At 37.9% G+C, this 128161-nt stretch overlaps 2 protein-coding genes across 5 annotated transcripts; one reads left to right on the top strand and one right to left on the bottom strand.

Annotated features, from left to right (window-relative positions):
- The first annotated feature begins 5517 nt into the window (after window positions 1-5517).
- LOC129031382 (small cysteine and glycine repeat-containing protein 9-like) lies at window positions 5518-5811 on the top strand. Its single transcript, XM_054477618.1, has one exon. The coding sequence runs from the start codon at window positions 5518-5520 to the stop codon at window positions 5809-5811; it is 294 nt and encodes a 97-aa protein (XP_054333593.1).
- Window positions 5812-31841: 26030 nt separating this feature from the next.
- AGFG1 (ArfGAP with FG repeats 1) lies at window positions 31842-120925 on the bottom strand. Of its 4 annotated transcripts, none has more exons than XM_054477401.2 (14): window positions 120474-120925; window positions 101463-101556; window positions 73016-73131; window positions 69144-69306; window positions 68150-68303; window positions 61873-61992; window positions 59311-59520; window positions 58048-58228; window positions 56360-56439; window positions 56071-56163; window positions 43001-43048; window positions 40940-41098; window positions 39265-39356; window positions 31842-38627 (listed from the first exon to the last, which is right to left on the bottom strand). In XM_054477401.2, the coding sequence occupies exons 1-14, from the start codon at window positions 120638-120640 to the stop codon at window positions 38568-38570; spliced, it is 1737 nt and encodes a 578-aa protein (XP_054333376.1). In that variant the 5' UTR covers window positions 120641-120925; the 3' UTR covers window positions 31842-38567. The 4 variants fall into 4 exon arrangements, with proteins under 4 accessions (XP_054333376.1, XP_054333377.1, XP_054333379.1 ...); XM_054477402.2 differs by having other exon boundaries at window positions 39265-39350; XM_054477404.2 differs by lacking the exon at window positions 43001-43048.
- Window positions 120926-128161: the final 7236 nt, after the last annotated feature.

Below are 128161 nucleotides of genomic sequence, written 5' to 3'. Positions count from 1 at the left end.
CTGTAATACACACACACACACATATACACACGTGTAATGTATAGAACTGTGCACTCTTTTTATTAAGTTCTCCATCTTTTCTTTAATGAGTCACTGATGAAGTTTTTTGAGTGCTGTTCTCAAAGCTCAGTGTTAGCCATGAGTCCTGTGATTTTATTGCACAATTTTGTACAGTCTCATGATTTTTAGGAGCACATTTGTTGTGTTATAGAAGAACTGACTGTAGGTGCAGAAAAAAAATCTTAGCAATGAGTGCAGTTAGTACCCAGATCTTGGATTCTAAGTATCATTATCCAATAAAAGGAACCAGAATCCTTGGAGAACAGGCTGATTCCAGATCTGGGACAGGAAAAGGATGAAATGGGACCTAGAACATCTTGTGCCAGAATATAAGTTAGTACTTCAAAAATTATGGAGATATTTTTTAAAACCACAGACCAGCTTAAAGGTGCTACCAATGGCAAAATTTGGGACAACTTGAGTATCAAATAATGACAGTAACAGATTTATAACTCAATGAATAGAATAGGGTTCAATCAACCGATATTGATATAAATGATTAAACAGAAGAATGCATATCTTTGACCTAGCCAGACATTGCTTAATTGCTCTCAGAATTGGTTATAGCAATTTACACTCCCACCCAACAAAGTATGAGAATTCCAATGGTTTGACATTCTCACCAATATTTGGTATTGTCAGACTTGAACATTTTGATAATCAGGTGGGTATAAAATTAAAACCACGGTGTGGTTTTAATTTGCACTTTTCTGATTACCAGTGAGGTTGAGCATCTTTTTGTGTTGAATTTTGTCTTCTATAACTCCTCAATTCATATTCTTCATTCATTTTTCTATTAAGTTGTTTTCTTTTTTAAATTAATTTGTTCTTTAGGCTAAAGTTTATTTTAATCTTTATTTTCAGCATTTCTTTGGTTTGTTTTTGGTTTTTGGTTTTTTTGAGATGGAGTTTTGCTTTTGTTGGCCAGGTTGGAGTGCAATGGCACAATCTTGGCTCCCTGCAACCTTCGCCTCCAGGGTTCAAGTGATTCTTCTGCCTCAGATGCCCAAGTAGCTGGGATTACAGGTATTCGCCGCCACCACTCCTGACTAATTTTTTGTATTTTTTGTAGAAACGGGGTTTCAACATGTTAGTCAGGCTGGTGTCGAACTCCTGACCTCAGGTGATCTGCCCACCTCAGCCTCCCAAAGTGCTGGGATTACAGGCGTGAGCCACTGTGCCCGGCCAATATTCAGCATGTTTTTATGTGAAGATGTTTTCTTCTCTTTCATTTGAAGTATTTTCTATTTAATTCATATTTTTCTTTATTGTTTGGATTTCTCTATTCTAAGAAATAATTTATCCTTGATGAACATAGATGCAGAAATGCTCAACAAAATACTGCAAACCAAATCCCACAGCATATCAAAAAGCTTATCCACCATGATCAAGTAGGCTTTATCCCTGGGATAAAAGTTTGGTTCAACACATGCAAATCAATAAATGGGATTCATCACATAAACAAAACTAAAGACAAAAACCACATGATTATCCCAATAGATGCAGAAAAGGCTATTAATAAAATTCAACATTCTTTCACATTAAAAACTCTCAATAAACTAGGTATTGAAGAAACATATCTCAAAATAATAAGAGCCATCTAAGACAAACCCACAGCCAATATTATACTGAATGGGCAAAAGCTGGAAGTATTCCCCTTCAAAACTGGCAAAAGGCAAGGATGCCCTCTCTCACCATTCCTATTCAACATAGTATTGCAAGTTCTGGACAGAGCAATCAGGCAAGAGAAATAAATAAAGGCAACCCAGCACTTTGGGAGGCCTAGGTGGGCAGAGCACCTGAGGTCAGGAGTTCGAGACCAGCCTGACCAACATGGATAAACCCCATCTCTACCAAAAATACAAAATTAGCTTGGCATGGTGGTGCATGCCTGTAATCCCAGCTACTCGGTAGGCTGAGGCAGGAGAATCGCTTGAACCTGGGAGGCGGAGGTTGCAGTGAGCCGAGATCGCGCCATTGCACTCCAGCCTGGGCAACAAGAGTGAAAATACATCTCAAAAAAATCATAATAAAAAAATAAATAAAGGGCATCAAAATAGAAAGAGAGGAAGTCAAACTATCCCTGTTTGCAGATGACATAATCCTACATCCAGAAAACTCCACAGTCTCTGCCCCAAAGCTCCTTAAGCTGATAAACAATTTCAGCAAAGCTTTAGGATACAAAAATCAATGAACAAAAATCAGCAGCATTCCTATACACCAACAACAGTCAAGCTGAGAGCCAAGTCAGGAATGCAATCCCATTCACAATTTCAACAAAAAGAATAAAATACTTAGGAATACAGTTAACCAGGGAGGTGAAAGAGCTCTACAATGAGAATTACAAAGCACTCCTCAGAGAAATCAGAGATGACACAAACAAATGGAAAAACATCCTATGCTCATAGACAGGAAGAATCAAAATCATTAAAATGGCCATACTGCGCAAAGCAATTTACAGATTCAATTCTTTCCTATCAAACTACCAATGACATTCTTTACAGAACTAGAAAAAATTATTTTAAAATTCACACAGAACCAAAAAAGAGTCTGAACAGCCAAAGTAATCCTAAGCAAAAAGAAAGAAGCTGGAGGCAACATGTTACCCAACTTCAAACTATACTACAAGGCTATAGTAACCAAAACAGAATGGTACTGGCACTAAAACAGACACATAGACCGATGAAACCGAATAGAGAGCCCAGAAGTAATGCTGCTCATCTACAACCATCTGATCTTTGACAAAGCTGACAAAAACAAGCAATAGAGAAAGGACTCCCTATTCAATAAATGGTGCTGGGATAACTGGCTAGCCATATGCAGAAGATTTAAACTGGACCCCTACCTTACACCATACACAAAAATCAACAAAATCAACTCAAGATGGATTAAAGACTTAAATGTGAAACCCAAAACTATAAAAACCCTAGAAGAAAATCTAGGCAGTACCTTTCAGGACATTGGCATGGGCAAAGATTTCATGCCGAAGATGCCAAAAGCAATTGTGACAAAAGCAAAAATTGACAAATGGGATCTTATTAAACTAAAGAGCTTCCATGCAAAAAAAGAAACTATCAACAGAGTAAACAGAAAACCCACAGAATGAGAGAAATTATTTGCAAACTATGCATCTAACAGAGGTCAAATATCCAGCATCTATAAGGAACTTGAACAAATGTACAAGCCAAAAAAACCTCATTAAAAATTGGGCAAAGGAAATGGATGGACACATTTCAAAAGAAGTCATATATGCAGCCAACAAGCATATGAAGAAAAGCTCAGTATCACTAATCATTAGAGAAATGCAAATCAAAATTACAATGAGATACTGTCTCACAAGTCAGAATGGCTATCATCAAAAAGTCAAAATGTAACAGATGCTGGTGAGGATGTAGAGGAAAGGAAATGCTTATATACTGTTGGTTGGAGTGTAAATTAGTTCAACCATTGTGGAAAGTAGTCTGGTGATTCCTCAAAGAGCTAAAAACAAAACTACCGTTTGACCCAGCAATCCCATTACTGGGTATATACCCAAAGGAATATAAATCATTCTACCATAAAGATACATACACACATGTTCATTGCAGCACTATTCACTATGGCAAAGACATGGAATCAACCTAAATGCCCATCAGTGGTAGACTGGATAATGAAATTTATCCATTTAGAAATTTCTTTATCCAGTCTACTATTATGGAATATTATGCAGCCATAAAAAAGAACAAGATCATGCAGGGGCATGGATGGAGCTGGAGGTGATTATCCTTAGCAAACTAATGCAGGAACAGAAAACCAAATACCATGTTTTCTCACTTATAAGGGGGAGCTAAATTATAAGAACATATAGATACGAATAGAAGAACAGCAGACACTGGAGTCTACTTGAGGGTGGAAGCTGGGAGGAGGAAGGGGATCAGAAAAAATAACTATTGAGTACTAAGTTTAGCACCCAGGTAATGAAATAATCTGTAAACCAAACCCTCATGACATGAGTTTACCTATAACAAACCTGCACATGTACTCCCGAACCTAAAAGTTAAAAAAAAAGAAAAATAATTTATTGTGTCTTAAAATATCAAGCTTTGCTTTTCATTCTTAGATCTCAAAATCATCTGGAACTTTCTTTTATGTATGGTGTGAAGAAGGATGCTAGTGTTATTTTTATCCATACGGATAACCTGTTATTTCAGTACTAATATTGAATAGTCAATATTTTCTTCTAATTTGTAACTGTTCTGCCATATACCAAATTCCAAAATCTATGTGATTCCATTTCTGGGTTCTCTATTCCTCTCCATTGGTCTGTCTATCTCTGTCAGCAACAAAATTTCTCACTGTTTTAATGACCACAGCCTTAGAAGGAGTCCCAACATCTGATAGGGCAAACTTTCCTTCTCATTCCTCTTAAAACATGTATTTATTTGATATTATTGACCTTTTGTTTTTTCAAATGTATTTTAGGGGCAGCTGTCAAGTTAAATCAAAACAAGAAAAGTTTGTACATCTCTTAGTGTTTTTAATAGAATTGCAATGAATTTATTAATTTATTTGGAAAGGATTGACATCTTTTAAATGTCAGTTGAGATGTTCCATCCACAAACCTCTATTTCTTTCTTCTTTTATGTCCCTCAGTAGAATTTAAAAATTTTTTCCATCAAGATCCTGCATGTCATTGGAGTCATATATCATTATACTTTAATTTTATTTTTGTTGCTATTTCAAATGGATTCTCTAAATCCTTGTTTTGAGTAAACTCATTCAAAAAGTATTTTTTTTTTACATTTTCTATTTGATATGAAATCTCTTCATGTTGAATATTGATTTTTAAGACCCCCTTTTCCTCCAGGACTTCCTATTACCTTTAATATATTAATGTGAATTTCCCAAATGGAAACAATATGCAACATTTCCTGGGCTTCTTTGATGATAAAACTCATTTTAATAAAGACTCTATATACCTAATGTGTTGGGGTTTTTTTAAAGGGTGATTAAGGATAATACACTAAAATGTATATACTTAGAGTAAAAGACAGATACATTTCGAATGAGGACTCTTTCCTCTGGGCAGCTATTACTGATTTGCAAAAGAGGAGTAATGGCTGGATCTCTTTGGCTTAGACCATCGACTACTATCAAAATAATTTTACCCTCAGGTAGACAGATTGAAACAATGCAGTGTTTTCTGAAAAAAATGTCAGTTCTGATTCCATTTTTGAAACAGAAGTGAATTTATCTAAAATTGAAATAAAAAATCAAGTTGTGTACACCCCTGAGGAAGTAACAAACAAGAAACAAAAGTTTGCCATGGAAAGTGGCCAAAACAACAAGGAAGTGACTATAGTCATGTGCCAAGCCCCAGCAGGAGTATTTAAGGGTCCCTTGCAGAGGCAAACATCAGACCTCGTCACCTCTCACATCCTCCCTCCTCACTTCACCTGATTCCTCTCTACTGACACCATGGGCTGCTGTGGTTGTGGAAGTTGTGGTGGCTGCGGTGGCCGCTGTGGTGGCTGTGGTGGTGGCTGTGGTGGCTGTGGCAGCTGCACCACCTGCAGGTGCTACCGGGTGGGCTGCTGCTCCAGCTGCTGCCCCTGCTGCCGCGGCTGCTGTGGAGGCTGCTGCAGCACACCCGTGATCTGCTGCTGCCGCCGCACCTGCAGCTCGTGTGGCTGCGGCTGTGGGAAGGGCTGTTGCCAACAGAAATCCTGCTGCCAACAGAAATCCTGCTGCCAAAAGCAATGCTGCTGCTAGGCAGGGCACTTGCCTCTGGAAGAGTTTGCTGGATCTTGCTTGCCCATTGTAAGCCTTCCCCCCACCTCGCCCTGGTTCTGTTTCCATCACTGGGAGTCATGCATGTGCACTCAAGGGCTGTAGATTTGATACCCTCCTCTCTGTCACAGCACAAATCTATAATTTCAAAATATTGAGTGATATTGACGTGAACAATGAAAACTATGAAAGCAAGGGACAGCCCAGCTCCTGCGAACAATTCACGGTTGAAGAAATGGAAAATGAAATCATAGTTACTAACTTTTATGTTTTTCTGAAGTTCCTTAACACAAACTTCAGTGCCTGCCTTCTTTCCACTGTGCTGTAAATTACATGCTATTTCTACTCTATTCTCATATCCAGCAGTTCTGTACTGCTAAAAACTAAATGCATAGAATAATGTACCATATATTGATGGCTAAACATCTCTTTTACTTTTACTTATTGTCTTGCTATAAAAGGACCTTTTGTGCTGTATAAATTCATTCAAGTTAAATAAAGAAACCCTGTTGGGAAGAATTTCCTCTACTGTGAGATTAATTTTTTTTATGATCAAACTTGTGCTAAAATGCATTACGGGCTCAATATCCAGGGCAGAAACACTTCGCATGTGGAGCAGGTCTCAGGGAAGCCTTATGTACCCAACTTCAATTTCCCTGTCTCACTGTTTGTGACAGTCATTTCTTTGGAGTCAACGTTAATGTAATTTACTCCCAAATTGCCTACATCTCACTTCCACTCATTGGGTCAGGTCAAAGGAGCATGAACGCAATTTGGGTTGCTGACACGCCAAAAGAATAGCAGGTGCTTTACCCCAAATCAGCCTAACCCATCCCTGAAAATGATAACCTTAAAACAAATGTAATACATTTTCAAATCTGCCTTAAATCTTTCCTTTTCTAATCCCAATTAGAAGGATATGACCTTAGGGCTGGGCACAGTGGCTCACACCTATAATCCCAACACTTCGGGAGGCCGAGGTGGGTGAATCACCTGAAGTCAGGAGTTTGAGACCAGCCTGGCCAACACGGTGAAATCACGTCTCTACTAAAAATAGAAAAATTAGGTGGGCATGGTGGCAGGTGCCTGTAATCCCAGCTATTCAGGAGGATTGCTTGAACCTAGGAGCTGGAGGTTGCAGTAAGCCAAGATCATACCACTGCACTCCAGCCTGTGTGACAGAGCAAAACTCCGACTCAAAAAAAAAAAAAAAAAAAAAAAAAAAGGAAGTATATGACCTTGGATACAAAATACTTATCACAGAGAAGGATTTTCAGAAGAGGTCACAACCAGGTCAGGCCAGCAGATATCTGCCTCATGCAGAATTGGCTCTGTGCTGGGATGGGTTGAGATGTATTGGGAGCAGATGTGCATGCAGGTACTGACAAAGTCTAATGAGTCCAGGTTAGGCCCACCCTGAAGATGTAGAGGTTTCAATCTCTTTGTTTTTACTCTAGCATTAATCTTAGAAATTGTGATAATGGCTTAATTTTATATTTGCCAGTTTCTAAGAGCAATTCTTCACCTCATTCCCATGAGGAGAACAAAGCAAAAGTACAAAATGGATCTAAGATGTTGATCAAGGATCCACCATAATATTTACATGCATTCACGTGCAAGGGCATGAAGATTTTTTAAAGTCTCTCTGCAACATGCAAATAAAAACTGAAATTACACTTAGCCAATCCAAACTAAGAATATAACATATGTACCTGATTGTTCATGACCCAGGAATTTGCTCCTCATGTGTAACTAACAGAATATAAGTTAAACAGAGGCCTGGCATGGTGGCTTACACCTATAATCCCCGCACTTTGGGAGCAGAGGCGGACGGATCACTTGAACTCAAAAGTTCAAGACTAGCCTGGGCAACATGGTGAAACCCCATCTCTACTAAAAGTATAAAAATTAGCCAGGCATGGTGGCGCACACCTGTAATCCTAGCTACTTGGATGTCTAAGGCAAGAGAGTCACTTGAACCTGGGGAGGTGAGGTTGCAGCGAGTTGAGAACATGCCACTGCACTCCAGCCTAGGTGACACAGTGAGACCCTGTCTCAAAAAAAGAAAAATAAATAAATAGTAAGTTAGAAAAATTAAACAGAAAGAAAACATCTACATAACTGAAGAATTCAATGGCAACATCTAGTAGACTTAGAAATTGGAAAGAATTAACCTACACTGATTTTGTGATATATCCTACATTTTAATAACTTAATCATTTACCTTTAGACAGGAGAATTTCTAAAAAATTCAGGATAAAGGGTGCCTTGTTCTCTGTAGAAGGAGTCCAGGTATAGAAAATCCATGCCCTCTATTGCTAGTCCATTTCAATGTACTATTATCCTCCACTTAAAAGTCTTCCATACACATGACTGAAATCTTCCCTGCTTTTGTGTTTCCTCTGTAGACCAAAGAGCAACATCTAAAGATCTGCTCAACAAAACCCTTTATAGACCTGGAACAGTCTGGTTTTTTTTAACAACTAGATCTCGTGTGAACTCATTACTGTAGGGAAGGCACCAAGCCATTCATGAGGAATCCGCCTCCATGATCCAAACATGTCCCACTAGGCCCCCTTCCAACACTGGAGGTCACACTTCAACATGAGATTTGGAGGGAACAAATACGCAAACCATATCACTCTGCCCTTTACCTCTTAAATCTCATGTCCTTCTCACAATGCAAAATACAATCATCCCTTCCCAAGAATCCCCAAAAGTGTTAACTCATTCTAGCATCAGTTCAGAATTCCAAAGTCTCATCTGAGACTTAAGGCAAGTTCCTTCCTCCTATGAGCCTGTAAGACCAAAAGCAAATTATTTACTTCCAAGACATAATAGTGGTACAGGCATTGGGTAAACATCCCCATTCCAAAAGAGAGAAACTGGCAAAAAGAAAGCTGCAACAGGCCAGACACAAATTCAAAACACAGCAAGGCAGGCATTAAACTTTAAAACTCCAAAATAATGTTTGACTCCAGGTCTCCTGGTATCCTGGGCACACTGGTGCAAGGGGTGGGCTCCCAAGGCTTGGGCAGCTCCACCCCTGTGGCTTTGCAGAGTGCAGCCCCCATGGCTATTCTCATGGGTCATAATTGACTCTGTGGCTTTTCTAGGCTCAGGGTGTAAGCTGCTGGTAGCACTACCATTTTGGGGTCTGGAGGGTGGTGGCCCCCTTCCCACAGCTCCATTAGGCAGTGCCCTGCCAGGGACTCTGTGTGGGGGCTTGATGTGGTTTAGATAGTTGTTCCACCCAAATCTCATGTTGAAATGTAATCTGAAATGTTGGAGGTGGGGAATTGTGGGAGGTGATTGGATCATGAGGGCAGATCCTTCATGGCTTGGTGCTGTTCTTGTGACAGTGAGTGAGTTCTTGTGAGATCTAGTCGTTTTAAAGTGTGTGGCACCTCCCCCTCCAACTCTGTCTCTTGCTCCTGCTTTTGCAGTGTGACATGCCTGCTTCCACTTTGCCTATTGCCATGAGTAAAAACTTTCTGAGGACTCCCCAGAAGCCATACAGATGCCAGTGCCATGCTTGTACAGCCTGCAGAACTGTGAGCCAATTAAACTACTTTCCTTTATAAATTACCCAGTCTCAGGTTTTCTTTACAGCGATGCAATAGCCTAATACAGGGCTCCAACTCTAATTTTCCCATCAGCACTGCCCTAGTAGAGCCTCTCTGTGAGGGCTCTGCCCCTGCAGCAGGCTTCTGCCTGGGAACTTAGGCTTTTTCATACATCCTCTGAAATCTAGGTGGAAGCTGCCAAACCTCTGCATTCTGCATGCCTGCAGGCTTAACACTACACAAAAAACATTAAGGCTTACAGTTTGTGCCATCTGGAGTGGTGGCCAGAGCTGTACCATTTACCCTTTGAGCTGAGGCTGGAGCCAGAGCTGCCAGGATTCTGGAAGCAGTGTCCCAAGGCTGAACAGGGCAGTGGAGCCCCATGACTGACCCCTGAAACTATTCTTTCCTCCTAGTCTCTGGGCCTATGATGGGAGGAGCTGCCTCAAAGACTTCTGAAATGTCTTCAAGGCGTTTTTCTCATTGTCTTGGCTGTTAGCACCTGGCTACCTTTTAGTCATGAAAATCTCTCCAGCAAATGGTTGCTCCATGGTCCACCTGAATTCCTCTCCTGAAAATCTGAAAATAATTTTTCCTTTTTTACCACACAGCTAGGCTGCAAATTTTCCAAAATTTTACACTCTGCTTCTCTTTTAATTATAAGTTCCAACTTTAAGTCATTCATTTGTTTCCACATCTGATCATAGGTTGTTAGAAGCAGCCAGGCCACATCTTGAGTGCTCTGCTGCTTAGAAATTAATTCCATCAGATACCCTACGTTATCACACCTAAGTTCAACCTCTCACGAATCACTAGGGCATGGATACAATGCAGCCAAGTGCTTTGCTAAGACATAACAAGGGTGATCTTTTACTCCAGTCCCCAATAAATTCCTCATTTCCACCTGAGAGCTCATCAGCCTGGCCTTCACTATCCATATTTCTATCAGCATTTTGGTCACAACCACTTAACCAGTCTCTAAGACATTTCAAACTTTTCCTCATCTTCCTGCCTTTTTCTGAGCCCACTAATTCTTCTAACCTCTGCCCATTACCCAGTTCCAAAGCTTCTGGCACACCTTTAGGTATCTTTATTGCAACATCCCACTCCTGGTACCAATTTTCTGTGTTAGTCCATTTTGCATTGCTATAATGGAATACCTGAGACTGGGTAATTTACAAACAAAAGCATTTGGCTCACAGTTCTGTAGGCTATGCAAGCGTGGCACCATCATCTGCTTTTCTTTTGGTGAGGTCTCAGAAAGCTTTTACCCATGGTGGAAGGCATGGGGGGAGCAGTCATGTCACATGGTGAGAGAGACAGCCAGAGACAGAGGGAGGGCCCAGTCTCTTTCTTTCTCTCTCTCTTTTTAACAATTAGATCTCATCTGAACTCATTACCATGGGGAGGGCACAAAGCCATTTATGAGGGATCAGCCCCCACATTCCAAACACCTCCCACTAGGCCTCACCTCCAACATTGGAGGTCACACTTCAACATGAGATTTGAAGAGGACAAATACCAAAACCATATCAATCTGACAACCCCAATTTTTTTTAGCTTTCAGTGGAATTAGGAAAGGACTATGGGCTCATATCTGAACACATAACATATATGCAATTTTAATATGAACAAAGAAAAACTCAGATCTCATTTTCTCAACTATAATGCCCAATTCGGGATTTGGAAGTATGTTTACTCCAACGCCAGGCATTGAACACTCTTCCAATGACGTCAGTCAATTATACAATAAGAAATGCAAGAACAATTCTTGGCTTCACAGCTGCTGGTGAATTGCACACTGGTCCTATCCTCAATGATCAGTGTTGATAACCCCAAAATTACTTTCCTTGTCATCAGTTCTTAAATTAATAAGTAAAAAAAAAAAAAAGCATGTTCTTACAGTAAGTACATTCAGTCCTTTTTTAATAGAGAATGTAAAAAAGCTTAGAAAGATATATAGCTTGCATTAAAGCTCTTTTAAGCCAGCTGTCTCATTCCAGACACATCAGAAGAGCCAAAAATTCCTAACTCAGAGAGTAGTGTGGATGCCTGAAAAACAACAAAATCTCTTTCTCTAAGAGGCCATGGTCCCTCTTCCCCAGCACACACAAACTCACAATGAACCACAACCAAATATCACGGGCTCCCATGGATGCAGAGGTATTCTAATCCTTACCCAGATGAAGATTCCAGAAATTTAGGATTTGAATCATGTTTGAAAAATCACAATTTTGGGACTAGCAATTCTCTTAGTGTTTTACATTCATAAAAAAGGTACAATCTTCCACCTAAGGAAAGGTTAAAAAAAAAAGGAGAACTAAAAATGAACTGCATACTAACAACAAACACACACAAACAAATTTAAACCAATAATACTTACAACTGCTCCAAAAAAATGAAATACTTAGGTGTAAATGTAACAAAACAAGAACATAATCTGTATCCTAAAAATCACAAAACACAGATGAAATAAATCAAAGAAGACCTCAATAAATGCAGAGCTGTATCACATTCATGGGTCGGGGAAGACTCAACATAGTGAAGATATCAGTCCTCCCCAGATTGATCTACAGGTTTAAAGCAACTCCCAATTTCTAGCAAGAGTTTTTGTAGACATAGACAAGTTTATTCTAAAACTTGTATGGGAAGGCACAGGACCTTCCTTTCAAAAACAGCTAAAACAATTTTTGAAAAAGAAATAATAAAGTGAGAAGAATCACTCTACCTTAGTCCAGGATTATCATTCACATATAGTGATCAAGACAGTATGGATAAGAAGAGGGACAGGCACAGAGATCAATGGAACAGAATAAAGACTCTAGAAACAGACCAACACAAATGTGCCCAGATAATATTTTTCCTTTTTTTTGTTTTTTTACCAAAGGAACAAAAACAATTCAATAGAAGAAGGGTTGTCTTTTCAACAGACAATATTAGAGCAACTGGACATCCATAGGCAAAAAAAAATGTATCTCAACATAAACCTCACACTTATACAAAAATTAACTGAAAATTGATCATGGATTTAAATATAAAACTAGAAAATCTTTAGACAAAAACACAAAGAAGAAAATATTTGGGATCCAGGGCTAGATGAGTGGTTCTTAGACTTAACACCAAAAGCAAGAACCATAACAGGAAAAATTGATAGAATGGATCTTACCAAAATTAAAAATGTTTATTTTGTGAAAGACCCTGTTGAGGGGATGAGAAGACAAACTACAGACTGTGAGAAAATGATTAAAAAGAGGGCATATTGCTGGCAAATAAGCACATGAAAAGTTGTCCAACATCATTAGATGTTAGGGCAATGCAAATTAAAACCACAATGAGATACCACCACACAGCTATCAGAAAGGCTAAAATTTAAAACATAGTGACAACACCAAATTCTAGTGAGGGTGCAGACAAACTGGGTTGATCACTCATACATTGTTAGTAGGAATGTAAAATGGTATAGCTAATCTTCCTGACACATTGGCACTGTAACATACATGCCTATTTACAAGACCTTGAAGTTCTTGAGGGCAGAAACCACGTGGTTTTTTTTTTTGAATTCCCAGGTCCTTTCACAGTATATGGCATCAATAAATATTTGATGAGTGAATGACTTCACCCTCTTTCCAGAGGATGACACCAGATGGTCACATCATCAAGAATCCATTTAAAGCCATTTACAAGGCCAGCGATGATGGGTATCGAACAGTGTATTATGTAAGGTATATGGGCCAGAGACAGAAGACCTAACACTTCCCTTCTCATTAAAGCACAAAATACAGCTGTGTCACTAAGTTTATGGCCTAAGAGATTCCACACAGAAAACTCCCAAAACAAAGCAGCAAAGCTGCAAAGCTACAAACCAAAAGCACAATTGAATCTTACAGGAATGTTTTGAGTTAAAACTTTCTTTAAAAAAGGCACAATGTCTAAAACATCAGAGAAAAGCAGGGCTCATAATAACAATACAATGAATTTCATTCAAAATAAAATCAATAGCTTTCAAAAACGATGTCTAAGTGACCTCTGGGAGTCTACCAAGGTTCTAGTAGGTCAACAGAACAGGTGATGGAAACTCAAATAATAAAGTCATCTTGAAAGCAGATACTCCTTCTTATAATTCCTGCTATCATAAGATCATGCTGATGCTTAAAAAAAAAAGAAAATCATTAAGTTGATTCCCCAATTCATTGAGTATTTGTTGTTACTGTAATTTTTATTGCTTGTTACCCAAAAAAACTATAATTAGATACAAGCAAAATTGAATTACAAAACCAAACAAAAACTGGGCCAAATATGTGGGCAATGAAAAGAAAACCTTCACAATGAAGTGCCTAAAATGTCTAATCTACATGGATACTTCATAACGCCCTCCATTTAACTGCCTCAATAGGTTTTCAATAGTCTGGAAACAGCCTCCAGAGAGACTTGCCCGCCAGTTGCCTCCCACCAAGCCAGCACTGGCAAATGATGCCCATCCTGTGACCAGCCTGGAGCTCCTTTGTTCAGTTCAACCACCAGCCTCTTGTTCCTGGGGTAAAATGTTTTGCCAGCAAGACCAAAGCAAGAACAAAGAGACACACTCTTTCCTGAGACCCAAGGTCTTCAAAATGGCTTTTGACTATTTTCCAAGGAGGACGTTAATGGATATTCTTTTCCCTTTGAGTTATTCTGACACAAAATTGAATAAAGAATTAGAAACTAAGAGCCATTTAAGGGAACATAAAATGCAGGTGTCTGGGCAACATTACCACCCCACTAGGAGCCAGCAGGTGGTACCAAAATCTTCATCAAACATTTCTCAATGAAAGCCATGGGACATGGGGCTGAGCACTTTTGCCCAGAAATAACCAGCTCTGTAATTGTTCATAAGACTGTGGGAACACTGTGTGGGAGGCTATAATCACCACCGGCAGCTGTAAGAAGGCTTTTGAACTTGAGGTCAGAAAAGAGCCTGGGTGTTGTAAGGCCAATGAACCAAGATGGGTCAGAAAGATATGAGATAGGTGATGTGTACTTGAGTGTGCAGGCAGGGCATTGAAGGGTCACATAATATAGAGCCTTAAGGGCAAGTGACCTGTCTCCCTATTTATCTTTTTCTTAATACAGGAGCTGGTGCCTTGGAATGAACATGGAATGGGAGTGGGAGGCAGTATGCTCGGGTTTTGTCCATATCACCGTGCAGCTATCTTCTTGTCAATAAGTCACCAAATCTCCATTTCTAATAAGTCTAAGTCTCCATTTCTTCCCTTGTAAACACTGGAGGTCAGACTCTCCCAAGGGTTCTTTCTAGCTCTTAAATTCTTGAGTTCAATAATAGTACAGAATGATCCATGTTAACTAAAAAGTATTCCCTGGATATATGCTTATTAAGGAGATTTGTCTAAAGAGGGTAGAAAGGGCTATTTTTATTTGATCTGGATTGAAATTTTTATTTTTATGCCCTTGATACATACAGCTAATGTACAAAGTGATTTTAGTCAAATTTCTTTTCATGGCGAGAGGTTAAGCAGATAATGCTAGAATTACAATACAAATTAATATAAGCATATAGGTCCTAATCTTACTCTTAAAAGTCAGTCTAGATCTAAAAGAAATTTAGACTCTGAACTTGAAAATAAAGCCTATGTTGACAGGTAGGAATAGTTAAATGGTTAATAATTGAATAATTGTTAACATTTATTGAGGACCTACATACATCAATCTATTTTAACTCTGATGACAACCATGAAATCATTATCATGATCCAAATTTTACAAATAGAAAAACTGAAATTCACGGAAACTAAATAAGCTGCCAAAAGTGCAAGTCTTCAGAAGTATGGAGCTGGAATTTGAATCAAGATTTGAGAGATTTTACAGCTCACACTCTTTGTTCCTGTACTGTAAACACCAGCAGAGTTACAGAAACAGTGGGTTCCTGGATAAACAAGGGCAAATGACAGGGTGGGGACGACTAGGCACCTGTGTATATTTTAGCAGTAACTACTAGCATTGTTCATTCTTTTTGGATAAGGAGAATCAACTTGTCAGGAAATATTTGAAAGACAATTAACTCTTGATTTGAGCTGTGTCAGCTTACTATTACATAAAAAGTAGCAGAGAAACAGATACCAAGTTCTAAACTAGGGGAGGATGATTTTCCATTTGTACCTTGGCTAGTCCTCGCCCCCTTTCTTTTCTCACTGCCATTTGTATCTTCTCTTCCTCCCCCGACCTTTGATGTAAGAAGTTGGATTCTTTCATGACAAAAACATTCCATCTGGTTTCTTGATCCATGTTATCCTGCTGTTCTATATGAAAACCTAGAATAATCACCAACAAAGTGCTGGAACATTATCCATGATGACGAGGCTGCTCACATCACTTGAACAAGTGGATCATACTGGGTAAGTGGCTGATGGCAAAAGCCATTTCAGGAAGGAAAGTGGTAGAACCACCAGCAGGGAGAACAGACAACAGCGCTGGGACATGAGTCATAGGGACCCAATTTTAACATCCCTGGGAAGACAGTCAAAGGAATTTTATTTAGGATATCTGCATTTAGTTCACTCATTCATTCACTTGTTAAATTGCTAAAAATAAATAAATAAAAGGAAAAAGAAAAAAAGGAGAGAGAGACAGAGTGCCTACAACCTGCTGGCTTTGTGCCAGTTTAGATAAATCCCCATTGTTCAGTAAAGGAGAATAAGTATTTGAATATTTTTATCCACACATATGGTTCTTTAGTGTACAATTCAATGGTTTTTCATAAATTTGCAAAATTCACTATTTCAGAATATTTCTATCATCTCATAAAGAAACCTTGTATCCATTAGTAGTCATCTCCTATTCCTCCCTCCCCACAGGCCCTGGAAACCACTGCTCTACATTTTGTCTCTTTGGATTTGCCTATTCTGAACACTTCATATAAATGCACACATAAATATGTGGCCATTTGCATTTGGCTTCATTCACTTGTTTTCAAGGTTCATCCATGATGCAGCATCAGTTATAGGCTGAATGATATTCCATTGTATGGCTACACCATTTATCAGTGGATGGACATTTGGGTTGTTCCCACTTTTTGGCTCCTGTAAATGCAGCTTTGAACACTTGTACATACAAGTTTCTGTATCAACATATATTTTTATTCCTCTTGGGAATATACCTAACAGTGGAATTGCTGGGTCATATGGCAACTCTGTATTTAACTTTTTGAGGAGCTGCCAGGCCATTCTCTAAAGCTGCTGCATCATTTTGCATCCTCATCAGTAATGTATGAGGAGTCCAATTTCTCCACATCCTTGTTAACACTTGTTGTTGTCCATCTTTTTGATGAGAGCCATCCCAGTTGGTGTGAAGTGGTATCTCGTTTTTGATTTGCACTTCACTAATGACTCATGATGTTGAACATTTCCTCAAGGGCTTCTTGGCCATTTGTATATCTTCTTCAGGGAAATGTCTATTCATATCCTTTGTTCATATTTTTTTTTTTTAGTTTGGTTGTCTTTTTATTGTTAAGTGGTAGAAGTTGCCCCATACAAAGGTATAAAAAGGAATATATTACACATTATATTAACCCAAGTTTCAAATACAGGCTTAAAACTAATATATAAGCATAACATCCTTGTCTTACAATTTGGATAGTTTATAAATTGGTATTTAGGAAATTGGGCTCCATTCACAGTTATTATAAAAAAGAGAGACATAAGAAGTGCTAAAATCTCAGGCCGGGCACAGCGGCTCATGCCTGTAATCCCAGCATTTTGGGAGGCTGAGACGGGTGGATCACTTGAAGTCAGGAGTTCAAGACCAGCCTGGCCAACATAGTGAAACCCTGTCTCTACTAAAACTACAAAAATTAGCTGGGTGTGGTGGCGCATGCCTGTAATCCCAGCTACTCAGGAGGCTGTGGCAGGAGAATCGCTTGAACCCGGGAGATGGAGGTTGCAGTGAGCTGAGATTGTGCCACCGCACTCCAGCCTAGGTGACACAGCAAGACTCCGTCTCAAAAAAAAAGATGTGCTAAAATCTCTACAAATAAAAAATGAGATAGATAGTAAAAAAAAAAAGTGACAAATATATTTAGATTTCAATACAGAAGAATAAGCAATTTCTCAACAGCCATGATCTGAGTTATCTATTAAGCTCTTTGTAGACTGTCCACATAACTTTTCCAGTGATAAGCAATTAGATGTTTAGCAGCCATCAATACTTGATTAATGAGTCTTCTTATAATTTGATCACAAATCTTTGTCTAGTCAATTTCAATAACACTCTTTTCTCAAGATGCCAAGACAAATGTTATGCATATTTACTATAATAGCTCATCAGGAATGTAAACTATTTCATTTTTAAGATGGAACATCTTCTTCCAGTATAGTTTTCAATCTTTGAGATATTGAGCTATCTTGGAGTCTTAGCAGAAATGATTTCAAAGTTTTAAAATGGTACTTTTTTCTCAATCACCTCAAATGTATTTTTATATTTAACCCTGTAGATAATTCTTAATTACTCCAAATGATTGGGTGTTTCTGCATATATACTCTCCAAGTCCTGGCTCCCAAGTGAGGCCAGACCAGGTAAGACAGGGACTGCTCACTAGGATGAACAGAGACATTCATTTCAGGGCCTTGTCAGAGTGAGACGAGAGTCACCCCAAGAGTTCTTGAGAATGCACTAACCCAAGGACAACATGGCTAGATGGAGGCCAAGATCAAAGCCAAAAGGAACTAACTCGTGTGCTAAACTAAAGGGCACGGTGAAGATAATAGCAGATGGAAAACCTCTCCCTCACTAGCACTAAGTTCCATAAAGGTAGGGGTCTTGCTTTTTGTCTTCACTGTTGTTTATCCTAGCCTGTGGTACAATATAGGTACACGGTATATCTTCAGCAAATATTTGTTGAGTGAATAAATAAATGTAAAGCTGGAAGCCTGAAAGGGGGTGGGGGACAAGCTGAAAGAACAGAGCATTCTTACCTATGTGTACTGAGGGTCTTGGGGAGAAGCGGCCAAGAGCCCAGTCCATGTGTGCTGGAACCCATGCAAGTAGAGTCCTTGGTAACATGTGGGAGCAGAATTCACCACTGAGCACAAAAATCTACATTTGAAAGAGCAACTACCAATTATCCTGCCCCTGACGTATAAACATGACTTCTCACTATATGGTAGTGCAGCCATAATTGACACAGCCTAAAAGTTGTTTATATAAATACATTCTTACGTTAGTTTATGTGTTCTTTTTATTTCTTGTGAAAAACAAGAGGAAAAAGTAGGGTTGTTAGATTTAGCAAATAAAAATACAGGATGCCCAGTTAAATTCGAATTTCAAATAAACAATAAAGAAATTCTTGGTATAAGCATGTCCAAAATACTGTATGGAACATACTTCTGTTTATTGTTTTTCTGAAATTCAAAGCAAACTGGGTATTCCATATTTTATCATAAATGTGCCCAAAAGGAAAAGAAGGCTCTGGCCACGTATCAGCCCCTACCTCCTGGCAAGCAGCAGCTACTAGGCTATGCTTTGGATCTAGATGAGCTACAAACACCTGAAGTGGGCTTGGGGCTGTTAGGGCTGAGATCCCTGGGTTCCTGGTTGCCTGGGGCATGGTCTACAGGAAAGACAAGCCAGGGAGGGGGTCATTTCATGGATTCCTTCCCCAATATGGGCACATGAATGGAAGACGAGGGTCAGAATTAAGCCCCTTAAAACTCAGGACCCATGGCAAGAGTCCCTCTCGCCAAAATCTATGGGTGCTCTGCATGCAAACTAGGCCTCCTTTGGAAATGCAATCAATTTGGTCTTAGAGGAAAGGTCCCATCCTCTCCTGCCCCTCCCTGCTGGGATTCATTCTTTGGGAAATCTGGCCAGTTTCAACCATACCTCACATCACTGGATGAAAACTTCTCAAGTTATTCCACCTGTAATATTCTGATCTCCTTACTGTTCGAAGTGCTCCCTCCCAGACCTAACCTTGCACCACTTCTCTTTTGTTAAACCTTTATTGCTTACCTCTAGAATCTGCTTTCCAGGCTCAAGTCCATTACATGCTCAGGACTTCAGGGATGCTCCCAGCCTATACTCCATGGAGTATATACTCCATGGAGCCTATACTCCATCTTCACACTGCCCTCCATCCCCAACCCTCCGCAGGGTTCAAGTGAAATCTGACCCTACTGTCTTCTCCAGTGGAAACTGATCATGTCCTCAAACTGCATTTATCCAGGATGGGTGTTCCTTTCCCCATTGCCCCTGCCAGATTTTATTCCTCATATAAAATTTCTACCTTCTCTCTCTTCTGTCATCTATTAACCTCTGGTAATTCTCCAATTCAATGGTGATTATCACCTCCCAACTCCACCACCATCACTGAGGCTGATAAGCAGTAGATCCCCTATATCTTTGTGTAAAATCCATCAGGCACCCTAACCGTACTTCCTTAATATCCTTAACAGATCACACCCCCACTGAATTTTAGCTACTTAATTATCAAGGTCAGATCTTAAACTTGTCATCACTTAGAATTACATTAAAATTTCAAGTCCAAACATACTTCCCCAACTTTTATCCTTTTAAGTACTTCCATTCAGATATTCATCTGTTCTTCGATACCATTAGAAGAGCTCCTATCCATTTGAACCCTCTATTTTTGGCTCAATGCATCCCGTTAGTTCTTTATTCTTTCCTCATTCATCTTTCATTCCTAGGACAATCATTTCCTTTCCAATATCTTCAACTATCCTTTTCTTGCACATGCTCAGCAAAACTCCAACCCTAGATTAATCCAAGTTCTTGTCTTTTCTGCATGTACTATTGGACAAAAATTACACTCTCAAGGACTTAGTAGTGCTATACTTTATGGCCTTAAGTCTTAATTGCATAGGAATCTGTCCATCATTTTTTTGCATGATACTCTATAACACTTTTCCACTGTACAATTTCTTGTATCAAAAGACTAGAAAATAACCTGTGCCCTCGATTCATCCTTTTCCCCCAGGTAACTCCTGGCAACCACTGATACTTTTACTGTCTCCACAGTTTTGCCAAATAGATTTTTCTTCTTCTTTTTGGGATTCCGAACCTTTTTGGACTCATATCTATAGCTTTCAGGAGGGCAAATTTTTAGCCATTATTTCATCAAATATTTTTTCTTCTCTCATCCCACTCTTTTTTCTTCCTAGAACTTAATTACATATAAATGAGATCTTTTGGTATTATTTCATGGCTAACTCAGGCTTTTTGTTTTCTTTTAAATCTTTTTACTTTCATGGGTAATTTCTATTGATCTATCTTCAAGGCCCCAGACTCTTTGTCATCTCAAATCTACTGTTAAATCCATCAAGTAGTGTTTTTTTTGTTTTTCGTTTTTGTTTTTTGTAATTTCAGAGACTATTTTTTAGCTTAATCATTCCCATTTACCCCTCTGGTAGTTTCTCTAAAACGTCCCCCCACCAACCTTTTCTTTTCTTTTTTTTTTTTGAGACAGAGTCTTGCACTGTCGCCCAGGCTGGAGTGCAAGCTCCACCTCCCAGGTTCACGCCATTCTCCTGCCTCAGCCTCCCAAGTAGCTGAGACTACAGGCACCCGCCACCATGCCTGGCTAATTTTTTGTATTTTTAGTAGAGACGGGGTTTCACCATGTTAGCCAGGATGGTCTCTGTCTCCTGACATTGTGATCCGCCCGCCTTGGCCTCCCCCTATCTTTTTATTCATTGTTTATATTTCCTTTACATGCTTAAGCATAGTTGTGTTTGCTGCTTTAAAATCCTTGTCTGGGTTATTTCTGTGTTGGTCTCTATTCATCACCTTTTCTCTTGAGTATGGCTCAAATTTTCCTATTTCTTCCAATACTTGAGGGGTTGGCAAACTGACCTGCTGGCCAAATCCAGTATGTGGTTCATTTTAATAAAGTTTTATTGGGATACAGTCATGCCCATTCATTTACATATTATACATGGCTGCATTTATTCTACAATGGCAGAGTTGAGCAATTGCACCAGAGGCCTAAAATACTTGCAACACCTAAAATACTTATCTGAACATTTTTTTGAGTGCATCAGCCTCTGGTACACCTAGTTTCTTATTCAATCTTCAACATTGTGTTAATTTGTTGCCAAGACTCTGGATTCTATTATATTCTTCTGAAAATTATTGTTTTGTTTTACCAAGCAGTTAACTTTGCTGGACTCAAAAGTCCAAACTATCATTTCTAAGATTAACATCAGGAGAAATCTGTGTTTATTTCTTTCAGCCTTGGCTGGGCTGCTTGGAGTCTGCCTTGTGTATACCAAATTCAGTCAAATATACAAGTAGAGTTCAATTACAGTTATTTATTTTTTGTCAAGCTTTAGTTGTTTCACATGAAGTTAACTGGGGCCTGTGCTCAGGCAACAAGCTATAAAGACAGAACACTCAGTGCTATTCCTTTTTTCCAGTGTCAACTCCCCCTCCAGTTTCTGCCTGTTATTGGTTGCTCTCCAGCGCTTTTATTTTCAGTATTTTTCCAGAATTGAGAATGAGTTACAGGAGGCCTGGTCAGAAAGGAATTACTCCTCCCTTACCTGAAGCTGGAAGTTCTTCTATAAACCAAGTGTCTCCTTGCCTCCAGTCTTATTCCTGTAGCAAATCCATTCTCCACTCTGCAGCAAATCCAAAGTCATATTTCTAAATTGCAAATCTGATCATATTGAACTGCTTAAACCCTTCAATGCTTATCACTCTTGTCCTTCACTCTGCTCTAAAACAAGCCAGAACTCCTAAAAAGAAACAGCAGTCTCTCAAGATCTGGCTTCTATCTGTGCAGCCTGATGTCTCATCATTTTGCCCCCAGCTTCCTTACATTCTTCCCTACTTTGAAATTCTTCTTAAGCCTCATTTCCTGCAAGCCCTAGATTTTTGCACTAGGTGATTTCAATGCCTGCGTTTCTCTTGACACTGAACTAGATAATTCGTCCTCATTTTTCAAGCCTTAACTCGGTATTTCCTTTTATAGGAAACCTCTCTCAATGCTGCAGTTTAGGTTGGATGCCTCTCCTATGTGTATTCACAGTGCCTGAGCTTCTATCATAGTTATTTTATTGAGCACTTGTGTTTGTATCTCTCACTATACCATAACTTACAATTTCAAGTTTTCCACTAGAACTCGGGTCAGCCACTGTGTATTATTTACTGTTAAATCCCAGGACCGAACCTGGCTCTTGGTTCATAGCATACACTTGATGTGCTGAAGATAACATTCTCAAAAGGTATAAAGTGATAACTCTTTTCAGAACTGTTATATTACCAGTGCCAACTCTTATCTTGCCATGGGTTCATCCAAAAGCCATTCATTCATTCAACCTACATCTATTGAGTGTTTAGCACATGCCTAGTCCAGTGGTGGTCACAGTAATCCAGAGGTAACTGACGCAGAGCTACTGCCATGGAAGAGTTCACAGCCTAGTTTGGAAGCAAATGAATAAATGAATTATAAATACCATGCTAAAGCAGAAGCATGAATAAGTAACTCGAAATAACAGCTGATGGTAATAAAATTACATTTGGAATTAACACTGGGGAATGTAAGAGTTTCCAAGCAGAAAAAATGTTGCATTTACACAAGCAATTAAATGTGCGCTCAGGGCATAAATAGGCAAATCCAAAAAGTGGATCTAGAACAAGCAAATTAACATTTGGAAAAATAGCTTCTTTAGCAATTTAATGACAATGAGACATTGTTTTTGCTTAAAGTAATGCCTAAGGCTACTTAAAAATTCCACAACAGAGGGCCGGGCGCGGTGGCTCACGTCTGTAATCCCAGCACTTTGGGAAGCTGAGGTGGGTGGATCACAAGGTGAGGAGTTCGAGACCAGCCTGGCCAACATGGTGAAACCCCCGTGTCTACTAAAAATACAAAAAAATTAAGCCGGGCTTGGTGGCACATGCCCGTAATCCCACCTAATCGGGAGCCTGAGGCAGGAGAATTGCTTGAACTCGGGAAGCGGAGGTTGCAGTAAGCCAAGATTGTGCCACTACACTCCAGCCTGGGTGACAGAGCCTCTGTCTCCAAAATAAACAAATAAATAAATAAATTCCACAACAGTAAAAGTTGAGGAAAATGAACTTTCATATTCTCTAATGGTGGGAGTATAAACTTGGTAAAATGTCTTTGGAGGGCAATTTGGCATAAGGTAAAAAAATCTTGAAAATATTAATTCTAGTTAAGTCTACACCTGAAAACCTTTCACAAAAAGCAACACTATATATATATATATACACACACACACACAAATTTATGTAGAATGGTATTTATTAAAATATCATGTGTACTAGTGCAGACTGGAAATGGTAATGTTTAAATAAATTACTGTATATCCGTTACACCATTCAGGCATTAAAAATCTTGTTTTCCCAATATTTAATGACACAATATGTGGTTAAAAATGCATATACAACCATATAAACCATTTTACATTTTGGTGCATAAGATGTTCACACATAAACTAACAAAAAGTGAAATTACAGACAATTTAAAATTTTTGTACTTTCTGCATTTACCTAATTATCTAAAGCAGAGGTCAGCAAAGATTTCTGTAAAGGCATACTTTAGATTTCGTGGGCCATAGGTCTCTATGACAACTACACCTCTTGTTGTAAGGCAATAGCAACATAGACAATATGTAAAGAAATGAGCGTGACTATGTTCCAATAAAACTGTTAGGTGGCTAGCCAGATTTAGCCAGCAAACAGTACGTTAGTTTACTGACCTCTGATCCAGCATGAAAGTGTATTAGTTTTACAATAAAACATGTCATTATTCCTTTTAATGATTCTAGAATACTAGGAAAATGGGAAAAAATGGAACTTATTTTTAATTATCCCTCCATGTGTATATGTGCTGTTCTTTTTTTTTAAAGACAGTCTTGCTCTGTCACCAGGCTGGAGTGCAACAGCGCGATCTCGGCTCACTGAAACCTCCAACTTCCTGGTTCAAGTGATTCTCCTGCCTCAGCCTCCTAGCTGGGATTACAGGCATGCACCACCGTGCCCAGCTAATTTTTGAATTTTTAGTAGACGGGGTTTTATCATGTTGGCCAGGATGATCTCGAACTCCTGATCTCAAGTGATCCGCCCGCCTCGGCCTCCCGAAGTGCTGAGACTAGCGGCATGAGCCACTGTGCCTGGCATGTTATTCTTTTAAAATAAGTCATAATCTCCTTTTGGGCAAGCCTTTTATGCTTCTCGTTATCCCTTATTTGCTTTATGAGTTGTCTATTCTCAGGAAGTATTTGCTGCCTTTAAAAATTAAATGATTACTTTCTTAAGAACCTATGGTGAATCCAGGATCAAACCCTTGTAGCTAAGACACGGCACCATGCATGGTATCGCAACACATTTTCTTGAGGATTTTTCTAAAGCTATCAAATGGGCAACTCTTTCTGGCTCTTCCTTATAAAAACTTCCCACTAAATCGTCAAGCTCATCCAGTGAATTAGCATTTTAATCCCTGCAGTTACCTCACATAAATGACTAAATTTCAGATTAGCAATAACAGTCAAAGTGCTTCTCCAGGAGAGGCTGTTTGGACAGTATAAGCATTCTAGAATACTGGCATTTTTGGTGTCTTGTCTGCCCACAAATAGGCTACTCTTGGCCTATCCCTTCCCCCGCCCCGCCCACCCCCCACTCAGTCTATCTTCCACCCATCCTACTACCCCTCTATCACCACCTCTTCATTATAAGAGCTCCCCTGTCCCTTTAAAAATACATATATCCATCTAACTTCCTCCTAGTTGTCCTTTGTCTTTTGTGAATTTTTGAAATTTTGAAGCTGAAATCATTCTATGCTGCAAGAGATCATACCACTGTTGTTTACCACCCCCACCTTTTTTTTGAAGACAGAGTCTCACTCTGTCACCCAGGCTGGAGTGCAGTGGCGTGATTTCGGCCCACCACCACCTCAGCCTCCTGGGCTCAAGCGACCCTCCCACCTCAGCCTCCCAAGTAGCTGGGACTACAGGCATATGCCACCATGCCCAGCCTGTTTAGGCTTTTGATAAACGCTTATATCAAAAGCCTGTTTAGGCTTTTGATATAAGCTTCATATCCTTGACTTCTAAATTTCCATGAGAAATGTGTATTATCCAATAAACACTGGACTTTCTCTCTAGTATTACTCCTAATAACTTTCCCCCAAAGTTAAAAAATTGTATCAACCTCCAATACTGATACAAAACTAAACCACAGAAATACTATGAGAACACACAGGTTTCTATTTTCGTAACAGTGGTTTAGTAAAAGGTTTCTTAAGCATGAATTCAAAGTTGCAAATTACAGAAAAGATTGACTTTGGTACCAAATAAATGGAAAAAAAAAAATTTAAAGACGGACAGCTGTGACTTTACACAAATATAAAACTTATGTAAAAATCAAAACAGTAAATTGAAACATGAAAAATACATAACATGGTTTTCCTACAAGAAGGTCTAAAAACAATTTTTAAAACCTGAGTATACTAAGGAAGAGTAAATCTCATGAAAAGGTAATTCACAAAGCATGAAAAGATAACCAACTTCACTAGTAATTCAAGAAACATGAAATACTCATTATCACCTTCGACCTATCAAATTGATAATTAAAAATAACCAGTGTTATCAATATTCCAGAGGAATAAACATCCTCAAAAACTTACAAGAACCCAAAGCTGGAAAAACTTTCTGGAGGACTATATGAATTAAAATAAACATCCACTGTAGGGATTAATTTATGTGGAAACTAGTGTTGGGCAAAGATGCTAAAAGGCGGCTCATGACCAGAAACAATGTCAACAACCTAAAGGCTCCATTAGACAGAGGAGGACAAACTATGACCTGCAGGCCTGGTTTTGCAAGAAAAATTTCACTGGGACAAAGCTGAGCTCACTTTTTTTTTTTTTTTGCTTACAGCTGCGGCTGTTTTTGTTCTAAAAAGAGTCCAGCAGTCAGGACAGAGACCATAGCACCAGCGAAGTCTAAAAATATATACTAGCTAGCCACTTAAAAGTTTGCAGACCCCTGTACAGGAGACTAGTGAAGAAATGTATGCTCTGACCAGAGACAGTCTTATAGTGCAGTTACTACACATGCTTTTGCACACTATTTAATGATAGAAAAAGGTACTATTAAACCTTTAAAGCAGATAACAGTTACACAAATTGTACACAAGAAAACAATTATATAGAATGTAGATAGACACACAAATTAGCTAGGGAAAAAATATACACCAAATATTTTGATAGCAGTGATCTCAGGACGATGAGGTCAAGCATATTTTGGTGGCAGAGGGCTCTCTTTAAAAAAAGTTTTGTAAAAAGGCAAAACATGTAAAGTGAATGCTTTTAAAATTTCAAAGGTAAATAGGGTGTAAGAAAAACAGCTTTAAACACTGTTTCTTTAATATCAGGAACCACTGCGGCTCTACAGCCAGTTTCCAACATCCGGGCCATACCTTGGCCAGCAGGGTGCTTAACACATGTATTCTCCTCCTCAATGCTGCCACTCCTCTGAGCTACTGCTCAAATGTGGACCAGCACCAAGAAATACTTCGGGTGTCCTCAGGCGCTTTTGTCATCTGCAGAGCTTCCTTCCTCTTCCAGTGACTGACTTCATGGTGATAGTGAGACCTGTGCTCTTCCAATTTTCCTCTTCCACAATATCTTCCAAAGGAAGTCTACTGCCTTTGCATTTATCTTCATTGCACGGCATTGCCTAATGACTTTACGTGTGTGAGGCTGACACCAGCATATTTCTCTACTTTTTAAATAAATAAATCACTCTCTGCACGAACTCTTGAGTCCTAGCAACACATGTATAAAACTAAACACACAAAAAGGAACTTAATTCAAATGTACTTTCACAGAATTTTTTTCTCAATCTCCTTTTTAAGATTCTCCAGAGTGATTTTAGTATAACAAATTAAAAGCTATATATAAAAATGATTTACCTAACATAGACAGAGCCTAAATCAGTGCCTCTTGTTCTTGAATTTGCATACAAATCACCTAGGGATTTTGTTAAAATGCAGATTCTGATTTATTACCCTGGGATGGGGCCTGAGATTCTGCATGATTAACAAGCTTCGAGGTGACTACATTCAGGCTGTAGGTCCTCAGACCACATTTTGAGTAGTAAATGACTGTAATCATCTTTAATGCCTTAGGTGAAATAATATATGCTATACAGAATTCCAATCTAATACTACTTCACACTAATTTTAAACACAACTATTAACTGTTATACCTTGTTCCATGTTCTTCATGCCAGAGAGATCTGGAAAGGAAGTATTTTGCATTAAGTACTTACACCAACAGTCAGACACACACACACACACACACACACACCCACCCCGACCCCCACACCTACCATCCTTTAATCGAATGCCCTGAAGAGAAAACCTGTCCAATGTATTTTCAGATACCTGCTTGTCCACCAATACAGCATAACCCCAATACACAGGCCTCTTTTCTTCCTGCTTCCTTCTCTCTTCCCCCTTAGTCTTACATCTACTGCTCCTTCATAAATCTGTATTAGGTCAGATCGAGATGTCTTTACTCTCCCACAGCCCCACTTCCCTGCCCTTGGTGTGGACTTACATATACACCATACTCCCTTCTAGAAGACCAGTTCCTTCAAGGCACTGTGGTGGAGTGGTTCTGCATACCTACTCTGGAGCTGGATTCAAAGCTCAGTTCTGCTACTTACTTTACTTGAGCAAGTAAACCATCATTTCTACCCGTTTTGTCTGGTAAAATAGAAATCATACCTACATATAAGACTATGAAAATTATAGGAAATACTATTTAAAAAATCACTTAGCAAAGTGGCACCAAATATAACACCTACTAAATGGAAGCTACTATGACAATGACATACAGCATTTAGTGTGATTCCTTTTACATGAGCAGTTCTCAAGCATCACTGAAGTCAAAATTGTTCTGCATTTTAAAGTATTATTTCTTAATAAGAAAAAAACATTCAATGTCTCTGGCCTGCTGGAATTTGCAAGTTTCTCTAACATTTCCATAGTTTAGAATACTGGAAATCTTATCTGGAAGGCCTGGTAATTCCTCTCTTCTCTCCTTATTTGGGAGACCTACCCAAATACAGTTAGCAACTAAAATAGAAAGGCTGAAAGAAACAGTATTGTTCTAAAATCATATTATGACTTATGTATTCTAAATTTATATTCTTCTTTGATAACTTTATAGAAACTTAGTCTGAATTGATACTGATAACCATAAACATTTTAAATGCTTAAAACCCTTCAAGGATTCCAAAGAATTTTACTTAGTTCCTTCTTTAAAACATTTATAAACCTTAAAAGTTAATGCAGAAAATAGGGCAATTAATATTTGAATACAGGATGGCTGAGAAACTTGCAGAGCTGGTAGCAACACACACACACACACACACACACACACCCCCTCCCTCCCACACACCCACCCAATACAGATTCAAGCATATCAAATCCCATGCAAAACACAAAAATAAAACATCCACATTCAGACACATCACAGTGAAACTAACACACCAAAAAAACAAAAAACAAAAAAATACAACGGCCATTTCTATGTGTTCTAGATATAGGGTAGGGTGAAGAAATAAGCTTTTAAGTCTGAATAACAACCAGTTCAACCAGAGGATCTGAATAAGTTATCCTTCTCTGATTTTTAAAAAATTATGAAACTAGAAGGAAGTTTAGCAGTTATCTAGATTTTTCAATCTCTAGATTACAGATTAAGTTATTCAGCCTAAAAGTTAAATGACATCATTAGCAATACAAAAGTCCCAGTTTGTGCCTCTGAAATCCCAAAAGGAGATAATGAATAAAAATGTAAATTTAGTTGATCCAATTAATGCCTTAACCTTTTAAGACAATTCATAAATGAGAAAATGCAAGGAGAAAATCATGAAAAAAAATCAAACTCACCAGTAATCAAAAAAAGAAAAAAATAAAGAATCCCCTGAAATCAGCAATCATTAAAAAGAACTGGAGTAAAAATGGCCCACGTGCCTTTTTTGGTATTCCATAAATTAAAACAATCTCTTTAAATAGTAATTAAGTTGAGAGGATGTTAATCCTTATAAGCCAATAGTGTAATTTACAAATATTTAATTCCAAGACACAATCCAAATGAAAAGTTAGAGATATTCAATTAACATTACGAAAAATGACAAATGACCACAAAATCTACATTGCAGTACAGAAGAGGAGACGTATGAACGTTCTTAAGATGTACACTGTTCACTCGGCAATTCAATTTCTAAGAAAACATGACTCCATGTGTACAGGTAAAATAAAAATAAAAACACAGGTAAAATTCCTGATGTTGAAAACTGGAAACAATATTAACATTTGTCATAGAGATTAATTACGAGAACTCCATATAATGAAACTTCATTGGAAGAGAATTTGGGTCTATATTTGACACTGAAAGAAAACCATGATATATTGAGGAAAAGGTTACAAAATAGTAAGCATAATATGATGCCATTCTGTAAGAAGTCTTTATACTTATCCATAAAACACAATCCAGACATACTTATACCTGCACAAGATTATACACTTTTCTCTATTTTCAAATTCCTTACAATAATTATGTATTTTCACCATCAGAAAAATTAACAAATGTAAATGTATTTTGTTTGGAAGAAACCTCGTATGTAGGAAAAATTCAATATTACTCCATTTATGCTGGAAGTTGCAAATTTTGTGAAAAATTAGACCTTGGCAATGACCTTGAGCAGTAGGATATAAATAACTCCCACAAGCTTAGCGTTCCAATAATGGAACACAAGGCATAAATGGGTTAAAAATTAACTGGTTATGATCACAACAAAGTATTTCACATTGGCAAGAAGCAAATGTGGACGGAAAAAACTCCAAATTTGGGGTAGGAAGGCTGTGAGTAGTCCTTACAGTTTCCAACAGTGCTTGTGAAACAGGTGTTTTTTTTTTTAATATCCATACTCATTAAAACTGCTAGAATGAAGAGCTTCAAAGTAGGAATACAATATTGACAAGAAGATTAATTTTAAAGTCAGACAGAATTCTACTTCTGCCACTTACTAATTAGCTGTGCAATCCTGGTCAAGCGAACACTTGTGTTTTCTTCTGACAAATACTGCCTTAAAGGGTTTTTGTGTCCATTAAATGGAATCAATTATATGAGATAAATGGCACAAGTTGGTGATTTAAAAATTGTCAAAGTTGCTGACACTTGGCAATTTTTATCTACAAAAACGTGTTTTATATGTTCAATCTAACAGCTATTATTTATTATTATTTTTTGAGACAGAATCTCACTCTTGTTCCCCAAGTTACAGTACAGTGGTGCAATCTCAGCTTACTGCAACCTCCACCTCCCTGGTTCAAGCAATTCTCCTGCCTCAGCCTCCCAAGTAGCTGGGACAACGGGCACCTGCTAACCATGCTTAATTTTTGTATTTTTAATAGAGATGGGGTTTTAACATGTTGGCCAGGCTGGTCTCGAACTCCGGACCTCAGGTGATCCACCTGCCTCGGCCTCCCAAAGTATTGGGGTTACAGGCGTGAGCCATTGAGCCCGGCCTAACAGCTATTATTCTGAAATGTTTAATTCCAATTTCCAAAGCATTACTGTCTAATTTAAACACATATTCCAAATGGTTGTGGGCAATTTTGTTTTGAAAGAGATCTCATTTTAAAGTTGGAAAAGTGGAATTATCTGAATTTCCCAACCTAAAGCCAGTTAATGGCAGAAAAGAACACAGGCAATTTAACTCTGGTATAGTACTTTTCACAGAGCCCCAAATCTTGAGGTCAGCAAAAATCATTAGCATACTATTTGAGAAAAAAATATGAAGAAAAATAATTTGAATAGTTTCTCATTAAAGAGGCTAAAACAAACATTAGTTCTCTCCTTCTTGTCCCCCAACCTTGGGTGGTGGAAACACTCATTGATTCTAAGGAAACAAAATTTTCTTCTGTGTTCTGGTGATGGTTAGTGAAAATAATTTAAACAAGATGTACAGAATAATCAAGATGGACTCAACAAATAATAGTCAGTGACCACTACAGGGAAATAAGATTAGGGATGTGACAAACACAGTTCAGTATTTACCTTCTAAATTTCAACAGTAGTAAGGTAAGTAAAATCCCATTACAATGCTTCCTTAAAACCAACTTCCATCAATGTGTACTCAAGAAAAAAAAATCCATCTTTGAAAAAAAAATATTGCAAATTAAGTAACAAACAGATCCTGCTTTTTAAAAATGAAGACTTTTTGATTTAAAAATACAGAAAAAAATGGCAAAAGTTATTAATTAATGGAAAACCAGTTAAGCTGGAAGGAAATGCATGAGCTGCTTTACAGGAATGCATAATGTGAGTGACGAAAGGAACAAATATTCTTCCAATTTTCCAGATTTGACACTCATTTAAATGAAAGAGGCTATTCCCAAATGGTACACAAATTCAGAAGTCTTTATTTTGAAAAAAATTCTTCCAACAGTATTTCACAATGAACAAGAACTTAACCAAATTTATCTATCATACTAAAGTATTTCAGAAATGAATATTGAAAACAGCCTGTAAGTTTTCACCCAATATTTAAAACCACCTCCTGAACTAAAATTGGTCTTCAAAAATCATGGCGTATTAACATTTTCCAAACATGCCCTGCTGACTAGAAGGTCCTGTTATTCTTTCTTCTGAACTTCCCAGTAAGTTTCCTTGTTCCCTATTCCTAGGACTTAAAGTGCAAAGATACTTTTTCTCAGCTATTAGGACAAGCATTCTTCACTGAAAATAAACTTTTGCAGAAAACAAATCCTGTGCTTGACCAACAGCAAAGACATGTTAAGAAATTTCTGAGCTCCAAACCATGAGGAATCAGAATCAGAACTTTCAGAGTAATAACTCACATTTTTTCTAAAGCATAGGAAGCTAATTTTGAATAATGAACAAATGTGGTTGTGCCAAAATAGATTTTGACATAGTTAATTTCCACTTTCTCTTCTTAAAAATAAGGTATAGTCTAAGCTAATGTAGATAAGGAAAGGCACGATACCAACAAATTGCAAAACAAAGTATAGCCCCAAGCCATGCACTTTTAGAGTCATGAGTAGGGACAATGAAAAAATTAAGGTGCAAAATAGATGTGAACTTCCACAATCTTTCAATGGACTGTCTTAATAGTTTAATTTAAAAGCATAGGATTTTTCATATATCTGCAGATAGTCAATTAGAGAGATTTTTTTTCTTCTTTAAATGGAAGAATTTCTTAAATGGAAGCACAAGATCATACCTACACAGCTGGTAAGTCTCAAAACAGAATGATGTCTACTTTATTAATAAAGTTTCCAGTCAGGCAGAATCAAGAGTAATCTTCATATATGCATAAGGATATTATCATTGTAACAATATTTTTAGTAGAAAAGTCTATGAACAAATGTTCTCCCAAAGGGACATCCATATAATGGAATCCTGGAGACATTAAAATAATGAGTTAGAGCTGGATGTGGCAATATGGAAAGACAACCAAGTTAAACAAGAACCAAGTCACAAAATTGAACATTTAAAATAAGAACAGGGAGAGGCATATATAGAGAGAGCCATATATAAAATAAATGATAACATTTCTTAAAGACTATACAAGAATACAAGAAATTATATACCTCTGGGGTGTGAGAATAAAGTCACAGAGGGAGACATACTTTTTGACTTTATGCCCTTTGTGTATACTGCATAATTTTTAGAAATCATAAGCATATAACATACAAAAAACCTTTAAAGTCTTTAAAAAACCTGATTGTAATCAAAGCATTCTATGAAACATTGACTATATAAGATTAGTTTACAATCCCTTGCTGCCTTTAGTTAATGATCATATAGTCAAAATTAGAAGGCTCCTTGGCGTTGCTTCCTGTCTCTCCACTCAACATTGAGGGAAGATGCTGAGAATTTAGAATTCACATTTTACCCTCATTGCTTAAACTGTAACCTGGATAACATCTCAAGATTTCAGAGAACCAATTAAAAAATTAATCTATAGGCATTTTAATCACCATCTAAAATATTTTATCTAGGATCATTGTATCTTTTTTTTATAAAAGCTCAAATCACAACATTCTCTTTTCATCAGTCCCTACAGCCCTGTGTTGGACAAGCACAGATGTCAAAAATACACTTAAATATACGTTGAATTTTTATCCACTAGAATAAAATAAGCAGAATGATATGCATTCTTGGCAATAGTCTTCACTGGAAAATACCACTGTCAGCCCAAACTTACACAACGGACTTCAAAATCAGACTAAGATGTGGCATAAGAAGAGCCATTTCCTACCTTCACTATATATTCACGATTTGCCAACTCAAAGGCCTTGAAAAGCATGTGAATGTTTGAGACTAAGAAAAATTGGGAGTGGTAAGCTAGTGGCCACCTTAAGAGTACATGCCCCATTTCAAAAAGATGAATTCAGAATGCAATGTTTTAAAACACTGTGCTGGTCACACAAAACAGAACTGCAGACAGAATTCAGTGTAAGCCTTGAATGTGCAACCCCTGTAAGAGCACAATAATTGGACTTTTTAAAACCAAGGTTCACAATACTTGGATCTTTGCAGATTAAATACCTCTGTGCCCAGTATATCTCTAAAAATAAACAAGTGTTCAAATGCTTGCTAAATGAATTAACAATATAAAAGCTCTTCAAATACTGGATATAATCATCAAATGACCAATACATTTAATTAATGAGTTGTGGAATTGTATATCCTTTGCTGTGCTGAAGCTGGTTTGCAAACGCTTGGGAGAGCCACTGGTTGGCCATCTCTTTCATCAAACTGCATTTAATGACATCAGATTGGCAGGTAAAATCACCATGAAGACAGTATTTATACTGTAAATATTAGTAAACACTACACAACAGGGCCTTTTTTCTTTCATGAAAGATGGTTGTTAAACATTCAGCAGCACAACACTGGATTACATCGTGGTTATATATTCATTTGTTCATAAACAACCACGTGAAAAGTTTAATGTCACTAAGTTTTAAAATATAAAAAGAAAAAACTAATGAAGATGAATACAACAGATTAAATACAAATTTTAATACCACCTTTCAAAAAGTAAATTTTGAAAGTGTATAGGCCACACAAACTATCAATAAAGGTGGAATGCTTTACAAAATAGGAGTCTGTGATACTTCAGATGAGTCTTCAATTTAAAGCATGCTCCACTAGTTACCATATTAATTTACTTCTAAAGTTAAAAAAAAAAACCCAAGAATAAACTGTACTGATTTCATGAAATTATGAAAGGAATTCAAGTGATTGAAGTTTTTTTAGATATATAATATATAGAACGTAACTTGTTCAGAATTTCAAAATATTAAGAATGCATTCATATATAAATGTGATAGCATTTAATCCAAATCTGTTCCCCAGAGCAAAAGCTGCCACTAGCTTAACCTCTCTATGCTTTGCTTCTTTCATCCTAAAAGTATAGGTCCACTGCAGGGATTGTTACGAGATGAAATATGAAAATTGTTTTACAAATGACTATCTCATACACAGCCCATAATACCACTGCTATTGTTACCTTGAAGTAGTGTTAAAAAGTCTGCAATTTCAGTTCTTCTCACTAACAAACAAAAAAAACCCAGGGAGTAGTTATGTTTGCCCTGCAAGTAAATACTGTTCTAGAAATACACAAATTTAAAGTATAGTGGTTCTCAGAGTCTGGAGACCCTTAAGGGCCCCTACAACCCTTTCTTTGAAAGGCTGTGAAAAGTCAAACTATTTTCATTGTACTACTGAGACATTATATAGTTTTCATTCTCATGATCTCACAAGTGCACAGTGGAGTTTTCCAGTGTGTGTATGCTGTATAATTTTTAAGTTGGAATGCAAAAGTAGTATGAAAATCTCACTGCTTTTATTAAGCCAGATTTAAATGCATAAAATGTAAAACAATGTTCCTGTTCTCATTAGTTTGTTTTGGAAAAGTTATTTTTATCAAAAATGGTATTTATGTTAGCAAGTTATTAGGTTATTACTGTTATACTTAAATAAATAAACATGTTTTAAAAATATCTCAGTATTAATTTTAATACAGCAAATTCTCAGAGATACAAGCTACATCAACAAAGCTGTTTGGGGATCTTCTTAAGTGTTAAGGTTCTGAAACTAAAATGCTCCAGAGATGTTGGTACAGTGGTAAAGCAGCAGCCAGGTCACCCTCTCCATGCTGCCAACTGACAGGAACTGTACTAAAGTGGGTGTGTGTGCAGGGGGCGGGGAATTTCACAGGTAAAGCACTAATGTGCTTTTACAAATTAACAGAAGGACTTATTTTAAGGAAGAAAGTGATAACCAAAACTCTATTTTCACAAAAATAATAAAATATTCTCTATTTCAAAAAATGAGGAAAAAATGGCTTTAAACTATGTCAAAAGTTTGCCATCCTGAAAAAAGATCTTTCCTGAACAGGGATATCTGCAGATACCTGAACAGGAAAAATGATGTGACTAAACCAGTAAGCCAGGAAATTTGAAGGTCTTCAGCCTTGTTACCTTCCAGGATTTTTTCTCCTTTTTAGTACTCAACATAATTTTGATGCTCTATATAAAACTAGAATAAATCTAAATGCAAAAGTCTAACGAAAGCTGATTTTCTTTAATAATAAACAGTGAATATCACGAGAAAAACCACTTTAAAGCTACCTCTCTTCTTTTTTTCATTTTTTAGAGAGAGGATCTCACTCTATCCCCTAGCCGGTGTGCAGTGGTGTGATCGTAGCACACTGCAGCCTCCAACTCCTGGGCTCAAGTAATGTTCCCACCTCACCTCCAGGCAGCTAGGACTCACAGGCTCTCACACCACCATACCCAGCTTGGGTCTCTTCTTGAACTAAACGTTTTTATTTCATAAGCGCTAATTTAAAGTCAGTAAGAGCTCCCATTTAATTACGAACTTCAACAGTTACCCAGAAAAAGAAATAGTCTTTAAAATTATTTTGATAACAACTGTTTAATTTACTACTCAGATGGAAAGCCTGGTAGGATATTTGGGTAATGGCCTGTAATTAGGTAGCATAACTTTGTACACATGAATCAACTGGGACCCGATACAATCTAAAACAGAAATACAAATATATTTTCCCTCAATGAAAAGGGCTGAGGAAGTCCTCTAAAATGTGGAGACATTTCAAGTCTACATCAACACACATCTGGACCTGTGCAGCATTCATTTAATTCTAAAAGAAGAGGCATACTGCTCAGAAAAGGGGCAGAGATTTCCCAGTCATCTTGCTTATTAAAATGGTTTAGATAAACCACACTTTTAGCTAGATGTACACTAGACAGCAATGTTTTAACAAGTCTAAAACACTATACAGGTTTTAAAATACTATGATAACAACTCAGTCATCATTGCAAAAAGGCATTCAACATGAATAAAATGTTTGAGGAAACTGATGTTTACCTCTTTTAATACCAAAGCTTTTTAAAAAGTTTTAATCAATTTAAGATAAAACTTTTAAAATATGTACTACATATCTGTGTATGCAATTTCACCTTTACTTAATTACCTAGAGGCATAATAAAGAACGATCATCAGATGATGTCATATAGTGATGTCCTCTAGGCCGGCTAGCGGTCCTTACACTAATGGCCTTGGACAGTGTATGCTCCTCAGAGTTTTTTTCAGTCTCCTTCCTTTCAAGCCATCCCTTCTAAACAGCTAATATGCTATAGTCTGAACAAGCAAATAATTAAATTTATTAAAATCTCTCATAAAAACAAATGCATAAGCTCTAACACACAGACTTTGTGACTTATATGGGTTGCTCAGAGGCATTTTAAAAAAAAACGATTCCAAGTTTCTGAGTTGTGTTCCGTTTTCACAAGACTGCCAGATTACCTCTAGATGAATGAGGCATTACTGTACATAGATACTTAAACAAGTTCATTTGAATATAAACAAAAAGATATAACTAAACTTATTATCTTTTCCTTTAAAACAAAGTATTCCATAACTTTAAGGTAACACTGAGTTCCAGTTTCTTTCCCCCCAAAAACAAACATAAACAAATATCCTATAGATAATATCAGTTTGCCCAAAAAAAGAAAGAAAAAAACTGAGGTGCAATAATGTCACAGTTAATGCATGTCTACTTCCAATACATTCAAAGACAATTTTTTTTAAAAAAATCAATAGTTAAAATAGGCCTTTTGCAGTCTGAGAATTCAAGATACTTAGAAAAATTTGTAAATACACATACATGCAAATTCTTCATATATACAAATTTCACAAAATTAATAAGCTGCAAAGAAATTAGTAGGATTATGGTAAATCTGACAAGCTACATTTAAATGCTTTACCACTGGCATATTCCTGAATGTAGCAGTCATAGTAGTTTTAAGAAATTTTCTACATGGCCTTTTTATAAAAAGTCACTAAGAAGTCTTTTAAGAATTCAAGATGTTCTCAATTCACTACTCATATTTAAGGCCACTTTGGTAAAGGCATTGCAGCAAGAACACAAAAACAATAGCATATTTTATAATATTTATTTTTTTTCACCTGCAAACTGTAGCAAAACATGATCAGCTTTATTATGCAGACAGGTATCCCTCTACATTTTAAAAGAATTTAGGCATGTATAAATAGAAGAGCTCTTTAGAAAGGAAAAATTCAAGAATGAATAAAACCTTCCAATTTTGACTCTCTTACTTTCCAGTAGCAATGGTTAAAATGATTTTAGGTCATTCATTCCAAGATATATGACAGCACCTTAAAAGTGGCTGATCTATTTCCCCAGTAACATTTCTCACATAACAATGTGTTAAAGTTACAAATACTGATATGCACAAATAGCTAATTTCTAAGAAAAATATGTACAGTACTGCAGCATAATGAATGTGGTATCTGCAATAACTTAATATTAGCCAATTTTAATATACATGATACCGCTACCCTTTTCTGCCAATTCACAGGTTAAAAGGTGTTACTGGAGCCCTCGGTTTTGCACATATTACCTGGTGTTTAATACACAATGCAGGCTTTTTAAAGACTTCTCTTGTGTTTAAAGCTAAGATCAGTGAAACAAGACAACAGTGCAAGAGGTGGAGAGATGTAATGTGACCACATAAAAGTTCGTTCCAGTAAATTGTCTATATAAGGCTATAAGAAAGGATTGGTTGATGAGCTTCCTGTTGGAAATTGTCCTGTTGGTGCACCAGTCTAAAGGAAAACATAAGACAAATAAATAGACAAAAGTAGTGCATGTACAAAATATAAAAACATTAAACTGAATTTAATTTTTTTTAACTAGACTTTTTGGTTAAGAATTATTTTTTAAATTATTGGCAATAATATTTGTTATTGGCAATATGCTATATCAAACTACTATGTGTCATGAACTGTGCTATGTCTTTCATATCCAGTATTTCATACAGTCCTTGTAATAGATTCTAAGAAGAATCTTAGAATGGTCTTAGAAAAGCACTTGTGATTCAAACAAAACTTCTGACTCTTAAGACCTCTTTTTTATGTTCACTAATTCCTAGGGCCTCTCATAAAGTGTTATTTTGACAAGAAAGCAGATAAGTTTCATATTATAAAATAGCTGATCTACTGTCAATGCTTTGATTTGCAACTAATTTTTTAAAAACTATCAATGCTTTGATTTGCAACTAATTTTTTAAAAGGTCAGAAGAGGATCACACATAATGGCTCTGTGTCAATTTGTACAATCTTATGATGTCACTCATATCAATATAACACCAAATACCATCTAGGAATATTAACAACCTGCTATTCCTAATTTGAAAATAAGATTTAACAACTTATAAAGTACTTAATTTTAAATTTTGCTTACCATAAAAGGATTACTAGATACTCCAGCAGCTGCAACTTGACCAAAAGGGGTTACCACTGGCTTTGTTTGTCCAAATGCTGCAAAACCTGCACCTTGTTAAAATAGAACCACCAATTATAACCTATACCTTCAAGAGACAATCTGATGCTTATAAAGCCTCATAGTAACTTTCAGAGACATTCCTACCAGAGCAGCAAAAAATGAAATGTTAAAGTTAAGTTGTTAGGCCTCAAGCTCTTTCAGATACCAAAGACAAACTTACTGTAGCATGTCTTAAAATAACTTTTTTTTTTTTTTTGAGACAGGATCTCACTCTATCACCCAGGCCAGCGTCCAGTGGCATGATCATAGCTCACTGCAGCCTCAACCTCCAGGGCTCAGGTGATCCTTCCACCTCAGTCTCCCGAGTAGCTGGAACTACAGGCACACGCCAGCACGCCCAGCTAATTTTTGTATTTTTTGTAGAGACAGGGTTTCACTACATTGCCCAGGCTGGTGTCAATCTCCTGGACTCAAGGGAGCCACCTGTCTTGGCCTCCCAAAGGGCTGGGATTATAGGCGTGAGCCACCACACCTGGCCAAGAGAACTTTCATTCAGCTCTTTCATTCCAACTTGTCTCAATAACTAAAATTTATAGGATTTCATTACTAGACGAGCTTGTGACTATTTGGAACAGGCTGTGCAGACAACACAATGATTTCTATGTAAACATCACGGTATTTTGTAGGAAATATTTTTATTACTTATGGCTCTTCCAGGGTCCATATTTCAGATTTTTTTTTTTTTTTTTTTTTGAGACAGAATTTCACTCTTGTCACCCAGGCTGGAGTGCAATGGTGATCTCGGCTCACCGCAACCTCCGCCTCCTGGGTTCAAGCAATTCTGCCTGGGCCTTCCTGAATAGCTGGGATTACAGGCATGTGCCACCATGCCTGGCTAATTTTTTATTTTTAGTAGAGACGGGGTTTCTCTATGTTGGTCAGGCTGGTCCTGAACTCCCGAGCTCAGATGATCCACCCACTTCGGCCTCCCAAAGTGCTGGGATTACAGGCGTAAGCCACCACGCCCGGCCCATATTTCAGATTTTTAAATAACCACTTACTTAAAAAAAAAAAAAGAAAAGAAAACACGTAGCTGTGATTCAAGAATCTTCAAATCTATGCACTTCAAACTGCAGCAAATGACAGAAATAGGTAAAAATGTCGAGTTAATATTCTTGTCTCTTCCTAAAATCAAATAACAAACTCTAACTACAGTATAGTTATCAAATTAGAAAAGTATGTCTATTTCACACACAAAAAGGTACACATTTCTGTCCTGAAAGGAAAAAAAATCCCAACATTCTAGGTCTATAAATTCTCCTTTTAAAATCAAGAGGCATATTAGAACATGTAAGACAAAATAATCAGAAAAAGGCAACAGAAATTCTGAGAATGACGGGATGCTCTTTACATAGTCACTGATTTCCCGTAAATTGTAACCTGCTCACAAAAACTTGTAAAATCACTTAGCTTTCTGAGGTCCAAATCACCAAAGGCTTTTATTTTTGTGTAAACACTCAGTAGATAATACTATAGTGTTCTTTAGAAAAGTCTTTCTGCCCAAGCACACAACATTATGATATAAAAAGGATATATAAAATGAACTTACAGCTCACCAAATGTTAGATCTTACCATTGGGCTGTTGAGAAAAAGCTGTCTGTTGAGGGAAAGCTGCTTGGGCTGGAAAGGCAGGTTGCTGGAAGCTGCCACTAAAGCTGGTGGGAAGACTGTAGGGAGCAGGAGTGCCGAATCCAGTGGGCATGCTCATGGATGCAGTGCCAAAGGTTGCCGCTGACAGAAGAGAAGGGCTGATCAGTTACATACAACAGGATATGTTGGATATGTTTAGTTTCTCACAACATTGTAAAAAAGACATCATTTACCTTGAAAAATACTAAGATGTACATTAAAGGCAGGGTTAATTCCAAAATTCCAACAAAGTTAACAATGAGTTTTAGCGCTACACAGTTTAACATAACCTGTAGAAATTTTATTCTTCTAAAACACAATGACCAGAATGAAACTAACTACTAAAGGTGTTGTTCGAAATCCCAAGACAATTTCTCAAATTATAAATTCAAGTCTAAACAGTAGTCCTGTGTTTTAAAGATCATGCAATTAATACGTATACTAGTATACATTTTTGTTTTTAGTTTTGTTTTGCTATATGCAGTAAAATAACAGACAAAATTTTATCTACTGAAGTATCTATCATAACATAATATGTGTTCCTGGAAAAAAACATTTTAAACAGCTGAAAAATAGTTCGCTAAAAAGAACAGGACTTATAGGAGAAACAGTTAGTTAGAGGCAGACCACTCAGAACCTATGCAGCTTTGTAACTACAGCCAGAGAAAGAGAGAGAGATTCTCTTAACAACACTAACACAATTAAAAGGACATTTTCCTATTAAATCAACTCCATATACTACACACACACACACACACACACACACACACACACACACACACACACACACGGACTCCCACCCTCTTATGGAAGGTAAATGAAGACAGCTTTGCAAGACTGAAGGAAGGTTAGGGCAACTGAGCTATCGAAATTAGTGTGAAATTCACAAAGATTAGAAATGAAATAAGCATTAGGAAGAATGCAGAATAAATGGCCAAAATGTTCAATACTACTGTATTCTTCCTTGGCTTGCCATGCCTAGCTGGTATTACTTTGTGGACAGAGTATTACCACATCGGGAGAATGTGTGTGAACAACTGCTACATATGTGGAATGCTGCCATCATTTCCCTATTTACTATTCACTTACAGTATGTTATTTATTACTAGTGAATATTAAAAACAAAACCTCCAACTATGTGTTCTAAGAAGGGTCTCAGTAAAATAAGAGCCAATAATGTTGCTTTAAATATAGACTACTAGTAATTACATAATGAAATATTCTTAGCATGATGCAATCAAAATACCATGAAAATTCACTAAATTTCCTGATTTTAACAAATTTACCAATTTGTTCATTGATTTAAGGCACAGAAATTAAATACTAAAAAATATTACACAGAATGTCTTTTATTTTTAAAAAGCTGAAAAACAAGTTATAGATGTTGCCCAAAGTAATCCCTGCAGTCATAATGTTTGTAACAATGCAATTCTGCTCAATGAACCTAATTAGAATATTAAAAAATTACTTTTTTATTATTGATGTGAAAAAAAGGAAAAACAGGCCATTGGGAAGCAGGTGAATTAAAGAATAATAAGCACACTGCAAGGGTAACAGGAGGGCTTCATAACAGACAACAATGCACTGACATAACTTTGACAAATCACTTTAAGAGAGCACTTAAAAGCAAAACTTGGATACAGTTAAGCAAAACCAAACTCCATGGAATAATGCAGTAAAATGGTTTGGTATATCAAAAAGGCGTCACTCAAAGTACCATGAATTCAAACTCAAGAAAAAGAATCGAAACAGCTATTAACATTCTAATATGACCATGTAGGTAAGCAGTAATGCTTTTCAGCATTTACACATAAATCACTAAAAACATTTCCATGTAATTTTAAATACAATGTAATCCCAATGCCACACATCCATGCCCACTCCATTTTAAAACATGGAAAAAAACTTAATTCCACATGCAGGGATCCAGAACACTAGCAGAAGCTTCCACAAGCAGGTAGACAAATTGCCACACAAATCTAGATATTAATTGTGGCCACCTACCAAAATGAGCGTGAGGAAACACTTGAGAATGCATTGCTCCAGAAAGGCCTTATGGAAAGCCATAAAGAGACCAACGTCAATTAATTTATAGATAACTATTGTTAAAATAAAAGTATACTTGTTTCATTAAAAAGTTATAAAATTCGAGCGTACTGTTGCTAAGGCGGTAGCATAATACATAACAAAAACACATTCACAAAATAAGCCTTTTAATTTCAACTATATTCATGACACTGTAATATTTATACTGTTTAAGGGGAGATTAGAATAATAAATAACAAATTAAGAAACAGTGATGAAATCAATTTTTTAAACAAACAGGCATCAACTTTTTTATAGTCATTAAAAAACACTTTGTAGGCATCATAAGCTACATCTAAATACGCTATTCATAGGATCACATGTGATTATCCAGCATCTACATTTAGGATCAAAACCAAGTCTTGGGAGAGAGTGCATGAACAATGTTAGATTGTTTTATTTACAAATTAGCACATTAACTAGAAATACACAAATAACTCAAATGAACTAATTAAGTATTACAAGGGAAAGATTATTAAATATTCTAGTTCAAGAGAAAGGTAAGTGGTATTTACAGGTTAAAATACAATGGCTGAAGAGAGAAAAAAGAAAAAGGCATCTTGTACAGATCTTACTCACCTGGCATGTTTGAGGACAGACAGGTTACATATAAAATTAATAGAAAGTAAACTTAAATTGTTAAATACTAGTACCTTTTGTTTGTTCGTTTTAACAATCTGAAGTAAGATTGTGTCTAAAATATATTTCCATGGATTTAAAATTAGAATACTTTTAAAATTGGAATAAGAATGCTTAAAAAATTGAATGGTTGAGTTGTGGTTCTGTCATTTTCTGGCTGCATGATGTTACTTTATTTTATAAGCTTCAGTTTCCTCATATGCAAATGAGGTGGAAGGATAGAGATAATAGTATCTATACTTCACAAAGCTGCTGTGAAGAATAAATGTAACAACGAATTAGAGTGCCTTGCAATAAATACTCAATGAATGTAACTTTCTTGCTAACTTAAAAAAGTGTCACTGTGTTCAAATACAAAAAAAAAGGTTACCTGAGGGAGAAGGGCCTGTGAAAAATTAATGTGGCCCTTATATTTATCTACTTTCTTTTTTTTCTTTTTGAGACGGAGTCTCGCTCTGTCGCCCAGGCCAGAATGCAGTGGCATGATCTCGGCTCACTGCAAGCTCCACCTCCTGGGTTCACGCCATTCTCCTGCCTCAGCCTCCCAAGTAGCTGGGACTACAGGTGCCCGCCACCATGCCCAGCTAATCTTTTGTATTTTTAGTAGAGATGGTGTTTCACCGTGTTAGCCAGGATGGTCTCCATCTCCTGACCTCGTGATCCACCTGCCTCCGCCTCCCAAAGTGCGGGGATTACAGGCATGAGCCACTGCGCCCGGCCTTATGTGCTTTCTTAAAGCACTTTACAGGCTCACAGCAGTCCTGCATTAATGACATTGGTTAAACTGTGTTTATTCCAGCGTTTCTCGTATGTATTTAGACATAGAACACTTTTCCACAGAATTTTGCTAACAACATTACAGGAGACATGTTTCACAAAATGCACTGGCTTTTAGCCAACAGTGACGGTTAACCAATATTAATCACTATAACCTCAGTCTGCAACAAAGATGCCCCCCAAGCTCTGGTCCTGAACTGCTCTAAACTTTTTTTAGACTTCTTACAGCTTTTTGAAATATAATTCACATACTACACACAATTCATTCACTTAAAGTATAGAATTCAATGATTCTTTAAATATATTCACAGGGATGTACAACCACCATCAGAATCTAATTTTAGAATATTTTCATCCCCCTCAAAAGAAATATGATACCTATCAGCTGTCACTTCCCATGCTGCCCCACCACTACTAACACCCTACCCCCTGGCAATCATTGATCTACTTTTTCTTTCCAATTCTGGACATTTCATACAAATGGCCACCACAAATATGTGGCCTTTTGTGACGAGTTTCTTCTGCTCAGCAGAACGTTTTCAAGGTTCATCCATGTTGTAGCATGTATCAACGCTTCATCACTTTTTATTATCAAGTAATTTGTCACTGTATGACTATTCAACATTTGGTTTCATCAGTTGACGGGCACTTGGGTTGTTTCTACTTCTTAGCGATGATAAATACTGATGCTATGAACATTTGTGTACAAATTTTTGTGCAGATCTATGTTTTCATTCCTCTTTGGTATATTCCTAATAGCGGCACTCTGTTAGGTTATATGGTAACTCCATGATGACCATTTTGAGGAACTGCCAAAATGTTTTCCAAGGGGTTGTACCATTTTATATTCCCACAAGCAATATATGAGGTTTCTATTTTCTCTACCTCCTTACATTGTTCATCACTGTCTTTTCTTTTATTGACCATCTGTATACCTTCTTAGAGAAATGTCTATTCAAATATTTTACTCACTTTTTAATTGGGTTGTCTTTTTATTATTTAGTTGTTACGAGTTCTTTACACATTCTGAATACAAGTCCCTTATCAGATGTAGGATTTGCAAATATTTTCTCCAGACTGCTATTAAGTTTAATTTTTCTGTTGTGTTAATTTTTACAACTTTCCTGTCTTTCTTGTTTTAATTACCAAATTGGCAATTTTCATTTCTGGCTCCTTTTTAAAATACCAATTGTAGATTATTAAATATTAGAGATGTCCAAATATTAAGAGTAAACTGAGAGGGAAAGAGCACAAGGAGAGCAAATCAGCAGCAATTCTATACAAAATATATCCTTCACAGCCCAAGGTAACTTTCTACTTAGGGTTTTTTCTTTGCTTTTGCTCAGCTACCTCCAACCCTTTTTTGTATTAATCCTCACTTCCAGAGTATGCTAGGCAAGTGAAGTGAGCCTACTAAGTATTTAGATACAAGGAATAGTACATAATGTTAATTTGTGTATGTTTCATCAATGTGCAACTGAAGTATAAATATGGAGGCAACTGTACTGGAACAAAAACAGTGTTGGTTCAGAAGCATTCTGGGTATTAATATCAGATAAGCCATTACTGAATTTTGAACCTTTAAGGCAAATTCATTAATCTTAGCAAATCAGTTTCCGCCTAGGTAATAAAACAAAGATATGAGGGCCAGATGCCATCCAATAAGCTCTGCATTTTGGTAAGTACCCTTCCTTGGGGAAAAAAATCTTTGAAACCATTCATTAATTAAAATAAATGGTAGGAAATAATGACTATTCATTCAGTGACAAAGGAGAGACCTAAGAATTATAAAAATTTCCCACTATTTAAAAATTATTTTATCTCTATTAATTAGATTTAAAGGCTGGGGGGGGGGGAACACTAACTATCATAGAATCTGAAAATTAGGCCACAATAGGCTAATCTCCTAATGAGAGTTACTATGTAATATTACAGTTTTTAAAAAAGCTAAAGCCCCAGAAGGGAGTTCCAAGATGGCGGAATAGGAACAGCTCCAGTCTACAGCTCCCAGCATGAGCGACACAGAAGACAGGTGATTTCTGCATTTACAACTGAGGTACTGGGTTCATCTCATCGGGACCGGTTGGACAGTGGGTGTAGCCCACAGAGTGTGAGCCGAAGCAAGGCGGGCCATCACCTCACCTGGGAAGCACAAGGGGTCAGGGAATTCCCTTTCCTAGCCAACGGAAGCTGTGACAGACGGTACCTGGAAAATCGGGACACTCCCGCCCTACTACTGCACTTTGCCAAAGGTCTTAGCAAATGGCACACCAGAAGATTATATCCTGCGCCTGGCTCTGCAGGTCCCACACCCATGGAGCCTTGCTCACTGCTAGCACAGCAGTCTTGATTGAACTGCGAAGCGGCAGCGAGGCTGGGGCAGGGGCGCTCGCCATTACTGAGGCTTGACTTGGTAAACAAAGCGGCCAGGAAGCTTGAACTGGGTGGAGCCCACCGCAGCTCAACAAGGCCTGCCTGCCTCTATAGACTCCACCACTGGGGGCAGGGCATAGCCGAACAAAAGGCAGCAGAAACTTCTGGAGACTTAAACATCTCTGTCTGACAGCTTTGTAGAGAGCAATGGCTCTCCCAGAATGGAGTCTGAGATCTGAGAACGGCCAGACTGCCTCCTGAAGTGGGTCCCTGACCCCCGCAGTAGCCTAACTGGGAGACACCTCCCAGTAAGGGGCCGACTGACACCTCACACAGCCAGGTGCCCCTCTGAGACGAAGCTTCCAGAGGAAGGATCAGGCAGCAACATTTGCTGTTTTGCAATATTTGCTGTTCTGCAACCTCTGCTGGTGATACCCAGGCAAACAGGGTTTGGAGTGGACCACCAGCAAACTCCAACAGACCTGCAGCTGAGGGTCCTGACTGTTTGAAGGAAAAGTAACAAAAAGAAAGGAATAGCATCAACATCAAAAAAAAGGACACCCACACCAAAACCCCATCTGCAGGTCACCATCATCAAAAACCAAAGGTAGATAAAACCACAAAGATGGGGAGAAACCAGAGCAGAAAGGTTGAAAATTCTAAAAACCAGAGTGCCTCTTCTCATCCAAAGGACTGCAGCTCCTCGCCAGCAATGGAACAAAGCTGGACAGAGAATGACTTTAGACGAACTGACAGAAGTAGGCTTGAGAAGATCGGTAATAACAAACTTCTCCAAGCTAAAGGAGGATGTTCGAACCCATCGCAAGGAAGCTAAAAACCTTGAAAAAAGATTAGACGAATGGCAAACCAGAATAAACAGTGTAGGGAAGATCTTAAATGACCTGATGGAGCTGAAAACCATGGCACAAGAACTACGTGACGCATGCACAAGCTTCAGTAGCTGATGCAATCAAGTGGAAGAAAGGGTATCAGTGACTGAAGATCAAATGAATGAAATAAAGTGAGAAGAGAAGTTTAGAGAAAAAAGAGTGAAAAGAAACAAACAAAGCCTCCAAGAAATACGGGACTATGTGAAAAGACCAAATCTACGTCTAATTGGTACACCTGAGAGTGACGGGGAGAATGGAACCAAGCTGGAAAACACTCTGCAGGATATTATCCAGGAGAACTTCCCCAATCTAGCAAGGCAGGCCAACATTCAAATTCAGGAAATACAGAGAACGCCACAAAGATACTCCCTGAGAACAGCAACGCCAAGATACGTAAATTGTCAGACTCACCAAGCTTGAAATGAAGGAAAAAATGTTAAGGGCAGCCAGAGAGAAAGGTCGGCCTACCCACAAAAGGAAGCCCATTAGACTAACAGTGGATCTCTCAGCAGAAACTCTACAAGCCAGAAGAGAGTGGGGGCCAATATTCAACATTCTTAAAGAAAAGAATTTTCAACCCAGAATTTCATATCCAGCCAAACTAAGCTTCATAAGTGGAGAAATAAAATCCTTTACACACATGCAAATGCTGAGAGATTCTGTCACCAACAGGCCTGCCTTACAAAAGCTCCTGAAGGAAGTACTAAACATAGAAAGGAACAACCGGTACCAGTCACTACAAAAACATGCCAAATTGTAAAGACCGTCGATGCTAAGAAGAAACTGCATCAACTAATGAGCAAAATAACCAGCTAACATCATAATGACAGGATCAAATTCACACATAACAACATTAACCTTAAATGTAAATGGGCTAAATGTCCCAATTAAAAGACACAGACTGACTTTGGGAGGCCAAGGCAGGCAGATGACGAGGTCAGGAGATCGACACCATCCTGGCTAACACAGTGAAACCCCGTCTCTACTAAAAATACAAAAAATTAGCCAGGTGTGGTGGTGGGCACCTGTAGTCCAAGCTACTAGGGAGGCTGAGGCAGGAGAATGGCGTGAACGCAGGAGGCAGAGCCTGCAGTGAGCCAAGATCGCACCACTGCACTCCAGCCTGGGTGACAGAGCGAGACTCCGTCTCAAAAAAAAAAAAAAAAAAAAAAAAAAAAGACACAGAATGGCAAATTGGATAAACAGTCAAGACCTATCAGTGTGCTGTATTCAGGAGACCCATCTCACGTGCAGAGACACACACAGGCTCAAAATAAAGGGATGGAGGAAGATCTACCGAGCAAATAGAAAACAAAAAAAAAGCAGAGGTTGCAATCCTAGTCTCTGATAAAACAGACTTTAAACCAACAAAGATCAAAAGAGACAAAGAAGGCCATTACATAATGGTAAAGGGATCAATTCAACAAGAAGAGCTAACTATCCTAAATATATATGCACCCAATACAGGAGCACCTAGATTTAAAAAGCAAGTCCTTAGAGACCTACAAAGAGATTTAGACTCCCACACAATAATAATGGGAGACTTTAACACCCCACTGTCAACATTAGACAGATCAACGAGACAGAAAGTTAACAAGGATATCCAGGACTTGAACTCTGCTCTGCACCAAGCGGACCTAATAGACATCTACAGAACTCTCCACCCCAAATCAACAAAATATACATTCCTCTTAGCACCACATCGCACTTATTCCAAAATTGACCACATAATTGGAAGTAAAGCACTCTTTAGCAAATGTAAAATAACAGAAATCATAACAAACTGTCTCTCAGACCACAGTGCAATCAAACTCAGGATTAAGAAACTCACTCAAAACCGCAAAACTACACGGAAACTCAACAACCTGCTCCTGAATGACTACTGGGTGAATAATGAAGGCAGAAATAAAGATGTTATTTGAGACCAATGAGAACAAAGACACAACATACCAGAATCTCTGGCACAGATTTAAAGCAGTGTGTAGAGGGAAATTTATAGCACTAAATGCCCATAAGAGAGAGCAGGAAAGATATAAAATTAATACCCTAACATCACAATTAAAAGAACGAGAGAAGCAAGAGCAAACACATTCAAAAGGCAGCAGAAGATAAGAAATAACTAAGATCAGAGCAGAATTGAAGGAGATAGAGACACAAAAAAACCTTCACAAAAATCAATGAATCCACCAGGAGCTGGTTTTTTGAAAAGATCAACAAAATTGATAGACCACTAGCAAGACTAATAAAGAAGAAAAGAGAGAAGTATCAAATAGATGCAATAAAAAATGATAAAGGGGGTATCACCACCGATCCCACAGAAATATAAACTACCATCGGAGAATACTATAAACACCTCTATGCAAATAAACTAGAAAATCTAGAAGAAATGGATAAATTCCTGGACACATACACCCTCTCAAGACTAAACCAGGAAGAAGTTGAATCCCTGAATAGACCAATAACAGGCTCTGAAATTGAGACAATAATTAATAGTCTACCAACCAAAAAAAGTCCAGGACCAGACAGATTGACAGCCAAATTCTATCAGAGGTACAAAGAGGAGCTGGTACCATTCCTTCTGCAACTATTCCAATCAATAGAAAAAGAGGGAATCCTCCCTAACTCATTTTACGAGGCCAGCATCATCCTGATACCAAAGCCTGGCAAAGACACAGCAAAAAAAGAGAATTTTAGACCAATATCCCTGATGAACATCGATGTAAAAATCCTCAATAAAATACTGGCAAACTGAATCCAGCAGCACATCAAAAAGCTTATCCAACATGATCAAGTTGGCTTCACCCCTAGGATGCAAGGCTGGTTCAACATACGCAAATCAATAAACGTAATCCATCATATAAAAAGACAAAAACCACATGAGTATCTCAATAGATGCAGAAAAGGCCTTTGACAAAATTCAACAGCCCTTCATGCTAAAAACTCTCAATAAACTAGGTATTGATGGAACGTATCTCAAAATAATAAGAGCTATTTATGATGAACCCACAGCAAATATCATACTGAATGGGCAAAAACTGGAAGCATTCCCTTGGAAAACTGGCACATGACAGGGATGCCCTCTCTCACCACTCCTATTCAACATAGTGTTGGAACTTCTGCACGGCAATCAGGCAGGAGAAAGAAATAAAGGCTATTCAATTAGGAAAAGAGGAAGTCAAATTGTCCCTGTTTGCAGATGACATGATTGTATATTTAGAAAACCCCATCATCTCAGCCCAAAGTCTCAGGATACAAAATCAATGTGCAAAAATCACAAGTATTCCTATACACTAATTAACAGACAAACAGAGAGCCAAATCATGAGTGAACTCCCATTCACAATTGCTACAAAGAGAATAAAATACCTAGGAATCTAACTTACAAGAGATGTGAAGGACCTCTTCAAGGAGAACTACAAACCACTGCTCAATGAAATAAAAGAGGACACAAACAAATGGAAGAACACTCCATGCTCATGGACAGGAAGAATCAATATCGTGAAAATGGCCATACTGCCCAAGGTAATTTATAGATTCAATGCCATCCCCATCAAGCTACCAATGACTTTCTTCACCGAATTGGAAAAAACTACTTTAAAGTTCATACAGAACCAAAAAAGAGCCTGCACTGCCAAGACAATCCTAAGCAAAAAGAACAAAGTTGGAGACATCATGCTACCTGACTTTAAACTATACTACAAGGCTACAGTAACCAAAACAGCATGGCACTGGTACCAAAACAGATATATAGACCAATGGAACGGAACAGAGTCCTCAGAAATAATACCACACATCTACAACCATCTGATTTTTGACAAACCTGACAAAAACAAGAAATGGGAAAAGGATTCACTATTTAATAAACGGTGCTGGGAAAACTGGCTAGCCACATGTAGAAAGCTGAAATGGGATCCCTTCCTTACACCTTGTACAAAAATTAATTCAAGATAGATTAAAGACTTAAATGTTAGACCTAAAACCATAAAAACTCTAGAAGAAAACCTAGGCAATACCATTCAGGACATAGGAATGGGCAAGGACTTCATGACTAAAACACCAAAAGCAATGGCAACAAAAGCCAAAATTGACAAATGAGATCTAATTAAACCAAAGAGCTTCTGCACAGCAAAAGAAACCACCATCAGAGTGAACAGGCAACCTACAGAATGGGAGAAAATTTCTGCAATCTACTCATCTGACAAAGGGCTAATATCCAGAATCTACAAAGAACTTAAATTTACAAGAAAAAAAATCAAACAACCCCATCAAAAAGTGGGCGAAGGACATGAACAGACAATTCTTAAAAGACAACATTTACGCAGCCAGCAGACACATGAAGAAATGCTCATCATCACTGGCCATCAGAGAAATGCAAATCAAAACTACAATGAGATACCATCTTACACCAGTTAGAATGGCAATCATTAAAAAGTCAGGAAACACCAGATGCTGGAGAGGATATGGAGAAATAGGAACACTTCCACACTGCTGGTGGCAGTGTAAACTAGTTCAACCATTGCGGAAGACAGTGTGGCAATTCCTCAGGGATCTAGAACTAGAAATACCATTTGACCCAGCCATCCCATTACTGGGTATATATCCAAAGGATTATAAATCATGCTGCTATAAAGACACATGCACATGTATGTTTACTGCAGCACTATTCACGATAGCAAAGACTTGGAACCAACCAACCCAAATGTCCATCAATGACAGACTGGATTAAGAAAATGTGGTACATATACACCATAGAATACTATGCAGCCATAAAAAAGGATGAGTTCATGTCCTTTGTAGGCACATGGATGAAGCTGGAAACCACCACTCTGAGCAAACTATCGCAAGGACAGAAAACCAAACACCACATGTTCTGACTCATAGGTGGGAACTGAACAATGAGAACACTTGGACACAAGGTGGGGAACATCACACACCGGGGCCTGTCTTGGGGTCGGGTAGAGTTGGGGAGGGACACCATTAGGAGACATACCTAATGTAAATAACGAGTTAATGGGTGCAGCACACCAACATGGCACATGTATACATATGTAGCAAACCTGCATGTTATGCACATGTACCCTAGAACTTAAAAGTAAAAAACAAAAAAAAAACACTAAAGCCCCAAAGTTTTATAAATCCAGAAAAAATGATTATTTAAACGTCATTTTAAGAATGATCCAGGTGCAGTTGCTCACGCCTGTAATCCCAGCACTTTGGGAGGCCGAGGCAGGCAGATCATTTGAGGCCAGGAGTTCAAGACCAGTCTGGTCAACATGGCAAAACCCTAACTCTACTAAAAATACAAAAATTAGCCGGGTATGGTGGCATGCACCTGTAATCCCAGCTCCTCAGGAGGCTGAGGCATGAGAATTGCTTGAACCTGGGAGGTAGAGGCTGCAGTGAGCAAAGATTAAGCCATTGCACTCCAGTCTGGGTGACAGAGTGAGAATCTGTCTAAAACAAACCAACAAACAAAAAGAGAAATATATTCATAAAACTTTCCAAATTTCACATAGAATTATTATGCAATAAGGGTACCTCCTTTTTTTTTTTGTTTTTTTTTTTTGTTTTTTTTTTTTTTTTTTTGAGCTAAAGTCTCACTCTGTCAGCTAGGCTGAAGTGTGGTGGCGCAATCACAGTTCACTGTAGTTTCAACCTCCTAGGCTCAGGTAATCCTTCCACCTCAGCCCCCTGAGTAGCTAGGACTCCAGGTGTCTGCCATAATTTATTTTTTGTAGAAACGGGGTTCACCATGTTGCCCAGGCTGCTCTCAAAACTCCTGGGCTTCAAGCAACCCACCTACCTCGGCATCCCAAAGTGCCAGGATCAAAGGGTACCTCAAAATATAATTTCACAGTGTTAACATGTTTTTTTTTTTTTTTGAGACACAGTCTCGCTCTGTCGCCCAGGCTGGAGTCCAGTGGCATGATCTCAGCTCACTGCAAACTTCATTTCCCTGGTTCAAGCTATTCTCCTGCCTCAGCCTCCCGAGTAGCTGGGACAAGAGGCACGTACCACCACACCTGGCTAATTTTTGCATTTTTAGTAGAGACAGGGTCTTACCATGTTGGCCAGGCTGGTCTCAAACTCTTGGCCTCAGGTGATCACCCACCTTGGCCTCCCAAAGTGCTGGGATTACAGGCATGAGCCGCTGTGCCCGGCCAGTGTTAATATATTTGAAGGCAACAAAAAATTCTTAAATAATATTAACTTTGATGGTATAAAACACTGGAAATTCTTACGTGTAGTGCATCTGTCAAAGTATTGTTTATATTTCAGCTTCAATAGAAACATATGCAGTTAATGCTTGTGATTTGGTCAATTCAATAATAATCTAATAAAGGTGACCAATGTGATAAATTCAAAATGACTTATAATGGAAAAAATGTATTACCTTGAAATAAACATTTGTGGACACTGTCGTTTTACCTTTCTAATAAATTTTTGTTAGTTAATACTAGAATTATCTTATCTGCACATACGTTGTACATTTTATGTTATTTTATATCCTACATAGAACTTCAACTTTTACAAAACTTGCATACTCTAAATAAAATAAGCAAAAAAAGGCCCTTAACTCTAATGATAGAACCAACTCAGAGGTATAATCATGAAAGGAAAATAATAGGTCTGATTTACTGAGCATATGCTGTAACGCAAAGACCATACAGGGTAAATGTGCATCATCTAATTTTACAACAAACCTGCCAGCAAGAGAATATTGTTCACATTGTATAGATAGGGACAACATGAAGGCTCAGAGAAGTTAGGTCAACACGATTAGGCTCAGTCAAAGCATAATTTGAGTTTCCATTCATCAGTTCTTAAGTGAAGTTATAATATCTATAAATAATAGCATCTTGTGAACAACTTTATCACAATAAATGTTTGAACATCCCCCTATCACTCTTCAAAAGGCTTTCTTATGGTCAACCTGCAAGTAACTATAAATCAGAATTCGAACACAAGTTTGGCTGGCTGTACTCAAAATATGTTCAATTAACTTTTCTCGGCCTGTTCCCTCAGCTGTCACACAATTAAAATGTTTATTTGATGACAGCTGAGTGGATTAAATGAGGCAATGTACAAAAACCCATTGTATCATGAGACATTTTACAAACTCAGTCCACAAAATCAAAACAGTGTGCTAAGAAACAGAAACACTGCACATATCACACACCTGATAAAGAAATTGTACAAATGGAAATTTAAAACAATCATTCATTAGGTACGCTTGAATTAAAACAAACTATTTTTTTAAAGTTAAATTTTGTGTGAAATTCAAATACTTATCAAACATCTATTATGCTACTTACCAACAGAGTATAAGTAAAGACATTTATGTGAAAATAGTTACAGCTCAAACTCCTAATACTGTGATTCTTAATCTTGTCAATGACAAAGAGATTTACTAAAAACTAGTAATTCTTAACGGTTTGATTAAAATGTTACAAGTACCTAATCTCTCAAGATTTCATATCAACATTTGCTATAACTGGAGTTTAGGCTTTAGTTCTAAATTATTGTGACATATACACAAAAACAAAGCATACAAACTCTAGATTTAATGGATACCCAGCCATACCAAATGCACCTGCTGACATTCCAAGATATTGGCAAACATCTCTGGTGTTTAAGGTAATATGACAAAAATCAGAGGTATAACATGAGAAAGATGTGACTGGCTTACAGTATGAATCAAAAAGATAAAATGGAGAAAATAAAGAGAATTAAGGGAAAAAATTATCAAAAGAGAAAATATTCAGTATTTTATACCCACAACTGAATCAAGTTTCCATAACTTAAAAAATGTTAACAACTGAAAGAGATATTCACTAGAAAAAGACCTAATAATTAAGAATTCATGTAGTAAAGTCATCTGATGCAATCTCATAGGGAAAATAAAAACTTCTCGTAAAATGGTTCCATTAAGACTGCATGAGTTACAACCAGTAATTCTGAAACCAGACCACCAAATAATACATCTAAATTGCTCTGTTCAAGTCCTATCTCTGTCATAAACGTTCTGTGGAGTCTCATCTCCAGGTCTGGGCTTCCCTACCTGAAAAATGAAAGCTTTAACTGGAAAGGGCAGACACTAGATAATTTCTAAGGTCCCTCTCAACTATTAAATTCCAGGATTTTATGAACTTTCAGCTAGAATTTGTCTTTATGGACAAACTCTTCTATCCATTTGCCATTCACTTCACTAAGAAAGAGGCCCCATTTTCTGGTGTTCTTCACATGGTGTCTTTGTCGATAAATGCCTTCCCCAAAACTTACTGTTCCACTGACTGTCTCTTTTTCTTACCTGTTGCTCCTCTGGCATTGGTCTGAAACGGATTTGTAGAAGATGCCACAGAAGGACCAGCAGCAGCAACAAATGGATTTGTGGAAGGCGTAGCTTTAAAAAATTATAAAATACACTATAAAATCCTAATACATTTTGTATTTAAGATTTAAATTATTTCACTATATTTATCAAGACAGAAAACTCAAGGATTCTGATAACAAATCATTGCTTTGACTCCTAAGAAAATGCTACACAATATATATTTGGGTTCTTTATAAAAACCAGTGTATATACCAGAAGCACATACCTCCAAATGGAGCAGGCACACTTGATGAAGCAGGCTGTGTCTGTGCAGAAGCACCCACTGGCACTGTTCCAAAAACATTGCTGAGAACAAATATTGAAAGAGTTCATTTTTTTTTCTTAAAAAAAAAAAAAAAGAAAGAAAGTAACGATCTACAGGGTAGCCATAAAATAATGAACATATCGTGTATCACAGCATCAGTATCAACACAAAGAAAATTAAGACATTTAAGTGTAAAGATGTAAAAAAAAATTGTTACTGCTTCATTAAGAATCATCATAAAAAAATAAAAAATACAAGTAAAACTGAATGAGTAGTGGGGAGGAATATGACTATTGTAACGACTAGTACAGTTTGGTGCCACTATCTTCTTAATATTCATGTTAAAACACCAGCAAAAACCATTATTCTAAGCAAACTATCACAAGGACAGAAAACCAAACACTGCATGTTTTCACTCATAGGTGTGAGCTGAACAACAAGAACACATGGACACAGGGTGGGAAACATCACACATGGGGGCCTGTCGGGGGTTGGGGGCTGGGGGAGGGATAGCATTAGGAGAAATACCTAACGTAAATGAGTTGATGGGTGCAGCAAACCAACATGGCGCATGTATACCTATGTAACAAACCTGCACGTTGTGCACATGTACCCTAGAACTTGAAGTATTTAAAAAAAAAAAAAAAGACACCAGCAAGTTTTACTTGCCATTGTTTTTGCACCATCAATGCAAATATCAATTAATGAAAAGGTAAACAATCTCTCAGAATTATTATAAAGAAAGTTTCAACCTCACAGACCCCATGAAAGGGTCTCAGGTACCCCAAACATTCCATGGACCACAGTTTGTGAACCCCTGATGTACGGTAATGTAATATCAATAAATCATGTATTATATATAACGTATGTTTCCAGACTTTATGTTTCCAGAAGTGTTACAATCCTAACATTTCTTTCTAGAAAAGATGTTAAAGGAAAATAAGCTACCAGGATAACTAAAGAAATTAGTAAATACAATCTGCAAGAATGGAAAACAGAGATGAATAAAACATTGTTATAGGTAAATCTCTTATATTTCTGAGACTATTTCCGCAACTCTAAAATAAAGTTAAGACTAGAAAAGTTTTTTACAAGTGTAATGTCGTAAAATGTGTTAGACTTCCTACTGACAAGAATTCTAACAGATATATATGAACATAACAGCAGATGTGCTTATTTATAAATATGAGGATGATACTGAAGAGATATAGAATTGATTTTGGGCTTTGGTGCAAACACTTCTAAAAATCTGTATTTGCAACTAAGCCTATAATAGAGTACTTTCACTGTTTTATCTTCCTGACTAAAAATTGCATTTTTAAAGTATATTATTTGACTACTAAATGGATTCTCTGCTGAGTACAATCTGTAAATAACTGTCCATTTTGAGATGTGTACATGCTCGCAAATATGGTTTAGTGTTCAAGGACAGAACATAACAAAACGTCTGATTCAATGAAAAGATAAAATTATGGCAATTATTCAAGGATTATATTTTAATTAGCATTTAAATTCAAATTCCTCAAATTTACAAAAATATCCAAGAATTTTAAAATTATACCTTGAAACAGTCATTTTTTAAATTGATTATTCAAAGTTGGAAAAAAAAGATAAAACACAAAGCAGGAGGGCTAGCTAAGACAAGGTACCTGCTAGCATTACTTGTGGAAGTATATGCATTACTGGAGGTGGCTGCGGAACTGAAAACGCTGTCTAGTTCTGCCAGAGCTGCATACTTGTCTGAAGATGCACTTGACTGACTGGGAACTGAAACCACAGAACCAACAGGAGCTTTACCTGTGGTCCCAAAGCCACTTCCCTGATCACCACCTGGGAACGAACAAAATCAAGTTACACCAAAAATTTAAAGTTACACTTTCAACTTATCAACCACATTTGCCATGAAACACGGGTAAACTTAAAATGGATTTAGAGTTAAGCAGGATTCCAAATCATTAATCTAATAAATAACCTGGACCATACTGGACAGGATTAGTTGTTATACATACCACTGTGATAAAGACAGACTATGTCTCTTAACAAAAATTAACACTCTGTACCAAAAAAATTGGTCTAGATTATGCATAAGAAAGAAACTCTCAAGTGCTCCTACGTTAACATCTCCAAGACGGGTGGATCTTGTTCACATGAACATATAAATTCATATAATGCTAGACCTAATGTGAACAGTCTATCAATAGCATCATTTCCCCAGCATTCTCCATGAAAAAATTAAGAGACGGTAATAATGGGAAATATTTATTGAGGACTTACTATGTGCTAGGCACTGTTCTATATGCCTTACATGCAATAATACTTAGAACACAACTCCACGAGTTTAATGCTTAGAATTATCCTCATTTTGGAGAGGAGGAAAACAGGCCCAGAGATCAAAATGGAGAATTCCATTTAGCAACACACATCTGCTATTCACCAGTGCCACAAGCATTTTTAGAGGCTACTAGCCTTAAGATAAAACTGGATACAAGACTATACTGTAAAATTCATGAATTTTTTTTAATATAAAAAACCCACCAAGATGTTAATGGAAAATCGTTCGAAGTAAATATATTACAGAAACCATCAAATAATCCTCCATTCAGCTCTGCCAATGGGGTTTCTTGGCTCTTTATAGCCAAAGAAAAGTAAAGCATGCCTTCTAGGACAAAATAAAATTTTTCTCAACTAGTAAGACTGAAAGTTTACAAATCAGTTCCTATGTCTTCAGTTTTGTAGTTGATATTTCAGGTATAAAATGTGTCAAGTGAACATTATACTCAAAATGACAGTGCAGACAAAATTTCTATACAACAACTGAGAAAAGTGTAGCATGTTCAGATTTTAATAAATACAACCAAATTAAGAGCACTGTTTAACACAAATTTGTATTTGTTTTGCTTAAAGCTTGATACCTTGCCCGGCACTGAAGATATTGTCTAAATTAGCAAGTGCTGCATATTTGTCTGCAGTCTGTAAACCAGCTTTGTTCGTTGAAACTTTACTAACAGCTGATGCTGTTTGATGACTCTGGGAAGTATTGAAGGTTCCAAAATCAGCACTGGAGGATTTGGGGAAGTTATCAAAATGAGCAAAATTAGCATTTACTGATGCAGCACTTCCACCTGTAACAGAATAAACAGAGCACTTGAAATTTCTAAGCTTTTCCTAATACTCTCTCATAGACTGTATGATCATTTCTTCCTAAATTAAATGTCCTATAAGCAATCTTACAACATTAAAATCAATGACTGGCAATGGCTTTTGACTACAAGTGACGTTTTCTAATTTGTAAAAGTAGATTTTTCAAAGGCCTTGGCAACAGGTAAAGTAACATGTTTCTGTTTATTACCTACACTGGAATGAAGAATGTAATTCATCGAGGGGGTAACTCCACACTACCTGGTTTGAGATTCGGTTACTTTCTAGTCCAAATATACTATGGCCTTTTACTAGTTCTCCCTGAACAGATTGCAAACAACATGCAAAGTATCTTACTCGGAGGATATCAAACTTTTGTGGCTCCATGGTGAAACAGTTTAAACAAATCCCAGGGGTAGCAATTAACAATGTGTAACATGTGTTACAATGATCCAAAATTTCTTAAAGGATGGTGATCCAAAATTCCTTAAAAGATGGTCGCTGACATTTACACTTACTTCACTTGAAGAGCTACTATTTAATTCCACATAATAGTTTAGTGTGTATACAATATCAAGATGTCCACTGTAAAATCATGCCGTACCATATAGTTCAAGGCATTAAAATTACAGTACATAATACATCATGGCAATTTTTGACTTTATAAACCACAATTCACCTAATGGCCACTATTGTATATATCCTGTTACATCTTTAAAATCTGTTCTCTATTATAGAGACCTCCTTAAAGTACTATCAAAAGACTAAAACCAGTATATTTCATTCTATGCTTTTGATCCTACATTTTTGGGATATTAGTTCTTTATTTCTAAACGTTTAGTTTCAGAAATCAAAAGAGTATATATACACAGTTATATATTAAAGTGATAGAAAAGACAACTACAGATAATTTTAAAACAGAATGCATGAACCTCTATTAAAAAAACACGAACACTTTCTATCAAGCAGGTTTTTATACATTCTAAAAGAAATATATACTGATCAAATTTCTTTCAAGAGTTAAACCATGGTGGTTTCAATTAAAGGTAAGTAATACATGTTTGTATGTAAAATATTGTGACCTGTTACAAGGAGCTGGCAAACAAAGTGCATACCAAACTTTCAAAATTTATATAAAGAATATCATTTCAAATTATTATTAAACCGAGTAACTCTTTGATTGTCTACTATTGTGTTCTCTGAGTTTAATAAATAGAGTTGGAAGAGATTTTTATGAAGGATTATCACTAAAGAATTATTAACAATCTATAATTGGAAAAACCCTTGAAGTATAGCAAAAATATACAAATTAGTATAAAATGCCTACTTGACAACAGAACTTACTGTGGGTAGCCTGAAGAGGAAAAGCTGAAGTAAATTCACCAAAACTGCAGCTAGATGAAAGCATTCTAAATGCTGGACAGCCAGAAATTATGTAAATGATGAAAGTTAAAGAAAAAACAAAAAAGAAAATTGAAAGAAAAGGCTTTAAGACAATACACAGAGTTAAAAGTTGAAAGAAAAGTAATCAGCCAAAAATCTAAATAAGGGTTCAATGAGTTTCCGAAAGCAGCACAATTTATGGAAAGAGTATTCAATGTTTAAACACCAATTCCTGCACAGAAAACTATTTCCAAGTTTGACTGAAGTCATCATTAATCTACTCTTGTCTAATAAACATATAAAAATTTTTCTCAGGCTTGTTGCCCTGAAAATTACTTACATTTTTAGCTCTACAGAAGCAATCAGCTTCCTTTATTAAGAGGTATAATGTCAGCCTAAATCAATGGATTCTGTGAACCTTAAAAAACTTATAGTACTGGCTGGGCACAGTGGCTCACACCTGTAATCCCAGCACTGTGGGAGGTCAAGGCAAGAGGATAACTTGAGGCCAGGAGTTCAAGACCAGCCTAGGCAACATAGTGAGACCCAGTTGCTACCAAAAAATATATATATATAGCTGGGAGTGGTGGCATGTGCCTGTATTCCATCCTGAGGCAGGAGGATTGCCAAAAAAAAGAGAGAGAGAGAGAGAGAAATACTTATAGTAGTGTCATGCCTCTGTCCTCTGTGCATGGTAGATATAAGGAAGATTCATGTGCAGGAAAAGGAGAAGAATGGATGTTGTCAAACAGACAATATACCAAATAATGCAGAAAAACAAATGAACATAGAAAAAAATAAAGAGTTCAGGTTTCCCCAGAGCTTTTGAAGATAGAACCATTTTAAAGTCAGATAATTACAGAATTTAAGTTTAGACTAATTTTTCAAAACTACATTTAGAGAGTTTTGTTTTATAAAGTAAACATTTAAGCACAATGCTGGAGAAGCTCTACCTGTAGTTTGGGGCTGAAAAGGAGAGTGACTTGCTGTGGGGAAACCTCCAAAATTACTCGAACCACTAGACTGTCCAAATGCATCAAAGTTTGCAAAATCTGCATTTGCAGAATTCTGAGCTGTAAATGGTAAGGAACAACATATGTTAATGAATATGAAAACTATAAATGAAAATACATGACACATGAGTTTAAGAATTATATGAAAAGTTTCTATGTATCAAAACTCACTTTATAGAGAATTCACTTAGAAATCAGATTTTAAACCCTACCAGCATTTAACCCAATTACAGGTAATTTACTAAGGAGTAACCAGGAACTTCCAAAAACACTTTGTGCAATGATAAATTTGGATACAATATTCTGTATATGACCTCAAGCATAGTACTACAAAAGTGACTCTATTAACAAGGAAACTATTTCAGAGTACTGAGTTACAGTACTGAGTTATAGGAAAGCAGACAAAGATGTAGAAAACATCCTGGAAAAATTCACTGATTAAAAATGGTAATCAACTATGTGAATCTGAACAATAATTGAAATACTTAAAATAATAGTACAGAGATGGTTTAATTAATAAAGTTTTTAAGTTTACAAATGTCTCACCATGGTCATATATAAAAATTTTTTAAAAAGGACAAGATCACCAAATAAATTGAAGATATTCATATTCTATTAGAAGCCTGCAATTTTAAACTCATTAAAATTTAAGAAACAATGAATGCTAGCATAGAAATTATAGCATATAATTCAGAGCCCCAAACATTAATAGAATACCTATTAAATATGGCAAGACAGGACTCTGTAGTACTTGTATCCATTTTTACTTCTAGGTACTGATCTATTCACTATCTTCAACAATCTATTCTAAATGCTGCAGAATGAAACTTTGGAAAACACAGCTTTGCAAATTCAACACTAATAAATTCAGTAATACAAAAATTACTATCTGGACACTCAGGCAATCTCTGTACAAAGACATCCAAGCTAAGCAGAATGTAACACAATGGTAAAGCTGTTTCTTAAATAATCGTATTTCAAAAAATACAAAGGAGTCAACTTAGTGTGGAACTTAAGACCCCAAATTAATGAGCCTGAGTCTTCCTAATAGTTGTCATTCCTCTTCAAAGAAAAACACATATTCACGAGACAGGAAGACAGATCATAGGATGCAAACTAGCAGCCCTCAGCAAATTCATCTGACAGATATGCTTTGTTTCATCTTTACAGTATTTAACATTATTTCCCATCAATTCCCAACATTTAAAAAGAGGGTACTTCACAATAAACAAAAAGACTTCTAGCTTCTCTTATTTAAAAAAAAAAAAAAAATCAATATATCTAGTATCCTAAACCCCTATTTCCATGTGGTAACAGATTAGAACATCCCCTTTAAAAAGGGCATCATAGTTCTTTAAACACAACATTATACTACTCATTTGTGTTACCTGAGTTGCAAGGCAGTTGGGTTTAGATCCTACAGTATAGAATGTGACAAAAATCAATTACAGTTTACAGTGCACAGGTTTCGTGATATGATGTTTATCATCAGACAAAATAACCAAATTCAATAGGTGAATTTTATTTCTAGCTTCATGCATATTTCTGTAGAAGATGACTTTTTCTGAACCCAATAATGACCCCACCCAGCAACACAAATCCACAAATACTATACCTCAGCCTGAATGCTCACATGAAGAGTAAAGGCTTCTGGCTTTTAAGTCACTAAATTATCTACAAAAGAAAAAGTTTCCCTACAAAACAATGCTAATGAACCAGACTGGCATATGTGAATAATTATCATTTGCCATTAATGGTTCCATCAGTCGTATCAAACTGTTCAGGATAAAATTTTCACCTAGTATTTTTTTTAAATTAACAAGAATATCAGGATGAGAAGAAATTGGCAATCAATGACTTTCTGAACTATATATGGAAAAATAAGGATTCTGAATGCTTGGAAAGGCTCTGGAAAAAGACATTTCAGTTAAACCATGACCTAGTTTTAACTGAAAACTACTCCAAGGCAAAATGTCAAAAGATGGTATCAACCATACTAGAAGGAAAAATAAATGAGTAATTCAGTAGTTTCTTCTTGTAACAGGCATATACATTTTATTCTCCTGTAATGAAACCAAAAGTCAAATAAAGTAAAGAAAAAAAGGTCATCTGAGCAGGCATTTGTAATTAAGAACTTCAGACTAAAAAACAACTCCTCTCAGGCAGCCTGACTCACAGCCTACATGTAGCTATTTCATTCTTTCTTCAGACAAGAAACAAAAGTTAAGATTAACCACTTTCTATCAATCTGATCAAAATATAAGATTCTTTTCCTTTACTGCATATCCTACAATTAAATGATGGCTATTGTTTTCAAAGTGCATTTTAAGGGAGCTGTTGAAAGTATTAGTGCAACCACGGTACAAATTAGTCTGTAGAGTTGTAGTGACTTGTCTAATCGTTTTTGGCTAATAGGGCTACAAAGAAAAGTCCAACATTACCTGTGAAGACTCACAAACTGCATTTAAAGAGAGAAAAACAAAGGGAACAAGAAATAAGTTGCAAATTTACAAAAGAATTTGGTGGTTATCAGTAATTCCGCATTATATTTCAATAATCCTAAAATGGAGATAAAACCAGAATATATTCATAAATTACACAAGTTTTACTCTATTTATTGGCTCTCACACCAACTCTTTTTACCAGCATTCAAATGCAAGAGGTGAAAAAAGAGAGTTGGGGTTCTTATCTGGTCAGGGGGGAAATGGCTTCTTATCTGGAGAGTTACGGAGAAAGAGGTTCTCCATGTTTTCTGGGATTTTGCAGCTCAGGTAACACAGGAGAAGGGAAATCTACCACAACTCCAACAACTTAAGCAAAAGAAAACCAAAATTTCTTATCTTTCTCAGTATAACCTTTCCTGAAAAAAGAGATCCATGTCATCCTAGGACTCCTTTTTAAAGCAAATACACACATGAGACATATAAAAATTACACCACAATTTCCTTCTAAAGCATGTCCTTAGAAAATGCTTTTATTAATATTTAAAACAAAAGGTTCCCTTATTGCTTGCTAGAAAGAAATGTGGCTGGAGAGAAGTTTTTCTACAATTTTTCAAACTATCCCAAACAGCACATTTTGGAGTGTGATTATGTATAATATACTTCATATCATCATTATCCAAAAAGAAGCCAGGTCATCAAATTGAAAGAAAACGAAAAGCCATCACAATCTCACAGGTAAATAAAATAAGGCAAAGTAAGTTCTAAAATACAAATAGGAAGTCAATTCTATCAGCACTGGATTCTGTTATGCTCATAAAATTGTGAAATACATCTTTTACAAAGATACAGTCTTGAATTTTTCTTGTCCATAATTGAACTTATATAATCTATGACAAATAAAAGAGTAAGCTTTAGCCAATACCTCATACACACGTGCCAAAATAATATAAAGCAAAGTTTCAAAGTATCAAAATAAAGCTCTAAAATGACTAAATTCCTAAATTAATGTTCTACATTTGGTTTGATACTTATTTAATCACTCAAAATGCAGACTGGTAAACTTTCCATGATATAAACATCACAGCTTACTGGCATCCAAAATAGATTCCATACGCATTTCCAACACAAACACTATGTATGCTTTTACACTGTTTAAGCATAAAGAAGCAACTGTAAAGACTCAAGAAATCACCAAGCTGTTAGGAAATGAATCTAAACCATTTGTGGAATCTTAATTAAGATTGAAAGATTAAAACAGCATAAAAACTTGCCATAAAGTATGATCCTTTTTCTTAAATGCATGTAAACATACAAATATACATACATAAGTGTATATGTGTATACATATGTACATATATATGAAGTGTGTATAAAAGAGAGAAGACAAACAATGTTTAATGTACCTTTTAGATGGTAAACCACTTAAATGCATCATCTCACTTGAACCTTGCCACTTATCAAAGACAATTTATAGAATAGAAAATTTAGAAATGTTAGGTAATTTGCCCAAAGTTACACAGATAATAAGCAAGAAAGCCAGCATCTGAACCCAGGTTGTCCCAACTCCAAAGCCCAGGTTCTTTTCACTACATTATGCCACTTCCCTATCAGACTATTGCTATTACAATTAAGGAGAGATACAAGTGACCAAATCTATACTTCAATAATCAATTTTTAAATATTACCTAAGTACCTCTGCAAGGTTTGCATACTTGTTAACAAAATAAAACTCCATAAATCCCAATTTCTGGTGACATGCATTAAACATGTTTGTAACAAATACGTTAAATCTGAGAATAAGGAGGGGAGAAAAGGCCATTCAAAGACCACAAGAGTTCTATCAAAAAAGTATCTTTAGGGCGGGGCAGAGTGGCTCACACCTGTAATCCCAGTACTTTGGGAGGCCAAGGCAGGCAGAACACCTGAGGTCAGGAGTTCGAGACCAGCCTGGTCAACATGGTGAAACCCCATCTTTACTAAAAAACACAAAAATCAGCCAGGAGTGGTGGCGGGTGCCTGTGATCCCAGTTACTCAGGAGGCCAAAGCAGGAGAATCGGCTGAACCCGGGAGGCAGAGGTTGCGGTGAGCCGAGATTGTGCCACTGCACTCCAGTGTGAACAAGAGAGTGAGACTCCATCTCAAAAAAAAAAAAAAAAGAGGCCGGGCACAGTGGCTCATGCCTGTAATCCCAGCACTTTGGGAGGCCGAGGTGAGTGGATCACTTAAAGGTCAGGAGTTCGAGACCAGCCTGGCCAACATGGTGAAACCCCATCTCTACTAAAAATAAAAAATTAGTATTTTGTATTACTAAAATACAAAATTTTACATTTGTATACAATTTCCGGTGCTGTGGCGCACACTTGTAATCCCAGCTACCTGGGAGGCTGAGGTGAGAGAACTGCTTAAACCCAGGTGGCGGAGGTTACAGTGAGATTGTACCACTGCACTCCAGCCTCGGCGAGAGAGCGAGACTCCACCTCAAATAAATGAATGAATGAATGAGTTGTATCTGTAGGAACCAACCTCAAAATGTTCCTACTCCTAAGGTGGGCTAATTTGAGTACTACTAAGGATAATAATGACAGCAAACTGAGACGTAGCAAATGTTTTAATCTATGAAGTCATAATGATACTAAAGAAAAAAGTCACCATTATAAAATGCTAGGAAATCAACTCATTATTCTGATATCTGATGGAAAAGAATCATGTATTCTGACTTTCCTAAACAAATCATGCCACCAGATAAAGATTTTTAAATAGTATTTCAGCTAATAAGTGAAGGAATAAATTCAGAACATCATTATTTTTATGCAATGGACTTGGGTATTGAGCATCAACAGCTAACATTACAAAAACACAATCCAAAATTACATGACTCTTAAATCCCAAGTAGTAAGAATATCCCCAGCCACCCATCCTCCTAATAGGAAGAACCTGTAACTGATTAAGTCTCTGGCTCCAACAACCTAACAACAAGAAATAGAACATAGGAACTTGTTACAGGGCACCATAGTGGTGCAATCAATTAATTCAGACTACTGAAAACTGTATAGGACAAATAAGCAAATTTCTTCACTAATTACAAAGGAGGAAAAAGAAGGAATAGAGGAAAAATCTTATGAACTAAGAGACCTAAGAGACATATCTCACAATTGCAGTCTGTGGACCTTGTTGGAAATCTGATTCAAACAAACTGTATGTATGTATATACGTACATACGTATGTATGTGTATGGAAAAATCTGAACTATAATGAATATTTGAATACTAATGAATTATTATTACTACTATTATTTAGGTAATGATGCTACTAATGTGGTTATATTTAACAAAAAAAGTATGTTTCATAGATTGATATATACAATATTTAAGGATAAACTAATACTATGTCTAAAATCTGCTTCAAAATAATATGACAGTGAGTGGAATGACAAATTAAACAAGATTAGCCATGAGTGATTAGCATGTAAAAGTTAGAGTATCCAATTACTTTTGAATATTTGCAATTTCACAAAGAATAAAAAATAGACATTATATCCTTTCCCCATTTTTCCACGGAAAGAGGTCATGCCAACCAACTAACATTAAATATAATCTCTTCTGTGATTAAAAAGCAACACAATTATATGGTTACATATTACAGCTCAACAGTTACAAGTCACAAAACATTTTCAACAAAAAATGTTTACTGATCCTCAAAGTGTGATAAAGAATTGATGTTTCTTGGTGTTTTATATGCATCCCCAGCAAAGCTGTTGGGAAAAAACACTTACCTGCATGACTGTTGAAATGTGCAAAGTTAGCAAAATTGGCTGTAGCTGTTGACTGAGGAGCTGGAGCAGCAAAGATGTCTGAGCCGAGATCACTTAAAAGGTCAAATTGCTTCTTCTCCTGCTGCTGCCCTTGAGAACGACCTACAACTGGGGACTATAAACCACATATTAACTATAAAGATATTCCAGTCGGATCTACAAAATCTTTACACAAAACCATCTGCAAACTTAAAACACACTTACACATAGGAAGAGTTACAGTATGCTGAGTTAACCTTTCTCATTTTTCACTCAATCTTTTGTGAAAACAGAGAAATTTATCTAAATGTCTTAGTATGTGTCATCAAAAAGGGCAGGATTTAATCCACAGTACTACGCTTCTGAACCATTATTGTATAGGATAGAGGCTGCAATGCCACACAGTAACAGATCTGTCACAGCCCCATCAACTATAATAAAGTGTAGAAGACAAACTTTAGGTAGCAACGTATGAAAATATTCCATTTTGTTCATTTTTAAGAATAAGGTATAATGCAAAGTCCCTTGTGTTTCAATGATCAACATGCTTCACAATCACACGTGGGAAAACTCTACTACTGAAGAAATCCCTTCCTAGAAAAGTGTATCAAAGAGACTATACATTCTAACTCTGATGGTCACCATAGATTCATGTTTTACTAATTGTATAACACATGATATATACATATATACATGTATAAACACACACATATATATAGCTATAGCAACATTCCTGTATAACTCACCTTTACAAAGTTGCAGAGAAGTCAAAGAAACTCATACTAGCAATAGCAAAAAGAACAAATACATATACATTTCAACCACTTAACCAACAATTTCTTAATGTATAATAAACCATTGGAACATAATGCTACTGGCATACAAGATTATGCTGCTGTCTTAAAGAATTCTCAAATTCTTGATACTCAAGCCCTCTTTAAGTCGAAGTCCTTACAAAGATTCAAAGACTACTCACCTGACTAGGTGTGCCCTTATTTAAGTGCAGTGTTGGTGCAGAATCCCCTAAAAGAGATTTCAGTGGTTTGACCTCAGGTGTGCTGCTTGTGCTACTGGCAGAGGACCCTGAAATAGATGCATGAACTGATGCCACGACTTTGGCTTGTTCTGGCGGGACATACCTAAAACATGTAAAAACCAGTTAACTAAAAAAAATGTAGGTAATTCTATATCAAAAAATGATAAGCTTAATTCTAACTTTGTACAAGACTGTTTCACCATTTATCTTATCTGAAAACCCTCTCACACAGAATAACTTTGCATATTTTTTAAAAAAGGAATGATAGCTTAAGACTACACCCATTAAATATTTGAAATACTCAGAGAAAGAGAAGACTAACCACAAAACTTGTTTCAATTACTTATTTATGGTTTTTCTAAGATATTAAGTGCAATATAAGAAATAACTGCTTTTTTTAAACAGAGGACCTACAATTAATCATCACGATGAATAGTTCATACTATAATTTTAAAAATTATCTTAAGATCTAAATAACATTTGAAGAAAGATGAGGTAGGAAAACATTTGTAATATTACAGTTAACAGCCTAAAATATAAAGGCTTATTACATCCGTAAGAATAAGATCATCCCATTTTAAATGAACAAAAGAAGCAATTCACAGAAGACAGGAGACACAGAAATGAAAACACTTTTAACCTAACAAAAATGCAAATTAAAGTTTTATTCACCTATGAGCTAAGTGTGAACTTTACAATTTTTTATTGCTACCTACTAAAACACATAAATAGGTGTGCTTTGTGCACCAGAAGTACTACTTCCAGAAACATCCTTAAGAATCGGTAACGGTATACAGATGCATGTACACATGGATGTTAACCACAGTCCCCTCTTTATTTCACAAAAACTGGGAAACAAACCCAACATCTATCAAGAAAAAAAAATATTTATGATAATACAATACTCATAGCTACTCTGCTTTGACATGGAAAGAGGAAACGTCACAGGTCTTTCAGATTTGATTCCAGTCATATAAACACACGATTTATGTGAGGAGGCGAGTCAAGAAAGGAGAGGTAGCTAGGATATAATAATGTCCAAACATCGGCAATCCTGACCTCTAGGTGTGGGATTATGTGAGAGCTTTTGTTCTTTGTAATTCTGGGTTTTGTCCTACCCTCCTTCTTATTCCCCATATGAAGTAGGTGAGGAAAGAAGGAAAATCATGCTTAAGAGCACCTGTTCCAGAGACGAAGCGTTCAAATCCCAGCTCTACCACTAAATGGCTGTGAAACCTTGGGCAAACTATTAATACTTCAACTCTTTGTGCTTCCATTTTTTTCATTTATAAAATGGAGAGACAGAGTTGCCTAGGTTTAAACAAGTTAACATTTGTAAAGCACTGAGAACAATTCCTGGTATACGTGTTAACTACATAAGTGTTCACAGTCACTAAACTACATAATAATCACAAACAGTACAATTGCTTTTTTTAAGTAAATGGGAGAGATAAAAGATATATGAGAATGAATACAAGAAGCTATATTTTCCCATAATTTAGCATACTACTAATACAAATTCTTGAGTATAGCCAAGTCTTATCAAAGGATAAAATCAAATGATAGTTATTGGTTCAAAAGACTCACTTGGCAAAGTAATATGCTACCATATTTTTACTATCAACCCACCTTCTAGGATTTTCTTCTTTCCTGAACTTAAATTTTACTGGTGTATTTTAATCTATTTTCATACCTGATGTCTTCCAGTATAACACAGAAAGTGATTTTGAGAACTGGTCAAAAGAACAATTTCAAAATCCCTTTGGATAATACCATCATCACTGTTTTAAGTATAGTTACAGTGAGTATTTTTAGGGAGGCTGCATGTGGATAGTGTTTATTCCATGTTAGAAACCAATTTCACTGCTTGCTAGCTATATGTTACAGGTGTGCAGCAGTCTGCATTAAAAACGTACACGTCCTGGCCCTCTTAATGATGGTCACCTGTCCCACCACTTGAAGTCTCTATTTGTATAACTCTTATTATCCTGTTTCTCAGGAAAGAAAAAAAAAACATAAACTGTAATTATTTGAGGTTTCTAGGTATTTGCGTTATAGTTTGAATGAATAATACATTACTGTTATAAATGTGGGGGTAAGGATCTATGATTTTAATTCTACCAACTGTTACTCACACTCACTTTTCTCTTGATAGCTAGAGCTGACCATAAACTAATCCCTAACCAAACTCACTTTCTGAACTGGTGAAAGTAACACAGCTGAGAAAACAAAACTAGGTTAGGGCTATGTAACGAGAACAGTCTTTCCTACAGGGTAGAATGTCTAGGAAATTCAGAACCAAAATGATAAAAGGATAATTATACCTTTCATAGTAAAAGAATCATTTATGCTACCATATTTTTACCATCAACCCACCTTCTAGTATTTTCTTCTTTCCTGAACTTAAATTTTACTGGTGTATTTTAATCTATTTTCAGACCTGATGTCTTCTAGTATAGCTGAATATAGCCCTGACTAATCTTGCCTTACAAAAAGTAGTCTATTTTAGGCTGGGCACAGTGGCTCACAACTGTAATCCCAGCACTTTGGGAGGCTGAGGCAGGTGGATCACCTGAGGTCAGGAGTTCAAGACCAGCCTGGCCAACATGGCGAAACCCTGTCTCTACTAAAAATGCAAAAAATTAGCCAGGAGTGGTGGTGGGTGCCTGTAATCCCAGCTACTTAGGAGGCTGAGGCATGAGAATTGCTTGAACCCAGGAGGCGGAGGTTGCAGTGAGCCGAGATCGCGCCATTGCACTCCAGCCTAGGCGACAAAAGCAAAACTCAGTCTCCAAAAAAAAAGAAAAAAAGTAGTCTACTTTGGAAAGTAGTAAGAATACAAATTTTGATAGAGCATGCAAGTCAGAGCTAATGTGCTCCTGAATGAAGGTAAAGACCTCTGCTGTAAACCACAGCAAATGTTCCCTTAGGACCAAAACAGGCTCTGAACATATTCTCTTGGGTTGAAATACAGTTCCTCAAGCAAACAAGAAGCTCGTTACTTCCCCATTATTTATTCCCTCTATTTTGACTCTCTGCCCCATCTTCTTAACCTCCCAAGATGAAAGTATCCACTATTCAATACTATTAAAGAAACAACCAAAAGTTCATAGTTAATGAGTCTTAGTAACTTTACTTACATTGTGCTCATATAGCTAAAAATGAAGAACCCTCAGTAGCTGAACACTAGCTTTATGGATACAGTCCCTATTCCATAGGAAGGGGCTTACTAGCTATATGTACAACCTGTTGGAATTAATTTTTAAGAATTAACATCTGATAGATTTAGGGAAAAGTAAATGCTCCCTTCTTAACCAGAAAGTAAACTGATTTCTTAGGTGAAAAGAAAAAATATTTTGAGCAAAGGCTACAACAGACAATTAGGTGGATGGATTACTACACCAGAGCTTTAGCATAGTGCCTAGTATATAGAAGATGATATTCAATAAATTTTAAAAAGATATGACTCAGTAAATACTTGGTAAATTAACAATTTTTAAGAATGGAGGCTTTGTTGGGCAAAACATATTTAAAGAAGCTAACAGAGATAGGGAATGATTAGAAGGAAGAATCCCTAACTTTCCTGGTAATTATTACAACAAAAAGCCTGCTGCCAGGAACAGATGAGTTAAGATAAAGCAGAAGTAAAGGTTTTCAGAAACCAAACCAACAAAAAGCCAAGGGATAATGAATTATATACCTATCTAGTTCTCACTGTCTGTCTTTTATCCTTCATTGTGTCAGACTAACCTTACCCATAGTTAATATGTGATTTGGGGAGGCTTTATTCTACATACAAACTCTTCACTCACCATCTTTTCTTTTCATACTTTTCTTGTAGAAACTCTTTCACTTTTTGTGGATCCCTGAAGTCTGGAATTGCTGAAGATCTATCATCAAATAATCCTAGCCAAATCTGTTTACAGACCTTTGGAAAGAATTAAAAAAATATGTTAAATTCAACATCTTCACTTAATGAAATTTTAAGGAGATACTATGATTCTTTCAGGAAGCTAATCTACATAATAATTTTAATAATATGCTTTCAATGAGGATACTAATAAACAGAAATAAAGGAACTAAATTTATTTTTAATATGTTGCAGTATGCAGTAAAATTTTAGCAACAAAATCATTAAAAAGGGGAAATGAAGAGTGAAATGGGATTTCAGAGGACCTGGGGTCTTTTCAGTCTTGGCATAATCATAAACACTTCACCATTAGCAAAGTCATGTAACCTGTTCAGTTCCCTTACTCACAAAACAAAGGAACTGAACCAATAGCAATTTCACAGGCCCTTTAGCAAGTCTAAAAAACCAAAAAGAACAAACAAAAATACTAGAATCATAAACAATTTAAAACTGTAACAATAAACACAAATATAAGGCAAACACACTATTAGCTTTATAGCTGTCTCCTATGCATTTTTTGTCCAATAGCTAAAAAATGAGAATCTGAGATATTTAACTTTCAGAAAAACCAAAAGAGAAATGAAATAAAATAGCACAAAAAGAACTATAAAGAGAAAAACTGATAAGGCAGACTTCATCAAAATAAAAAACTATTCTTCAAAAAATTTTAAAAATACAAAAATCAAGACACCAACTGATAAAAAGTATTTGCAAAATGTGTAAGAACTTGAAACTGGAATATATAAAGAATTCCTACAACTCAATTATAAAAGATAACCCAACACTTGTTTTGGTATTTGTTTGAGAAAAGGTCTGTCTCTATCACCCAGGATGGAGTGCAGCGGCACAATCTCAGCTTACTGCAACCTCTGCCTCCCAGGCTCAAGCCATCCTCCCACTTCAGCCTCCTGAGTAAGCTGGGACTACAGAAGTGCAGCACCACAGGTGGCTAATTTTTTGTGTTTTTTGTAGAGATGGTGTTTCACCATGTTGCCCAGGCTGGTCTCGAACTCATGAGCTCAAGCGATCCGCCCGCCTCAGCCTCCCAAAGTGCTGGGATTACAGGTGCGAGCCACCACGCCCAGCCAACACTTGTTTAAAGTGGGGGCAAAAGGTCTGAACAAACACTTCACCAAAGATATCAGCAGCCCACTATCATTAGTCATGCATAAAATGCAAATTAAAATGACACTGAGGCCAGGTACAGGCGGATCACCTGAGGTCAGGAGTTCGGGACTAGACTGGCCAAAATGGTGAAACCCCATCTCTACTAAAAATACAAAAAAATTAGCCAGGCGTAGTGTGCATGCCTGTAATCCCAGCTACTCGGGAGGCTGAGTCAGGAGAATGGCTTGAACCCAGGAAGGGGAGGTTGCGGTGAGCCAAGATCATGTCATTGCACTCCAGCCTGGGCGACAAGAGCAAAACTCCGTCTTTAGAAAAAAAAAAAGACACTGAGACTCCTCAAGATAGACATGCATATACTACTAGAAAAGCTGAAAACAAAGTGTGACCGCATCATGTGTTGGTAACAATGTGGAACAACCGGAACTCTTTAGAATGTAAAATGGTATAAGCACTTTGGAAAACATTTGGCAGTTTCTCAAGAGTTAAACCTAGACCTAGCATATGATGTAGCCATTCTACTTCTAGGTATTTATTCAAGAAAAATAAAAGCACTTTTCCACACTCAGACTGTACATAAATATTTATAGCAGCTTTACTGATAATAACCCCAAACTGGAAATCACCCAATTGTTCATAAACAAGTGAATAAATAAACAAATGGGAGAATATCCAAAGAACATAATTCAGCAATTAAAAGGAGAAAACCATTAATACAAGAAACATGAATAAACCTCAAGATTATGCTGAAAGAAACCTGTGCACCCCCCCACCAAAATGTATATACTGCATATTTCCATTCATTTAAATTTTTAATGTAAACCAGTCTACAGCGATGAAAAGCAGATCAGTGGATTCATTACAAAGGGTTGCACAATGAAAATGTATGCTATCCCGTTATTATGGTAGTGGTTTCATGATACATACAAATGTCAAAACTCATCAAATTGTACACTTTAAGTATGTACACGTTATCAGTTTAAATATCCAAGTTATCAATTATTCCTCAGCAAAATTATCAAAAACAAGTCCACAAGTTTCCAAAATATATTATTTTAAAGAATAAGCAATTACGACACTATGAAAAGAACATAGTATCTGTTTTCAAAAACCCTGACAAGTATTTAAGAAATCAGGGAAGGAAAAGCATACTTCTCAATCTTACCTGCTCACTGAACTGGGTACGGGAGAAATGAGAGAAAGGTTAGGAAAAAGGACTTGTCCTTCTCCTTTCCTATCATGTCCCCAAACGTGTTTCAAAATATTTCTTGTGGGTCGGGTGTGGTGGCTCACGCCTGTAATCCCAGCACTATGGGAGGCCAAGGCGGGCGGATCACGAGGTCAGGAGATCGAGACCATCCTGGCCAACATGGTGAAACCCCACCTCTACTAAAAATACAAAAAAAAAAAAATTAGCTGGGCAAGGTGGCGCATGCCTGTAACCCCAGCTACTCCAGAGGCTGAAGCAGGAGAATCGCTTGAACCCGGGAGTCAGAGGTTGCAGTGAGCTGAGATCGCGTCACTGCACTCCAGCCTGGCGACAGAGTGAGACTCCATGTCTGTCTGTCTATATATATTTCTTGTGGTTCCTTCCTATTCCAGGCTCAGTACAGATACTATAAAGTCATTTAGGAAGTGAGAGTTAAAACGAGTGAGGACTAGAGTAAGGCACAATCCATTATGAAAACATTTCACTGGCAACGCCTGAGAAGTACAGACATCCAGGAACAGTAGTGCAACTTACTGCCAGAAATACTACAAACATTTAAGAGACCCAGCTTGTCCAATAATATTTAGCCACTTAAAAAGAACTACATGGGACTCTCCTCAGGCAGAAACCTAACTAATGATTCTCCCAAAATGTAATTCTTTAAGATTTTTAAAGATTTATCAGCTACATTCATAAAGGGAGGCCTGGAAGTTTTTCATTCTTCTATTTTAAAACTTCTCAAATGAGAAAACAAGAGACAGGGTAGTTATTTACCCAAAGCCATGAAACTATTGACTGTATTTGATGGACACTTTACTATATTCCAAAACCTCTGCCACATACAACTTTTAAAACTAACATCAATAAATGAATAAATAATAAGCATACAAATAAATAAATAAAATGAAGCAGATGGGCTAAGGGTAGACAGATCATAGAGCTGCCATCTTGGCACTCATAATGCAAAGCAAAGATGGAGTGCTTGATGATAAACTATTTGACATAAGCAGCCTGCAGGATTCCCTCAAAATTGTTTATTAACTGCTGTGGTTCTGTTCCTGCTCTCTGGAAGGTCACACTGCTAGAGAAAAAAGTCATTAAAAATAGCTGTTTGAGTCCTCTACAAATTCAAACTGTCTCACTGTCAAAGTCCCTCAAAGTTATTAATCGGCTCTAATTTCCTATTATATTGCCCCACAGCAGCTATTTCCTATATTTATAGATCGAAATCCTAACCACTCTTGACACTCTTGGCAGTTGAATTCTTACTCAAGTGAAGTAACTCTCAATATGTGATTCCCAGTTCCGTAAATCAGCAAGCAACATCAGTGTCAACTAAGAACTTGTTGGAAATGCAAATTTTCAGAAGCCACCCAAGACATGTGAAATCAGTCCCTCTAGGTAGAACCCAGCAATCTGTTTTATCAAGTGCTCCAGGTTATTCTGAAGTAGGCTAAAGTTTGAAAACCAATGCTTTAGTAACATCTAGGCCAGCAGATGGAAACTTACTTTCTACCTGTAATTTTATTCATCTTTCCTTGCCTCTGTATCAGAACATCAGAGAGAGAGGGAAAGAGAGATTCAAACTATACATAGCTTTCACCACCTCCCAAATTTAGCCAGTAAGCCTATTATGGGGTAAGATTCATTTAACACAGACAGTGTTTCAGTGACACACCTGGGAAAACATCAATCTCTAATTCCTTATGACCTACTCACAGTTTAGTCCCTGAAAGGTTGCCTTCTGCTCCCAACATTCTACTAACATTGCTATTTCAGGCATCTAGATTTGCTGACAGAGTATAAAGTCTTTTTCTGCTTGTTTTGGTTTTTTATTAAAATAAACACTATCAACTGAAAAAAGGGGGTTTCAAGGTTGGGGAAAAAAGGGAGAGAATGAACTGACTAGGAAGCACTGAAGACTTGTCGCCATCAATATATAAAGTAAAACTAGTCAGAAGGCTGTGTTTTTCTCCAGCTTTATCTGGCTATTTAGGTAAAAGTAGGTAGAATATTGGGTAGAATATTGGTTTAATCAAGCAGAATATGACAGAGGTTGGAAAAAGGTGATTATATTAACAGACCATGGAATCTAAGCTAAGAAAAATAAAGACATCAGGAGGAAGACAGATAACAAAGGGATTTAGTGAAATGAAGGAATGAGGTGCTGATGATCGTCCCAAAATTGTTGGCTCCAGTATTAGAGTAAGCCAGGAAGAGAGAATCAGTGGTGGTCAGAGAACTGGATGCTTGAAACTGAAATGCGGGAGGTGATAACAGTTATCAATCAATAAAAGGTCTAAAGTAGTATGAAGGATCACTGGAGATCAAGGAATTCAGGAGGCCATGCAGATATCTATGTGGATACTGGAATTACCAAAATGATTAACACTAGTGAGAATAAAAACAGTATCTAAAATGAATGAGGGGGCTGAATACAGTGGCTCACTCCTGTAATCCCAGCACTTTGGAAGGCCAAAACGGATGGATTGCTTGAGCCCAGGAATTCAAGACCAGCCTGGGCAACATGGCAAAACACAGTCTCTACAAAAAATACAAAAATTTGCTGAGCATGGTGGTGCATGTGTAGTCTCAGCTACTGGGGAGGCTGAGGTGAGAGAATCACCTGAGCCCGGCAAGTAGAGGTTGCAGTCACCCTTGATCATACCACTCTACTCCATCCTGGGTGTCACAGAGTGAGACCCTGTCTCTAAATAAATAAATAAATAAATAAATACTGAATGAGGGAGACTGACTGGTATGACTGCAACAAAAAGATGTAGCAAGTGATAAAATCTATTGACATTAAAAGTAGGGGTGAGGAGCTAAAAACAGCACTGAGGAGCAAGAATGACACCTAAAACAAGGAATTATATGGAACAATGGAATTAGTTTTGATTGTCTCTTTTGGGGGAGGTGAATAATCAATTCTAATTACAGAATAATGTGATGGTTATGGTAGTTAATGAGCTTGGACAAGGGAATCAGACTGCATGAGTTTGAATTCCAACTCTGTTTGCTGCTATTTGACTTGAGCAAGTTAACGTTTCTTTAACTGTAAAATGCAAATAATAATAGAACCTATTTCATAGAGAGGTTTAGAGTTAAGTAAATTAATATAGGTTTTGTACTGGGAACAGGTATATAAACTTTAAATAGTATTAGTTTGGCCAGGCACAGTGGCTCACGTCTATAATCCCAGCACTTTGTGGGGTCAGGAGGTAAAGACCAGCCTGGACAAAATGGTGAAACTCTGTCTCTACTAAGAATACACAAAAAAAATAAGCTGGGCATGGTGGCATGCACCTGTAATTCCAGCTACTCAGGAGGCTGAGACAGGAGAACTGCTTGAACCCGGGAGGCAGAAGTTGCAGTGAGCTGAGATCGTGCCACTGTACTCCAGCCTGGGTGACAGAGCAAGACTGTCTCAAAAAAAAAAAAAAAAAAATTGTATTAGTTATACTATTTTTGGGCCTGGTCTCTTAATTGGTTTGCAGTGATGGGCTATGGAGTGATGAGATAAGCAATGACTGGGAAGGGGTGGTCTTACCAGGAAAATACAGGAAGCTGTAGATCTCCCTTCATTCCTGCTGCAGACACAATCATAGTGGTCTTGACAGAGCAATCTCCCTCCTCTGAACTTCTAGCATTTTGTAGCTCTCACAGGAAACTCATTCCAAACTGCCTAGTAGTAGAATCACGGAGCATTTGTCTCATTTACTTTTGGATTCCCCATAATGCTTCAAACAATGGGCTGTGCCATATTAATGTTCAATAAACTGGTAATACTCAAAGCCAGATATTATGGAAGAACTAAAAATAAAATCATACCAGACAACAGAATAAATTCATAAAATTGTTAATTTTTTCCCTTAGTCCTAATCCACTCTATAATTGGAATCACAATAGACACTGACAGAATCTAAAACATGTTAAAGCATATTTTATCAGTCAGTTACTATAGAAACAGATGGCACAGTCAATTTGGATAATTTAAAGGAAGTTTAATAAGGAGACTGTTACGAAGCATAGGTGGGTTGTAAGGAAATCACAAGTGAGAGTGTTATATCCCAGGGTTAGTAACAGCAGGGCATACCGCTACCCATTGGCAGTAAAGCAGGGGAAGAAAGAAAAATCTCAGCTGCCTGATAGGAACTGGAAACTTCAATGGAAGGATGCGGCCAGGCTACAGAAATGCCACAGGAAGAAGTCAGGAAAGTAAAAATCCTAACCTCTCTCTCCTCCTTTCCTTCAATCAGCTGAAAATGTTCCCCACCAGCTGAACCCAACTAGAAACCAGGGACAAGAAGCCCACTTGTATATCCAGACAGACCAGCTACTTGGAGCCAGAGCAAGGAAAAGACTAGAGCGAGAAGTGCAGATAGCAGCTATCCAGCACAGCAGCCAAATCATGATAATAAATATATACAGGGCTAGCAATTTAACAAACTCAGTTATGAATACCAAAAATAGGAAACCTTCATATTCATTCCCAATTACTCATATATAAAAGGAAAGGTAAGAATCAGTGTTATATTAGTAATCCTTGAGGGGGACAGCAAATTGGAGTGGAAACTTGTTGAAGTGGATATTCACCTTTATTTGGAGAAAACCTTATTTTCACAAAAAGGATAAAAAGAATAAACCACATGGCATGACTCTGCTTGTAACCTCTATATAGAAAGATGAATAAGGAAAGGACAGAGGATCTGGAATTTAGAGAATCTTTTTTCACTAAGCCAATCTACATACATCCAACTAGATTTCATACTTTCTTTTTTGTCCTTTCTCTACTTAGTAGAGATGGAGTAATCCTCTAGGTAATCCTGCCTCCTTTTGTATGTAAGATATAATCACAGCACTTAATAATACTGCCATAAAACACAGGAACAAATAACAGAATAGTTTAAAAACTGAAAATTTGATGAACAAGTAATCAATATCCACTTTTTGGAAGTAGAAAAACTGAACAAAAATAAATATTAACAAACAGCAAATACCATTAGAAGCTCTCCAAACAGGTACCGTGGACCTAAACAAAATTCTATTACCAACATATTATTTTGCCCTAAAAGGAATAAACAAGGGAGAAAAAGTCCATACTCAGAGAAATAGTCTCAAATATATGCCATGACTCAAGTAAAATACTGGAAAAACAGGTACATTATTAATGTTAAGTACATTATTAACATTTCCTACACTGATCCAGCCTACATTACTTTGACTGTATTTCTAGACCACCAGCTGATTAGTATTTCTCAGTGACACATATCTAAACAATACATAAACTGAATGATGCCTGAACACTATCCACGTGTGCTTTATACAAGAGAAACTGATGGTTTTGCATTTACATACATCTTTTTTAGGAACTTTACAGTGTATTCTATCTTAACATTTGGTTTTATAAAATGTGCTAGCAAGAATTAGAACTTATGCAACTGAGTAACTAAAAATAGGCACACACAAGCTGTATGTGAGATCTCTGAGGCATAGTGCCTTTGTGAACCAGCCACATAAATGGACAGGTAAGGGAGTATTAGACTTAAGAGATATGCAATCCGACTTGTTTTTTTTTTGTCCTAGGGTTTCTTTAAAAGTAATTTATTTAAGCACAAACTGCCTTATAACAGCTTCCTTAACATAAAAATCAAATTCTTCATCACAGCCTATTAGGCTCAACAGAATGTGACCCCTGATTAGCCCTCCAAACTAATTTCTAAACTCTTTCCAGCCTACTGGCCTCCTCAGAAAGTCTTCCCTAACCACCCAATCCAAAGAGACAATAATCCCTGTACCAAATTGCAGATACGCACTCTCACATTATTTTCACAACCTTTGTCTCATAATTTTTAAATGCTAATGTCATGAGGCAGGAACCTCCTCTCTGATTCAACACTATTTGTATGCTTGGTACCTGACACACAGTAAGCACTTAATACCTGGTGTATGAGTGAAAGCAACTTCCTTAACAGCCCTCAAATGTATGCACAATAGAAATTATCTTTTTTCTTTTGTTCCATCTAAAATATACACACTGACCTAGAACATTTAGTTCCCCAACTTATTTAGGTAGAAATAATAAATTCACTGATCCAAATTCTCACATCATATATAGCCAGGGATCAGCAAACTGGGCTAAATCTGGGGCCTATGTGTGTAGATAAAGTTTTCTTAGAACACAGTCACACCCACTTGCTTACGTATTGTCTATGACTACTTTCAGCTACAACATCAGCATTAATTGCAACAAAGACCTTATGGCGCCCATAAAGCCTAAAATATTTATTATCTGACTCTCACAGAAAAAGTGTGCCAACCCCTAACATACCTGCAACCATGGACTATGCTACCATCCCAGTATCCAAGACTAGTAACAATTTAAATAGGATAATAAAAACCTGTTTTAGAGGCATATCTAAACAATACATAAACTGAATGATGCCTGCACAAACAAAAACATATTAGAATGTGCACAGGGAATAACAGAGAGAGATGGGCAAAAACTTTTCCCTGGAGGAAGAACTTCCCAACAGCAAGGACTATCTGAGAGCCAATTTATTACACATACTGACTCACTTGGTAATATAGGAGAAAAAGCACCAGAATAAGTTTTGGTGAAAGATTAATAGGTATTTAACATTTGTTTTCTAAGTAACTACTAAGTACAAAGAAACAGAAATGATAAAACATTTGAAAAGGGATTAGGAAATCTCACAAAGGAAAAAAAAGAAGCAAATATTTAGAATACTAGAGAGAAATAAAATGCAATGGATAGTAAGAAAACTTACTTGCAAGTATCTGCGTTGTGAAGGAGAGCAACAATTCTAATTCAGACATCTACCGTAAGGACTTAGTAAAGGGCAGCACACACAACTCACATACCCATACCTTATTTCACTTAAGGTCTCTAACATCAGAACTGTGTTCTAGATAGCATGAAAAGAATCGAAACCCAGCTACATTAGTTTGGAGAAAAACAGATTTGCAGACAGCATACACCAAAGCAGTCCCATCAAAATAAAACAAATACTTCATGGGAACCAGGAATGCAAACAGGAAACCATCTGGGACCTGGGCAGTCTGAGTGCCTATCTCCTAAGCCCCCTCTCAACTCACCCCTCCACCAAGACATAGTTTATCATTTTGCTTCTCATACTATGTCTTGTCCCCACTCTTGCTTCTCTAAGTACAACTTTTTGTTTGTTTACTTGTTAGCCTGCACAGAGCCCACTACATACAATTTTTCAGTTCAGACGACTCACTGTTTGAATACAGCCTCTGTGAACCTTAATTCAATTTCTGAAGAAACAGGACCTGATAAGTCACTAGCCCCAGGGTTAGGTGTCCATTCCTGGTACAATCAGGGGTGTGGATGCGTGTGTGTGTGCATGTGTGTGTGTGTATGTGTGGTGCTGTGTTTCGTGGTTTTCCCAGGGCAATAAGCCTTCTCTTCTTTCAGTAAGGAGCATGAGTACGGTAAGCACCCCTCCCTACCCCCCTCAACACACAGGTTATTTATGAATGAGCTTTGTAAATTACAAAGAGCTTTACAAATTTAAGACTTATTATTAGTGAAGTCATAGTAGTTTCAAGGAAGATTATCATCTGCCTAACTGTCGCAAACTAAGATAACATAAGTAAATTACCCTGTATGGTATGGTGCCTGGCACAGAACAATGGCTCTTTTAATTTTATTTACTCTGCCTTTCACGAGTTTCCTTGTTTTATCTAGTTAAATATATCAGTTTTTACTTTGTGACTTCTTCCATTGCTTTCAGTCTATAAAGTTCTTCTGCATTCAAATGCTAAACATGTAGTTGGCTATTTGGCTGTATTTTCTATACTAATCACTCTTTGTGTTTTACTGTTACCCACCCCCACCATGTATATACATCCTTAAACATTACAATTTAGTTTTGCTTGGTTTTTTAATTACAAAATAATTTATTTTACAGAAAAGTTGATAGTAGAAACACATCCCACATACCCTTTACCAAGTCTCCAATGGTAACATTTGCTTTATCACTCTCTTGAAAAAAATAATTTTTTTAATGAACCATTTAAATTGGTGACATAACAAGCCTTTTACCCCTAAATGTTTATTTCCTAAAAATAAGTACATTCTTTTACATAACATAGCACAATTATCAAAATCAAGACATTAATATTTTATATTATCTGATCTAAAGATTAGTCAGTAATCTTAATAATGGCCTTTATAGCAAAAAGAAAAGGTTTTCCTTGTCCAGAATCCATTAACTGTCTTGTCTCTTTTAATGTGGAACATTCTTTACTCTTTGTCTTTCATGACTATGACATCTTTGAAGAGTACAGGCCAGCTGTTTGGTGGTATGTCTCTTACTCTGGGCTTCCTCATGATTAAAGTTATGTATTTCGGGGAAGATACTACGTAAGTGACGTGTCCTTCCCAGTGTATCATTATCAAGAAAGATACACAAAGATCAATTTGTCCCAGTACTGGTGTATACTTGGATTATCTGGTTAAAATGTATCTTTATCCATTTTAAAGTCACTGTTTGTCCCCCTTGGGATTAATAAACATTTTGCAGGTAGATCTTTTGAGACTGTTTTCTACATGTTTATGGCTTCCTTTATGACTTAAATTTTAATGCTAAAATTTTTCTGAAATTTTGGTGTATCATGTCAGGTAACATTCTAGTTAATTTCCCATTTATTGAATAACCAACTTCCACAATGAATGTTGAAATTCTTTTGTTTTACAAGATCATTCACATTTATAATATATGAAGGTTACAGTATATCTCAGGATCTAATCTACAGATCTGTGCCTATCCTTGCACTAGTTTCAGGTTGCTTTAATTATTGACTATTTACAAACAGTAAATAATTTCACAAATTATTCCCAACTAGTTTTACTTTTCTGTTCTTTTGGATGAGCTTTAGAATTATTTCCTAAAAAGAAAAAAAAATCCCAACAGTGTTTCCATTCCAATTGTTCTAAACTTATTTTGTGACGCCTCTTAAAGCAAAGCATTCTGACTCCCAAAGATATGAATCTGATATGCAAGGTTGCCAAGAAGGAAAAATTAACCAAAGGTGCATTCTTGCCTCCCTACCTCACATATAGACGTACACACAGAATAAGCTTTACATTTTTTACATTTTCCAGAATACACCTGGAACAAACAAGGAGTTGAGCAAGGGAGTAGCAGAAGAGCGCTAGCTTGTTTGGTCATATAACCTTCAGAAATGATTAAGAACTTTATATTTTGTCTTGATATGAAGTAAGAATTGTTTGTGGATTATCTATGGTTTAAGGATATCATCAATACCAGCCACCTCTTAACACAAATACACTCATCCATTATTTAGTTCAATCTAGGACTCAATGATAGTGATCTATTTGTACTGACACTCTATTGTCTTGTTGTCCTGGTGACTGAAGGCATGCATTTGTGAGGCAGCTGACCGAGTTTTGGAATGTAGTCATTGGCCAAGAACAGAGAGAATTAGCCCAAATTCAAAACAAGCCTCTGAAGTAAACCACATTTGTACCATATACTATGTAAATAAACCAAGAGGTGGGGAAGAAACAGTTTTCTTTCAACATTTCTGAATACACGGGTGGCTCACAGGTTAATTAAAAAAAAAAAAAAAAAAAGGAACATTCAGGCAAAGCCCTTCTAGGTAAAAACAAGATTTACAGAAGTTTTAAATCGGTTTCAAAAACAGATTATCTCACTGAACAAAGGGGAAAATTTGGGCATCAGCAAGAATAACTGAATCTGAGTGAAACATATCAAATAAATAAATTCATAGTAATTTTAAAAAACCTAATTGCTTGCTGTTGGAAATGTTATGAAACTATTTTGAAGAGTTCAATATTGAAGACCACAAATGGTGGTGCAGCATATCTACTGATATTTATAAATAGTTTTAATTTTCTTAAAAGAAGAATAAAACTATTGCATCTTAATGTAAATAACTTTTATTTATAAAAACAGCTTTTTCCAAAACAAAAAAAATAGTGAAAAGGCACTGTTTTGTTTTGTTTTTTTTGAGATGGAGTCTCGCTCTGTCATCCAGGCTGAAATGCAGTGGCGCCATCTCGGCTCACTGCAAGCTCCGCCTCCCGGGTTCATGCCATTCTCCTGCCTCAGCCTCCCAAGTAGCTGGGACTACAGGCATGTGCCACCACGCCCGGCTAATTTGTTAGTATTTTCAGTAGAGACAGGATTTCACCATGTTAGCCAGGATGGTCTCGATCTCCTGACCTCGTGGATCCACCTGCCTCGGCCTCCCAAAAGTGCTGGGATTACTGTTGTAATTTTTGTAAACTTCATTAATGCCTTGTTAGGTAGGAGCCAGCTGATTTCTCATCTGCTTCTGCATTTTTATGTTATGTAGCTTCTGGAAAACTCTGTACACCCATGAAAACAGGAGTAAAAAAACAGCAAACTGAGTCTCAGTATTATTAAACTTTTTTTTTTTTTTAACTTTAAAGAACCTCTGAAAAGGTCTCAAGGATCCCTTACAAGTCCCAAACTGTACTTGGAAAACTACTGAGTTAGACTATCACCATTTTACAATTCCTAATTAGTGGATGTAGGCACTGAGCATTAGCTGCTAACATGACCAAAAATTAAAACTTTTAAAGTGGTTTTTGATAAAAAACACACCACACAACCTATGAAATAGTGGATCTTTCCCATTCCTGAAATTAAGCCTGAATCTTAAGAAACTACTACAGCCAACCACCGGTTTATAGGTAACTGGGAGAACAGAGGAACGCTGACACTACGTGGATGGCATTAGCAAAATCCAGAAGGTGGAATAAATGACTTGGTTAGCAGGAGGGCAGAGAATAAGAATGAGTGACTGGAGAGGAAACTTAGAGGATAAAAAAAGACTTAAAAGGGCAAGCGGTATAGATTTCTTCCAGTAGTGGCAAAAAGGCTCAGGTTAAAACCCCAACTCTCCAGCAGATAACAACTATAAACTCTGGACAAAGTCTATAAAGACACTAAAGAGCAACCACAAACAAGCTGAAGAGGAAAGAAACAGCACTAGGTATGTGCCTATGTGCTTTTTTTTTTTAAAGGACCATCACTTGAAAGTAGTCATGCAGGGCTGCTAAAACTCAAACAGAAATACACAAGCCTTAAAGCTTAAAGTACAAGAAGACAAGAGGTTCACCACAGCCATAGCAACTGGAAAGTGAGGGGTAAATCCCAGAAGAGAGATGGCCAGAGAAAGAAAATAGGTACCACAAAACTTGCGTATCAACTTTTCCCAAGTCTCTGGCTCACTCCTGACCTATGTGTGCATGGGACTGACTTCAAACAGTTCAATTAAAGAACTGAGCAGAGATTTCAGCTGGCACTCACCATGGGAGCAGCAGAATTTGCTGAAATAAAAAACAAAACAATTAAAACCAATAGTTTATGAAGGAACAAAACAATCCAGAGGCACTACATTTACAAAGAAACAGGAAATTATGACCCATAATCAAAAGAAAAATCAAACAGTGACAGATTCTGCAATGATAAAGATTTTAGAATAAGCAGGCAATGACTTAAAATAGCTAGTATACTTATATTCAAAAACAAATTACAGGCTGGGTGCAGTGGCTCATGCCTGTAATCCCAGCACTTTGGAAGGCCAAGGCAGGTGGATCACGAGATCAGGAGTTCAAGACCAGCCTAGCCAAGACGGTGAAACTGAAACCCCGTCTCTACTACAAATACAAAAATTAGCCGGGCATGGTGGCGGGCGCCTGTAATCCCAGCTACTCGGGAGGCTGAGGCAGAGAATCACTTGAACCTGGGAGGCGGAGGTTGCACTGAGCCAAGATTGTGCCACTGCACTCCAGCCTGGACGACAGAACAAGACTCCGTCTCAAAAAAAAAAAACACAACAAAAAGACCATATTATAGAAGAAAACATTCTTACAATAAATAAAAATGAACAAAATCTGAGCAGAGAAATGGAAACTCTAGAAATAACAGAAAAAATATAAATGCTAGAGACGGAAAAGACAATATCTAAAGTTAAAAATTAGAGCTTAGAGATAACAGAAGAGTGAGTTTAGGATAAGAGAGAAATTGTCCAATCTGGAAAGTAAAAAGACGGAGGGAAAAAAATTAAGAGAGCCTCTGGAAACTGCAGAACTGTATCAAAATGCCTAACATCCATGCAATTGGAATCTCAGAAGGAGAGCTGAGAGAGAATGAGGCAGAAAAAATATTTGGAGGGAAAATGATGAAATTTTCCCAATTTGGTAAATGAAAAATGTACAGATTCAAGATCATCATCAACCACAAGTAGGATAAATACATACACATACACAAAGCATATCCAGGTGCATCACAGTCACATTCTGAAAACAAAAATAAAGTGTTTCACAACAACCCACCACTATAAAGAAAAAACAATGTTAAGTATGAGATAAAGTAAATTTCAAAAAAGAGTATTATCAAACATAAAAAAGGTATTACATAATGGTGGCATAATCAAGAAGACACAATAATTATGTACCAGCACCAATAATAAAGTTTCAAAATACATGCAGCAAAAAATGACGTATTTATCATAGAAAAAAATATGTAAATCCACACCAGCTGTCCAATTGTTCTATCTGCAGTTGCTTAACTAGACAAAATCAGTAACGTGGAGCCACAACATCTAAACACCATCAATCACAGAGCTATAATTGTCATTTATAGAACACTACACCCAACAACTTCAGAAAACACACTCCTTTCAAGTACACACTGTACACTCACCAAGACAGAACACGTGTTGGACCATAAAAGAGATCTCAATTAAAAAGGAAAGCAGTGAAAATATATCAAAAATGTTCACTGATGACATAGAATTAACTCAGCAATCAATTACAGAAAAGGACCTAGGAAAACCCCAAATATGTAAAAATTAAACCACTACTTCTAAACAAATCAATGGGTCAAAGAAGGCCCACAAGGGCAATTAGAAAACATTTTGAACCGAATGATAAAATACATCAACATTTGTATAACACAGTTAAGTAGAGCTTAGAGGGAAAATGATCACTTTAAAATGTTAATAGTTGACAATATGAGTTTGAACTGTGCATGTCCGCTTAAACACAAATTTTTTCAATAAAAGTTACACCAAGTTGGCTGGGCACAGTGGCTCAAGCCCATAACCCCAGCACTTTGGGAGGCCAAGGCGGGCGGACTGTTTGGGCCCAGAAGTTAGAGACCAGCCTGGGCAACATAGTGAAGCTCTATCTCTACTAAAAATACAAAAATGAGCCAGGCGTGGTGGCGTATGCCTGTGGTCCCAGGTGCTTGGGAGGCTGAGGTGGGAGAATCACCTGAGCCCAGGAAGTCAAGGCTACAGTAAGCCGTGATCCAGCCACTGCACTCCAGCCCAGGAGTGACGGAAGTTGAGACCCTGTCTCAAAAAAAAAAAAAAAAAAAAATTTACACCAAGTGTCCCTGCCTCTTCCGCCTCCCCTCCACCTCTCCAGTCTGTTACCTCCAAGACAGCAAGACCAGTCCCTCCCTCCTCCTTTTCCTCCTCCTCAGACTACTGAACATAATCTACTTCCACTTAATAAATAGTAAATACATTTTCCCTTCTTTATTAATGTCTTAATAACATTATCTTTCCTCTAACTCTGTATTCAAAGAGCAAGCTGTAGAATCAATGACCTCAGGTCCCACCTTTAGTAAGCTAAAAATGAGGAAATAACCCAGAGTAAACAGAAGGAAATAATAAAAGTAAGAGCAAAATAACTATAGATCCCATACACATTAAGAGAACAAGACTATTATGAATAACTTTATGTCAATAAATATGACAACTTAGATGAAATGGGCAAATTCCCTGAAAAGTACAATTTATCAAAACCAATATGACAAACAGATAATCTGCACTGTGGTCATTTTCACTGTCTACCACAGTGACACTCAGATCCCGGTGTGCCTTTCCAACTTCCCAAAGAGCCCAGTCATCTCAATTTGGGCAGCTGGTCAAAGGTGACTGAGTCATCAACTCCCAGATTCCACCACTTGGTGCCCAAAGCTGCCAACAGTGGAGGGAGACATGAGGAAGAGAGGGAGAGAAAATCCAGCTTGGTCTCCATGTCTCACAATGGTAGCTCAATCAGGTAGACCATATAAAAACAGGCAACAGGCCAAATTTGGCCCACAGGCTTTAGTTGGTCAACCCTGACCCAGAATATCTAACGCAATCTTTAAAAACAGAAAACCGAAGGATTTGTACTACCTGACTTCAAGATTTACTAGGAAGGCAGAGTAACCAAAAGACAGTGTTGTATGGCATAAGGGTTAACAAATACATAAATGACACTAAATAGAGAGCATATAACCCACAATTATACGGTCATTTCTTTCTTTTTTTTTTTTTTAATTGAGAAACAACTTCTCACTTTGTTGCCCAGGCTAGAGTGCAGTGGTGCAATCACAGCTCACTGCAGCCTAAAACCTCCCCAAGCTTAGGTGATCCCCCCACCTCGGCCTCCCAACTAGCTGGGAATACAGGAGCACACCACCATGCCAGGCTAATTTTTGTATTTTTTGTAGAGACAGGGTCTCACCATGTTGCCCAGGTTGGTCTTGAACTCCTGGGCTCAAGCCATCTGCCCACCTCTGCCTCCCAAAGTGCTAGGATTACAGGCATGAACCACCATGCCCGGCCTGGTCATTTCATTTTTGACAAAGACTCCAAAGCAACACCGAAGAAAGAAAAGTATTTTCAACAATAGAGCTAGAAGTGTATATATTCATGTAAAAATATGAAACTCAATCCCTATCACACCATACATTAAAATTAATTTGAGACGGATCATAGATGTAAATGTAAAGCTTCTAAAATAAATAAGATTACCCTCATGATTTGAGAGGAAGCAGATTTTTTTAAGACACAGAAGAGGAACCATTCACTATAAAACAAAAAACTAATAAATTGTATTTCATCAAAATGACAAAACTTCCGCTTGCCAAAAGATATCAATAAGAAAATAAATGAGGGCCACGCATGGTGGCTCACGCCTGAAATCCCAGCACTTTGGGAGGCCGAGGCAGGTGGATCACCTGAGGTCAGCAGTTCTAGACCTGCCTGGCCTGCGTGGCAAAACCTCATCTCTACTAAAACACAAAAAATTAGCTGGGACTGGTGGTGTGCGCTTGTGGTCCTAGCTACTCGGGAGGCTGGGGCACAAGAACCAACTGAACCCAGAAGGCGGAGGTTGCAGTGAGCCGAGATTGCGTCACTGTACTCCAGTCTGGGCAACAGAGTGAGACACTGTCTCAAAAAATTAAAAAAAAAAAAAAAAAAAAAAAACACCACAGACTGGGAGAAAATATTTACTAAGGATATATCTGACAGAGAAGAATGAACAAATTATAATTTATTCATAGAATAGAAGCTAATACTTGGTAATAAACAGGAAAAAGTATAGGCATCCACATGCATAACTCTCAAAAGAAGGTTTACTTCGGTTGGGCACTATGGCTCAGGCCTGTAATCCTAGCACTTTGGGAGGCCAAGACAGGTGGATCGCTTTAGTCAGGAGTTTGAGACCAATTTGGGCAACACAGTGAGATCTCGTCTCTACAAAAATAAACAGTATTAGCCAGGCATGGTGGCACACACCTGTAGTCCCAGCTACTTGTGAGGTTAAAGTGGGAGAACTGCTTAAGCACAGGAGGTCAAGGCTGCAGTGAGCTGTAACCGCACCACTGCACTCCAGCCTGGACAACAGAGTAAGACCCTACCTCAAAAAAAAATAAAAAAGGAAGGAGGGTTATTTTAAAAATCACATTTTAACTTACTTTATATGAATGTGAATAAAAAAACAAAACAGTGCCTTAGGAGTAGGCTCCATCTCTACTAAAAATAAAAAAATGGGCCAGGCGTGGTGGTGTATGCCTATGGTCCCAGCTGCTAAGGAGGCTGAGGTGGGAGAATCACCTGAGCCCAGGAAGTCAAGGCTGCAGTAAGCCGTGATCCAGCCACTGCACTCTAGCCTGGGAGTGACAGAAGTTGAGACACTGTCTCAAAAAATTCAGGGAAGGACTGAGTAGGAAGAAGTATCCAGTGACTGTCTGTTATGATGTTTATGTGTATATTTGTATAGGGCTTTGGGTTACCAAATTGGAAGCAATGATCAAAACTCATCCAAAAGTACACTTAAGATTCTTAAGTTTCACTGTATGTAAATTATACCTCAAAAAATTGAACGAATACTGAATTCTAATTAATGATAGATATACCAGGTTAGGCCCAATGGCTCATGCCTATAATCCCAATACTTTCGGAGGCCAAGGTAGACAGATCACCTGAGGTCAGGAGTTCAAGACCATTCTGGCCAACATGGCAAAACCCCATCTCTACTAAAAATACAAAAACTAGCCCAGCGAGGTGGTGGGTCCCTGTAGCCCCAGCTACTCTGGAGGCTGAAGCAGGAGAATCTCTTGAACCCAGGAGGTGGAAGTTGCAGTGAGCCAAGATCACAGTACTCCAGCCTGAGCGACAAGAGCAAGACTCTGTCAAAAAAAATTAGGGTGGGCACAGTGGCTCACACCTGTAACCCCAGCACTTTGGGAGGCTGAGGTAGGTGGATCACCTGAGATCAGGAGTTCAAGACCAGCCTGGCCAATATGATGAACCCTCGTCTCTACTAAAAACACCAAAAATTAGCTGGGCGTGGTGGCAAGCACCTGTAATCCCAGCTACTCTGGAAGCTAAGGCAGGAGAATCACTTGAACCTGGGAGGCGGTGGTTGCAGTGAGCCAAGATCATGCCACTGCACTCCAGCCTGGGCAACAAGAGCGAAACTCTGTCTCAAAAAAAAAAAAAAAAAAAAAAATTAAAAATTTAATTTAATTTAAAAATAAAAAAGATATATTGCAGTTTATAGAAGTGATGTGAACTAATGTTTTGAACCTACTTTGAAATATCAGATGGACTGATTAATGGATACAGATACCTGCTGAGGCAAATATAGCACAATGTTTATTGTACCTGTATAATTTTTCAACTTTTATGTATTTGGAATTTTCCATAGTAACGTTGGAGGAGGGGAGGAAAACAGGCAGATCTGGCCATTGCGCTATGGCTCTGAGCATTCTCTGCCCAAGTCCAGAGTCTTGCTGTAGCTATCTAGGAGAGCAAGTTCTGAGAGACAATGTAGCAGATAGCCAAACCAGGCTCCCTGCAGGCAGAGCAGCTGCTGAACCACTGCTCACCTGCCGTAAGACCTATGACACTATGCTGCCATTAGATGGCACAAAGCAGGACAAGTTCTCCTATCAAAAGATAACTGCTCACAGCCACTCCATCCTTGGAAAGAACCTAGGATCACAGGCCAGTATGAGATTGTCCTTGGGGAAGTAGTGGGAGTCATGGTCCAGTAGGAGACTGACCAAAAAATATCACCCAAATCAACAAGAAGTTCTTACAGGCATGGCCTTTGGCTACTACTACCCAAACCTTAAACATCATTACCAATTCCTCAAAAACCTATGAGGCTGGAGGGCCTGTTTATTTTCTTCTTACCAGCTCATAACGTACCCCATAACCAGATGGCATACTCTGTTGCCAAAATGAACGTCAGCTGCTGTCCTGACAGACAAACAGGCTTCTTGTCCTGCAGTTAAGAACCCAACATCAATTTTAAGGAGACTGAGTAGCAGCTGATGCCAGAGCAATAGAAAAGACACAGGAAAAGGACTACAGCTCAGATATGTACCAGGTAGCACTCGGGCTGCGTCCGTGTCCCACAAGGCACTGAAGTCACCTGAGCTGCTATGTTTCCCAGGGACTTTAAGCTGGCAGGGGCCCCAGGTTACAGATTATCCAGCTCCAGAATAACTACCTGGCCTGAGGCCCCCACTGTCTTAACACAAACCTCTGCCTGAATCTATGCCACATACCACTAATACAGGCCCATTCCAGTCCAATCTTTGCAGGTGTCACTGTGATCCATCTAGCCTCCAATCCCTTTTTTCTTTTTTTTTTTTTTTGAGACAGAGTCTCACTGTCATCCAGGCTGGAGTACAGTGGTGCCATCTTGGCTCACTGTAACCTCTGCCTGCTGGGTTCAAGTGATTCCTGTGCCTCGGCCTCCAGAGTAATTGGGATTACAGGCACACGCCACCATGCCCAGCAATTTTTTGTATTTTTAGTAGAGATGGGGTTTTGCCATGTTGCCCAAGCTAGTCTCGAACTCCTAGCCTCAAGTGATCCACCTTCCTCAGCCTCCCAAAGTGCTGGGATTACAAGCATGAGGCATGGTGCCCAGCCAAGCCTCCAATCCTTTATAAGCAATACAAAGTTTTAAAGCCCATTTTAACCACTCAATGTGTGGATATTACCTGGATCCTCATTCAAACAAACCATTAAGGAAAAAAAAGAAAAGTAAGATACTTATGAACAACAGAAAACTTAAAACACTGACCAGACGACTAGATTATTGTTAATCGTCATAGGGACAAAAATAGCACTGTTGCCATATATATTTTAAAGTCCTTGAAGTTTACAGATAACATGAGAGTTGAGTTTACAGATGAAATTTTATGTCTCGCATTTGCTTAAAAATAATAAAAAGACAGCCATGTGTTGTTGGAAATTTGTTATATTATCTACTTGTCTAAATGCATGAATAACTCCACAAAAAAAGTCTTTAAAAAAGAAACAGAAGTGTCTAATGATTTTTATTGTTTTAATTCGAGTCAAATAAGATTTTTTAGAAGATAACACACAATGGCAAGAAAAAAAGCTAGGAGATTACAGGAAGCTAGAATGGTAAGGCAAACAGCTAGAAAGAAATAAACACTGTAACCTGAAATATGTAATGTAAAAAAAGTTAAGTAAACTCTCAGAGTAGTTACAAACAACATCTAGCTTCTTCTATAAATCTCTGGGTTTTCTGTCATTCAAAAAGACCCACAGATTATGATATGTTCAAAACAAAGACATGTCTACATTTTCTACATTTTCGTTAGTGTATTTCTCTGAAAGCCAACAGTTAATATCAAATAATATACTCTAAATATTTTCAACTTTACTAAGTTACTACTGACTAGATTCAGCTAATGTTTAGAAGAGCTATAGTGCCATACCTTCCTTTCAAAATGCTTCAAAGGCCAGACATGCATAAATACGCAGACACTAAATAAATATCCCTTAAATAATATAATAGTGTGCTTTAATATTTTAATTGGATGGTTTTAAACCTCAGATATCCCTCTAGGAAGCTATTCCCTAAAGTAATTAATTTTGCAGTTTAAAATGTTTTTCAATGTATTATCAGTGAATGTTTTCATTTATTAATACCATCATACTGACTGAAATTCTGCAAAATTTATCTCCACCCTAAACTCAATCCAAAGCATGCCATGTTCCTATGTGATACTTATTTTCTGTGTTTAGGAATCAACTGGAAAAGTATCTTTGCCCATAAAAGCACGATCTTGGGCAAGTTACTAAACGTGGGGAAAAAAAAATTTTTTTTTAATTTTAAAAAATAAAATAAAACCATGATCTTACATCTATATAATACATCAATCTTCAAAATGTTTTCCTATATACTATCTTCATGAAATAGGCAAAACAGATACTTCTCACAGATTACAAAGGAAAATGAAGCTCAGGGAAAAGTGGTTTGCCCAAGGTGACAAGGTTCATAAATTAGAGGTAATCAAACTAAACCACGGATTTTTTTGAGTCCTAGTAAATTAGCCACGCATGGTGGTACATGCCTGTAATCCCAGCTACTTGGGAGGCTGAGGCAGGAGAATCACTTGAACCTGAGAGGTGGAGGTTGCAGTGAGCCAAGATTGTACCACTGCACTCCAGCCTAGGCAACAGAGTAAGACTCCGTCCCAAAAAAAAAAAAAAAAAAAAAAAAAAAAAAAAAAAAAAAAAAAAAAATCACAAGAAAGAAACTCATTTGGCTATATATGCTTGTGCATTTTCACTGCTTTAGGTATAATTAAGAAGTATGCAAGATTATGCCACAGAGATGTCTATAATGTCTTGAGGGCAGTAAGACCAATACAGAAGAAACTAAGAGCAATAACAAAAAAATTTTTTTTTTGTAAATCTTATAGTGAATGTTATTTTTTAAACAATTTAAAATACATATGGGGGTGTTAGTATTTGAGGTATAAAAACTCCTGAAAGACTGATGGGATTAGAAGAGAAAAGTCAAGCAAAAATAAAAGCCAGCATTGGTAAAATGGCAAGAAAATTAGAATACAGACAGCACATGTAGAAAACAAAACAAAGATCATTGTAGTTAAAACATTTCTGCTGGCAATAACGTTAAGCAAAGATTAGCTACATTAAGAAGCCAGGTCATAAAAAGATTTACATTGCAAGCTGAAACATAAGAGTTCTATACATCTTCAATTTACAGACCAAACTGGGTCATCACTGGCCTGTTTTTATAGTGCCTTAATCTAAAGATGGTTTTTACACTAAAGAATTGTGTGTGGGGGGTGTGGGGGGAAGAGGGGGTGAATTTCAAACAAGGATATGCAACAGAGAATACAGGTGGCCCACAAGGCCTACAATATTTACTATCTGGCCGTTAGAAACAGTTTGCCAACCCCTGCTATGAGCAACAGAATAATTGTAAATCCTGAATTAATGAGTATGTAACTCTGCCACTCTACATGACAATATGTTGTTACTAAAATAACTATCAATTTTCATTATTATTAAACTCAGCAGAAAATCAAAGTTAAAATGCTCCAAGAGTTTAAATACATAACCCGAAAATTAATGTAAATGATATGACAGTATGCTATGAAAACTGAAAAATTCCCCTAAAGAAACCATCCAAACCAGGAATGAAAATAAAAATTGATAATTCTTCTTATGACTTCTACCACTTTAGATTCAGATTCAATAAATAAATACTATCTGACAAGAAATACGCTGGGAATTTTCACAAGTTGGCCTAATTCAAAAAATCGTAGCATTTTTATACATAGGTATTATAGTTACTACTAACAGAAATAAAGGCTAAGAAGCTTCTTGCCCAAGGTTCACAACCTGCATAGTCCAAATCTGAGCTTTCAGCACAAGACCACTGTACTTTTATTATGTCTCCTGCATGTAGAAGACTGCAAGGGGAGGGCAGGAATCATCTCCCTTTTTGTATCCCTAGGACCTAAGGACAGTTCCTGGCACACAGCAGGCTATTTTATTTTATTTTATTTTATTGAGACAGAGTCTTGCTTTATCGCCCAGGCTGGAGTGCAGTGGCGCAATCTCGGCTCACTGCAAGCTCCACCTCCCAGGTTCACGTCATTCTCCCACAGCAGGTAATTTATAAATCTCTGCTTCAAAAATGAATCAATCATGAATGTTAACAGGGGAAAAGTGTACGTTATTGCATGGGTTTTCAAAGCAATCATTTTGTTTTGTTTTTAATCCAGTATAAAGATAATCAAATACTGGCATGCAATGCCTGATTTTACTCCTACACATAGACCAGGCCTGTGGAGCATCAATAGTAATGTCTTTTTTTTTTTTTTGAGACAGAGTCTCAGTCTGTTGCCCAGGCTGAAGCGCAGTGGCACAATCTCACTGTAACCTCAACCTCCCAGGTTCAAGCAATTCTCCCACCTCAGCCTCCCAAGTACCTAGGATTATAGGCACACACCACCACGCCTGGCTAATTTTCTTTTTTTAATATATATATATTTTTAGTAGAGACAGAGTTTCGCCATGTTGGCCAGGCTGGTCTTGAACTCCTGGCCTCAACTGATCCATTCGCCTCAGCCTCCCAAAGAGCTGGGATTACAAGCGTGAGCCACCGCACTTGGCCAGTAGTGATGCTTTTACTTTTAGTCTTCGAACATATTAGGAAGGTTAACTTACTACTAGAAAACATAAACTATACATATTTCAAAATAAAATTATTTCTAAATTTTCTTTTCTATTGAATTATCTACTTACAGCAGCATTCACCAGTCCACCTTCCATTAACTTTATAATCAGAAGTTAATCCCAACTTCCTTTAACTAGAAAACCATAATTTGCCCATGACATCACAAATGAGGACATACAGAAAATCACTATAGTTTTTTTTTTTTTTGAGACAGTATCTCGCTTGGTCACCGAGGCTGGTGTGCAGTTGCATGATCATGACTTACTGCAGCCTTGAACTCCAGGGCTCAAGCAATGCTCTCACCTCAGCCTCCTGGGTAGCCGGGACTATAGATGTGTGCCACCATGACTGGCTAATTTTTAAATTTTTGTAGAGATGGGATCTCCCTTTGTTGCCTAGGTTGGTCTCGAATTCCTGGCCTCAAGGGATCCTCCCACCTCCACCTCCCAAAGTGCTGGGATTACAGGGGAGCTACAGTGCCAAGATCACTACAGGTTTTTTTTAAAGTAACTGTATGATACAAAAGAAATACATGGAAACTTTTTGTGAAATATTTTGGTTCTGAAAAAATGACAAAAATTACTTCAGCAAATAAATACAAAGTGCTCCGATGCAAAATATTTTACTAGCATCTGGCATATTATGTGCTGTAACTTAATAATATACATATCTCCTCCACCAAACACACTGTAGAAGTCTATAAGCACTAAAGTAATAGTCAAGAAATCTGTAAACCACATCTGTAGAAACTAATGATATACTCTGTAAGTATGGTCTCTATGCATATCTATAAATAGCAATAACATTATTTGCTTACCACAGCTACCAATACAGATATACTTTATTGATGACCAAAATAAAATTAGTATTGCCATCAGTTGTGTGATTGTATCCATGCCCTTTGCCCTGTAACTTGGTAGCCCATCTCACTCTGATTCTGGGCTTGGAGCATGACTTTCTTTGGCAATAGGATGTTCAACTACAATGCAAGTATTAAGACAGAATTAAATTATATATGCAGAAGACCATACACAGATGTTTCCCACATATAAATGTCTGGAGGAACATTCATAGCATATGGCATGCAGGTTAATTCTGTTCAACACACTACAAGTCATTCATCATTCATGGTGCTTGCCTGCTTAAGCCAGCAACATCTTCCAATAGTGACAACAACCAAACATGCCCCACGGCACACTAAAACTCCCTGGTGGGGATCAAAGATCCAAGGCTGCTGCCGAAGCCAATATACTTTCTGATCTTTTAATTTTGGAAATACTCATCTTCAGGCATGAACTCATTCATGCACAAAATGTATGATAGAGCCTTTTTAATCCAACACTTATGTGACTGAATATGGCCCTTTCCAAACTATTAAAAGGTGACGAGAGAAATATGGCAACTTATTTTGAAATGTAAACTTATGTTCTGGTACTATTCCCTATGCAAGTGATACTTACCATTTAAAGGTTTAAAAAAGATAAACTGAAAATAAAACACTTGCACGTGAAATCCATAAAGATTTGGTTATAAAGCTGTACCAACTGTCCCACACTTCGTATCTTCACCCTCTACACACCTCTCAAAATTTTAAGAACACAGATACTGTTAACACTGTAAAGAACCAAACATACCTGTCCATTATTCTGGTTCTAAGATGTTCTTTGGTACACTGTGAGAAGGTATGTTTGTCTTCCTTAACAAGCATTTACAAGGTTAGTATATTTCCTAGCAACCTATTGCAAGTTTCCCTTTTTCTTTTTGTACTGTTTGCTCCATCTTCAGTGACTTCCACTACCAGCTTAGGTTCTACTTACCCTCAAAAACCAACAAATGTGTTACCTGTTCTATCAAGTCTTCCCAATCCTCTCCTTCCCACCAAAATACTGATTCCCTTTTCCATACTACTGCTGATACTTCTTATTCTTATCATTATTTATCTAACACCATGTTGCAGTTATCTGTTATGTATCTGTCACACCAACTGTGAGCCCTTTGTCCACTAAGCCGGTGTAACACATCTATAACCACATCCATAATACCCAGCACAGTGACAGTGATTGTCATGGTAAGTGCTTTGAGTGGTCTATCAACTTGCAAACCTCTTTGTAGGACTTAAGATTCATAAATACATTTCAGTCACTTATAACATTTACATTTTGCTTCTACTTTTTGATACAGTGAGTTACTCAAAATTAACTAATTCTTTTTATATACTCTAAATTTACCTTAATGCTACAGCCTTAAAAAATATTCCTTCAGAAATCCTGCCATACATGACAATAAGGATGAATCTTGAGGACATTACACTAAGTGAAATATGCCAATCACAGAAGTACAAATATTGTGTAATTCCATTTATATGAGGTATCTACAATAGTCAAACCCATAGAAGCAGAGAGTAGAATCGGGGCAACAGGGGCAGAAGATAAAATGAGGAGTTGTAATTCAACTGGTATAAAGTTTCAGTTATACAAGATGATTAATTTCTAGAGATCTGCTATACAACACTATGTCTATAATTAACCATACAATACTGCACACCTAAAAATTTGTTAAGAGGGTAGATCAATGTTCCCACCACAATTTAAAAAATATATACTCCTTCAATCTTGGTATTTTTTTGGACCAGTCTCCACCTAACCTTATCTCACATGTTGTTATATTTTCACTTCTTCAACTGACTGCTGTTATCACAGTTTTGTTACTCTGGTTTTACCTACTGTCATATTTTTAAACTAAAGATAGAATAATATTCTTTATTTCTGATTCCAATCTAATTTCCAAAATTTTGCACACTAAGCCAACATTCTAAGAAAGTAACTTCAAGTGTGCAGTGTTAAGTTAATCCTACTTGTAAACTTTACACAAGTAGTTCAAATTGTATTTTAATCAATATATATATTATTCTATGCTTACTCTTCATTAAAAGCCTCCTACCCTTTCATCCAGCTTTACATGTTCTTATAATGTACTCACATTAGTCTGGAATCTGAATACTCAAAATAATTTGTCATTGGCAAAATCTGGAGACTTCAAAATGTGCTCTCTTCTTTAAATAATTTAATATGAAATATTTAAAAATATTTCATAGCTGTGAGTTTATATTTCCTCACTATTTTAGAACCAAAAGCACATGGACATCACAAGTAGGCAAACAATTTTAAGGTTATTACTTTCAGAGTATTAGGAAGAAAGGTAGAGTGTAAAATGCTTGCATATATTTTCTAAGGGTCCAAGGAGAAGATTAAAACTAATAAAATTTTAATATTTAACTTATTTTATGTTTACTAAGGATATCAAAGATGCAACCAGAAGAGTACCACTAAAGTACTACTTATCCTTTCTAGAAAATGAGACTTTTCTGTCAAATAATAATAGCTATTATTAATCCACTTGGGTTAACCGGCTCATCCTTACCGCAGGATTATAAAAAAATGCCCACTCTCTTTGTTAATTTTATTAATTTTAAAAATATTAGAAAAATTTTAAAACCTTTTACTAATAGCAAAACATAGAGCTAAAAGCGAACAAGCAAACAGAATAGAATTACTGGAAGCCCATTAAAGGCAAGAAGAAAAAAAGCTTCCATCCAAATCTTTATACCATCTGGCTCCCCATGACACTAAGCTGCCACTGAGAACTACTAACCTCCTCCCTACTGAACACCTGCTAAACATTACACATCACATACACATTCAAAGTTAAAAATTTAGGAAAAATAGAGGACTTCAAGTGAAAGCTGATCATACAACACTCTAACAAGTTTAACACAACTTCACAAAATGAATTATCTTCCTCTTTTTTGACTTTTAAAGCGAAGACTAACAACAACTGTAATAATGGGTGTCCTCCAAAACGCCTTTTATATTCAAGACTGATGACTTTTAAATACACACATTTCACCTCAGATTTATGGTAAAGTGTTTATGTAGTAAACATTAATTCCAAATACATTATTAAATGAGTACATTTTAAAATATCTAAATATAAAATACAAAAATAACTTTTTTAGACCGTGAAATTCAACATTTTAAATAGCTTATTACATCTTATTAAAATGACTGCCAACAAAAAAGTTAAACATTGCAAAAAAAAAAAAAAAAACCCACTTACTTCATTTCCATGTTTTTGTAAGAATTCAATTTCCTGTTGTGTGAATGTTGTCATGGAGATAGATTTCACCCTGTGTGGTGGATTTAATCCTCGCCTAAAAGATAAAATATTTTACAAAATTTACTAGTACATACCACATTTTTAAAATGACACATCTAGTAATTCAAAATATTTTTAACCAACACACAAACTTGCAACAGTGTTTTCATTCCATAAACTCAAAGTATTTTTAAATTATTTTGAACTATTAAACTTAATAATAGATATTAAGGTTTGGTTACACTCATTAAATAATAGACTTAACAATAAATTCAACTAACCACCTAGTTAAAAACACAAAGTAACTGTGACACATGAGTTTCTAGGAAATGCAAATAGTGCTTTAGTGTGTTCTGATGAAAAGGCTATACATATGAAGAACTCTATGAAAGAATTATTAAAATTCTTTAAATATTTCATATTTCCTAAGAAACAATGATATAATAAGACCAGAGCTATACAAATATCCTTATCAAACAGCTGTTAGCTTTAAATAAGTTTAAGACTAATTTAGAAAACTATATTGCAAGTAATGTCATGAATTGAGGTAATAAACCAATCAGTAAAGTCCTATCTTGCCATCAATTCAAGTAAGAATTCATAACAAAGAACATTTTCAGTCACCTCAGAAGACAGTGAGTGTACAAGAGGAAACTGCACGGACATACGGAAGAGATTCAAAAAATTGCTGCATGCATGATTAAACAATTTTTAAGGTCCTTTACAACCCTGAAGCCTTTTCTGTATGGATGGCCTTAAAAGGACTTTATCTTGATGTTTGAACACGCACATGAAAAACTGAGTGGAAATGCACTCAAACAGATTTAATAAGTATTTACATGTTGTCCTACTATCTTGTGGGCAGGTCAACCCACAAGAATAATGGCCCAATAGTCTATGCAAAATACCAAGTAACCTATGCAAAGTTCCACAGAACTACTTTGGGGTCATGTTTTCTGACAAAGGTCTCATTTGAACTCTGGGTTCTACAGCAATCACTGCAGTAATTTTTTTTTTTTTTTTTTTTTGAGATGGAGTCTCGCTCTGTTGCCCAGGCTGGAGTGCAGTGGCACTGTCTCGGCTCACTGCAAGCTCCGCCTCCCGGGTTCACGCCATTCTCCTGCCTCAGCCTCCTGAGTGGCTGGGACTACAGGTACCCGCCACCACGTCTGGCTAATTTTTTGTATTTTTAGTAGAGACGGGGTTTCACCATGTTAGCCAGGACGGTCTCAATCTCCTGACCTCGTGATCCACCCGCCTCGGCCTCCCAAAGTGCTGGGATTACAGGCGTGAGCCACCACGCCCAGTCAACTGCAGTAATATTTTTAAAGAATTTGTCAGTCAATTTGTAATCATTCACACTAATTAAATAGGATATTTAACAATGATGTAAAATAATAAATGTACCAAAAGTCTTTAAAAAATATTTTGAGAATATTTTGAATAATTAAATATGGTGCATAACATTCTAGAAATTCACGGTATTTTTGGGCCAGGTGCTGTGGTTCACATCTGTAACCCCAGCACTTTGGGGGGCCGAGACGACGAGCTCACTTGAGGTCAGGAGTTCAAGACCAGCCTGGGCAACATGGCAAAACCCTGTCTTTACCAAAAATACAAAAATAAGCTGGGCGTGGTGGCATGCACCTGTAATCTCAGCTACTTGGGAGGCTGAGGCATGAAAATTGCTTGAACCCAGGAGGCAGAGGTTGCAATGAGTCAAGATCGTGCCACTGCACTCCGGCCTGGACAACAGAGCAAGATTCTGTCTCAAAAAAAAAAAAAAAACAAACAAAAAACAGTATTTTTGTCAAAACACAAAGGAGAAGCTCCTCAATTCACTGCTTCTTTTTCTCCCCCCCCCCTTGTCACAGATAAATGTCATCTTTCAGATCATGATCTGAATTAAGACAAGTTACACTTCATTTGTTTCGAATTTCAAAATAGGGAAAAGTTAACTTGGGTTTGGCGGTTGTTCTGTTTTGCTTTGTTTAAATTTTATACTAATTTTTTCCTTCTGTTGTCATAAAATAGGGAAATAAAGGCTGAACAAAAAGAACTAAGTAACCGAAATTTTATTCTGGTAAAACTCTCAAACTTGGCCAGGCACGGTGGCTCACACCTGTAATCTCAGTACTTTGAGAGGCCAACGTGGGCACAGCACTTGAGGTCAGAAGTTCGAGACCAGCCTGGCCAACATGGTGAAACCCCATCTCTACTAAAAATATGAAAATTAGGCAGGCGTGGTGGCGCCTGCCAGCTACTCAGGAGGCTGAGGCAGGAGAATCGCTTGAACCCAGGAGGCGGAGGTTGCAGTGAGCTGAGATCGCGCCACTGTATTCCATCCTGGGCAGCAGACTGAGACTCCGTCTCAAAAAAAAAAAAAAAAAAACTCAAACTTAACTCTGAAGAAACAACCTCAGTAGTAACTTGCAAGTACCTTTACAGCTTGCAATCACAAAATAAGGCTCTAAAGACTAGTTCCAAATTTCCAAAAGTGGCCGGGCACAGTGGCTCACGCCTGTAATCCCAGTACTTTGGGAGGCCAAGGTGGAAAGATCACTTGAGGTCAGGAGTTCGAGATCAGCCTGGCCAACATGTTGAAACCCTGTCTCTACTAAAAACTACAAAAATTATCTGGGCGTGGTGTCGCACACCTGTAGTTCCAGCTACTCGGGAGGCTGAGGCAGCAGAATCGCCTGAACCCGGGAGGCAGAGGGTGCAGTGAGCCGAGATTGCACCACTGCAGTCCAGCATGGGCAACAGAGCTAGACTCTCAAATAAATAAATAAATAAATAAATTTCCAAAAGTGAAAATTTAGAAAAGTCATTATTACTTACTTAGGGCACAACACTTTGTTTCCAACTCATCAGTATTATGAGAACACTAACCCACCCCTTTCAGGGAAGGTTTAACCATTTATGATATAATACATTCTACCTTGCCCCAGAACAATTCGAAAGGAATTAACACGTTATTGTTCTCTCAAATGCCTCTACTCCTTCCTTCTCACTTTGCAACTTTGTCTCTCCTTATTCTGTAATATCTCCTCCTTGTTCCAGACAAGCCTTAACTTCCACCTACTGGTAATATCTCCTTTTAAAAATGGAAAAGGCAAAGGAGTAACTTTCTCATGAGGACATATGAAACACTATTAAAAGGATGTATGTTTTGGAAATTTTGGAGCAAACAATTATACCCGTATACTTCTCAAATTGTTCAATGAGGAAACAACAATTCATAAAGCTAACCCTAACTCTTAAGTTACATCACACATATGTAATCTCACAAATGCAGTCCAGTGTGTAAATATATCACAGGCCCTATCATATCACAGGGTCTATTAATGCACAAAGAAGGTATTCATATTACCTAAATAAGTGAACAACATTTTGAACTTATGAAACAAGTACAACCAGAATGTACTCATAACCAAATGAGGAAAGGACATTTTTTCCAAGTGAAATCTGTTACAGGATTTGTTACTCGTTACAGGATTTATTCAAATGAGCTCTCTCAGTACACTCAAAATAAGATTCAATTTACAAAATGGCAGACAATTTTACAAGGCTACACTTATTACATAAATTGAGTAACCATGAGGAAATTTTATGTGTTCATGTTGCTTTCTCTAATTGCCCTTTTATATTCCATTTATTCAGGGATATTAACTATATCTCAATGCAAGGCTGTACATGGATTTTTCATTTTTTAGCCTCCAAAAGCTTTGTACATGGATTTTACATGCTTATAAGAGTCTGAAAAAAGCTGAGACTGATTCCATCAACGTCTTAAGTAGCATTCAGAGTGATGAGTTGCAATGAAAACGAGTAGTCTCGCCCCCATACCACCCACACCCCACCCACGCGCCAAAACATGAGTAGTCTCAAACACTGATAGTGGGATAAACTCACCAATTTTTATTAAGAACCTCATTACTCCCATTTGACCCAGCTATGCCACTTTTGGGAATCAATTCTAAAAAAGGAATTGGAAATACAGCTGACCACCTATGTACAAGATGTTCACCAAACATTATTCATAATAGGAAAACATCAGAAACACTTCACACCAAAGAGGAAATGGTTAAATAAATAACAATTTTAAAAAGTACGACATCATGCACTTACAATTGTGCTTTAACTTTTTAAGATAAAAATTATATAGTATTCTCAGAACTAATTTTTTGATCAGCAAAAAAAAAATAGACAAACCAAATACTCCAAAATGTTAACAGTTCTTGTATATAAGTGATGAGATCGAATGAATTTTTTTCTATTCATAATTTTCTATTCTCTCCAAGTTTTCTATAATAAATATAACGTATTCTGCAGTAGAATAAAGGGTAAGAAATAATGGGAAGTCCAAGTGACTAGTAGTAGTATTCCAAAAATTTAGATTTTTAGTCTTGGCTTTATGAATGTGAACATCTATGCTGAAGAATTAGAAAAAGAAATTAAGAGAAGGAGGGAACGGTTTTCCATTCTAAGGCTTTCTTTCAATTTTTCTAAAACCTGGAAAACCTTTCCTCGCAAATCCTGTGATACCCACCAGCATCAACAGCTTATCTTGATTTCTCTAAATCAAGGCTTCTTAACTTTGGCACTATTGACATTTTGGGTTGGATAATTCTTTATTGTGGAGGGGTGTCCTATGCATTGTACGATGTTGAGCAGCATCTGCATTCCTGGCTCTACTCACTAAATGTCAGTAGCACCCTTCATCAAATAGTGACAATCAAAAATGTTTCCGGACATTGCCAAATATCCCCCACAGGGTAAAACCCCTGCAGTTGAGAACCACTGCTCTAAATATAATAAATATGTAAATTACCAAGCAAAAGAAATTAATGCAAGTTCTTTGGCTCTCTACTAAGATATAAACTCTACCAAGGTTCAATCTTGCATAACTTTCTTTTCAGAATAACAGAAAACAGAATAAATATTTCTCTCTCTGAAAAAATAAACAACAAAGTAAACATACATGTTTAAAATCCATATAGAATATATATTAAAATTTAAGTTAGAAAACAGACTAAGGAAAGTGTCCACAACAAATAACCAAAAATAAACTATATAATATAAAGCACTCTTATATGAACTGGTTGGCAAAATGTAAGTTAATAAGGCAGTAGGAAATTAATATGTACGCAGTATCTAGACTGGCACTTTACATATTTAATCTCATTAATTTCTACTTCCAACAGTATGGCAAACTGAAAAGGCTCCTCTACTACAATATGATAGTCCATAAATTACCCCCCAAAAACCCTACGACTATTAACATACTATTGAACTTTTTAGAAAGGGAAATCTCTAAGGATCCCCCACCCCACAGAAAAGAAAGACAAAAAATTAAAAATTAAGCTAAAACCAGAAATGTGTCCCATGTTATACACAAGAAGCAATGTTGTTCAGAAAGCAAGTTCCAACAATAGCCAAGGCGAGATGAGATGACAGAGCTCAACCTCAGATATCTCTCTTAAACCTAAGAGAGGTCTTAGTTAAACCTAAGACCCTGGATAGGAAATAAAATACCTTCAGGTTACATAGGATCCTAGGATCCCATGAACATGCAAATTCTCTCTAAAGGAATGCATTTTCAATTTAAGCTATCAAGATTTCCAAATATTAAGTTCAATAAAATATGAGGCTGCAGTAAAAATTATCACACAAAAATGAAACAAACCAATGGGCTTGAGTCAGTAAATGCAAAAGATTAACACCACCTCCCTCCAAGACTAGCTATCTGAATTACCAGTTAAGAAATATAGTATACAGGAAACATTAAAATAATGAAAGATGGAGTAAAAATGAACAGGAAATATGTAATTATCAGAATGAGGCAAATTTAAAAATCAGAATTTTCAGAAATGAAAAATTATAAATGTGGAAATTAAAAATTCACCAAATCAGTTAGAGAGCAGATTAGACATACCTAAAGAGAGAATTAATGAACTGGAAGGTAACACTGAAGTGATAATGACGGAGATTTTTTCAGATCCAATAAAAGTCATGCATCTACAGATATAAAAAGCACAGCTCATCAAAATCCGGATAAATAAAATCCAATTTAAAAACAATCTGGGCTGGGTGCGGTGGCTCACACCTGTAATCCCAATACTTTGGGAAGCTGAGGCGGGTGGATCATCTGAGGTCAGGAGTTCCAGACCAGCCTGGCCAACCTGGTAAAACCCCATCTCTACTGGAAAAAAAAAAAAAAATTAGCTGGGCATGGTGGCGGGTACCTGTAATCCTAGCTACTCAGGAGGCTTAGGCAGGAAAATCACTTGAACCTGGGAGTTGGAGGTTGCAGTGAGCTAAGATCACGCCATTGCACTCTAGCCTGAGTGAGACTCCGTCTCAAAAACAAAAAAGAAACAATTCGGTGAAACTTCAAAGACAGAGAAGATCTTAAAAGCAACTGGAAAGAAAATATAGGGAACAAAATTTGGCTCGTAGTAGACTTCTCAATGGAAGGGAGAAGACCATGGAATATTATCTTCAAGTGGTAAGAAGAAAATAACTTGTGAATCCAGCAAAGCTATATTTGAAGTATAAGATCAAAATAACAGTTATCTTCAGATAAAAAACAAAAACAAAAAAAAACCACTAGGCTAGGCACGGTGGCTTATGTGTGTAATCCCAGCACTTTAGGAGGCCAAGGTGGGCAGATCACCTGAGCTCAGGAGTTCGAGACCAGCCTGGCCAACATGGTGAAACCCCGTCTCTACTAACAACAAAAATACAAAAATTAGCTGGGCATGTTGGTGCACACTTGTAATCCCAGCTACTGGGGAGGCTGAGGCAGGAAGATCACTTGAACCCAGGAGGCAGAGGTTACAGTGATCCAAGATCATACCACTGCATTCCAGCCTGGGTAACAGAGTGAGACTCCATCTCAAAGAAAAAAAAAATACTAAGAGATCTTCATTAGAGAAGCTTATACTGTATATATACTTTAAGAAGAAAAATGACCCAAGAAAGTCTTGAGATGCTAAGGGGTAAGCAAACTGTAAACTGGCAAATCTAAACAAATATCATCTTATTACAGTAACATCCAATTAACAGAAGGATAAAAGGGACAAATAATATGTTTACCAACAATAACACTTAAATGAGCCAGGCGTGGTGGCTCCCGCCTGTAATCTTAATCTCAGCAGGCGTGTGGATCACCTGTGGTCAGGAGTTCGAGAGCAGCCTGGCCAACATGGTTAAAACCCCATCTCTACTAAAAATACAAAAATTAGCCACGTGTGGTGGCAATCCTCAATCCCAGCTACTCAGGAGTCTGAGGCAGGACAATCACTTGAACCTGGGAGGCAGAGGTTGCAGTGAGCTGAGATCACGCCACTGCACTCCAGCCTGGGGCACAAAGTAAAACTCCGTCTCAAAAAAAAAAAAAAACACCACTTAAATGAAACTACTTTGCATTTTTAAAGACCTTGTATTAACAGAAGATTAAAATACTGATTAACTCTGGAATGTTAATATCAATAGTAACATTTCAATTGTGACCATAAAAGAAAATGGAGGGTGGGGGGAGGGGGGAGGGATAGCATTAGGAGATATACCTAATGTTAATGGGTGCAGCACACCAACATGGCACATGTATATATATGTAACAAACCTGCACGTTGTGCACATATACCCTAAAACTTAAAGTATAATAAAGAAAAAGAAAATGGAATTCCACAAGTAAAAGGGAAAAATCAAAACCAAAAAAACTTTGCCAATTTTTTAATTAAACATGCATGTGACATACAACCTAGCCCTAGATATTTACCCAAGTGAAATGAAAACTTATGTTCACCCAAAAACTTGAGCATAAACATTTACAGCATTTCCATTCATATATATTAAAAACTAGAAACTCCTCAAATGGAAAATGGAAAAACAAGCAATGGAATACTACTTAGCAACAAGGAGGAACAAACTATTAAGATAAACAATAACTAACTTGGATTAATCTTAAAGATAATATGTTGAGTGAAAAAAGGCAATCTAGTAAAGTTATGAGTCCATTTACACAACATTCTTGGAAAGACAAAACCTGCAGTGTAGGAGAACGGATCAGTAATTGCCAGGAGTACAGTAAAAACAAGGGCTAAAAGTTTCTTGGGGTGATGGAAAACTTGCATGTTCTAATTTGAGTGGTGGCTATATGAATCTATACATATGTTAAGATTCACAGACCTGCATACCAAAAAATTACAATGTATGTTAAGAAATAAAAAAACTGTAGTCCTGATTTCCTGTTAGTATCTACAGTAACCACAATTTTTAGACTAATTAAATATATCATTAGCAGACTATCTTCACCTACCAAATTTGATCATTTAAGTGAATAAAATCCTGTAGTGAATCAAAACAAGTATTTTTAAGATGTGAACCTGGTGTCACTTCCCATTTTTGCTAAAGCTCTTCTAGCTGCAGGGTGAATTCAGTGTTTATAAAACACTTTTCTGTCATGATATTAGTCATAACTATTGGATGAAAGTGTTGGGTAAGTAAACCACATTACTTTCATGGGGCCAATACTAAATAAAGTACCACCCATTCCAGATCCTCAAATACACATTTTAAGTCTTCAGTTTTGTGGGAAAAAAAAAAAAAAAAAAAGACTCAATAACTGCAGTTTTGATATCTTGAAAATATGTTTGCAAGTTAATTGGTTTCAAGAAGTTCAAAGTAGCCTACTGGTGCAGCCCAATACATTTTTGTAGTATAATTAAGACATCTGCAGATCCCCAGGAGATTTAGTTTTAATGACCACCACCCAGGTATGACTGTAACCAGATGGTGTGACTCATTCCATATGTCCATCAGTATGCTGCTCTTAACCAGGCCTCAAACAATCTTGCAAATAGCCATTTGTTCAATTCAAATAACAATCTGTGCTGGATGAGTAAGTAGGAAAGCTTATTTAGTTAGTTTTATTAATTGTTTTTCTCCTGCTGGGAGAGAAGCTGGTTAAAATATTTTTAATAACCTGTGGAAGTTTATGTAGTCGCCAATAATACTGGCAGAAAGTAATAAAGTTGACATTGAGATCTAGCCCATCCTAGTTATTTACTAAAAATATTACATATGTTTCATAGCATAAAATTATACATTTAAAATCTAGAACAGATGGAAGGTGCCTTTAGTAGGTTATCAAATCTACAAACTATTGATGCCAAGACACCATATATGTTGGCTAGTCCAAAATATTCGTCTATCCAGAGTCCGACATTAAAAAACTGAATATATTTAGCTTTCCATATATAATAATAAGCATGATATAAATCCCAATTGTTATTCTGAGTTTCTGGGAAAGCCACAAATACTACACCATAAGGTCCTTGTAACACTTAGAGCAAGCATCTAAAAAATAATATTCAAGTTATGATTTAAACCTAATTAAGGCATTCTAGTTAAAAGTACTGGACAAGGCCGGGCGCGGTGGCTCACGCCTGTAATCCCAGCACTTTGGGAGGCTGAGGCGGGCGGATCATGAGGTCAGGAGATCGAGACCATCCTGGCTAACACAGCGAAACCCCATCTCTACTAAAAATACGAAAAATTAGCGGGGCGAGGTGGTGGGCACCTGTAGTCCCAGCTACGCGGGAGGCTGAGGCAGGAGAATGGCGTGAACCCGGGAGGCGGAGCTTGCAGTGAGACTGTGCCACTGCACTCCAACCTGGGCGACAGCAAGACTCCGTCTCAAAAAAAAAAAGTAGTGGACAAAATCTAAATGTCTTCACATGCCCAAACCCCCAATGAAATGACAGTAAAGGAATAAGAAGGTATTAACCCACAAGAGACAGAGGGTTACCATGATGTGTTCATCTCACACTGCATGCCTGTATCAAAACTCCTATCTTGTGTACCTCATAAATACATACACCTACTATGTGCCCACAAAAATTAAAATAAACACAGCGTCAGAGAACAAGAGAAGAGTCCAAAAGCACACGACAGTTCTCGAATAACAAAATTTGGAAGATTTAAAAAACAAAATACCAGCAGTAAGGGACTTTATGGAGAAAGCCAAAACAGAAGCTTCTGCAAAGGTGGGAGAAGCCAACTGGAAACTGATTGCCACCACAGGACATATGAAGATTTACTGAAGGAACTGGATACAGGTGAAGGCTTAAAGTGGGGTCAGAAATCATTAGACTCTCCAGTTCCTTAACAGCCAAAAGCATACTCCCACCAGCCCTAGGCAGAAGTCTGAAGGAAAGTTTTAAAGAGGTTATACCACAGAGACTTCAAACTCAAGACACTGCTGAAGACTCTTGTTAGGCACCATGTGGAAAGCTGGAGGATTATCTAAGATCGTACACACAGAATGACAGTCACCTCCCTCAACTTGGCTCCCAGAACAGTGGCATCATAGGCTTTTATATTCCCCAGAAAAGAAGATTGGAGAAAATATGTCTCAACTACAAAAAGCGTGAGTTTCCAAACAAATTCAAAAAAAAAAAAAAAAGCCTAAAACACTGAACAAAAGACCTACACCGAAATACTTCAATATGAGGTTCTGAACAGCAGGAAGAAAAGAAGATCTTACATACTCCAAAAGAGGGAAGAAAAGAAGTGGGTCAGAAAGACTCAGTAATAAGAATAGCATCAGACTTCTCAACAGCAACACTGAAGGTTTGAAGACAACTAAGCAATATACTGAAAGTTCCAAGGGTAAAGTATTTTCACCTTTGTGAATGTAGACAAACTAATTTTTAAAAAGAAGGCAGAATAAAACATTTTCAGCTTTGTGGCTTTCAAAAATGACCTCTCATTCACCTTTCATCAGGAGGCTAATGGAAATGTTGGGGGTCCTGGAAAGAGAGCATCTAACATAGGTTACAGGTGAAGGGAATTTCCAGAATGAAGGTAGAAGAAAAGTTCCGGTATGAGAGCCGCACAGCAGGCCTAGACAGCACCATTTCCAGAGCAGAAGATTACAAAAGTACCCAGAAATGGTTAAAAAAAAAAAAAAAAAGTAGCTGATGCATCTGATCATATCGAAAGAAGTTCATTGCAGCTCATGCCTGTAATCCCAGCTACCAGGGAGGCTGAGGCAGGAGAATCACTTGAACCTGAGAGATGAAAGTTGTAGTGAGCTGAGTTGGCGCCACTGCACTCCAGCCTGGGAGATGGAGTAAGACTCCGTCTCAAAAATAAAATAAAATAAAAAAAGAAATATGGAAAGACAAGAATTTTTGGAATCTGACAATTACAAGGAAAATTCCTCTTTCCTTTCCTGAACATACACTGTTTCTCCATAACTTACAAACACTGGTGTTGCATCTCCCCCTAGAGTCGTAAAAATAAATCTATTACCTCTCCCAATGCCTTAAATTACCCAATGACAGTGATCATGTGTACAGCTCCCCCACTGTCTAATCTTTTCTTCTTTAAGCTCGTAGCATTTTTGGTTCCTGCAAATGTTCCTCTAATACATAGTTTCAAACTTCCTTACCATCTTGATCAGATTCCTTGGAGCATGCTCCAGTTTGTTAACATTCCTCTTAAAATAAGCAACCAGAATAAAAGCAAGGTATAATTATGACCTCTACAAAACATGTATGGTGTCAATCAAAAAGATTGCTATCTTAGTCAGAAGTCTTTGAGCAAAGTATGTTCTAACACAAACAAAAATTAATTCTCTGTATTTCAAACAACTCAAGTAAGTTTCCTGTCCCCACTGTATAGTTCATGAATTTCATTCTAATGTTCAATCAGGTGTCTTTGGCAATAGTTCTCATGTGTAAAGTTGTAAAAGATGTCACAAGGAACATGCTATTAATGTAAGTACTCAAAGTTATAAATGATTTAAAAACGTTTTTACATACATTAAAGGTATCCAAGTTCTATTTCCCTAGACAATCACTTTGATTTGAATTAGAAAACACATTCAAGTGGGGGAAAAAAATGAGGGGGAGTAATAACACCTAGTCCTGAATATTTCCATAGGAGTTTCTCACAAATGTGAACATCATGCACGCTGCATAGAGAAGAAGGAAAATATCAAATAAGGAGATGTGCCTGTTTTCCAAAGAATGCTATTGGAACAGATACAGAGGTTTCTAAAGAGACAGTGATTTTCAAATTGAGATCCAGAGGTCGGCAAGTTCTTTTAAAACAATGTCTTAGTTCTTTTCATTTATAATGCACTAATATTATAAAATTTAATGTAAATTTAATCTAAACTGTATTTTATCCACTTTGAAACTAAAAGCCAGTGTTTAAAAATCACATGCCAAAAATGATGGATGAATGAATAAGGAACAGAAAAAGGCTTCACATGGCAATGATGCCTTTATACTCGGTTATGGTCAAAATGATGTCACCACACACTGAATGCTGGAGTTTTCCCAGTATAAAAGGTACCCACAGCACTATACAGAAGTCCTTCTTATCCAATTTGCTGGTTAAATCTATGTTTCTCCTTCCCTCTGAGAAACCTAAAGTTACTGCCTACTGCACAATGAACATTCATGGCTAGAAGGCCACTCTCTCCTGCTCCTCTCTCAGGAGAGAGTGAGTTTCATGCTTATCAAAATTTGTCTGGTATAGTATTTGGTAATATAGTTGGTATAGTACTTGGTAAGTATATAGTTTAAATGAATGTCATGTAAAACAATGGCACGAGTGAGAATTATTTCCATGTAAACTAGGTATTTTTAGAGACTAAAACAAGTCACTAGGATAAGCTGTTATTTGACCACGGAAAAGAACTGTAAAAGACTGAGAGAAATATAAAAATCTAGAAGAATTCAGCATTCAAACAGTTGTATAAGTACATTAAAATGCTAAAAATCATAAATAGTACAGCATGAGTCTGGGTTACATTAGAGGACAAAGAATCTAATCAGTGGACCCATATTCAAAGCTTTATGTGCCAGCAAATTAAAAGTTGTATGTTAAAATTTAAAAACCTAAGCTTGAGGCAGGGCATGGTAACTCACGCCTGTAATCCCCACAATTTGGAAGACCAAGGTAGGAGGATTGCTTGAGCCAGGAGTTGGAGATCAGCCTGGCAACATGGCAAAACCCCATTTCTACAAAAATTAGCTAGGCATGGTGGCACGCGCCTGTAGTTCCAGGTACCTGGGAAGCTGAGGTCGGAGGATCACCTAAGCCTGGGGAGGTCAAGGCTGCAGTGAACCATGATAATGCCACTGCACTCCAGCCTGGGCAACAGAGTGAGACCCTGTCTCAAAACAACAACAAAACCCAAACAAACAAAAAAACCTATGCTTGCTAAATATATATGTGTATATATAATAGATACATGTATATGTATGTGTGCATGTATGTATTGTTCTTTTTTTTTTTTAACTGATTGCTTGCTTTAACTGAATTTTTTGATAAACTTATCCACTATCAATCTTGACTGCACAGAATGAGGGGTTCTAATTAGAATTCAAATATAAAAAATAGCACGAGAATTACGGCACATGGTAGTATGGACATGCCAAATTCAAAAGAATCGCTGTCGGAACGGCACCATCGTTCCCATTGAATTCAGAATACACAATAGTATTTTCTCTATGAAACTCAAAAATAAGAACACACATTTTGGAGCTAAGAAGTTCCTTAAAAATAATAAAAAGCATGACACAGCCATAAAACAAACATTTATGATGCATCATAAAATATCTATTCTGGGCTGGGCATGGTGGCTCATGCTCGTAATCCAAGCACTTTGGGAGGCCAAGGTAGGTGGATCACCTGAGGTCAGATGTTCAAGACCAGCCTGGCCAACATGGTGAAACCCCATCTCTACTAAAAATACAAAAAAAATTTAGCCGGGCATGCTGGTGCATGCCTGCAATCCCAGCTGCTTGGGAGGCTGAGGCAGGAGAGTCGCTTGAACCTGGGAGGCGGAGGTTGCAGTGAGGTGAGATCGCACCACTGCCCTCCAGCCTGGGCGACAAGCGAAACTCCGTCTCAAAAAATAAAAACAAAAAAAAGAAAAAGTCTTTTCTGCCATTTGAAACACAATGAAGTAAAATCTACCATTTAAATCCCCAAAATATAGAATTCACAACAATTTACGGTAACCATGGTAACCATACATTCTTTGGTGGTGGAATCAGCATCAGTTCCAGATCCCAACTTCTAGCAGGTTATAACAGCAAAACACTAAGAGTGTGCACTAATTTTACAACTTAAAGTTGAGCTTGGATAATAGTACCTTCCTCACATCACTGTTACTAGAATGTCTGTCACACAGCTAGCACTCAATAGTTTTTATTTTCTTTTTTCAATAAGTACTTTAACTGTTGTATCTCCAGCACATGGGCTAGTATCTGGCACTTAATAAATATTTGCTTAAAATAAAAAATTTGTCCTTCACAATTGAAAAAGTATCTAGGCCAGGTGAGGTGGCTCATGCCTGTAATTCCAGCACTTTGAGAGGCCAAGGCGGTAGATCACCTGAGGTCAGGAGTTCAAGACGAGCCTGGCCAACATGGCGAAACCCATTCTCTACTAAAAATACAAAAACTAGCCGGGCGTGGTGGCAGGCACCTGTAATCCCAGCTACTTGGGAGGCTGAGGCAGGAGAACGGCTTGAACCCGGGAGGCAGAGGTTGCAGTGAGCCGCAATCATACCACTGCACTCCAGCCTGTGTGACGGAGACTATGTCTTAAAAAAAAAAATAAAAAGAGAGAGAGAGAAAGTATAAAATATTTTGGCCACTTACTCTAAATACTTAACTGAATGTGGCCATATCAGAGTATCCAAAAAAAGTAAAAAAGGAATTAAGAATATAAATCCCTGCTCACTGTGACCTCATAAGGTCCTGAATATTATACACAGAGCTCCAAAAGAGCATCTGATTTGCAATCCATCCTAATGCTACTAATTGTATAAAAACATTAAATACTTCTTTTCATCTGTCATCTAAAAAAAATTAAAATTCTTGTAATATTCATCTTAAGAGTCAAAATGTACACAGAATCAATAGAATATAAGTTACTATCCAGCTACATTTATTACCTGTGAAATTTCAAGCTTAAATGCACTGTCCACATAAAATAGATGGTATTAAGAGTGGCAACCTCTTTCTCAAATGTTATTTTTTGTTTTATCTAAACCCTCACTGAAAAATTTATGGATCACTTTTTAAGGCTAGGACAATCTTTTATATTACATATCAATTATACTAATGTTTATAGTCTCTATAAAACAAATAATTTGGTCTAAAACTAGTCTTTAAATCAACTAGAAGTTATTTAACATGAAGGCCATTTTTACTGTTGGCTATATTTTAAATGTTTGGAGTGTCCATTCAGAATTTTAGGGATTTCCATAAATACAATCAGAAAGATAGTGAAAGATAGTGACAAACCAATCAGTTAGGATGCCTTCATCATTCTGCCTCAGTAACAAACAGTTTAACTGCATCTAACTCTGAAGTTCATTTTAAAGTTTCACAATCTAAATTCAGTTATACTCTGACTGAACATCATTCAAGCATATAGGACAGTTATCTGAAAAAAAAGAAACAAGAAAGATTAGCTCCAAGTCTAGTAACATTAACAACAAGATGCTAGTTCAATTTATTTTTAAAAAAGGTATTAGTATAAATGATAGAAGGTATGTCACTATCCTAAAACTTAGAATTCACGATAGTGGATACTATTTGCTATGTATTCATATTTTCCAGGTAAATCAAGGAATGGCAGCTAGCATGCCTTATTTCAATATTTGTAACTCCAGTGCTTAGCCCTATCCTCAAATACGGTATGTACTCAATAAGTAAATACAGTAAGGATGTGTATCATTGAATCCTCTTAACAACCCTGAGCTATATGTTATCTTCTTAACATAAATAAAGAAACTGAGGCTATGAGGATGGATTTGGGCCAATCTACATGTAGTGGCCTAGCTTAACACCTTGCCCTAAGCCACGAAGCTAGTAGCATTGTCAAAATCTGACTTCAAAATCCATATTCTTTCAATTATACCATGTAATCTAAACAGCAAATACGTAATTATTAAACCCAAGAGTTACATTATTCTTCCTAAATTATTTTCCTGCACTATTGCTTGTCAAAGAAAAAAAATCTTCAGAAGCTATTGTCCCTCCAACGTTCTGCAGTAGACATTTGATGGTTGCCACTCTAGTCTTCATTCCCTACATCCCAAGAATTCTAGATTTCAGATTTGGGAACTCTATTTGGGGATCCTTGTGACAATGAAGTCAGGTTAGAACATGTGTCCAGTTGTGGCATGATCTAAGCTAACCCAATCAGAGGGAAATGCAGAACTTCTGAAAGTATTGGACCAACGACGTAATTAAGGCAGTATACCCAGGAGCTGGGGACAACCATACTGGAATGAGGAAAATCTAGGCAATATTATTAAGCCACTGGATAGTTTTACTTTAACATCAATCAATAAACCCTTCATATTTTTAAACCAATTTGATTCCGGTTTTGAGTTACAACCATAAAATCCAAAGTGACAGATTTTTATTAGGATATTTCTTATTTAATATCTTTCACATACAGTACTGTTCCCTTACTCATGGCATGTCCTCTCCGTTGATGCTTCTCATCTATAGGGCACTTGCTATATACCAGGCATTACGTGAGATGTTTAACATACATTATTTTTAATACTGAAAACAAATCTACATCCAAAACCTACAAGGGAAATCTTATCCTCACTGTTTCATATATGAGAAAAATCAAGCTCAAATAGATTGAGTGGCATTCTCAATATCGCATAACTAATACTTGGAGTCAGGATTCAAAGCCATGTGTACCTGGCTCATAAGTACTTGATCTTTCAAATATATGAAGCAGAATTTGTCCTTAAAGGTCTTTGCTCAGGCATCAACTCCCAGAGAAGCTGTATCATTTACATATTTCATGGCTATCTCATTCACAGAAAGGAAATACTACAATATATTGTAACTCTACGTTTACATACTTACAAGGCACGCTCCATAGAACAGTTAAGATCCAAGTAACTTATGACACAGGACAAGTGAGCAATAAATATTTGTGGAATGACTCAATAGAGAAATGAAGTCCTATCTGCCACAGATTAAGTTCCATTAAGATAAATAATTGTCATTATACTGAGATATCCTTTTATGCAGAATGTTTCTGAAATGTGGTATCTAGGAAGAAATTTGAAAACATTTCCTTGATATTACACATTTGCTGCTGTACTTGCAAGGACTACACAGAAATGTCAGAAATCCGGAAATGTAAATATATGTATTTTTTCCAAATCAAATACTTTACATGGATCAAAGGACCTGTGTTTAGTAAAAGCAGGACATACATCTTAAACATGTAATAAAAATCAAATACAATTACAACTGTTCTGTTGGCTTCATTTTGGAACCAATATTGTCCAAAGTAAGTAACAACTTTCTAGCTTTATTCCTTTTTCTGTAATGAAATGCATGAACCAGGCTACCTCCTTGATTTCACCTAGCTCTGTGATTCTGTAGTAATTCAAGAATATCATTAACTGGCAACTTCTCAGAGTGTTTCCCTGGCCACACAGCCTAAAAGTAACCATGAGGACTCTCCTATCAAACAATTTTAATGTTCAGCATAGTACTTGCCCAAGACATTTTTCTTACTTTTGCATCCCCACTGGACTGTAAGAACCAAGAGAACAAGACTTTGCTATATTTACTGGCACACCCCAGGGCCTTACACAACCTAATAGGCACCAAAAAAATGTCTGCTGAAGAAATAACACTCATGTAATACTAATAATGCCTCTTTGCCCAACTTTAAAAAGCAAATAGTACATTACTAGACATGTTCTGCATTTTCTAAGTTTTAAGAAATCAATTTTCCCACATAAAGTATTATGTGCTTTGTATTAATCTTACAAGCAAAGGTTTTAAGAATACTTAGTAACTGCCACGTTGTTAGTAACTTTAAATACAAGACAATAATATAAAAGCATTTTATCAATTCCAAAACCACCTGCAAATTTTCCAAATGAAATTGCACGGCAATAAAAATCTTTATCAAAATAAAGCTTAATGAAGCAAAGAACAACAAACACAAATCATCCCAGTAACTCAGGACGGTAGTGTCTTTCTGAAGTCATGCTGACTTGCTAGCTCTCCTCATTTCTGTGTACAGCCAGGGCACTCGGGTATTGATAGCGAGATACAGATAAATCTCACAGATAACTCCATCATATTTAGAATCACACAGCTCCTAGTGGGTACCTTATCGCCATTAAAACTTTCCCCAAACTCAACACTCTCTTCGGACCATAAAACTAAAATCCCACAGCTTCAAATCTGCTCCTCTGCCTCCCCCTCCCGCAATTAATCCTTTCGAACTTTTCCCAGGGGATTCACATCTGCCATCAAGATGCTTTCATCCTGCTACTACTCCTAAGTGCCTGCTTTCTCCCAGTTACCTAGGTACTCTCGACCCAGGAAAAAAGGCACGGGCGAGGCAGGCGTCCCTCCCTCCCACACCAGCTTCTCCCCGACCCCCAGCACGAGCGCCCAGCAGGTGCCTCGCTCCGCACCGCCGCTCCCGGGCCGCTGAGAGGCGGGGCACACAAAGGACCCGCATGGACCTCCCCCCCGGCCTCCTAGCGTCTTCCCCCCTCCCACAGCCCGGCGCCCCGGGGAGCTGGAGAGCGAGGGCGGCGGCCGCAGGCTCGGCGGAGACCAAGGACTCTCGCCCCGGCCGCCCCCTCCCTGACCCCAACCCCGCCCACGTCCCACCCACGAAGGCTGCCCAGAACGTAAACCCTCGCCCGGCAAAACCGAAAACGCATCCCCAGCCCGGCGGCCCGGGCCCTGCGCATCCAGCTCGCAGCCTCCCACGCCGCGCCCGCCAGCCGGCGCCCAACGGCCGCCCCCGACCGCCTCCCACGCCGCCCGGCGCTTTCTCAGCCCCAGAAGAGTCCCGGTCCCGCCGCCCGCTCCCCCACCTCCCGAGAAGGGCCCGACACCCGCCCGGCCGCCCCGCACTCACAGGCTGCCGGAGCAGGAGGTACACACGAAGGAGCCGACGGTCATGTTAACGTAGGTGGGGCCGCGCTGGTCGCAGTCGAAGCACTTTCGGTTGTGCGGGAGGCCGGTCATGTCCCGCAGCATCTTCAGGTGCTTCTCCTCCTGCTTCCGCTTCGCGCTGGCCGCCATGGCCGCGGCGCCAAGGGAAGAGGCCGGCAGGGCCGGGAGCCGGGCGGCGCTGCGCCGGGGACCCGCGGTCCCACGGGCCGCCCTGGCCTCGGCCGCCGCCCTCCGTCAGCGCGCGCCGCCCGCGCCGGACCCGGCCGCAGCGGCTTGGCTGTACTGGGCTCGACGCGGCGCGGGCGCTGTGGTACGCGGGCTGACGGGCCACACCAACCGGCCCAGCCGGGACAACCGCCGCCGCCGCCGCCACCTTCCCGACTTCTCCTGAGGGGAAAAGACGAGGAAGGGGACGGCAAGAGGAGGCCCGCCCCAGGCGGCCGATAGCCAAGTGTCCGCTTGCGCCCTCTGCTGGCCAGGAGGAGTCACTGCGGCGGCGCTGAGGCATGGGCCGTGTCTGGAGCCAAGTAGGGAAGACACAATGGTGATAATAATATTAATAATAGACAGTATTTATTGAGCGCTTATATATGCAAAGCGTTTCACATGGGTTACCTTCCCCTTCTGTTTAAAACTCTTCAAGGGCTTTCCACTGCTTTGAGGATAATTCCAAATTCCTCACCGTACCCTAAAAAGTGCTCCATAGTCTAGCTGAGTCTACTTCATTCTTCATCGTCCTCACTCAGCCACACTGGATTTTGAGTTTTCTGAACACAGCAAGCTCCTTTCTGACTCCTGCAGGACCCTTGCCCTTGCTCTTCTCCCTTTATCTCTGGGCCAGCTAATTTGGGGGACTTGGGGTGTCCTGTGCACTGTAGGATACTGGGCGGCGTTCCTAGCCTATACCCACTAGATACCAGAAGAAATCCCCCAATTCCCATTGCTGGCAACCAAAAATCCCCAGACATTGCCAAAAGTGGAGGGAAGTTTAGGGCGGTGCAGTCACCTGGCTTGAGAACCGCTGCTGTGTATGGAAACCCGGATCATCCATAGCTGACGTCCTCTAAGTCAGGTGGGGCTCAGATGTCACCTCCCCCGCCAGACTGTCCCAGATCAGTCTAGTTAATGTTGCAGCTCACCTTTCTCGAAGTTGCTCTCCATCAAATTGCTGCGTTGTATTTTCATCTCAGTTCTAGCTATTTGAAATACTGCATCTTATTTCGTGTTTACCATGGGTGGTCTGGACTCTCCCTTTAGGCGCTAAGCAGCCTGGCCCCTGTATTTTCTGTGCCACTCCACCCCATTCCCCTCGCAGAGCTGGAGACCAGGTGTTCAATGTTGACGGAATGAATACATGAAATCATTCACGTAATCTTCACAACAACCCTTCGAGGTGAGCGTTATTGTTATTTACATTTTACAAAACAGGAAGATGAAACCCTGAGGGATTAAGTAAATTTACCCAAGGGTACCTATGGGGAAGCTCGATTCCAACCCAGACAGCCAGACTGCAGGACCCAAATCCCTTAGTCACTGCAGCAATCAACTTCGTCTCTCGTTTTCCAAAGGAGTACAGGGAGACCCAGAGAGCTGAAGTTCTCAAATCACTGAGCTGGTGAATGGATTAGAATCTACGTTTCCTAACAGCCAAGACCAACCTCCACATCTCTCATGGAAGGGACTGGGTGAATCAACAAAGTGAGACTTCACATTAATATACTACTACTAATAATAATTAATGTTTTTAATATTAAAAGAAATGGACAGATAGATTGGCCAATGAATATTTTTAAACTTTTCTATTATGGAAAATATCAAACTACCATGAGCCCATGGAACACTTTCAACAATTATTAAGCTCATAGCTAATCTTGCTTTATAAATACCTCAACCCTGCATCCCCTCTCCTATTATTTTAAAACAAATTCTAGATTTCGTACCATTCATCTAAATGGTACATAGTTCCATTTGTATCCCTAAAAAATAAAAACTTTATCTCTTTCAAACTTAGCCATGATACCATTAGCATATCTAAAAAGTTAACAATGGGCTGGGCACGAGGGCGCATACCTGTAATCCCAGCACTATGGGAGGCCTAGGCAGGTGGATTACCTGAGGTCAGGAGTTCAAGACCAGCCTGGCCTGCATGGCGAAACCCGATCTCTACTAAAAATACGAAAATTAGCTATGCATGGTGGCATGCACTTGTAGTCCCAGCTACTCGGGAAGCTGAGGCAGGAGAATCCCTTGAACCTGGGAGGCGGAGGTGGCAGTGAACCAAGATTGTGCCACTGCACTCCAGCCTGGGCAATAGAGCGAGACTCTGCCTCGAAAAAAATAAAAGTTAATAACTCCTAAAGATCATCAAATATCACACTAGTGTTTAAGTTGGCAATTATCAATATTTTAATAAGATTTTTACAGTTTGTTTGAACCCACTCCTTGCAACTAGGTAATATGTCTCATAAAGTTTCTTTGGGTCTCTCCACCATCTCTTTTTTTTAAATTATAATTCATTTGTTTTAGTAATTGGGCGCTTTATTCTGTAGAGTTTCTCATAATCTGTGTCATTTAACATGTTCCTCTGTTCTATTTCCTAAAAATTGGTAGTTAGATCTAGTTCACTTGTATCCAGTTCAGTTTTTTTGCGGGGCAGGCATTCATTTCATTGTGTTCTTCCATCAGGAGGCACATAATTGAGGAGAGGATATCTTTTTCATGATGTTAGTAACCATTGATGATTAATGTCTAGATTCATTAATTCATTAATGATTAGAAAATAGTGATATTCTAATTCTGCCATTCTGGCTGGGTGAGGTGGCTCACGCCTGTAATCCCAGCACTTTGGGAGGCTGGGGCAGGAGGATCATCTGAGGTCAGGAGTTCGAGACCAGCCTGGCCAACATGGCGAAACCCCGTCTCTACTGAAAATACAAAAATTAGCTGAGCATGGTGGCGGGCACCTGTAATCCCAGCTACTCAGGAGGCTGGGGCAGGAGAATTGCTTGAACCCAGGAGGTGGAGGTTGCAGTGAGCTGAGATCCCACTACTGCACTCCAGCCTGGGTGACAGAATGAGACTCTGTCTCAAAAAAATAGAAAATAAAAATAAATGAATAAATAAAACGAATTCTACCATTCCTTCATTTATCAGCTCAAATTTTCTATAAAGAAAAAATTTCCCCTCATCTACCATTTTATTTGGTATAGTACATGTCAGAAAGGCAGGATAAATATTTGATTCCTTTCCTTTATTCACAAATTTTCTAAATAATGTATTGGTTTCATTTCACCTTCCAGTGGTAATCAATATATATAGACAGAGATATATAGATATATCTATATCTATATTTTGGAGACAGGGTCTCACTCAGTCACCCAGGCTAGAGTACGATGGTACAATCATAGCTCACTGCAGCCTTGAACTCCTGGGCTCAAGTGATCCTCCTGCCTCAGCACACCCACTCAAGAAGCTAGGACCACCACTCCCGGCTAACTTTTGTATTTGTTGTAGAGACAAGCTGTCGCTATGTTGCCCAGGCTAGGCGATCAATATTTTTAAAATGCTATTACAAACTCAAGGATTTAAATGTATTTAATATATTTTACGTCCCCGATGCTCACACTGTCTCATCATTGGCCAGTGGGAACCACTGAAAGCTGGCTTTTGAGTATTTTGACAAGACCCTTGACTTAAGGTCAACTGAAGTTTTTGTTGTTGTTGAGATGGAGTCTCGCTCTGTTGGCTAAGCTAGAGTGCAGTGGTGCAATCTCAGCCCTGTCTCCTGGGTTCAAGTGATTCTCCTGCCTCGGCCTCCCAAGTAGCTGGGATTACAGGGGCCCCCAACACCACACCCGGCTAATTTTTGTATTTTTAGTAGAGATGAGGTTTCAGCATATTGGCCAGGCTGGTCTCCAACTTTTGACCTCAAGTGATCCACTGGCCTCAGCCTCCCAAAGTGCTGGGATTATAGGCATGAGCCACTGAGACTGGCCCTGGAGTTAAATTCTGACTGGGCCCCGGGCCATTCAAGAGATGAAAGCAATGTTGAATTCTTGACTGATCCAAACAGAAGGCTTACGACCAGCCCCACGCTGGCTAAATATGACACCCAGCAGTCTCTTATTCATAACCAACAAATGCCCTCACGCCACAGCCAGTGGGTTATTTGTTTCTATATTTGCAGTGCTCCTTTGTCATTTGCTTGTTCTCTGGTTGCTCATCTCTCCATGGTCTGTCATCTGATAAATTCCAAAATCAGAAGGCATGGCTGTAGCACCTTATGTATGCAAACAGTCGAATGAGTGGTTGGTTGATTATTGTGTTTTTGTTGTTTTAAAGAGACAGGAGTAAGGCTGGGCACAGTGGCTCGTGCCTGTAATCCCAGCACTTTGGGAGGCCAAGGCAAGAGGATTGCTTAAGCCCAGGAGTTTAAGACCAGCCTGGGCAACATAGTAAGACCTTGTCTCTACAAAAAGAAAAAAAAAAAAATTGATTAGCTGAGTGTGGTGGCATGTGCCTATAGTTCCAGCTACTGAGGTGGCTAAGGCCAGAGGATTGCCTGAGCCCAGCAGGTTGAGGCTGCTGTGAGCCGTGATCGTGCTACTGCACTGCAGGCTGAGTGACAGAGCGAGACCCTGTCTCAAAAAAAAAAGAGAGAGAGAGAGAGAGACAAGAGTAGGTGCAGTATTTCCAAACTATAGACCTGTAGGAAGGTGAATGTTTTCAAGCTGAAAGTTTGTACAGCTCTTTTGGGTGTTAGCTGTTTCATGCCATACATAGTATCAAAGTTGGTTTCTACTTTAAAATATCCCAAGGAGAGTTTGCTGTGTATCAAGCGAGACTACTTATTTACTTTAATTTCCGTAACTCTCACAACAACGCAGAAAGAGGTATTATTACCGCTGTTTTATATATGAGGAAACTAAGGCTCTGAAAGGCTGGCCTGCCCAAGGCCACACTGGAAGTGAGGCATGAAGCCAGGATTCAAACCCAGATCTGGCTGCCAAGGCACCAGCTTCTGCTTCCAGTGACTGAGGACTGATCCTGCTTATTGGACTTGCAAAGCAGAAATTACCTTTAGAGATGTTAACACTGCAGCCAGAGTAATCTTTTCAAAATCCAAATGTGATTCAGATGTCCCCAGTTCCCTCCCACTACTTAAGCTTTTGCATTGCTCTTAGGATGAAAGAAAACCTCGGAGGCTCAGACGCCCTGCACAGGCAGCCTCCTTCCTGTCCACCCTAGGTTTCTCCCAGCCTGGCCCAGCACCCCCAGCAGCACCCACCCCTGCTGCCCCCTGGCCTCTGCCCCATGCCCCAGTGCCTTGGGCACCATCCTAAGTCCCCACCACTCTGCTCCAGCCCTACTTCCTCTCAGTTTTTTACATTCTCCTGGCTCCCACCACAGGGCCTTTGCACACACTATTTTTGTTGGTAAAAATGGTCTTCCATCTCCTCTTTCCCTTCTCAACCATAACAGATCCAGCTTAATATCCGTTCTTCAGAGATCCTTTTCCTGACAAGCCTAACCATGTCAGACCTCATTATATGTACTCATAGCCCCACGTGCCTCTCCTTTACAGCATTTGCTGCTGTGGCTACTTAACATTGCTTTGTGATTTTCAGTTAGGGCCCCTCTTCCTTCCCCCCAGCCCCATACACTGCAGGCCTCCTCCGGGAAGGGACCAAGTCTGTGTTTGCCCACTACTATTTCTCCAGCACTCACTGTGAGACTCGGCACTTAGAAAGGGCTCAGTAAATATTGGTTGAATGAATAAATAGATGCAGCAATGAGGAGGCAGAGATAAACCTTCCCTCACTTTCATGCAGCAGGTTCAGCATTCTGTGTATTGTTGTCTCTGCTGTTTTGGCTCCCAGAATGACTACAGTTCTGTCAAAGCTACAACGGTTTTGTTAAGGAACTTGCAAATTTTGGAATCAGACTTCCAGTGTTAAGAATCTAAAACCTCCCTGAATGCTGTCTGACTTGCTTAAAGGTTCTTGGCCTGTCTTATCACTGGTGGTGAGTCAGAGAATATATCCCCGACAAACCCTGGTGTTTGGAGAGGCCCCAGGGAGCCAGGGAGCCAGCAGCAAGCTGCCAGCTCATCTGAGGCTGCTCCACCCTCCATGCCTGCAGGCAAGGCCCCAAGAGGAGGCCCCCTGTTTACTTGAGAGCAAAGCAGAACTAGCAATAACAAACATCATGGGATGGCCAGTGGTAGCTTTGTCCCTGGAGGGCTTTCCATTCATAAAGGACATCAATTTAGACTTTCCTTTTTTTTTTTTTTGAGACAGAGTCTTGCTCTATTGCCCAGGCTGGAGGGCAGTGGCACCATCTTGGCTTGCTGCAACCTTCACCTCTTGGGTTCAAGTGATTCTCCTGCCTCAGCCTCCCAAGTAGCTGGGATTACAGGTGTGAGCCACCATGCCTGGCTAATTTTTGTGTGTGTGTTTTTTTTTGTTTTCTTTTTTTAGTAGAGACAGGTTTTTGCCATGTTGGCCAGGCTGGTCTCAAACTCCTGACCTCCAGTGATCCTGTCACCTCAGCCTCCCAAAGTGCTGAGATTACAGGCATGAGCTGCCGTGCCCGACTTAGGTTTAGACTTTTGACAATATCTCTGAGTTACTGCAGTGTCAGAAAGATCCATTGACAGAATAGAAAAAAGATGTTGCCGGTCATGTCCCACGCCGTTCTTGCCACCTGCATTGCACTCATATTTTTAGTAAGTCTTGGACCTACGTTGTGAATAGTGCAATTACCGTGTTTTCTTTGTTTACTTGTATATTGTTTAATAGTTTTAATAAACTTAATATTTAATTAAGTTTAATTAATATTAAACAATATATTGGTTAAGTTTAATTATTTTAGAATATGCCACAGTTTGGGGAGGCCCTGTTTTGACATCTCTTCATGTTTTAATATTCTGGGACCCTCAAAAAAATTGAACTGGTCACAAAGCAAGCTACCTTCTTCCCTAAGCCCCCACGGCTTTCCCTAGCCCCAAGTCTTAGAGCACAGAGCCTCTCTCAGAAGCCCCCAAATCCTCTCTTAAACACTCAGTTTCAGTCAGGTATCTCTGGGTGACTGGGGACCCTCAATATTGTTCATTCTTTTTTTTTTTTTTTTTGAGACAAGATCTCGCTGTGTCACCCAGGCTGGAATACAGTGCAGCAGCCTAATCATGGCTCACTGCAGCCTCTGACTTCTGAGCTCAAGTGATCCTCCAGAGTAGCTAGGACTACAGGCATGCACCAACATGCCCTTCTAATTATTGTTTTTAATATTTTTTGTAGAGACCGGGGTCTTGCTGTGTTGCCCAGGCTGATCTCGAACTCCTGGCCTCAAGCGATCTTGTTGCCTTGGCTTCCCAAAGTGCTGCGATTACAGGTGTGAGCCACTGTGTCTGGCCTCAACACTGTCCATACTTAGAGTCTTCAGATCTTCCTTTCCCCTGCCCCTGTGGTGCCCAGAGCTGCTTTGGATTACGGAGAGGAGTTACCTGATAGCAATAAGCATTTACAATGTAGGAAAACTGGAGCTGTAGGTTTTGCATTTTGATTAACATTCTTCGCTCCCCATGGAGTGACATTTTCCGCTTTTGGCCATGGAGCCAAAGCTCATTTTTACAGCCCACATAAGTAATGC

The sequence above is a fragment of the Pongo pygmaeus genome, chromosome 11 (genome assembly GCF_028885625.2).
Source record: "Pongo pygmaeus isolate AG05252 chromosome 11, NHGRI_mPonPyg2-v2.0_pri, whole genome shotgun sequence".
NCBI classification, from domain to species: domain Eukaryota; kingdom Metazoa; phylum Chordata; class Mammalia; order Primates; family Hominidae; genus Pongo; species Pongo pygmaeus.
Note: the sequence above shows the minus strand (reverse complement) of the source record. Positions and strands in the feature narration are given on the sequence as shown.

What these genes read in the sequence shown, in the direction of transcription:
- LOC129031382 (XM_054477618.1), top strand. Translation starts at nt 5,518, where the DNA reads ATGGGCTGCTGTGGTTGTGGAAGTTGTGGTGGCTGCGGTGGCCGCTGT.
- AGFG1 (XM_054477401.2), bottom strand. Translation starts at nt 120,640, where the DNA reads ATGGCGGCCAGCGCGAAGCGGAAGCAGGAGGAGAAGCACCTGAAGATG. An exon ending in TACAAAAACATGGAAATGAA is followed by an intron (nt 73,132 to 101,462) that starts GTAAGTGGGTTT and finishes TTCTTTCCAAAG; the next exon opens with GTCTGTAAACAGATTTGGCT. An exon ending in ATAAGGGCACACCTAGTCAG is followed by an intron (nt 68,304 to 69,143) that starts GTGAGTAGTCTT and finishes TGTGGTTTATAG; the next exon opens with TCCCCAGTTGTAGGTCGTTC.